Source organism: Pseudorca crassidens, chromosome 16, assembly GCF_039906515.1.
Source record: "Pseudorca crassidens isolate mPseCra1 chromosome 16, mPseCra1.hap1, whole genome shotgun sequence".
NCBI lineage: Eukaryota > Metazoa > Chordata > Mammalia > Artiodactyla > Delphinidae > Pseudorca > Pseudorca crassidens.
In genome coordinates this window covers 21,197,330-21,341,508 of record NC_090311.1, presented here as the reverse complement: position 1 = coordinate 21,341,508, position 144,179 = coordinate 21,197,330, and positions in this window count along the sequence as shown.

Below are 144,179 nucleotides of genomic sequence, written 5' to 3'. Positions count from 1 at the left end.
TACAAAAGAATGGAAGGAACAAGAATTGATTGAAGGGCAGGGACTCTCCAGCAGAAGAGTTGGGGAAATTATTGAGAAGGGATATCCCTAATTTGTTCACATTTACAGAGAAGAAACTCATTTGACTTTAAGAACCCACTCAGTAAGTATTTTGATTTATCTCCATTAATGAGACCCTGCAAAATTCTAGCCTAGCCAAGCAAACTTTGGATCTCTAGGTGAAAGATAATACAGGAGAAGGTGAATATTTATTATTTAGCACCCGAGATCAGTATTGGGTCACTTTATTTTTTTAAAGATATTGAAGTTTGGTAGATATTGGGAAGAAATGCATTTTTCAATAACCAAGCATCATTTATTTAACTTACTAGCTGCAATATGATTTACTTTATTAGTCAATCCACAAACTGCTGCTTTCAAAATAGACATCACTTCCCTTATCTGCATCCCCTCATCTCCTCTGTCCATTCATCAGTCAGTCTTTCTCTTTTCTCTTTCTTCCCTTTTGTCTTATTTCTATGAGACAGAGAGAGAGACAGGGAGACAGAGAGAGGGAATAAGAACTGAGCAATGATTTATAGGTAAACTGCAAATTATTTTATTAAGGGAGTATCATGATGTCTGTGCTATGTGTCCACTGAATGGCACAGTTTCCATTCTTTATTCTACACATAAACCTTTATTCTACAGATAAACCTAAATTCTACACATAAAGCTACAGTGATTTGCTTGGCATCCCATGTTAAATGAAGGTAAGCTGTGGTTTCTGATGGTCATATCTTACTCTAATAAAGGTTGATGTAATGAGTGGAAGGGAGATAAATTTGGGTTTATAATTAGAATGATCCTTTGTCATTCCAGACGGATTCTGTGCTCTGAGTAGGCAGTAATGAAATAAGAGCCTCAGGACTTATAAAAGCATAAATAAGCTTCCTAGTAACAACTTTATTGTAACTTTGCTGGGATTAACCCCAGAATGCCCATGTGAGTTTCCTGTCCCAGAACTTTTACAGAAATTACTCAAGTGGGGAGGAGATTGGAAGAACAGTACTAGTGTCCCTTTCAAGGGGCAACTCTTCCCTCAAGTATCCTCACAAATGTAGAACAGGTTTGAAGGGAGCTACTGACCTATTAAAACGTATGCAGACTTGATCTCCAGAAAGACTTCAGACTGGGATGATTTGGACCAAGAGTCCAATGAAGAGAAGACATGGGAGAGATGACTTCATCATATGAAGGACTATTATGTAGGATAAAAGGGTGGTCAGTAGAGTCTAAAGGGCAAATGTTTAAGAAAGGGCAAATTTAGCCACATTAAATAAAAGCATCATTTGGAATTCTTTGAATTATTCTCTGTTCTCTTCCCAGTTGCACAAATGAGATTTTCTGCCATTTTGAGAGAGCCATATTATGACTCTGAATATATCTATATTCATGATAGGGGAAGGACTTAGAAGATGTTCAAAGGAATAATAGTCATTTTAAAATTATTTTTCTGTCCACCTTTACTCCATCCCTCTTCTCCAATTCAACTCCCTCTCAGCTGTGATTCAGAGTAATGGCATCAGACTGACTTTCCATGAAAGTAATGTCAAATAGGTTACCTCTCATGTGCTCTAATTCAATTATCATATGTATTGAAAGGGATTCTAAGATCTGGCCTGGGCTCAGAAAGTGTGCTAGGATTAAATAGTGATGACCGCTATGGACATGAGGTAGAAGAGAGACGTTGGCCCTAGCCATCCTTTAGGAAATCCATTCAGACACCTTTGCAAATCCTCAATCTTTGTAACAGTCCTTAACATTTACCTAATCATTGCTGTGTGTCAGACACTGTTCTAAGTTCTTTATATGTATTCTCTTTTTTCATCTTGAGAACAGCATTGTGAGTGAACTAGGTGCTTTTATAAACGAGGAAACTGGCTTAGGGAAGTGAAATAATTTCTCATGGTTACAAAGCTTATTTAACTACTCTGCTGTTAGGTAATAGCACTAATTGAGATAAAGATGCAGGATAGTCGGGTAGGGACAGTCAGCAACTCATAAATTGATCTTTCCTCCCAGCCTCTGTACCAACTCATTCAAATTCTGGCTAGGCAGTTTACATGCACTGTCTCATTCCATCTCCACAATGATTCTATTGGGTAACTGAATATTCCTAAACAGTGACTGGCGGCGTCAATGGCAAACAAAACGGAATTTATGCACACACTAAGAAACAACTGTAGCCTCAATTGTCTTTCGTGACTACATTTAAATTACATTTTGGAGAACAGAACAAGTGGGCAACACATTGGAGGTCCATGTTTGTTCTCTATAATGGAATCTTTCAATAAGAGTGTGGTGAAGTATCCACATAGGGGAGATAGGGAAGTAGTGGAATGCTATAGTTATGTCTTTGTTTTAATATCAAACACAGATTTGATGCAAGTAAATATTTTAAAATCTCACTGGTTTTTATAATTCAAGTAAATACTTTAAAATCTCACTGGTTTTTATAATTCATCATGTACCTCATTTCTCTTTTGCTAGCTTTGTATGGTTTATGTTAAGAGCCAAAACCAGTAATGAAAATTAAAACGTTACCAGAGAGAAGGAGGAAGCTCTTCTGTCAGCTATGTTTCCACTCCCTCACATACTATCTCTTTAAAAACTAGTTTAGGTTGATTTATTTTCATTAGAACTTTAAAGTACCATTTCTGTTTTTGATGAGTGAGGTCAAAAATCACACTATGCTCATCCTCAGTCCTTTTCCTAGAAAACTCCATACATGGGGTCCGTAACTCGTACAAGTAAGCAACGGACCACATCAATAATCCTTCAAATTCAGACATTATTATTCTTAACAGGGTAAAGTCTGACTGTTCCCACTGTTTTTCACAGATATACTCTTTGGAAAGGCAGGAACTACTCTTATTAGTTCCTGTAATTATTCTGCTGTTTCATCTAAGAGACAGTGAGCATTCTGGGAAGAAGGCTCTATTGGCAGAAGTCTAATCATTTCTGTACCACATTTCTAGAAAGAAAATGTCGTATAACGAAAAAGTGGCAGAAAAGAGCATAAGGCTGATGTACCAAATGGAAAGCACCAAAAATATCTAGTTATAATGGCAACTGTAAACGATAAAAAGGACAAGGGAAGCAAGCACCATGCTGTAGTCAAGGAAGCAAGGACTTTGGGCTTCCACAGACTCAGGTTCAAATCCTGTGGCCACTTCTAGCCAGCTAAGTGACTCTGGGTGTATTTCACAGTATTGCTGAAACTGTTTATTCATCTGTGAAACTGAGACCTGACAACCTAGGGTTATAGTGTTCATGAAATGATTAAAAGTGCACAAAGCATCTAGCTTATAAAAAACTGTCAAAAGAGAAATGAGATACATAATGAATCATACAAACCAGTGAGATATAAAAAATGTAATCTTTACTAGGTCAGTAAAGACTAATTCTTTCCTGGCACTGGCCATCCCTCAAAAAGAAATATGGGATTTATTTTTTTCTCTTATCATTTCAGGAAAATCTCTTTGCTTTTTAAAACGAAGACAAAAAACAAAAATGGAACTTCCCTGTACAGGAGGGGTGTCCAATTCTTTGGTGAAGGATGTCGACGTCCATCTTAGGGTATAGTAGAAGTGTTGTCAAATTTCTTATTTTTCCAAAGTGACACACAATCAACTTATTTTATCCCCTCTGTTGTTTGCCTCTCATCTTTCCTTGATAGCAGAAAATAAATGTCCCTTTAGAAAACATTTCCCTACCCATACACCTTTCTCCTTTTTGCCCAAATGGTTCAGGTGGATTAGATTCCAGTTATGGTTCTAGGGTTAGGCATATTCCCAAGCTTGAACAATGACAAATTTCAAGTATATCTTATTTGAAACAACAAGAAATAAATTATATTTCTTCAGAGATGATTAGGCAGCGACCACCATATGATAGAATTTTATTCAAGAAGGAATATGACACAGAAATAGGTGTAACACACACACACACACACACACACACACACACACACACACACACAGAGGGGATGCTATAGGGGCCAAAAGAGGAGGATCTAAACCAACCCAGATTCAGGGAACCACAGAAGCTTTCCAGGAGTGAGGGTCTGAGTTAGCTAGAAAAATAATGCAGATAGAGCACACCATAAAAAGGAAAGAGCATGTGAAATATATTGTGAACTCATAGAAGAGATTCAAGGTTTTGGAGGTAGAACAAAATTAAAAATGGCTGGAGCCACAAATACAGAGCAAGGGCCTCATGATTTGTGAGGTTGCAGGGCTTCACATAATTTGCTTGAATTTATTTTTAAATCCACATCTCTTATCTGCAAAAGAGAGTTGTGATGGCAACTGCAAATAAGTAATGCAGATAATAGGAGCTCTAACTTCTAAGGAAGGAGAGCTAGAATCTTTGAATAATATGCCAATTTAAGGAACTAGAATGGAATAGAATTATAAAGAGTGATGGTGTTGAATAGAATCTACTACCAGGCAGATGGATCCGCATTCTTAGCAAGTCAAGAAAGACATGCGTTCTTACTTACGTAAATTTTGCTTAGAATGCCCTCTTGTATGTGTGTAACATACCCTCCACCACTTCTATTCTATATCTTTTCCCTTGTTAAAACCCTTTGAAGTGACCTCCTATACAGAGATATGGGTAGGTAATTTCTTCCTATCTGTGCCTGACCCACGATTATGATTGGTGTGTTTCACAAATGTGTTTTTTTTTTTTAATACACAAAAATGTCTGTACATGAAGAAGTTTCCTTAAGGAGAGAAACTCTATGTGTTTGAGAGGAGGAACTCTTCAGGGCCAGCCTTACCTGGAACTCCTGGAATGCATGATTTCAGTTGATATATGTCCTGGCCACAAAGCATTTCTTCCTCTGTCATATTTTTTCAACAAATTTCTATTAGTTTTTTATTCTAGGTTTCATACTTGGAACAGATACAGTTTCAAACAAAGACAACATCTGCATAATTTCCGCTCTGATAGTTCCTCTCTTACCTGAGCTATATCCTTTAAAAACATTGTATTACAATTATTATAAACAATGCTGTAGTAAAATGAACAGGGATTTTGGAGACAAGCAGTCCTGAGTTCAAATCAGAGCTCTAACTTTGATACATCTGTGAACTTTAAGTAGTCATTGAACCTCTTCAAATATTAGTTCCCTTACTTTAAAAATGGGAGTAATAATACTTTATGGTAGATATTAAACAAAATAATGCACATAAACTGCCATGCCCCTTACACAGGAGTGAGCTACAGTTATTGGCTTTACCTTCCTCCTGCTAACCTGAATAGAATATTCCTTAAGGGCAACAGCCTTTTGTGGTTTGATCTAAATATCTTTCAAAACTCCTGGCTGAGTGCTAAGCAAATAGTAAGGATTCAATAAAAGTGAAAGGATGAATAGCAAGGAATATACCCCTGTGAAAAGTAACTTAGTTATTGAAATTTCCAAATATATGGAAAAGTTGAAAGCAGGTGGGGGATTATGAGATAGCAATGTGTGTGTGTGTGTGTGTGTGTGTGTGTGTGAGTGTGACAGAGAGAAAGAGAGAGGGAGAAAGAGGGAGAGAAAGGAAGTGGGGGAGAGAGGGAGGGAGGGAGAGACGGATGATGCAACTTAGATGTCAAACTAAACCAGCTTTCACTATTTTACTAAAGTACAATTCTGTCATAATTTGAAATGAGATTCCGAACTGCCTTCTTCTGTTGTTTGGTGAAGGGAAAATGGTCGTATTTCTTAGAGAACCAAATCCAGCATCTGGTTACAACCTTAGAAACCAGATGTGATAATGACCCTTCTTTCAGGAGCCCATGCTATTCTCAGCTGGATGACACAGCCGTAATGGAGGGTATTTGTTATGACATGAAAACAGAGAGTCTTTCTTTGATCTTCAAATTAGGGACGTATCTCAGACAATTGGGATATTCTGCCTGAGGTGCTCTAATCACTCAACATATAATCTCCCTAGAATGTATCTTTCTCCCAGGTGCCCTGATGCTGCAGTTAAATGCTTCCTGTGGTCATGGAAATTATATGGCGCAGTAACTAATTACAGGTTATAAAAATGAAAAGGGAATAAGGAAGTAGCCTTAGAGCAACTACTGAGCAGACAGAGTCAGGGGCGGACCTAAGCTAATTGGCTTCCTGATAGAGATCTTCTCCAGGGTCTCCAGGCCTTAATAAGTGTTTGCCAAGATTAGAGGCTTCTCAAAGCCTCGGATACAGTATGGAATATCTCAAGAGAATACACTCTGTAACTGCCTCAAGGTTTCTGGGCTCAAACAGGATGTCATTCAAGAAGGTCCTATGCAGTTTAGCTTCAGTTATTTTACTTGCTCGATTTCTCCCGTAACTAGGAAGAAGTGGCCTTATTTGCATTTTATGGATAATAGGAAGCTAAGGCTCAGAAATATTTGCTCTGTCAAGCGATTCTTGGATTGAAACTAAAATGCCCCAGTGCCTAAACCTGAGAGTCTAACTGTGATATCTCACAGCCAAATCATTAATAAACACTGATTGTCTTAATTACTCATGGAACTCACACTGTATTCAATTCTGTCATTGTTCTAGTTCAATGCGTTTAGTTTTTTTTTTTAATTTGACAATAGATCAAACACAAATAAAGCAGAAGTTTTACCTTGAAGACCTTCTTACCCTCCTAATAATAATATACATTCAGAAAGATATCTAACAATATATTGAGTCGAATGAGTTGTAGAAACTAGGTGTATAGAGATAAGCATAGGCTGTGTTTCTAACGGACATGCTCTCAAAAGACATGACATTTCAGTGGAATCTTTTAAACAAGTGATTTAGATGGATAGGGAAATGAGATAAGAATTTGTAAACCTGGAAAATATCTCTACTGATGCAGAATCTGGAAAGATGAACCGGGAGGGATTGGTTTGGCTGCTTCAGAGTCTTCATCTTGGGATGTAGAGGGAAATAAGAGTGGCCAGCATGGTTATGCCAGATGAGGAAGACTTTGATTTTGGTTGGATGTTGTTGAATTTTTATCCCAGAGGTAAAGGGGAGTGATTGTCAGTAGGCAGGACAACCTTATAAGATAATTTTGACTTAAGTGTGCTGATCGTGAATTAAAATGAAGGAACCAGTTCAAAATGGACAAGGCTGCTCCTCTAAGAAGTGGTGAGTTTCTCTAAGTAGGGATATGTAAATGATGATCAAAGTAACACTTGTTAGGGATATTCCAAAAGGGATTTTAGCATTAGACATAGTGAGTGAGGAATAGGTAATGAGAAACTAGAGGTTAAAGCTTCTTAGCTTTTTGCAGTCCATCCAGATGTCCCCATTTCAAGTCTGAGTGCCCATTGGAATAATGTAGTAAGTAGGTTCTTCTTAAAGCCTATTCTAACCCAGAGATTCCCTTTAAAATATTCCATCTGGTCTAGTTATTGTGATATTTCTCTTTATATTAATTATATTGTCTTACCTTTATCCCATCTTTCTGCAGTATGTTGGAATTTACAGATGAGAAAAGGGAGGCTTTGAAAGATTATGTAGCTGGTGTGTGATGTAGCAGAAATTTTATTTTAGACGATTTTGACTTCAAAGCCTCTCGATCTCTACACATACTGCATACAGTATCTTTTTTTGCCTAGAAAACATGGGGTGCTCTTGGAGAATGGGTAAAACGTGCACCCCCGGGAAAATAACAATATCTTTGACAGGTTTGTGAGCAGAACACTCAAAGGGAACATTTGAGATTGCCAGGTTCCCAACTTGGCCCTGGATCTCAGCTGGCTTCTGTGAGTTTATGAGTAAAATTAACTCAAAGGTCAGGGACAAAGGGACAAGGGTGAGGAGGCAAAAGAAAATCTGAGAAAAATTTATTTTCAAAATGTAATGATATTTATCCAATTAATGTCCTGGGCTGCCTGCCCATGTGTAATGCAGCCATGTCTTCAATGCAATACAGAACTTTCTCAAAATGAGCGTGTTGGGCAGAAATGTGATGAACATGTAAAGCGACCCAATAATGCAAACACAATCAGGATGACCAAATCCAGAGAAGGGAGCAGTGCCCTCAGTGCTGTAAATTTCAATTTCCCATGTCTCCACATCAAAGTAAGGCAGAGTGGCACTTTATAATTAACAGGCAGCTCTGTTTACTTCTTTATTCCTTCCCCTAGGATAGGAAAGGGAAATAAGAAAATAACGTTTTCTCTTTTTTTCCATTCCAAGCCGAGTGAATTTTTCTAAATTAAAATGGGATCTGGATAAGTAAAGGTCAGTCCAGCTTTGACACTTTCTTCATTAACAGTAAACCGACATCTAGCTGTCTTTGCTTCTGGCTCTTTTACTAAATGAAGACGCTTGCAGATGCCATCAGTATGGGCTAGTGAAGCATAGAATATATATCCAGAATTATCAACAGCAGAGGCAAGAGGGAATTATTATTTACTTCAGCATATATTTATTCGATATGCATAAAAACGCTGTAAATATACTCATTAGACTTAATACCATACTATTAACTTTAGAGATAATGACTTTCTGCAGAAAACAATGAGGCACTTGTATTGTACAATTCTGCTTACTCAGTGGCTTTGGTTCTCCCAGATACAAAAGTGTTAAAAGTCACACAGCCCCTATGACATGCTATAGTACTTTCCTCCTTAACTAGGTATTTGTCTGTGTTGATACCCTTTTTATGACCCAAAGTGTATAGGCTCTCTAGAGAGATTGGATAGATTTCTGTTAATAACTATACTCTGAAGTGAAAGGGAAGGAAGGAAATAGGAGAATAATTTAGGGGACAATTAAAATGGAGTAGGAAAAAGCTAACAGTGACGCATGCTTCAGAAGATGTATTTGGGCCAGGCATATGTTAGGAAAATAGAAGAAACTGACAAAATAGCTAATCATTAGTAGAATCTGGCAGCTAATTGGTTGAGGAAGAGGTTAATTCTGAAACTTACATGAATGTAGTATTTAGGATGTGGAATGCAAGTAAACATAGCTGAATCTGTAAATTCATTTATGTAGTACTGAAACTAGCACAATTAAACATTAAGTGTGATTTGCAGTGAGTAGTATATCTGTGAACATTTTTTTACAGATTAAAACATTTTATTTTTTTTATTTAATAACTGTTTATTATAGAACAGTTTTGGATTTAGGAAAAAATTGTGAAGAAAGTACATTTTCTCTGCACCCAGTTTTCTCTGAATATTAACACCTTGCTTTACTATAGTGTGTTTGTTACAATTAATGAACTAATATTTATACATTACTATTAACTAAAGTTTAAACTTTATTCATATGTCCTTACTATTTACCTTATATCCTTTCTTCTGTTCCAGAATCCCATTCTGGATACATTATATTCAGTACTCATATCTCCTTAGGATCTCCTTGGCTTTGACAGTTTCTCAGCCATTCCTTGTTTTTTTGGTGGCCTTGACAGTTTTGAGGGGTACTAGCCAGGAATTTTGAAGAATGTTTCTCAACTGGGATTTGTCTGTTGTTTTTCTCAGTTTTAAGTTGGATTTGTGTGTTTGGGGGAGGAAGACCATAGACATAATGTACCATTTTCATGACATCATGTCAAGAGTAAATGCTATTAACATGACTTGTCACAGTTGTTATGAACCTTGATCATCTGACTGAGGTGGTGTTTATTAGTTTTCCTCTCCTGTGAAGTTAACCTCCCCACCAAAGGAAATCACTTAAGGACTAGGGAGTTATAAATAACCTCACAGAAGACAGAGTACCTATATAAATTAATTAGAATTTTTCTGTTTGAGAGATTTGAGTGATTTTATTTTGATGAGGTATAATGTATTACTTTTTCGTTTTATTGATTGTGCTTTTGATGTCAATTTTAAGAATGCTTTCCTTAGTCTAGATCCTGCACAATTTCTCCCATGTTGATTTCTAAAAGTGTTATAGATTTCATTTAAATCTGGGATCTATTTTGAGTTATGCTTGTACAAGGTCTGAGCTTTAAGTCAGGTTTTTATTTTTAGTCTATTGATATCCAGTTGCTCCATTACCACCTGTTGAAGAGACTATCCTTCTTCTATTGAATTGCTTTTGGACCTTTATCAAAATCCACTTGGGCCTATCTGCGTGGGTCTATATGTGGCTTCTCTATTCCATTCTATTGATCTGTGTGTCTATACCTCTGCTATTATGACACTCTCCTGCTTATTGTAGCTGTCTAGCAGACTTTAATATTGGGTAGAGTAATTTCTCCCACTTTATTCTTTTTTTTTAAAGATTGTTTTAACTATCCAAGATTGTTTTAACTATCCTTAGACCTCTGCCTTTCCATATAACTTTAGCATTAGCTTGTCCTTATCCACTAAAACATGCTGGGATTTTTATAGGAATCACATTGAGCCTAGAGATCAATTTTGAGGAGAATTGATATGTTTACTATGTCGAGTCTTCCAATTCATGAACACAGTATGCCTCACCATTTGTCTGTCTTTTTCGATATGAGAAGGCTTTTCTTAAAGATTTTGTTGTTTGTGCCTGTTGGCAGTTCTGGATTGAAGACTTGTGAAGTGTCCTGTCCTAATATCTGGGAGGCAGTTAGGAAACCCAGAGAACCCAGTATGCCTTCTTATTTTCACCTTTTTGAATCTTTCCATGGTTGTTGTGCTATTCTCAGAGCTTTCTGGTTGTAAGAGAATTGACCTGGAAGTGATGAGAATACTCCATCTTGCCAGAATCATTAAGTCCTTTTTTTTTTTAATGTAACATGTTGAAATTTTAAGCCGAGTTTGTTACTTTGCTTCTGTCAGCCCTGTAGTATATAAGACCCATATGTTATTAACCTCCCACTCCCCCCCCCACACATACTTAATGGTTATTTGCTTCTATCATACTCTTATTTAGGTAGACACTTAATCACAATTCATCAAAAGCAGTGATTTAATTCATCATGAGTCTATTGCATAATTTGGATTTTCAATATCCAATTTCCTATTAGAAAGAAGCTTAGCACTGTGTTCAGAGCCAAAGCCATTACCAGATCATTCCCAGTATCTTACCTTTGATGCTGCAGTTCCTAGATCCATTCTTCATACAATCACAGTTTTAAAATCAGAGGACAGTCAGAGTAGCAGCCTGTGCATTAGTAGATGAGATATAACAACTTAATTATTGACACATTAGGTGTTCTTTTGGTTCCCACATCTTTTTCTTTGAAAAAAAGAATGAGTCTTTTAACCGTATTTGTCCACAAATTGGAGAGGGACATGTAAATATAAGCATAAGAAAACATCTCAGGAATCATCCAACAGTGGAGCTACAGGAACAGAGAAGGAATGAACCTAAGTATTTTATATGCTGTAGTTATATAAAAATGTGTAGCAAAAAAAAGCCATGTTTCATAAAATTGTTAGTCTTCTTAGAACATAAATGAGGAAAACCTATCATGCTATGTGTTTTGGATACTTATCTCTGCATGGCATTGCTGTTATTTAAACAGAAAGTTAAATTCGCATTCACATTTTCCCTAAATCATATTGATTCTCAATTTCTATAAAATTGCTTCAAGGATATAAACGTAAGAGTGCAATATAATAAATCATTATACAAAATATCGTCAAACATAAACCTAAATGTAAAACTGCGAGGTAATAAGAATGTATTGTTTGTTTTTAACAGCTTTTTCTTTTCTAAAAGCATTTCTTATTTATAATAAAATGGTGTATTGTTACCCACCTGCAATAAGCTATTTGATTAGTATGTACATGAAGAATAGAGTAAAGCCATTTTGATTTCTCACTTGGGTATTTCATTGTGTTTAACGTAAACTGCCATCAAAAATATGCTACTGCTAGTGATATACTGTTACATAAACCGTAGTAAAAGTATCCGTTTACAGAAGTAGAAAGGATTAGATGCATTTTTGCAAGAGTTAAGTATTATATATCACCCATGTCCTCAGAAATTAAGTTGGAAACAGGGTAGTTCACGAAAGGGTTTAAAGAGGATGAATAAGATGGGAAGTGAGGTAGAGCTAAGATTTTAGAGCCAAAACCACAAACACTCATGCACACATACTGGGTCTTTCAAGTTCTTGTGCCTTCAGAAAGTTTTTGCCAGGTGATCTTGAATCATCAGAAAGGTTGGATGTAAGGTTGTTGGGATGCAAAAGCAAGTTTTCTGAAAATGAGCCTTGAAGCATTGATAAATCCTCCTAGACAGATTGGAAGCTAATCATACTTTAAAGATTCATCCCCTTGGTACTTTTCCTTATTCACGAGCAAGTTAATCCAGAGAAACAGAAACAGTGGGATATATAATACATATACATAGGTGTCTTCTATCTATAAATATATATCTATGTGATGTATAGCTCTATCTATATCTATCTATCTATCATCTATCTATCAGTGGAGAGAGGGGGGGATTTTGAAGAAATTGTCTCACAAGATTTCGGGGCCTGGCAGGTCTGAAGTCTATAGGACAAGACAGCAGGCTCAGGAAGCAGAAAGAAACTATGTTGCCATCTTGATGCAGAATTTCTTCTAGGAAACATTTCTTTGCTGTTAAGGTCTTTCAGTTGGGATCAGAGGCCCCACGCTATCGAGGGTAATCTCCTTTACTTAAAATTAATGATTGAAGATGTTAATCACATCTATAAAATACCTTCATAGCAACACCTAGGTTAGTATTTGATGAAATAACTGGGAACTATAGCTTAGACGTGTTAACAAAGAAAACTAACCATCATAGGTTTCAATATAGTATCCTTAACTATGGCAGAATAATCATGGTAGAAGAGAAAGTTTGAAAAACTGGTGAGGGGCTGAGTTTAGAGCCACTATGAACAGGTAGACAAGATAACAGCTTCAACAAAATTGAGGCGATCATATTTCCATCTTGACTTTAATGAGGGTAGCCTCTCATATTTGCCCATGTGTTGACTTCTTAGGGGCAAGATATATCAGAGGAAATTCATAGTTAGCACTTTTATCCCCAGTAGGATTCTGATGAAGACTTGGTTTAGAATTAAATGAACAGCCTGGAATAAAATCAGCTGTCCCTAGTCTGACCCGAGGCTGGCTGCATCCCAGTTTTTTGATCCAAGGCCCATGTGGAATGCTTGAGTTACAGGTTCTCCACTGTAATCAAAGCAGTACTAGTCGATTATACATTTCAACAGCTGATCTGGAAGCTTATTGCATAATTAACCTCCATCAATCCTAGAAATTTCAATATCATAGCAGCCTCCACATTTGGGGAGACCCATACTCATCCCTGAAAAACTGCACTCTTTTTCTAACCTCACACGGGAAGTTAGAATATTCACTGAATGTGTATAGTAGATTTGATGCTGGTACAAGTGAGTCATACCTGAATGAGCCATAGTTCTTACTGTCCGATGTTTACAGGCTTCATAGAGGAGATAAATATAAAAAATAATTATTATCTTCTATACATTAAGAGCCAGAAAACTGCATGCCAATTTAATTATAGAATTATAGCTTAGGGTGAAGAATTGATTGGGAGGACGAAGGCCATTACAAATGATATCTTTGACAATGTGGTATCTGAATCTTGACATATAAGTAGGGATCTGTAAGTTGGACAAGTCAGGAATATTAATAACAATAGCAAACATTTGTGGAATGCTTAGTCTCAAACACGATGTTTATGCTTTATGAGTATTATGTCATTAACTCTAAGAGGTTGTTGCTTTTATTATCCCACTTGGACAGGTAAGGAAGTGTCACCTGAGAGAAGCTAAGTGGTGGACCCAACATTTTAACCCAGGCAGTCTGGGTCTGGAGCATCTGTTCTTGTCTGTGGGTCCTGCCTTCCCTGTAATAACATAGAAGAAAGTCTCTAATATGATATCAGGGGACAAACTGTGCAAATGATGTGAGGGAGCAAAGCTGAGTAATAACAAGTGCAGGAAGGGGCCAGGTCACTAAGCATCTCAAATAAAATCTAGATTATATCTAGAACACAATGGAGGACACTGCAGGATTTCAAGAGTAGAGAGGCATTTTCAGACATGGCTTGTAGAAAGCTTACTGTGGCAGTCATGCAGAGACAGAGGTTGTAGGCTAGTGAACTAAGTGACAGGGAGACAAAGCAGACTGATACAGGATGAGGTAAGAAATATAGAGGCATGAAAAAGAAGCAGTGAAATACAGAGGCCAAGCAAGAATAATGAGTCATTGTGAAGGTAGAATTTCTAGGGTTGGATAACAGATGGCAAGCAGAGAATAACTCTGGAATGATGCCAAGATTTCTGGAATGGATGAATGATTGTAACTTTCATTGAGATGGGGAATACAACAAGAGGAGAAGTAGAGTTTTGAAGAAAGATTATGACTTCAGTTTTCCTTATTCAGTTAAATTGGATGAGCCTCTAGCCCTGTGCTGTCAATAGGGTAGCCATTAGCCATACATGGTTATTTAAATTTAAATTCATTAGAATTAAGTAAAATTAAATCTTAGGACCTCATTCTCACTAGCCACTTTTCAGGTTCTTAATAGCAATAAGTTGCTAGTGGGTGATCACTATGTTGGACCACAGATTATAAAACATATCATCACAGAAAGTTCTATGGGACAACATTGCTCTAGATTACGCAAGTAAATATATTTGTTAGAAACTTGATTATGTTTTTCTGGGATTCAGAGTGCCATGAAATGTGTTGCCTCAGGAAGTAATACATTCCTAATCTTTGAAGAGATATCCTTGATGAGGATGTCAGCTGAATGGTTTGGTTGTATCCACAAGTGTCGCTGAATGTGTTTGTTAGGTTAGTACATACAATTATTATTAAATCTGATAACAATGATTATGATGGAATTGCATGGAGAAGAATAGTAGTCACTTTTTTCATATTAAATTTATTTTGATACATTGCTCTAAACTTTTCAAAGCAAAACCCATCAAAAATATTGCAAAAATTTGTAATTTTAAATATCTGTGTAGTTATATGAATGTGTAGTTTGTGTGTATTATTATACATTTAACTACATTTAGAACATATAATTTTTGGCTCAGTTTTGGTTTTGTGTAGATAGAGAAATAATTCATTTCTTGTTTTACAAACTTTTGGATTACAAGACAGCTATTTTCTTTAATCTTACGCTTTTTAAAGTATAGTTTGCATACCATAAAATACTCCAATTTTAAATGTACAATTCAAAGATTTTCAGAAAATTTACAGTTATGCAGCTTTTACCACAATCCAATTTTAGAACATTTCCATCTCCCCAAAAAGATCCTTAGTCCACATTTGCATTCACTTCCCATTGCCACAGCTAGCCCCAGGCAAACACTGTGTACATTTTGTCTCCGTAGATATTCCTTTTCAGGACATGTCATATAAATGCAATCATCACCATAAGCGGTCTTTTACACCTGGCTTCATTCAGCCAGCATTCTGCTTTTTGATCTGTTGTAGCTTGTTATCAATCCTTTGTCCTTATTCTTGCTGAATAGTGTTCTGCCTTATAGATATATCACACTTTGTTTATTCATTCATCAATTGATGGTCATCTGAGTTGTTTCCACTTTTAGGCTATTTGGAATAATGCTGCTATGAAAATTTGTACAGAAGTTTTTGTGTGAACATAAGTTTTTCTTTCTCTGGGAATGACATCTAGGAGGGACATTGCTGGTTAATATGATAAGTTTATAGTTGACTGTTTAAGAAGCTACCAAAGTAACTGTGCTCTTTACATTCTTACCAGAGGGTTTCAGTTTCTCCACATCCTCTCAAACATGTCACTTTTTATTTTAACTATTCCAGTAGGTATGAAATAATATCTTGTTGTGATTTAAACTGCATTTTTCTAATGAGTTATGATGTTGAGCATCTTTTCACGTGCTTATTGGCTATTAATAGATGTTTTGATGAGACTTTTTTCATGTATTTTGCCCATTTTCTTTCTCTGATACTCTTCACTTAGTGAGAATATTGTGGGTAGGCATGTGCAGGTTGAATGTGAGGTTCCCTCCTTTACATTCTCATTATTTGCATGTCCCAGAGGGAGAAGCCCTTTGCTTTTCACTTTTTTCCTATGTGCTTTTCTCTTTTTCATAATACGATGTGGGAATGTCTCTTTAATGTCACTGGGCAACTTGCTCAGAATACTTATATGTGATACACATAGGATGATTTACCATGTAAGCAGATATAAAATTATTTTTCTGCCCTACCTCCTTGTCCCAGCCATTCAACTTAGAAAAAAATTCCTGGTAAAATTCAGCTGCCCTGAGCAGCTTCCAGGACCTCCAATTCATTTAACTGGACACATCTGGTTGAGGCTAAGAGTGAAGCAGAAATTGTATTACCCTGGATAGTCCTTCTGTAATAAAAGCTTTTCAAGTCCCCATCAGTCTACCAGCCTCTGTACTTGGGGTCCATCCATGTATTGGGCATTGATGCATCAGTAAGGAACATCAAATATACAGCCCAGGACCTCAAGGAGTTGCCATAAGAACCTGTCAGGAATGGAATCAAACATTTGAAATGGAATTAGCCTTAAATCAAACCATCCTCAAGTTGTGCAGTAATCTTAGGCTCTAGGCAGCCCATGGCCCCAAAAGCTGGGCATTGTTTTCTTCCCAAGGTCAGCTCTGCCAGGCCCCTAGGCTGAAATGTTCAGTCAGTTGTCCTGCCTGAGGACCTGGAGGGGACCCTCTGCTCTGCTTCCCCATCTTTGTTGTGGGCTTCCAGAGTAAATAAATGTTCTCTCTTAATTTAAAGCAGCTGCTGATTGCCAGCACCTACCTTCACAGTTGCCAGCCTGGTTGACGGAATTCACAAAGGTGAACAAAGCACAGGGTCCCTAAACTCACAGAGCTTATGTAACAGAATCAGGAATAATTGAATATTCCTAACATTGAATGTATATTTGTAACTGCTGTATGTTTGTTAAAGGAATGTACATAGCATAAATGGATTTCACATAGGCTAGGAAGATGCCTCACAGTCTTTCTAGATGCAGGTGCTGCTTCGTGACTGCCTGAAGCCCACAGTGATTAGAAGAAAGGCCCTTGCTATGAGGTATCATCCTGCTCTGGCAGGATGATGAAACAATGCAGGAGGGGAGGAAGGACACGTGATCTCGGGCACATCTGCAGCCAACTGCCAGCTAAAATCTGATTTCTCTTCTTGACGTAGCTTGGGGTGGGGGTGGGGGTGAATTTATTATGTGTATTTATACCAAAGAATGTACTGTTTCACTTTTCTTTTTTTTGCGGTACGCGGGCCTCTCACTGTTGTGGCCTCTCCCGTTGCGGAGCACAGGCTCCGGACGCGCAGGCTCAGCGGCAATGGCTCACAGGCCTGGCCGCTCCGCGACATGTGGGATCTTCCCGGACCGGGGCACGAACCCGTGTCCCCTGCATCGGCAGGCGGACTCTCAACCACTGCGCCACCAGGGAAGCCCTGTTTCACATATTTTTTTGCTAATATGATATTATAATCTATGGTATAAAGTATTTTCTTTTTTGTTCAGCCTGCAATGACAGATGGTGGCCACAGTATCCTAGGCATATTTCTTGAACCCTCACGCTGTTAAGGATACTTTGCATTCTTCATAATGGGCTGGTGGAAATGTGACCAATTTCAGTGGAAATTTGTATATTTATGGCAGCACAATTCTAAAATAATAACAAGAAAAAATCTACAATGGTTTTCTCTGTTTTGAAGTTTGTTCCATAAATAAATCTAGATGCCAACTATTTGTTAAACAATTTATAAATGAAAACTTTATAAAAGTTGTGTCTTTTTTGTCATCCTTTTCTGCTAATCTTTTGTCTATTTTTTTCCACCAGAAGCAAATAATGTAAAAGTCAGTAAATTTAGTAACTGGCTTTGCATGGTTAGTTCTTAATCCTCCACTAGTGTCTGTGATGCATTTCCTTGGTATGAGCATCTTCTCTTCCTCTCACAGTTGGGAACAGGGTATCTTTGTTGATATGATAATAACAGTGCTTCTGTGTTGCTCTCAAACCATGATAAATATGTGTGCTAATTGGCTCCATTTTCACTCTATTTTCCCAGATATAATCTACAATATGAATATATGAAATATTTAGCATGGTATTAACAATGATGCCAACTGAAAATAATCACATTTCAGGAAAGAATCATAGTGGCTACAAACAGAAACAAAGACTCGCCTTTTAAAATCAAGAATCTCATAAACATTAATGAACAAAAATTGACCAGAGATAAAACCATGGACTCCCCTTCTTCAGTATGAAAATCTGAACTGACACAAACAATGCAGTAAAGTTTTGAGATCCATGGTTATTCACAGAATCAAGGATTCTTTGAGTTTCCAAGGGATACACTGCAGGGTTTCTTTAAAGATTGAGCTATGGTAGTATAATTTCAAGATCTAAGATCTTAAAGAAGATCTAAGACTCTCAAATCTCATTGTAAGTATAATTCAATTTTTAAAAATCTAAATCACCCCCAACCTTGCAGGAATGCACTTTTTACCCTCGTATAAAGAAAGACCCAAATGACATCAAAATCTGTAGCCCAGTATGGTACCTGCTACAAAAGAAGAACTCCCATACAAACAAAGGTTATTCTTAATCATGAACTATTCTGTGTGAAGTTAATGTGTAGCCCTGGAAAGGTTCCCTCTAGTCACCTCCCTGCAAGTCAGCCTTTTAGAGCTGTAGTTCTTCTTCTGATGGCTCCAGATAGAAAATTCTTGGGCAGTTCAAATACAGTCGAGTGATAATAGGGGAGTTCAGGGCCCCCACGTTGCCCCAGGAGGATGCTCTTTGAAGCTACTTGAACTTTCTTTCTTTTTGTTTGTTAGTTTATTCATGTGTGTGTTTTAGGCTGTCTTTTCCTAAACATGATGGAAGCCGTTGCTCATCAGAGATTGTGTCATTCAAATGGGGCTTTTATACCTGAGGGAAGACTTCTTGATTCTGCTGGCCCAGAAAGATTTGAAGAAATACATCAAAATGAATGGGGCCCTGTTGCCATCCCTCCTGCCACAGCTTTCAGAGGGGTAAATTATGAACGTGTGCATCTAAACAGTTTATTTTAAAATTTACTTATTTTAAACATATGATGTTACAGCAGTATAATCATTAATATGAAAATGTCCATTTTAATCTGCTTTTAAAACAAAGTTAAAAGCATTACAGCAGAGCACAAGAGTATTTTTAATGGGCAATATATATGTAGATAGGTGATACTGTGTTTATTTATCCGAAGTGTCTACAGAAGATCTTTTTAGGTGGAGGGAGTATGATTGGTTTTTATGTTCATTTTCTCATTGATTTTCATGTTTAGATTTTCTTTCAACAAATTCATATTAAATATTCAATATAACTATTTGAAGAAAAACTTGTTTTTGAAGCTTCTCTCTTTATGACAACACTATTTTTACTTGAGATGTTTTTTTTCCCCTGAGATTAGTGATTATTATCAGGAATTCACATGTGAAAATTAAATTTTAGATTTTGTGTATTTCACCACGAAGAGTTAATTAGCCAAATTAACTAGCTTTAGGGATTAAAATGCGATTGGATGGGAGAATTTTAAACTCTTTCAGGGACAACCTTCTCTGACAGAGGCATGTGCTCATCTATAAGCTGGCAAAATTGACAGAATTGTATTCTTTAGGAAGGAGCTGCAGCAGGATATTTTTCCTCATCCTTTGTGGGAAATAGTAAAGCCTTGTGCTTATTGCAGAAATTGTTCTTTCTGTCTGTTCCCCTGTCAGTATGGCCTGGAATCAATGGAATCAATGTGACATTCTGAACAACTGTCTCCCAGAGAAAACCCTCCTGTTCTGGGAGAAGACATTCTGGCTTCAAGGTTCTAAAGTCAACCTGGAACTGTTTCCACTCTCCTGTCTGGGTTCATGGAGGTGGAGACCTTACTGTAAGCCATTAATGGATCAAACCACAGGGAAGATCTAAGACTCTCAAATCTCATTATCAAACACATAGACTGACCTCAAATGAACTCACTCTCTAAATCTTTAAAGACAAAGACTGGCCCCCATGTCTGTGTTATCTCAACCTCCTTTCCTTGCCACCTTCTCCTAAATCTTCTGAATTCAGGTTGTACCAGACACTGCCCTCTCCTGGATCTCCATCTTCAGCTCTTGGGTACTCTCCCCTCCCCATTTGCCTATTAAAATCCTACCTCAATCCAGATACTACCTTTTCAAGAAGCTTTGCTTAGAGAAAAGCTTTGCTTGATCACCTCATAAGGTCTCTACAATTTGAAAGCAACAGTCCTGTCTTCCCCAGATTGTCAGCTTTGGTGCCATCACAGCAACAGGGTATGTGAGAAGTTCTTAATTGAAATTAATTGCAGGAAGAGACCAATGAACAAATGTTGTACTTCGTGGTCTGTATATCCCATAAGACTCAGACCTCACGTTATTTTATCCCAGGGCCATATATTTTTTTTTTCCTTCTCTTGCAAAGCCTTGTGACTATTAAGGACATCTTAGTGCTCTCCCCCTTCTCCTCACTAGAACCTTACACAGTATCTTTCACTGAGTAGGTACTCAATACAAATTGTTTAAATGAAATAGTATATAAAGAAATAAAGGAATTCCGATATGGCTATAATCCACCTATATGGCTATAATCCCACGTTCTTTATACCATTTGCCAGTCTTTTCTTCTTCACAGAGCCAGAAGATCAGCAACAATATACACAAACTGCAACAGCACCTGATTCCACACCAACTTTCCAAATGCAAGTATCACTGTTACTTTCACATCTGCCTTCTAAATCTTACTCAAGTTTCTTTTGTGAGTAATCCTAACACAGAGCCTAGAGGGAGAGAATTCTAGGAAACATACTTCCATTTTAGCTAAATTGTCACAGTGCAAAACTACCAACAAGGCCATGTTAAAGTTTTTGGGTATTATGAAAGATATGTATAATAGATACATCTTCAGTTTTGTCTTGTTTTTCTTCAACATGTAAATGTTGACAGTTGAGATCACAAATGAGTCTCAATAACTAATTTGTTAAATGCATTAGTAACCAGTATGCAAAACAGATTGAAACAAACCCTCTCCTATTTATTTAATTTTGGACTGGAAGAAAATTACACCATCATAGTGTATATTTAACTATCAGGAGTTTTACCATTTAAAAAAGAGTAGAATATTTAAAAGGAAATTTAATATAATATAGAAACTCTCCCACTCATCACTGAATGAATTTACATATTACTGTTTCAATTCTCTCATTTCACTTGTTTGTTTGTTTAGGCTTACAAAATATCTTCTGTTATACTTGGAACTGTGATTCAAGACATCAGAACCAAGTCAGCTTGGAACTCTCTGCCCACAAGCCATCTGGAAAACCGGAAGAAGAGAAGAGTGACAAGGGTTCAACTCTTTGGTAGTACCAGCCTTTCTGACACCAACATGGTGGGTTCAAATGCAGCAACTTGTGAACATCTAAAATTGTGTTTGTTGTTTTCTCTCTCTCACTCTTCTCTCCCACCCCCCATATTTTTCTCCTCATTCTTTATCAAGTTACTGTTTTCTTCTTTTTTTTTTTTACTGTCACATCTGCTTTTATGTTTCTTTTTCATTCTCTTTACCACTCTTTGTCCTCTCAATCATTCCAAGCTCATACACTATAGGTTCTGTGATTTAGATCTCCTTTTATTTCTATTTTTATCTTTTTCCTTTTTTAATAAGTCTCCAGCCCTTATCTATGTTTATCAGGTTCTTCCTAGCCTTTGAAGCCCAAGTTAGATTTCATTTCCCCAGGAAACTTTCTCTGAGTTTTCTAGTTTGGAACAGACTTCTCCTTCTAGAAAGTTTCAGCCTTTGAGAATCTGTACCTACCCTTTGTCACTCAGTGGTTACTGTCTTTAATTTTTTCACAGAAAAATCCTGCATGGTATCCCTAGTAAAACACATATGCAGGAAATACTAGATGCTCAATAAAAGCCTGTGAATAAATCAATGGCTATTGGTGAAAATACATACTTTTATAAAGGCCTTCTTTATAGTCTATCTTCTATTTCTTGCATTTCCCCATTTTCTCTCAGTTATCACTTGTTTTTCATTTACTTTTTCTTGATCCTTCAGTTCCCCATAGTTGGAGGTTGTGATGTCTTCTCTGGCTGGAAACACCCTATTTCTGATTAATCACCTGAAAGCAGGGAGCTAAGCCATGTACAAGTGTGTGATTGTATAGTAACAAGAATAGTACACAAAGGAATTTCAGAGTACCTGTTCAGAGTGAGTTATTGTTACCTAAAGGTTCATAAACAAATGATATTTTTTGTAAGAGTGTGCACACACTTGCTAGCTGTCAGAATTTTCCAGGATGTTCCACCATACAAACAAGACCTACCCAACCAGGAACACCTGTCTCACACTGTTGTGTTAGAGAGAAGTACATTTTACTGTAATAAGACATGGACATTTCCCAGTGTTAGAACAATTAGTCTACTAACCAAACACAAGGCTGCTCACAGGCTAATAGTCATGCCTTGTGTGTATTTTTGTCTTCCCAGTATTATCAAACTCCATTCCCCTAATAGCACCACCCCAGTATTCCTGGGAAACCTCTGTCTTTAGTTCATGTGGTTTCATTGGGTTGACCCCCATCTCCCTCCAAATTCAGAGGTGAGCATATGACCCAGGAATCACAACTACCACAACAAATTCCTCTCCTCCACAGTGATAAATGGACCCCTAACCCAAATTAGGCCAATTTTTATTATTAGGTTTTTGTCTATGTTACAAGGAAATAAAGATTATATTTTATAAGGTTTACAGTTATAAGAGTATCATTGTGGAGGTTCTAGGCTTCTATGCGGGAAATGCCAGCCAGGAAAGCATAAATGAGATGCAGAGAAAGCTTTTTGGTGGCATTATTTGAACACCTGAATCCAGCCGTATTTGAAGCAAGGTGTCCATGAAATTTTGACTTATACTAGCATATAACCTCCCCTTTTCCAATTAGTCAGTATATTGGTTTTCCATGATTGCTATAACAAATTATCAAGAACTTAGTGGCTTAAAACCCACAAATTTATTCTCATATAGCTCTAGAGGTCAGAAGTCTGAAACCAGGTTCATTGGGCTAAAGTCTAAGAGTTGGCAGGGCTGCTTCCTTCAGGAAGCTCTAAGGAAGAATTGGTTTCCTGGTTTGGTCTTGCTTTAGTAGGCTGCTTACATTCCCTGGCTCACTGCCCCTTCTTTCATGCTGAAAATAAACAGCGTAGCATCTCTCTCTTCTCTGACCTCTGCTTCCATCCTTATACCTCTTTGAATCTGACCATCCTGACTCCCTCTTATACGGAACTTGTGGTTATGTTAGGCCACACAGATAATCCAGAATAATCTCTTCATCCTTAACTTAATCATATCTGCAAAGTCACTTTTGCCATATAAGGTAACATGTTCATACCTTCTGGGAATTAGGAGATGGATATCCTTGGGGGCTAGAGGGGGGTCACATTATTCAGCTCACCATAGTCAATGTGATTTGAATTTTTATCACTTAAATGGTGAAGAATTGTTCTGAATTTTTAACTTGTGCTCCTTAAATCTTGCAGAACCTGTGTCTGTAGAAAGTGGTCATGGGTCGAGCTGCAGGAAGAAGAAAGAGAATACATATGGGGCAGGAAATAAGCAGACCATCATCTAGAAAGTATAAAACACAGAAGTTCACAGAAGACACCCAATAAACATTTTTGAAAGATAAGCTGTATATTGTGTATGATGTAAATTATGCTAGCATGCTCTTGGGATATTGTCTGTAGACAGGGTTAATTACCTTTGGACCCCCTTCTACACAAACCTTTAATATGCCTATAATCTTAAAAGTAAACCTTCTTTACAGTTAGGGTGACACTGTAATTTATCACCCAAATCAGAATATTTTGAAAGGGAATGAAGGTGCTTTTTAAAATTAATACAGAATAACAAGCATAAATTGGGACTCTCCTGGGAAGCCAGGATATGAGCTTCCCTTACTTATAATGAGATGTGGTGACAACATGTTATGGAAACCAACTTGTTCAAGTTCCAGGAAAGATGAACTTATACTTATTTCTGTTCTCCAGAAAATAAAATATAAGTACGTAAAAACAAGTCACTAATTTTTTTTTTTTCTCCTGAGTATGAAAATAATCCACAAGCTTATTTAAGACATTGGACTTTTATGTACTCTATAATAATGGGAAATATCTACTATCATGGGATTCTTCTAGAAACTACTCAGTTATTAAATATATTCATTCATTCATCTACTTACCTAGTAAATATTTATTGAGCACTTAATATATACCAGGCACAGTACTAGGACACATACAAATTGTGGTCGTAACAGAAGTATATAAAGGACTTTGGGTGAAAAAGGAGGAAGAACCAGGGAGGAGTTCTTTGAAAGGGCTGAGAAAGTATCTGACACATTAGTAGGAGAGGAAGAGATTCACTGTTCATTTTGGCTTAAGTGAGGTGAAGATGGAGGGGTATTTGAAGGAGAAGGGTGGTTGGGTCCAGATCTTGAAAAGCCAGGAGTGTGAGATTTGGTCACCTCATTTGCACTTGAGTGTGAATCAGTAGAGATATTGTCAAACTCAGAATCATATGATCAGATTTACCTTTTAAGAAAACAGTTCTAAAGACCATATGGTGCAGGGCAATCATGTGGAAGAGTTTAGGATAGAAGTAACAAGGCAGCTATAGGACTTTCTGAACAATTACTGAGGGCTGGGTACTGTTACAAGTACTTTTCCTATTTTAAATTCATATGTATCACCACGACTTCCTAAGCTAATGACAATTGCTTGCCATTTTTCAGAGAAAAACACCAAAGCAGAAAGATATCAAGTAATTACTTAAGGCCAAACAGCCAGCAAATAGTGTTTCTGGGATTCACACTTAGTCTGACTTCACGTCTGAAGAATTAGTCGCTATGTACTACTGTCTCCCCAAATGAATGATGCCTGAATTAAGAAAATGGATGTGGCAATAAGGATAGGAGACAAAATTCAGAAGACATCTTACTTGCCTTAGAGTTTTGATATCTCCATTGTCTGAGCAGTTGTTTGCAAAACATAGAATGAAAAAGGAATTAGAACTGACTTTAAGGTTCATAACTCGGGACATTGGATGTACAGGGATGGGAAATGAAATAGAAATTCTAGGTCAGGCCCTGTAAGAAAGAAAGATCATATTCTCAGCTTGGAGTATATTGAATTTGAAATTCCTGCAGAACATAGTGATAAATGGACATTGCTTAGAGGTAGTAGGAAGGGCTGGGGAATGGAGAGAGATGAATAAAAGTCAAAAGTAATTGCAGCCGAGGAAATGAAGACAACGTATAATAGTTAGATTCCTACTTAACCTTCAAGACTCAACTCAAACCCAACTCTGAGCACAGTTGATGGAACCATATGGACATTCAATGATAGCAGCTACTTGACTCACTGACTAAAAGAATTAATTTCTGCAAAAAACTTTTTCCAACCATTCCATCCCATAGTAAGTGACTTTCCCACCTCCCAGTTCCTGCAGCATTTGCCAGCTGGGCCACTCGTTAGGCGTCCATGTGTATCTCCTTCTATTAGATCTCATTCTCTGCGTATGCTCCATCTTACCAGCTGACTTGGAAGCTACTTAAAGACACAGCCACAAGGTAAACATCTTTGTATTCCCCACAGCTTCTAGTAAATCCTCTTGCCTGAGATCAGTGCTAAAGAAAACTCTTCAGACACAAAGCAGCAGAGGCTTGCTTTAAAGTCCCCGCATACGTCTATGATCTGCAAAGGGAAAGAAACAATAGTAAAAGCAACTGTATTTGAATACTCAAAATGAGTTCATTGGTAGGCTAATTTCTTTATCCATTATATTCCTCTTTGACCAGATGAGGAAACTGAAACCCAGAGAGATCATATAAGGTCCTAAAGATACAAATCTAGACAATGATGGGGCCGACCCCCAAATCCATGTAAGACCTGTAAACCATTGCTTTCTTAAGTGGGACCACCTGCTTTCTCTTAGGCTACTTCTTCCCTTTCAGAACACACAACTTTCCTCATCATTTTTCTGGAGTCAGGCGTCTGGAGGTACTGGGCACCGCAGGCATGTGAAGGGCCACCTTCACTTCATTCCATGCAGGGTAGGGGCCTCCAGGTCCCAACCCTGAGCAAGCTCAGGCCCAGGAAAATATCAAAGGAGCGGGCAACACAGATTGCAAGAAAGTCTTGATGTCACTCCAAGAACTTGGTTACCAGGGCCCCTCATAGCAAAAGGCTGCTGTAGCTGCTCTTCCAAGGGTGAAAAGGCCAGGACTGATGCAAGCACACCTAGAAATCCCTGCCAAGAGAAATATCAGGAGGTGGCCTAACACTTGCCCAGAGCAGACTGTGTCATTAATAGTGTCCATTCTTTAAGTCTTGTTAACCCTCCATCCTTAAAAGGAGGTTTTACACCTTAGGCTGCTGTGTCTTCTCCAGCCCTCCCCTCACCCCTTAAGATAGGTTATTTGTGTTTTAACAGCCTCCCAAAAAATAGACCTTGAGTCCATTTGACAAGTCATAATAAACCCAACTCATGTGTTTTAGGTTTTTTAAATAATTAGAGAAAAATTAGTGTATATTAACTGCTAATAGTAATCAATTATGGCATATATTAAAAGAATGTGTAGAGTTCAGTTTTGAGCAATTTTCCTGTTTTTCTCTTTACAGCCCCACAGTAAAAAGTAGGTTTTATAACCCTTGTTATCAGATTACAAAACTGAGGTTCAGAGACTAGAATTCACCTGAACAATATCCCAGAGTTTTAAGTCTCATCCTTGGACTTGAATTCAATTTCAGTTTCAATTCCATCACACCATAACCACTGTTGAACAACAATGATTAGCATGGTAGTGCTTTACTGTTTTTGTTTTTGTTTTTGCGGTACGCGGGCCTCTCACTGTTGTGGCCTCTCCCGTTGCGGAGCACAGGCTCCGGATGCGCAGGCCCAGCAGCCATGGCTCACGGGCCCAGCCACTCCGCGGCATGTGGGATCTTCCCGGACTGGGGCATGAACCCGTGTCCCCTGCATCGTCAGACGGACTCTCAACCACTGCGCCACCAGGGAAGCCCTAGCATGGTAGTGCTTTAGAGCTCATAAATCTGTTCCATATGCATCATCTAATTTTATCCTTAAAGGAATTCGGGCAAGTAGGAATGGCAGGCAGTGTTCTCTTTTACAGATGAAGAAGCTGAGGCTCAAAGCAGTTAAACTATTTGCCTGAGGGAACATGGAAAGTTGGTGGCTGAGTCAAGAGTCAGAAGTTTCTCTGTGGGACGTTTCAGGATGGCTCCTTCCACTGCGTCAGGAGTGGCCATCTAACCAAAGGCCCATTTAATAAGTGCTTCTGTTCTCTCAATGGCAGGGAGTTGCTCTAGTCTAGTATTTTTATATGAACATATTGACAACCAAAAAGGCAAACTGGAGGCACTTGGAGTCCAAGAGGGTAACGCGGGGGAAGAGGGCAGCAGTGGGCAGCCCTGGTCACCCTGAAGCCCAGGTCCTAAGGAACAGATGGCTTCAGGGTCCTTGTGGTGTAAACTTGGAGGCTCAGTGCAAAAATAGTTTATGACACAGGTTTTGGCATCAGAGAAACCTGGGTTGGTTTCTAGGCATGGCTTGGTCCACTGTGGACTAGATGGCCTTGGGCATCAGTTTTCTAATCTGTAAACTGAGATACCAATAACGTCCAATTCACAGGGCAGCTGTGCTGGCTAACAGAAATAACGATTAGAAGGCACTTAGCACAGTGTACAGCATAAACTGAGAGGGAGATTAGAGGTGTTGACAGGTTTGGGTCTAGGAGGGAAAGAAGAGACAAGCGGTGCTGAGTGTTGGATTTTTGTTCTGCCTTTTTCTCAAAATTGATTCTCAGTGGGTATTACCAAATTTATCTTATTTTCCTTACTCTTTCATTGACACAGCCCCTGACAAGTCACAAGGCACTTGTCCTAGGACTTAGCTCATTGAATCCTCACAGCCAGTCTGTGAGAGAGATGCTGTGAAGGCTGTAGGGGTCTAAGGGAGGGAGAGGGACTTGCCCATGGTTACACTTTGAATATCTGGCAGGGCAGAGGCCAGAAATCACCTCTTTCATCTTGTTATTCCTATTCTGGTGGCTTGTCCTTGCCTTCCATGGCAAGTGCCACAAATATGAACATCAGAAAGACATCAGAGGACACCCACCCATCTCCCACTCAAGGTTAAGACTTCCCTAGGACAATTTTGGCACTGGGGAGCTCCCTGAAACCCTACACTGGACATTTCCTTTACTAGGCAATTCCTGTCTACACTATGCTCAAGCTTGCCTTTCAATGTACATGAAGCCAGGATGCTAATTTTGTTTCCTTTTGTTTTTCAGAATAAGAGGAATCTGCTACATTCAAAAGGATCTGCTCATTGTTGCTTAAATACACCTGCCTGTTCTAAATGCCATACTCTTGTTCGATCTGTTTCCTGGATCTAGAATATCATTTCCCTCATTCTCTTCCTGGCCAAATTATACCTCCTCTAAGGTCAAACTTTAGTGTTTCCTCGTCCATGAATTCTCCCTTCCTTTGAGTTAAATCATCTATTGTCTGACTGCTTGTTTGCAATTGTTCACACAGACAGCTTTGTGGCCTCATTGAGATATGTACGCCTTACATATATTAGGTTCTCTCTGAGACAAGAAAGTGCATCTTCATTTTTATATCCTCTTTACCTTATAGCCCAATGCTTGGCATATAGTAAAAAGCTTAATAAATACTTGTTAAGTGATTTGGTTAAATTAGAATATTATATTCCCTGGAATTACTATTAATTTACTCAAGAATTATGTTTCTATTTTCTTCATTATCAATAGTTTCCATTTATTGGGTGCCCACTACTCAAACATATAGTTTGCTGAGTATTCCTCATACAGTGTATTAGGGGTCCCCAACCCCCAGGCCGCAGACCGGTAGAGGTCCGCGGCCCGTTAGCAACCAGGCCACACAGCAGGAGGTGAGCGGCAATCTAGCGAGAGATGATACATCTGCTGCTCCTCATTGTTCCCCATTGCTCACATTACGTCCTGAACCATCCCCCTCCCCCCACCCCAATCCCCCACTCCCATGGAATAATTATCTTCCACGAAACCGGTCCCTGGTGCCAAAAAGGTTGGGGACCACTGCAGTATATGATCGGACACTTGAAAAAATTTCCAAGTTGGAGATACCACCTCCTCTGTCATTTTTCAAATGACTAAACTAAGGCATAGAGAGGTTAAGTAACTTGCCCAGGTGTACGCACTTGATAAAATGATGGAGTCAGACGTTGGTTCCAGGACGTCTCATGTCAGAACTCATATTCTTACCACCACTTTATACTATTTCTTAGTGTTTGGTTGATTCTGTAATCCTCTCACGTAAAGCAGGTACACAGTAAGGGTGTTTTGTTCTTGATAATAATGATGGCTGCTAACAATATTGACATGCAAAATGCCAGAAGGAAAGCTGTTCTCACCTCAAGTTCCAGGAAAGTGAATTATTGCTAAATGAAGAATTCCTAACACAGTTTAGATTCTACAGACCACGATGAAAGAGAAAAAAAATCACAAGAGACTTATGACAGAAGTCAGATTTCAGCTATTGGTTTGTTCTTCTGTTTAAATTGGATCTTTTGGTCTGCAGGATCTGAAAACCATTTTCCATCAGTATAAACACTAGCATCTTTTAAAACATGCATATACTTAAGGGACCTCAGTGGAATTTCATTTTCCATGGCAGTTCATTTCTAATCATAATTGGCCAGCTGGTAAATGTCCCAGAGTATGCCTAAAAATATATATTTCTTATCTGTAATAGAAATACCATTTGTCCTTTTATTCTCATAAAAAACAGGTGAGATGGCCCAACTTTAAAGAGAAAGAGAAAGAAATAGGAGAGATGATTCTACTTAGGGTGATATATGCTTTTAGAATGCATAGCACCTGTTTCTTCTTCAAACAAATGTTTCAAATGGAGCTTCCAATTTGGGGGCCCATGTGTAGATCAGGCTTTTTGTTTGTTTTGTTTACATTTTGTTTGTTTGCTTGTTTTTAATTACATAGAAGTTGCTCTTTCATCTCAGCATATTTGGAATTTAAAATGCTGTTTAAAAAAAGAAAGAGAGAGGCATTAAATTTTTGATACTTTTTATTGGAAGGTTAAAGATCTTTTCTCCTAATAATTAATTGGGCTTTGATAGGAACCCAGAGACAGGTCACTGTGAACCAGCTTTCATAATGGATATGACTTGAAAAAAAATGACCAACTTACCATAGGTCACATAGCAAGGTCTAGTTAGGCATGTTAAAGTAGCAACCATACCCTTAACTCCACCTAGGAAGGTCCATCTCTTATACTAACTTACTTACAGAATAAAGGTAAGTCTAGGACAAATGAAGCTATATCTTAATTCTCAAACTCCATGGTCTTTTCCAGAGTTATCCAACATTTATGATCTCAGACTCATTGGGGCAGCATTTAGATTAGAGAAGTATAGACTCCATGATTTAGATATTACAAAGTTTGGGATGGGACCTGGAAATCTATAGACCTAAGAGAAATCCAGGTGAATTTTATGATTAACTAGTCTCGGAGAGCATTGATTTAAGCCCTGTTCAAATCATCCTAGCCAAACCCAGCTCACCTGAAGGAGGTTCTTCATTGAATAAATAGCACTGACCAGGGGAGAGCGTGTTGGAGAGCTCAGTTTTACTTTTGCTTTAGTCGCTGACTGGTGGGTTTTGGATAAGTCGCCTCACCGCCCCATTCCTTCACTGTATCAAGGTAAGAGTTGGGTGACCTTTCTAGCTGTAATACCCTGTGATAGGAGAAAGCAGCTTGGAATGAAAAGATGTAGTTATCTTGGCGAATTCTATGTCTCCTTTTCTGTTTCCATCTTCTTTGCCATCCAGAAAGCAAAGCCCATAATCACCCCGAAATGTCTTCTGCCTCTGAGGGATGCCTAGGCCAAGGAAGGCTGCAAATCAAGGGATGAAAATACCAGTTTTGATAGGTTTCCTCTGTACATTCATGTCACAAATGACAAGCATGTCTTTAGAAAGTGGAAGAAATGGACTGGGCTTGTAGGAAGAAAAGAGAGAGATGAATATTTGAAGAGCTAAGAGAGACTGTTGTGGAAGTTTGAAATTACCTTTACCCTGAAACAACCCTGCTGAAAAATACTAGTTTTTGAGGAGGTCTCTGGCGTATTTTCGGTCTATAATTTTGTGTGGGCGATTTTGTTTGTTTTTTGTAGGAAAACTACAGTTGTGTACTGAACAGTAAAAGCAACCTAAGTGTGTGTGTGTAAAAGGGGAATTAAGAAAAAGAAAGAAAACTTGAAAATAAGTGGAATTTTTCTTCCCAAGCAAATCTTCAGTAAGCGTTAGACAAGGGTATTGGAGATAGGACCAGGGGTGTTATTTCCTTAAATAAGCGTTTCTCCAAATCTGTTTCCTGGACCATTAGCATAAATCTCTGCAGATGTTCTTCAAAAGTCTTTGCTTGTATTTTGGCACAAAAATTTGGAGAATAAGTGAAACTCCATAGTACACATTAAAATAGTAAAGATACTGGTAAGTCCTGCAGTTAAGGTAAATGCTTGCTAAACTTAATTATAAAAATGCACCCCCCCAAAAAAATTGTCAGGGGACCTACATAACTAGTGTTCCGTGGAAAACAGGCTGCCAGTTAGAATTGTTTAAGCTCTAGAGTGCACAACTGAAAAATGCTCCTGGTTGCCATTAACCTTGTAGTTATCGGAAACATATGTATCTTTTAAACTATTGTTTGTTTTTTGGCAGATGGCAAAAAGGAATACCATCAGTTGAAGGAGAAATGTGTTTTTATTTTATTATTATTATTTTTTTACTGAAGTCACAGTAATTTACCCTGTAGGGTAGTGGCAGGGTGACAAAAATATTTTAAACCAACTAGAATCTATACCCTTAATGGGGAAGGGTGGTGCCTCTCCTAGAGATATTTTGAGGTGCTAAACTGAATTGTATTCTTCAGGCATTTTTGAAAGGCATATAGATGTTTCAGTGAACATTAATCAATCGCTCATGGATATCCCGTATCTTCAGCTGAGATTTTTTTTTTAATTTAAAAAGTCAGCAAATGGCTACCATCTGTGCTTTAGGGCATTCCAAACATCCAGCTTTCTATTGTTGCAGGGGAGTGAGATTCACGGGATCAATTAGCTTTGAGTCCAGTTGCCTGTTGGATTTTCATCTTGTGATTACTAGAACTGAAGGGTAGACAAAGTTCCTAGGTTCTAATGCTGACTCTTCAACCCATATGATGTTGGATATGTCAATGTCATATGCCCTAACCCAGTTCCTTCATGTGGAAAATTGATGTTGTCATGTCTGCTATGTGAAGATCAAAAACACTAAATGACGTACATATTTGCAAGAACTTTGTAGATCAAAACACCAGTTAGTGATAACTACTTAGGCAACTGCCAATTAGAGTATTGTCTTCCAGCTGGAGCTGGGACTTATCCTGCATTTCTGGTTTGCCAGCTGCTTCCTGTTAAATTCTGATAGGACACAGTAATGAAGGACTGGAAAGCTGAAGAAAGTAAAAAGGGTTTTCTCTGTTTGCCTCTTATTATCCTTTTGCTTCTTGTCTTTTTCAACTTCTATCCTGTTAGCAACACCCCAGCAAAATTTCTTCACCCTTTTGGTAGCAGATCCCAGTGTCAGCAGTTGATTCCACAGAGCTTTCCCAATGGTTGCAAAACTACCTTCATTGCCTCCCTCAGACTCCAGCACCCTCCTGCCAGTACCTCTTCAGAGTTCTAGGTCCCAGCCAAATGGGGCACTTCATTTTAGAGAAGACAACACCACCACCCCTTCTTCTCACAGATAGAGAAGACAACACCACCACCCCTTCTTCTCACAGATCTGAAGTTCTTTTCTGCAGGAATCTGAATTTCTAGGTTTAATTAATTCCAATCTCTTCCTATTGTTTCTCAACCTTTGGGTCAGTAGGTGGTTTTGGTAGCTGTTTTCTGTTGGATCTCAGATCTTGTCATGATGCATTAGTGTTCTTCCTATCTTTTCAGTTCTTCAGTACCTAAATAATAACACTTGTGCCTAAATGGCATGCGTTTTTTTCTTCGACCCTTATTGATAGAGTAAACTTGTAAACCGGGATTGCTTCCCTCCTCCCTGTTCCCCAACATACTCGCATTTGGTTTGCACATTTCAACACATAGGCATAGTCTTAACTGCTATGGAAAAGTTGGTGTCTTGGTTGTTCATCATTATAAACATCTTATTCTCTCGGTCTAACTTAGTGGTCACACTTCTGCTAGAGACATGAATCAAATATTTTCCTTTGCTTTTAAAACTACAGACATACCTCATTTTACCACACTTTAAAGATATGGTGTTTCTTACAAATTGAAGGTTTGTGGCAACCCTGCATCAAGCAAGTCTGTTGGTGCCATTTTTCCAACAGCATTCGTTCACTTGGTGTCTGTGTCATGTGTTTTTGTGAGTATTGTCATATCTCACAATTAGGTGATCTGTGATCATTGGTCTTTGTTAATATTTTGGCATTTTTTATCAATATTGTATTTTTTAATGTAGGTAAATACATTGTTTTAGACATAATGGTGTTGTACACTTAGTTAACTACAGTATAATGTAAACAAATTTTTTAAGCAGTGGGAAACCAAAAATTCACGCTATTCACTTTGTTGCAATACCTGCTTCATTGAAGTTGTCTGGAACCAAACCCACAATATCTCCCGGATATGCAGGTACTTGAATTTAAGTGTAACAGCTATATAAAAGGAAAACCATCTCTTGGCTTCAAAGTTGAGAAGTAATTAGGAGTAGTAGCAATTGTGAAAACTGGAAAGTGCACTCTAAAGGGTGTCAAATCCAGAAATAGTAAAAGTTAAAACCAGATTGTTAAAATAGCATTTACTTATAGTTTACACATAGAACAGTTTGAACTGGAAGTCTTCAAATTTCAAACTGATATGAAGCTCAGAGGCATAATGTTACAGGATGGCTTAGGTGAAAATGAGAAAGTCCTTTAACGTTTACAGTGATTGGTAATTACAATTGGGGTTTCTAGACAGCAGAGGAATGGTTAAAAATGATTTATCTTATACCATTTTAGAAAGATGAATTAGATGTCTTTCATGATTATCAGAGGCATTCACAAGAAATAGCCTAAGTTGCACTTATGTTCATGACATAAACTAGAACTAGATTTGCTTACATGGCTTAAATGGTCTCATCTGCTCAGAATTTAAGTTTGGTCTCCATTTTGTACTGAACCTTAAGAAGGGGTGGTGTTATGGAACGCAAGTTTAAGTGCCCAACAAACAGGCCAAACAAACCGAAACATCAGATTTGGAGCAGAGAAAGTTTATGCAGGGCCATGCAAGGACATGGGTGTCTCATGCCCAGAAAACTCTGAATTCCTTGAAGGGTTTCAGCAAAGCACTTTTAAAGGTAAGGTGAAGGAGGGCTGTGGTTAGCTGTTGCAAACTTGGTGTGGAAATCCTTTATTCTTGCAGCTGTCCACATAGGTCAGGTCATGATGTTCCTGTAAACCTCCAACAAGCCAAATGTTCTCTATTGTGCACCTTTTTATCTCTATATGAATGTACTCTTAAAGGTTAGAGCCCTGAGAATAGGCTGTCCTGTATATTTCTGGCCATAGGCAACATTATTTTACAAAAGATGCAGAGCCAGCATGACTAAGCACAGGCAATAAAGCACAGAGTTGAAAGTAAAAAGGAACAGATCTAATATGGAGTCAGATTTGTCCTTCCATATTACAGTAGTAGGCCTCTTATTAGCTGCAGCTGACTGACTAATATGGGAAACATAGGCTCGGTATTTCTGGATTTTTTTTTTAACAAGCAGCCAGAAATTCTTATTTGAATCTCCTAATCTTTAAATATTGGTCACTCTCTTTTTTCTTTTTTTTTAAAGTTAAATACTAAGAAGTCTACCTCTGTGGACATGCGAACCTCTCCCCTGAACCAGATTTGGCCCCCTGAGAGTTATTTGGCAACTTTTATTTTAGAGAATCCCAAACCTTGACTGACAGCCTGGTCTGAATGCATATGATATGGTATTCATATTAGTAACAGAAGAGGAAGAAAAAGGCCCTCTAATCAGGAGGAGAGACTCAGTTATTTATAGAAGCAATTGATCACTAATCATGATTTCAAAAAGATCTATTACTGAATGAGTGCTCTCTATTTCTGTAACAACTTAGGAAAGTATAACATTGTAAGAATCCCTGCTGAGAAATTTTAGGAATTTAGAATTAGGATATTCTTTTTTTTTTCCAGCAGTTTTAATTCAAAATACTCACAAAGCTTAGACACGCAGCAGCATGGGGTGTATTCCTTGAAGAAAGAGGAAAAGCTCCCCAGACCATTTCTAAAAAACAAAACAAAAAAACATTAATGCCCTTCCCCCACCCCAGTTACATGCACCGCCCAGGTGCCAAGGTTTAATTTTTCTCCACTGATACAAAATCAGTGTGCTCCATTGAGCAATCATATTATTACATTTTCTTCAGTCATCCTCTACTCTCACCTATAACTTTTGTGTCTAGAAGAACTGCGTTAAAGAAGGACAAAGTATTTTCATAAAACATTTTTGTGCAACTTGACTATAATGATTCATTATATTCAGGAATTGGTCAGATGAAATCTTGAATTTAAAAAAAAACTAAAGTGGGTCTACATAACCTCCTTTGTCCTGATCATTGTCTTGGTCTACAGTTTCCCTTTCCTGCTATATCTTTATCTGGTTTTGTTTAATGCTGATGTCATAGGATGAATTAGGAAGTGTAGAATTAGAAGGATATTCTTAATTATATTTAAGTGATGGTTAAAATAGTAACACTTCCCTCCTAATATAGTCCTTGAAATACTATCATCAAGTTTTAGACAAATTAATGGTATAAAAATTATTTGTAACAACTCACTGCTATTCTCTAGGGCACGTTTGACAAGTTTGGGTTTAAGTTGATGGGAGGCAACACAGAATGGCCTTTATAGCAGCATGCCTTCAATCTTGTAGGTGAATGAACTCGGTCAATAAGAATCAAGATGCATTCTTGCATATGGTGGCAGATGGTGACTATAATATACTGAGGAGATTCCTATTTGAGATGTAAACACATTTTTAATCATTACATCAAATTCCTATTTTTGTTAACTGCTTGGGGGAACCATAAAACACATTCTATTCTTTTTTTTCTCTGCATTTGCACAAGTGCTTCCACATAGGCCTGGATGGCTTCCCCTGTATCCATATATCAGTTCCCTAACTGTTTTTAGGGTACACCTTCTAACCTCTTAATAATCCTTGTCAGACCTCATTAATAAAAATCAATTATTTCTCTTCCTCTTACAGCATTCTATTTATATGGCTGAATATCATGGGTCCATAGTCTTAAAATATTTCAAGCAAGACTTTCTCTAATACCCCTAAAAATATGTTTATTGCATCTTCAACTTTTCTCCCTTTAGACACTTACCATGAGCAAATTCATAAGCACTCATTTTAATCATAAGCCATGACTGGAGGATTACAAAACTAAAAACTGCCATCTACCTTGTGAGCTACACACTGGTGACACTAACCCAACTATGGTGCTTATTCACCAGAAAATCACACAGGCATGTTCAGAAAACATCAACAGCATTTGTTTCTATTCTAACAAAGTTTCCACTTCTCCAGTGATTTCTATCTCAACAAAAGACATTATCCTCTAACCTGGTAAGATCCATAAATCCAGACATTGTTCTGATGGAAGAAATGTTCACATATTGAGGTATGGGGAAGCCATTCTGGCTTATGTCTGATTTGGCTTGAACTTTAACTAGAATTGCCTGTCTTATGGCCCGTCAAACAAACTCTGTACATCTGCTTTAACAATTAAAAGAATGCGTTTAAAAATCAAAATGGAGTAATGTGTGGTTCAGGCATTCAAAATGGAGCTGGATGGCCATTGTGAATGTGATAACAGACACATTCCTGCATTTCTAAAAACTCGAATTTTCTGAATTGTATCAGACTTGAGGGCATGACCAGCCATTCTCAAAGTCTGCTAGCAGCTGCCATAACCTTATGGTCTCAAGTTAACCTTATAACTATGCAACCATTTCAGACCACAGCCAACACTTGCTTAACAAGCACGCTCAGTTCTTGCCAGCTCCAATTATAATTGATAAACAACTCCTATAACTATTACCTTTGTGGTGTATAAGCCTCCCCCATTTCGTAGTCCTGTGGAACACAATTCAAGTGCTTCTTGAATCTGTCTCCCAGGCTATAGTCTCAGTTTGGCTCAAAATTCTTTTCTATTTCCATTATGGATTGTTCATTGATTATTTTCATCGCACTTCCCTCCCCCTATTATCCAAAGCTAATAAGATACAGCCTTGGGTGTTTTCCATCTGAAATCTGCCATACAAAGAAAGTGGCAGGCTACGGAAGATTGGTAGGTGGAAGGTTTAAACAAAGGAATTTACGTGACTTGCCCTGGGTGGCCACAAGATGAGTAGATCTCTTCACCCGCCCACCAGAATCTTAAAAGCTCATACAGAGGCCTTAATTGGGTTCACCCACATACTTAGTGCAGGTGCTCTTGACAGCACCTTATTCTCTCAAAGCTGTGTTATTGAAACGGCTGTTAGTATGGCAGTAGTGTAGGCAGAATGTACATTCCAGGGACAGGGAGAGGATGATGAGCCTCCAATTGCCTGGGTCCAGCTTAGATCAACTGAAGGGCACAACTTCTAGATGACCTCATCCCCTGGACCAACTCTACTCTCTTCTTAGTATCTTAACTAGGAGGGGTAACCTGTCAGCAAGACTTGAGACATTTTAACCACATATAACCTTGTTTGGCTCCTAGTTAAACTATGAAGAAACAACTGTTTAAAAAAGACAATATAGAAGACTGAATGCTGACTGGATATAAATGATATTAAGAAATTGTCAATATTTTAAGTTGTGATAATGATTATGTTTGAAAAAATTTCTTTTAGAGATAATGCTTAAATATTTATAGATGAAAAAGATAAGCCTGGTTTGTTTCAAGAATCTCATGGTGGGGTGAGAAGTAGCTGGGAATATAGATAACAAAATATTTAGAAATACTTCTTAGTATTTAGAAATACGTTTTAGTATTTCTAAACATTACCTACTTGACATCCCCAGTAATGATTACCTTAGTTCTGATTCCCACTGTGGAAGCCATCATTTACCTCTTAGCTATGTTTTTACAGTAGTTCTGAACTGATCTTACTCTGTCAAGTTTACCTCCCAGCCAGTTAATTCTACACATTAAACATTTTTCTGAAAACGCATTTGACCCATCCCCCTGCTGAAAATCCTCTGTGCCAAGTAATTTGAACTTTATTCCAGTTTGAAAAGGTATTATCTGGCTTCCTTGACTCTTTATCTCTTTATTACCCATGTACACTTCACTTCTGTAAACAGAATTTTCATTTCATTGAACTTTGACATAATCCTGTGTCTCCTGTCATATCAACTCATTTGAGAAGCCATTCCTGACCTGTTTAGCCTGTTTCCAACATGTACTCCATATTTTCATGCTTTTCAGCCCACTATACTCTTTGCTTCACTGTCATTCTAATTAGACTCAAAGATGTTATAAGCCACTTGCCAGCTCCTATTAGTTGGTAGTCTTTGCATGAACCTGTGCGAGGAATCTGAGGCTTTGCCTGGCTCAGTGAGGTGGGACGAGGGTGTGGGGGTGGGATATGCTATGAATAATAGAAAGTCTGCAAAGGAAAAGAATGAAAGGGAGCAGTTGAATGCCTGCTTTTGCAGTCACTGAACTGTTTGAAAACAGTTGGTGTGTTATACCCTTGTGCTGAGTTAGACCCATGATGTTTAATTTTAACCTTAAAACTATGTAATGAACAATGAATTTGCTCATTAAATCTTGATATAAGGACACAGTAAATGGCAGAAACCATGTAAACCTGTGTCCATTTAACTCTGGAGTCCATATCTGTCTTAGGGGAAAAACCAAATATTCAATGACCAGTGTTCTTGAAGGTATTCCCCAACAGTTTAGAGTATCTAAACTAGTCTGAACATTGTTAAAAATAGGATGTAAAAGAAGACTTTTTGTTTGTTTTTGAGTTTTTTGCCCTCAGACTAGAGCCCATTTTGAAATGTGGCATAAACCATTAAATAACTGAAAAGTAAACAAATGCTAGATTATGGTCTATGTTCATCATTGTTTGGGGAAAGCCAACTAGAAAAGGAGAAGAATTTGGAAGTTGGTGTTGACCTGAAACAGACTGCCAGCTATTTCTCTAGCAAAGATTGGTTTATTTGGGATCAGCAGAGACCTGTAATCTGTGGTTTGCAATTATGGCTAGTCGGTCAGGGCAAGGAAAGGAGAACCCATTTACAGAGAGGAAAAGGACGTTGGGAGGGGTCGAGTTAACAGTGTCCATGGCCTTTCACTGGCTGAGTACTTACCAGGAAGGAAGTCTTTCTTCTTCCCATTGGGCTCTGCTACCCTCACAAGGTGTGTGTACTTCCCCTTCTGGTCTCCCAACTCTATTGAGGTTTCCGTTTATTAATTTGTATATCTTATTTTTACCCACTTATATATGTTGGCTATAATTTAGCCCTGCTTTTCTGCCAAAGATGATGCGATTTGCACCTTACATTTCTTTTCTGGGTGGGGAGTTGGAGTGCCAATTACCCTCTGGATATCACTTTATTATGTTGCCTTGTGAATTCAGTTCTCTTGTGCCCCTTATATGTATGATTTTCTTGACCCTTGAGCTTGTGCTTGTTGTTAGACTGGGGATAACATTTCTCTGCAGCTTTCTATAGCCTAAGTGAAAGCAGAGCAGCTCTGGCTTCATCATTTTGCTGCAGCTATGAATAACAGATCTGAGATCCTGGTGACATAGATGGAGAGACAGTATTCTCTTATTGGAGAGTTGAGTCCTTATAACAAATGTCTTTTACTTAAATTCGTGTATACTAATCTTGTTTATTTCTAGTAACTCCTGGTGTCTCTAAAGAAAAGGACAATTACAAGTGGGATAGCAAATCCTGTGGTGGTAGCTCCATCTTTATACTTGCTTTAAAAATCATGTAAAGTATAGGGGAAATAGGTAGAATTTTAAGTCAGCCGATATGGATTCAAATCCTGATTTTCTACTTCTGTGAATTTAGGAAAACTACATATACAGTCTGAGCCTCATTTATGACATTCATATAGAGGGAAGGATAATTTTTCTAACCAGAGTTGTGGTGTGTATTAAATGTGTCCAGCACAAAATAGGTGCTCAGAAAATATTAACAGTGGTGGTGAGGATGGCGATGATGCCGGTGGTGGTGGTGGTGGCAATGTTACTGACAAGTAATTTAGGAATACAGCTCCAAGCCCTCCATCTGTCTGTTCAGATTAAGCACATATCTGTGGGCCAACATCTGCACCTCTTTAGCCTTCTTTCCTCTGAACTCCTCTTGCAAATGATGCTACACTTTTATAGTTATTGTTGTGTACCCATGCTGAAGATGTATGTTCTAGCTTAAAAATATTTACTTAAAATATAGAAAGCATCTGTTAGGGAGCCTGGCACATAGTAAATACTATATATGTGTTAGCAGCTGTTAATATTACTATTTAAACTTTATAATTAAGCATCTATTTCATGCAAGTATTATACTTGAGGCTAGGCCTCATTTGTTCCCTGTAAATGCTCTGCATAGTGTCTCTAGGTTTCTCAATTGTTTCTCATGTGATCAGGTTTCTATAACTTTCACTAACATTTTATATATACACTTTAGTTTCTTTCTTAGAATGTTAGGCCTAGAATTGACCCTGTTGCTATTAATCTAAACAATACATACAATGTAGCTTTTACTTCCCTGAAACAAAATAATGTCTTAAACTCATTTAATTTAGCAGGACTCCCTAAAGTTAGGGACTGTTAACCCCTATACTATGTTGCCATCTCCAGGTAAGCTTGTCCCTTGATATTCCAATATCGAGGTCCATGAATATGGTTCATGGTCTTAGTTTTACCCTCCTATTCTGATAAGCTACCCTACCTCCAAGTTTTACGAAGACTTATAAATTTTTTAATATTTTGGTTCTTTTTTTCCCCTATCCCATGGAAGTCAACACTCTTTGACCATGATGACAACTTTAATTTGAGTCTTCTCCCAGATATCTGGCTTCTGCTTCTACTGGCCAACCTCATTTCATACAGAATGACGTCCTTTCCTGATAGGGTTGTCATTGAAAAAGGGAGACTGTGTGTGTGGAGCTCCTGTTTTTGAGTAAGACTTAGATACTTGACCAGGTTCTATGTTGAGCATTTTATATAGATTATTGCATTTCATCTTCACAAAGCTTATGCAGTTGATAGCAAAACCAAATTTGACAGGGAAATAGTAGTCAGACTGCCCATGGCCACATAGCTTGTTGGTGGTAAAATCAGATTTCAGTTGCAGGAACCCTGATTCCGAACACTGCCCTGTTCTTATCCTTTTACCAAAGGATTCACTAACACATGTAACTATATTCAAAATAGCATATAATTATAAAGTTGTATTTTGTTCTCTAACACAAGTTTAATTCTCTAGTGTTAGTCTAAGCACTCTGAGACCTGGGATAGATCATATGCTCTTTGCATATTCCCCCAGGGTCTAGCACAAAACAAATTCTCTGTGCTCCCGAATTCCATCAAATAGGCAATATTGACCAGAAGCGAACATCTGAGGAACTAGAGAAAATGTAGACCAGCCAAATCACCCTATAGAAACACAAATAATAGAAACAGGAGGAGGAGTCAGTGAGGATTTTACGCCCTGGTCCTAAGCACTAGATCACCATGTGTGTCTAATCATTTATGTATGAAATACCTGTGGTTGAGAGGAGGCCACTCAGACATTTAAAGAGCTATTAAGGTTGAATAATGTGTGCTCTATATTTAATTCATGAAAATGCAAACCCTGGAAATTGGTACAGAAAAGGTCAAATTCCACATATTCAGAATAGTTCCTTTGAGCTCCAAATAGGGACAAAATTATTTTGGAAGGAACACACTTTAACTACTGGTGACTTTTTAATTAGTGAGAAGATATAGGTTCTAAAACAGCTGACCACACTCCAGCGCTCCAGAAAGTTGCTTCCTTTGTGTGCGCCCCCCCAAGCATTTAAGCTATTCGAATAATTGTGCATTTAATTCACTAATCTCCTGAAAAGTGGTTCTCATAAATGTTTTCTATAAAACTGACTGCCTTGCTGTAGTTAGAGGAGGCATGAATCTTACACTCTGGATGACAGCCTGTGAAACCCAAATCAAGGGCTATAAATGGCTCCGAGAGAAAAATCTATGCAGTCTTTGATAGGATAATTACTATACTGTGGATTTTGGGGGCCTGTTTCAAAAAAACTTAATATTGCATAAATACATTGCTTTTACTACCAAGTATCATTTGATGACATTAGTTAATTAGAAACTTAGTTAATATGCCATTTTTAAATTTAATTCATGAGATACCATTAACCAGGCAAGTTATCCGTACTGAAAACAGGTATAAATATTTCTGTCACAAACGGGAGACTACAAAATTAAGCTGATTGTCTTTGGTAGATTTTACTACATGAGTATGGTAAGACCCACAGATCAGGAGGTGACTGCCACTGTAAAGACTGCTTGCTATTCACAGTTGCAAAGAGGAGGGAACATGCCATGACCTGGGGGGAGAGAAGGGGAGGTGCCTGTGGACAAGAGCCTTCCTTGTAGTTTCTTTGGGAAAGAATGGTGAAACAGGGTAAACAGGTTTAGAAATGACAAATCTGCGTAGCTTCAGAGAGCTCTGGGGCAGAGGAGCTGTCCCTAGTTGTCTGATACCTGGCCCTGGGGTGATCAGGGCAGGTGGATAGTGGCTCAGTTGTGAGAGCCTCATAAAGCAGGTAGCTGGGGGTGTGGGCTCTGGAATAGTTTGTTTGCATTTGAAAAGCACTCTCACTGGGTAAGTTGTTTACCATCTCCAGGAATTTTGCTGCCTCTGGGAGGAGCAGTTCCTCCTGGGTCAGCAAAGTCCCAGATGTCAAAGCATCAAAACAGAGAAAACAGAAGGCATGGTTAATATAATGACATTTACCAAGACTTGAAAGCCAGAGAGCTAAAAGAATATTGGAAATGTTTATGAGAGCACTGTAATTTTTAAGAGGAAATTTCCTTTCTAGCAATACTCTTATTTACTTCATGATAAACTGCTAACAACTGAGCTATGACACATGGCACATAATTACATGTAAAATTTAACTTTGACATGCATGTACCTATGAAACCATCACAGTTACTATAATGCACATAGCTATTATTTCAAAAGTTGATTTGTACCCATTTGTAGTTCCTCAGTCTTGACCCTCTCTACTCCCTCTTCCTATTTCCCAGGAAACAACTGATTTTTTTTGTCATAATGGATTAATATACATTTTATGGAATTTTACCTAAAATGCAATGTCTTTTTGGTTAGGCTTCTTTAACTCAACATAATTATTTTTTAGATTTATCCATATTGATTACATCTATTGTTCATTTTTTGAGTAGAATTTGGCATTTTGGTCATCACTTTGGGACTACAATATGTAATGCTGAAGTTCATATATAAGTCTCTATATGGACATACTTTCATTCCTCTTAAGTAATAATCTGGGAGTAGAATTGCTTAGTCACATGGTAAGTGTTGTCAACTGATTAAAAAATGCACAACCTAAAAGTTGAGAGTTATGTTTTATTCAGTTGACAAAACTGAGGACTTAAGCCTGGGACACAGCAACTCAGATAACTGAGAAATTGTTCTGAAGAGGGAAGGGCGGGGAGCCAAGATATATAGCAGCTTTTGCAACAAAGACCGGGTAATCAGAACATCAAAAGATTACTGTTCATTAAGGAAAACCAGACATCTCGAGTTGAAGAATTTAGTGCTTTTCTATGTACAGGAAGATGCAAGAGACTGCTATTTAGCACAAAAATACTTAATTTTGAACAATGACATCATGCTATGGTATTGAGTCAGGAGGGCTGCTCTACAATAGATTAATAGGAGTACTGTTCTCAGACGAGAAATAAAAGGATGCTCAGGAAAGGGGTTGGGAGTAAACAATGTCACCAGGTGAATGGGCTCCAAGTGACTAAATGTGACATTTTCTGCAGTGAAATATACTATAGTACAACTAACCAGAGGCCCCAGAGGATACAGCTAGTGGTGGCAGTCTGCAGATTCTCAGGTGCCCTGGCCACAGCTGCATCTCCAGGGCAGAGACAAGGGTCTGAAAAGATGGGATGCTTGTTTCAAATCTTTCTGTGGGAGCATGGGCTCGCCACTGGCCGGAGTGTATAGGATCTTGAAACGTAAGTGTCCAAAGGGCAAAAAGCTTTAGTAGTAGAGAGTTGCTTGGGGTAGAAGTCTCCCAACCAGAGTGGAGAATATCATTTTCTATAATGCAAAGATAATATAACATCATTCAGATATTACTGAATTTCTCACTTCTTTTAAATGGAAGTGAAAGTGAGCTGAGTGGCTGTATAATGTAATAGAACAGACACTAGAAAGGCATCAGGAGGTCTAATTTTGTGCTTAATTCTTATTCTGTCTTTTATGATCCTAAGTTAAACCGTTTCTCACTTGATTTCATAAGAAACTACTTCTGTTTAGACAAGTATTTGATCTATAAAAGTTATCTCTTAAGCGGTAGTAGTTATCTTTGTAGGGATGTTTGGAAGAGGGCTCAAGAACGCTTCTAGAGTTTGGTAAAGTTCACTTCATCTGAACGGCAATTACATAGGTGTATTCACTTGGGTGGGAAATTCATCAAGTTGTATACTTGTAGTTTTCTATATCTTGTGCTTAAAGGAAAGAAAAAACATACTACAGAACTCGAGTAGCCATCTCAAATCCTTATTGAACAAAAGGTCAAATAAAAGTATGTTTCTTTCTATCCTGCTTCATGATCATAATAGTAGGGGGTTACCAGTTTCCAAAGAAAATCGGAGGTGAAAAGTAACTGTTAGTAGAAAAATAACAGTAGTAACCTCAGTGTTAAACCAGAATGGGCCATTCTAGATCATTAATCCTTATTTAAATGACTTAACATGGACTTTTTTTGGAGATAAGATCTGAATACTTCATTGTTCTGTTAAATTGTGCTGAGGCATTATATAATAAATTTGAGGCATTAGCAGAAGCCTATAGATAGTTATCGAGACCTTAGAATCTTAGCAGCCATATTATTGCTCTGTGGATCTATTATTTCACATCACCATGAAACAGGTTATTAAGCTTGTCAGGACATAGGGAGACTAGAGCATATGAATCAGAGTGTAATCCATCCTGTTAAAACAGATCACATTTAGATAAATGTAGCCCTTTATTTGTCATTAAACCAAACTTTCAATTATAATAGAAGCTGTGTTTAAAATGAGAGTGTTCAAAATAGTTGAGGGTCAGGAAGAAGTAACTCCTAAGTTTTGGACATGGAACTCTGGTGGCTCTGAGCTATGAAATAAGAGTTGGGGATCCATTGAAAGATGGTGATCTTGAATCCTTGATCTTGAACAGACACCAGAGTGAATTAGGAATTTTCAGAACAGTTCCTTCAACGAAATTGACAGCAAACAGTATCATATAAATATCAGTGCCTAAATGGCTAAGTTAGTGTTGGAAGACTGCAGTTTTATAAAAGGATTCATAAGGGTATAAATTGTAAAACCATTTTGGAGAGCCCTCTGGAAAAACTTGAAACTGAAGATCTATACAGGCTAAGATACAGCATTTCCACTCCTAGACATGACCTAGAGCAAACTGCTTATCAGACATCAGATGTATACAGATGGTCATTGTAGTAATACTGGAATTAGGGTTATTTCTAGTTTTCACTAACATAAGAATAGAAAAAACAATTTGTTGTATGATCATAAAAAGGATACTGAAAAGTAGTGGAAATGAATGAAATAGAAAAACATGAATTTACCCCACAAGCATAATTATTGGTGAAAAAGCAAGTTGTAGAGACTAAAAATATTTCATAAAGCTTAAAAACAAGGAAGAGGAATGTCCTATATTACAGAAATCTACACGAGTGGGAAAGAGATGAACAGGAATGATAAACATCAGACTCAGCTATTTCCTCTGAGTAATTGAGGGAGGGGTGCACAGTTTTACAATGAGTCTGATGTGTTCAATTACTCATTAGTCATTGTGCTTTTTTGTATGTCTTTTGTATTAAAGAAATCTGGAAAAATCAGTTTTGGATTTACCTAGTTATCCATTTATCCACATGCTCATTTATTATTTGTAGCTTTTACCACCATGTAGTAGCTGAGAAAGAAACAGGAGAACTATAAGCCATCCTCCTTTTCCTCAAAGAGCTTAAATTTCAGTTGGGATTATAAATCTATCAGATACATGGGTATTTAATAATATCTAAAGTATCCAATTAGTTTTAGAAACAAACTTTATTTTTTAGAGTATTTTCAGGTTCACGGCGTAAGTGAGCAGAAAGTACAGAAAGTTCCCATACGTCTTCTACCCACACACATGCAACAACCTCCCCGACTATCCACATCCAGCACCAGGGTGGCATCTTTGTTATAGTAGATGAACCTACACTGTCATGTCTTTACCCGCAAGCCATAGTTTACTTTAGGTTTCACTCTTGGTGTTGTATATTCTATGAGTTTTTATAAATACATAACATTTATCTGCCATTTTGCTGTTGCAGAAAATAGTTTTACTACTATAAACATCCTCTGATCTATGGGCTTCCCTGGTGGCGCAGTGGCTGAGAGTCCGCCTGCCGATGCAGGGGACGTGGGTTCATGCCCCGGTCCGAGAGGATCCCACATGCCGCGGAGCGGCTGGGCCCGTGAGCCATGGCCGCTGAGCCTGCGCGTCCGGAGCCTGTGCTCCGCAACGGGGGAGGCCGCGGCAATGAGAGGCCCGCGTACCGCAAAAAAAAAAAAAAAAAAATCCTCTGACTTGCCTATCCATCCCTCCCCCAAACCAAAACATCTGGCAATCACTGGTATTTTCACTGTCTCCATAGTTTTACCTGTTCCAGAATATCATGCGGTTATAATTACACAGTTATAAAGTCTTTTCAGATTGGTTTCTTTTGCTTAGGAATATGCATTTAATATTCCTCCCTGTCTTTGCATGACTTGATATTTCATTTTTTTTTTTTTTTTTTTTTTTTTTTTTGCGGTACGCGGGCCTCTCACTGTTGTGGCCTCTCCCGTTGCGGAGCACAGGCTCCGGACGCGCAGGCTCAGCGGCCATGGCTCACGGGCCCTGTCGCTCCGCGGCATGTGGGATCTTCCCGGACCGGGGCACGAACCCGTGTCCCCTGCATCGGCAGGCGGACTCTCAACCACTGCGCCACCAGGGAAGCCCTGATAGTTCACTTTTTAGTGCTGAAAATACTAAGTCCATTTCCTGGAATGCAGTACAGTTTATTTAGCCATTTACCAGTTGAAAGACATCTTGGTGCATCCAAACTTTGACAGTTATAAAGCTGCTGTAAAGGTCCACGTTCATATTATGTGTGGACATAATTTTTCAACTCACTTGGATAAATGCCAAGGAACATGATCGCTGGATCTTATGGTAAGAGTAAAGTTAACTTTGGAAGACATTTTGGCAGTTTCTTGCAAAGTGACTGTACTACTTTGCATTCCCACCAGCAATGAGTGAGAGTTGCTTTTATTTCACATCCTCACCAGCATTTTGGTGGTGTCTGTTTTGGGTTTTGGCAATTCTAATAGGTGGGTACCTTGCAGTTCCATCTTACTGTATTTTGATTTGCAGTACTCTAATTGCAAATAAATTGCATATAACGGAGAGCGTTTTTCAGCAGTATATCCTTTTTTTTTTTTTTTCTTCAGTATATCTGATAAAGTGTATTCAGGTCTCTTTACCTTTTTAAGCAGGTGACTGATATTTGTGTTCAATTAGTAATCTTTGTATATTTTAAATAACAACTGTCTATCAGATGCATCTTTTGCCAAGATTTCTTCTAGTCTGTGATGTATCTTATTCTCTTGACAGTTTCTTTTGCAGAGCAGAAGATTTTAATTTTAATGTAGTCAAGCTTGTCAATTACTTAGAATTATGCCATTGGATTTATATCTAAAAAGTCATTGCCATACTCAAGCTCATCTCAATTTTCTCCTGTGTTCTAGTAGTGTTAAAGTTTTGTGTTCTATGTTTAGATCTGTGATCAACTTTATGATTTAATTTTCATGAAAAGTGAGATCTATGTCTAGTTTCTTTTTCCTTTTGAATGTAGATGTCCACTTGTTCCAACAGCCTTTGTTGAAGTCTATCTTTACTCCATTGTATTGACTTTGCTCCTTTGTCAAAGATGAGTTGGTTACATTTATGTGACTGTTTCTGGGCTCTTCATGCTGTTGAAGTGATCTACTGGTAATTTTTTTTTGACACCACACTTAGTTATTAAAGCTTTATAGTAAGTGCTGAAATTGGGTAGTGTCAGTCATCTTTGTTCTTCTCCATTAATATTGAGTTGGTTATTCTGGATCTTTTGCTTCTCTGTATAAATTTTAGGATCGGTTGGTTGATATCCACAAAATAATGTTCTGGGATTTTGATTTGCATTGCATTGAATCTATAAACAGTTTGGGGAAGAACTGACATCTTTGCAGTATTGAGTCTTCCTATTCACTGACATGGACTATCTGTCCATTTATTTAGTTATTTGCTTTATTTGATTAGCTTTAGAGTTTTATTCATATAGATCTTGTACACATTTTGTTAGCTTTATACCTGCATCATTTTGGGGTGTGTGTGCTAATGTAAAGGGTAATGTGTTTTTAGCTTAATTCCCATTGTTCATTGCTGGTATGTAGGAAAGTAATTGACTTTGATATATTGACCTTTTATCCTGTATCCCTGCTATAATTACTCATTAGTTCCAAGAGTTTTTTGGTCATTGTCTCAGATTTTTTATGTAGACAGTCATGTCATCTGTAATCAGCTTTACTTCTTCCTTCTTAATCTCTGTACCTTGCAGTTCCATTCCCTGTCTTACTGCATTAGCTATAGGACTTCCAGGTGTTGACAAGTTGTAGTGTGAGAGGACATCTTGCCCTGTTCTTGATCTTAGCAGGAATGCTTCTAGTGTCTCACCATTAAATACAATGTTAGTTGTAGGTTCTTTGTAGATATTCTTTATCATGTTGAAGAACTTCCCTTCTATCCCTAGCTTGCTGAGAGTTTTTCATGAACAGGTTTTGTTGTTGTTTCCTGTGAATGTTTTTTCTGTATCTATTGATAAAATCATATGATTTTTTTAATCTTTAGTCTGTTGATACGGTGGATTATATTGATTTCCAAATGTTGAACCCGCCTTGCATATCTGATATAATCACACTTGGTCATAATGTATAATTCGTATACATCGTTGGATTCAATTTGTTGCTGTTTTGTTGAGGATTTTTGCATCTGTTTTCAAGAGAGATACTGGTCTGTAGTTTTCTAGTTGAAAAATTTCATTTTTGCCTGGTTTCAGTGTTAGAGTAATGCTGGCCTCATAATAATGAGTTAAGAAATATTTCCTCTGCTTCTGTCTTCTGAAAAATTATAGAGAAGTGGTATCATTTTCAATAGAATTCACCAGTTGGTTCATCTGAGCATGGTGTTTTACCTTTTGGAAAATTATTCCTTTTTTTTGTAATCTGAAGAGGACTATATTTCTCTTTTCTCCCAGGTTTATTGAGATGTAATTGACATACATAACTGTACATTGAAGGTGTACAATTTAATGACTGGATTTGTATACATCAGGAAATGATTACCACAATGGGCTTAGTGAACATCCATCATCTCAAATAGATACAACATTAAAGAAACAGAAAAAGTTTTTTCACTGTGGTGAGAACTCGTAGGATTTATTCTCTTAACAACTTTCATAGTAATGTCCAGCAGTGTTATATTAATCATGCTGTGCATTACTTCTTGTGTGAGTTTTGATATATTTCTTTTCAAGGAATTAGTCCATTTTATGTAGGTCATCAAATTTGTGGGCATAAAGTTGTTCATACTTATTATCCTTTTCATGTCCATGGGATATAAAGTGATGTTTCTCTTGTTTCTGATAACAGTAACTTGTCTTTTTTTTGTTAAGCTATCTAGAGGTGTATCAATTTTATTGATATTTTCAATGAACCACCTTTTGGTTTCACTGTTTTTCTCTGATTTTCTGTCTGCAATTTCCTGGATTTCTGCTGTAAACTTTAGTTTTCTTCTGCTTGCTTTGAACTTAACTTCTACCTTAGGGAAGGAGAAAGTTAAGATTATTGATCTTTATATCATCCTTTTCTAACCTATGTGTTCACTGCCTCCTACAAATTTTGATAAGTTGTATTTTCGTTTATTTGGTTCAGAATAATTTCTTTCAACCCATGTGTTGTTTACAAGTTTTATTTTCTGTTTAATCTCCATGTATATTGGGATTTTCTAGTTATTACTGTTATTGGTTTCTAGTTCTATGGTGGTCTGATAGCAGACATTATATGATTGTTTTTCATTTGTTCAGGTGTGTTATCCATCTGGATTATATCAGGTGACTTTTCCATATCAGCTTAAATAATGTATTGGAAATTAAATAGTCCATAGATGTCAATTATATACAGTTGATTTATGATGCTGTCAAGTTCAATTATATCCTATGATTTTGATTGCTATGTCTATTTCTGATAGTCTCCAACTATGATAGAACTGCAGGAGAAATAGATATTCCTACTATCAGTTTTTGCCCCATGTTTAAAATTCTCTTCTTAAGGATTTCTATGATAAGGATTGCTATGTCGTCTTGGAGAATTAAGTACTTCATCTTTATGTAATGCCCTTGTTTATCCCTGATAAACTTTCCCTTCATGCAGTTGGCTCTATCTGAAATGAATGCAACTACTTCAGCTTTCTTTACTCGTGTTAGTCTGGTGTGTTTCTCCATTTTCCTTTTTTTTTCTCTTTAATATATATCTTTAAATTGGGTTTCTTGTTGACAACAGGTAATTGTCTTTTGTTGATTCACTCTGACAATCTGTATTAATTGGTATATTTACACCACCACTGTTAAAAAGTGATTATTGATACAGTTGGATTAATATCTACCATATTTGTTACCATTAACTATACTTTGCTCTTATTTTTATATTCCACTTTTTATTCCTTTTGTGGCTTTGAGCATCTTATGGCTGTTTACTCTCTTCATAGTGTATCAATTATACTTCAAAAAAAATTTTTTTTAGTAGTTGCCCTAGCGTTTGCTCTATTCACTTGCAACTAATCCAAGTTCACTTTCAAATAACACTATGCCTCTTTACTGGTAGTGCATGTACCTTTATTACAAGGAAATATTCCTAAATTTTCTTTCTTATCCCTTGTATCTTTGCTATTATTCATTTGACTTACACAAAAGCATCCATACTTAGGCACACAAACATATAAGCATACATAATTGAATCCATTATTGCTGTTTTGAGCAAACTTTGTTAAGAATAAGAAAAATGTTATTATTATTTTACCTTTTTCCTTATCCAGTGCCCTTCCTTTATGTCTAAGTTTATGACCTACATCATTTTCCTTCACTCTGAAAAACATTTCTCGAGTTGCAGCGAGCAGGGGCTACTCTTCGTTGCGGTGCACGGGCTTCTCATTGTGGTATCTTCTCTTGTTGTGGAGCATGGGCTCTAGGCTCGCGGGCGTCAGTAGTTGTGGCACGCGGGCTCAGTAGTTGTGGCACACGGGCTTAGTTGCTCCACGGCATGTGGGATCTTCCTGGACCAGGGCACGAACCCGTGTCCCCTGTATTAGCAGGCAGATTCTTAACCACTGTACCACCAGGGAAGCCCTGCCCTGGAGTTTTTAATTGTCAGACTTGTCCACACTGAACCTCCAGTAATTTATCAATTATAGCTCAGGTTTTCCTGCCCTGGTACTGGTTCCCACAGAGGTTTCTGCTAGTGTGTTTCTTCTCTGGTAAATCATGATTCTCTGTATCCCACCTGTGTTTCCCCATGTTTGAGGGGTGTGTGTGGATGGTTTACATTGTGATCTTCCTACTCCTATGGATCTTAGATGACTCTTCTACTTTCTTTGGCTTTTATCAGTTAGGGCAGAGTGACTTCCAAGCTCCTTTCCTGACAGAACCCAAAAGTCCTTTCAACTATTCAGTAATTGCATTAACTTTCTAAAAATTGCTAAACAATAGCATACAAATAACCAATCTCCCAGACGCATGGCAAAAAGTGAGGGAGGTATAGGGAGTAAAGCAAAACCAACACTACAGGCATAAACCTCTTTACTTAGATACCTTGCTTTTTCCCCCCAGGGTGTGGTAAAATTCATTAACTTGACATGCACTCCCACTCAAACCTAGATTATTTCAAACATTCTGTATAATCACCCAAGTTCTACAGAGAGTGAAAGTTGTTGTGTTGTCTGCCTTTTTATTATGTCTTGTTCTACTGAGTATATTTTCAGGTAAGTGTGTTAAAGAATGGAGGTGTTACAATTGGCCTAAAATTTCAAGTGGCCAATTTCAAGTCTGAGTTTCAACCATGGAACCAGATACTTGGATTCCAGCCTAATGATCCTCCATCTATCTCCAGCACTTGGACTTAACCTATCTTACTAGTTTAGGTACCAGTCCAATAATATGCTAATGGAGGAGTGGGGAGGTCCGCCAGGGTGTAGATTCCTGAGTTCACTGTACGTTTAATTTCTGTCAAGAACTGTCCTTCACTGTTTCATAAGATATTCTACCTTAAGAGACCTTGGAAAAAGTCTCTTCATGTTTTTGAAATTTCTATAAATGTCCCAACACAATTCTCTGAGGCGTTTAACTACTGTTACTCAAATAAGATTTCATGAATAGATGGGTCCAGGACACACTAGGTTAATGAAAATGAATCAGGTTTCCATTGTGCAGGATTCTCAGTCTTTAGAATGCTAATGTGATGGCAAATCTGAGAGCAGATGGAGTTTGCAGCACTTCCTGAACATTTTTGTCCATAGAACCATATAGGTCACAGTTCCTTTTTATATATATTTTTTGCAAACAGTAAATTGTACTTTGGGAAAGTACAGGTCTAATAGAAACTAAACAGTTTCACCAAAGAGATGACTGAGGCAAAGAGGTGTAGGGATTTATTGGATGTCATACAGCTGATGAGAGGATGATACTAGAAACTGAGTAAGGGAGGAGGCCCAGGGAGGTCATTACACAGAAATTTTACCCAAAGAGCTATAACATGTTACAATACTTTATAGCTCGCCTAATGATAACAAAAATAAACTTGACAGCAAAACAAAATAAGACGTGACATGCATATATTATATTTCATACTTTTAAAGTCCCTCATTACATTACAGACCATACAGAAAACTCACACATTGTTTATGGCCAAAATAATGTAATTCTTGCATTAAATTTCTATTTGACATCTGGGATACAGAAGAAATTTACTTAGATGATTATTCACATATAGAAATGTTTAAAATGTGTTAAATTATATTTCATAGGTCCAGATTGTTAAAGAAGTTCAGGCTGTTCTGCCCAAAGTTCTCATTTTTCTCAGATGTGGGCAATAAACGGAGACCTGTCTTGGTTAAATAGGAAGATACCACAATTACGTGTGTGTGTGTGTGTGTGTGTGTGTGTGTGTATGGGTGGCTGAGCTGGGACAGACACCCATTTCTCTTTATTCCTGTAGCACAGTGCTTCTAATCCTGTTATTGACATTGACATTATAATGCCAAATTTTTGGCAATGACTAAAACAGTATATTTTCAGTTAAACTTGCATTTATTTTTGTAGGATAGGGAGATGATCCTAGAAATCAAAACACACACATACAAATACATTGTTCCCTGGCTGTGGTTCCACTATTGCAGGCTATGTATTACTTTCTTCAAGTCCCCTAAATTCAACTTGTCTAAAACAACTCTATCACCAGTAACTGCTTCTACCTGTTATGGGCCAGTATTGAACAAAGCCATTTTGTTGTGATCAGACATTAATGTACTCAACACTCCTGGGGGACGGGGTTGACCCTGAAGCAGAATAAACATATAATGTGTCTGCAAGGGCAACACTCACAGCAAAATCAGCATAAGGCCAGATGTATGTTTGAACTTACAACTCAAGGAAAGAATGTTAGATCTATATTAGAGCCTGATTCCCTATGTAATACGCAATTTTGTAAAATTTTGTAACATTCAATTTTATCCTAGGAAGCTTTCTTATTTCTCAGATTGGAACCAAACAAAACAAAGAGGACAAGTAGGCAAATAAAAGAGAATAGAATTCCCCTATTAAATTTTGTCCCATTTTCGGTGAAAATACTGTCATAAAAAATTTTTAAAAACCTGCAATTAAAAATAAGCTTTATTAGCTTTAGTCTTGTTTCTAAATTTATCTGGAGCTACAGTGTATGCTTTCTGTTATAGCTTCCCAAGAACTGACAGTTTGTCTTGAATTTTTTTTATCCAATACCTATATATCTAATACATACTGAACCTCAGAAACCACTGCAAGGGATGGAGGGTGAAGTTAAGATATTTGCATGTTGGTAACTCATGAGTAAAAGCCAAATCATATTAAGGGATGGAATCTGGAGAACTCTTTAAAGCCACTTACGTCAGTGGATTCCTTTACAAAGTTACTACGTGCAGAAATACATTTGAAACACAGGAGGTCATAGAAAATAGAAAGGTCTAAGTATATTTACAGCTCTCTCAGCTTCAGAGTTTAGATTTTGGTTCAGAGCCAGCTTCAGCCTTATTTTAATTGAAAGTTTTTACCTGTTCTTTGAAGCACTAAGATTTCAGCAGGTAGAATTCATTGAGGGGAAATAGTTTTCTGCAATAATATATGATTTATCCACTAACATCTGTGTGCTATTTAGAGGAAATTATTCATGGGATTGTCATTAGTTTAATAGCTGCTGCAGTTTTGTCAGTATAATTTTAAGCCATCTAAAATTGTTAGTTGGAAAAACCTATTTGAATAGATATATAATTGTTTCCAGATTAACTGCCTCTTCATTTGTAACCAGTTACAGGAAAACAGAATTGGCCCTCTCCTACAGTTGTGAAAAACTCCCCCTCCCAAGTCCTCCATTAGAAGGAAGAACATTTCAGGCCCAGTTTTCTCTGGCCCTGAGTATGAGAGAAAGGTCTTAATGTTTCTCCTAAAAGCTTCTCTAATTGATCACCTAAAAGTGTCAGTTGGGTCTCTGAGATTCTTATTGCTTTGAGATTATTCCTCCAAATTTTATACAAAACTCAATTTTATCCTAAATAATTTTTGCTAAAATTTAAGCATGAGGTATTTATATTCAAGAAAACTTCCTAAAACATATGCAAATTTATACACATATGTATAAAGTAGCAAAAAGAAAAATCATAAGGAAAACACTTAAAACACTTGAAATTTGCCTAATAGAATATACTGTGTCTTCCTCAGAGCAAATGTTAAATTTTCCAAACTTTACAGAAGACAGCAAAGAGAAAGAACTAGAAAAATAATTATTCCTGACCTACCCTGCTATTTATATCAAAGTAGTCTGCTTTAGATAAAAAAGCAAAAGAATAAGGTGAATTTGTTTTCCTATATGGAAAAATGGTGCATTTTCCTATTCCATAAGGTGATGGGGTCATATGCACTGCACACTAGGAGACCAGCCATGCTGTGTCCCAACATAGGCTTCTACCTGGAAGTTTTCTGGACTCATCTTTCTGAGCTACGCCTATGTCAAGAACTGGGAGTGTATCATGCTTTCCCCACTTGGTAGCTTCATTGTTCTTGGGATGGGGTAGGCAAAGCAAAGTGAAAACTGTTATTTTGTTACTTTAAGGGGAAATATATACTTCAAAGGCTCTTAAAGTTTTTAATGTATCTAATAAGCTTTGACTGCCTTATTCACCATCTCATTTGTCCAGATGGGTAAGATGCTTTCCCTCATGTAGCTGGGCCATTGCAACACCTGGACATACTTCCATTAGGTACATGTACTGCCATAACCACTATCATTACTTTGCAAGCTCCCATTTACTGAGAATCAATACTATGCTTAGGACTGTGCCAGGAAACTTACATGTACCTCATTTACCTGCAAGGCAAAATAGGTGCCCATGTTCCCTGGAGTAGTTCACTGCTTAATATACTAGTTCAGTGTCCTTGAGAAATTCTTTTGCTTTCTCTGATTCTCTCTTTTCTCATGTGTAAAGTGTCTTCCAGTGTCATTGACCTGTAGAATTTTCTAGTATTAAAGTGCATAGCACTTTGCCTTAAACACATGGTAAGCTCTTGTTTAAGGGTTTCCTATTACAATCGTTGTTATCTTTCTTCATATGTAAGGAGGGAAGCTATGAGAGGCAGGGCTTTGGAAATTTGAAAAAGTAAATCATTTAATAAGAGTCATAGTCCAGAATCCAATCCAGAGAAGGGATTGTGGGAAGATGGCAGAGCAGGAATGCGTCTCCCCATCTCAACAATTATACTGTCAGAATCTGTCCCATGTAACTATTTTGGAATTCTAGTCTTATTAAAGCCCTTCTACTTCCAGGGGAAGTCTTGAATGGCAAATTGCAGTTAATTTCAGTCAAATTCAGCTCTTTGATAGGCAGCAGCTATCCATCACCGAGGCAATACAGCTCATGGCAGGCAGCCAAGCATGTATTTCTAGAGCAGCTTTAACATATCTTGTAGGAGCCAAGGTGGGCAAAAAATCCTGTCCTATAAGTATAAAGATCTATGTTGTGATCATGGAGACACAAAGGCAGCAGCTATTGTTGTACCTCCAAACATTAAAATGTCCAACATTTCAACAAAAAATCACAAGGGATACAAAGAAATGGTATGGTATTGGCAATTCAAGGGGAAAAAAAATTAGACCAGCTGTCCCACAGAAAGGTTTGATGGCAGACCTACTAGACAAAGAGTTTAAAAAACTGTCAAATATTCAAAAAGCTGAAGAAAGACATGTAAAAAGTTAAGATTAGGAATGAAATATAAATATCAACAAAATAGAAATTTCAAATATAAAACCTAAAAGAAATTATGGAGCTGAAATGTACAATAACTGAAATGAGGAATTCACTAGAGCGATCCAAAAGCAGATTTGAGCAAGCAGAAAAACTTTAACAATAGGAAGATTTAAATTACCAAGTCTGAGGAGCAAATAGAGAGGTTGACAAAGTGAGCAGAGCCTTGGGACCTGTGGGACACCATAGAGTTGGCCAACACCCACATTGTGGGCATCCTAGGAGAAAAGAGTAAAGGGCAGAGGAAATATTTGACGAAATAATGGCTGAGAGCTTCCTGAATTTGATGAAAGGTGAACATCTAAAAAGTTCAACTAACTCCAAGCAGGGTGACTGCAAAGACAGCCACACTAATATACATTAAAATCAAACTACTGAAAGCCAGAAACAGAATCTTGCAAGCAGCAAAGAAGTGACTGTCACATAACAGGGATCCCCAGTATCAGATTTCTCATCAGAAACTTTAAAGCTCAGAAGGCAGTGAGCTAATATATTTAAATTACTTTAAAAAAAAAAAACCCTATGAATCAATCTTACATGTGACAAAACTGTCCTTTAAAAGTGAGGGAAAAATTATGATACTCCCAGGTGAACAAAAGCTGAGGGAGTTTGTTACTGCTAGGTCTGCCCTTCAAGAAATGCTAGAGAGCCCTGCAGGTTGAAATGAAAGGATACCAGTTACTTGAAAACATATGAAGAAATAAAGATTGTGGTTATATATACAGGCAATTATAAAAGCTAGTACTATTGTAATTTTGGTTTGTAAGCCCACATTTGTTTTCTACCTACTTTAAAAGACTAATGCATTCGAAACTCACTTTTTTGGAGACTCACTATATAAAGATGTAATATCTTGACATCTGGAAGAGGTAGGAATAGAGTTGTAAAGGAGGAGCACTTTGTATGTTACTGAAGTTAAGATGATACTAATTCAACTTAAAACGTTACACTTTTAGGATATTGAATGTGATTCCCAATGGTAAGCTCAAAGAAAACAATTGTAGAATATATAAAAAAAGGAAATGAGAAGGGAATTAGAATATTTCCCTACAAAAAATAGGACATAAGACAAAGCTATAAGGAATATAGAAAACACACAGCAAAGTTACAAAAGCAAGTCCTTTATCAATTACTTAAATGTAGATAGATCAAACATTCCAATCAAAGATTGGAACAAGGGATTTTAAAAAATGATGCAACTATATGCTTTCATATTAAGTCACTTTAGACCCCAAAACCACAAATAGGTTGAGACCTAAAACTACACAAACCTTTGACAAAAATATAAGACAAAAGCTTCACAACATTGGATTTGGCAAGATTTCTTGGATATGATACCAAAGGTAAAGGCAACAAAAGAAAATAGAGAAATTGGACTTCATAAAATTAAAGTATTGAAAGACACAATCTAGAGAGTAAAAAACCACCAAGTAGAAGATATTTTCAAATATCATGTCTGATAAGGGTTTAATATCCAGAATATTTAGAGAATTCCTAAAGCTCAACAACAAAAAACAACCTGATTGAAAATGGGTAAAGGACTCAAAAGGACCTCTCTCCAAAGAAGATGTGCAAGTTGCCACTAAGCACATGAAAAGATGTTCATCACTAATCACTAGGGAAGTGAAAATCAAAAACTACAATGATAAACCAGTCCATTCCCATTAAGATGCCTCCAATCCAAAAAATAAAAATAAAAATAAAAAAATAACATTGGCAAGGATATGGAGAAACTGGAACCCTTGTGTACTGTTGGTGGGAATGTAAAATGATACAGTTCCTATGCAAAAGAGTATGGTGGTTCCAAAATTTAAAAAATAGACCATATTATCCAGCACTTCCACTTCTGAGTAGATACCCAAAAGAACTGAAAGCAGAGTTTTGAAGAGAGATTTGTTCATAGCAGCATCATTTGCGATAGCTAAAATGTGAAACAGCTAAAGTGTCAAATACATGAATGAATAATCAAAATGTGGTATATATGTACAATGGCATACTATGCAGTCTTCGGAAGGAAACTCTGACATGCTACACTACAAAGGAAACTTGGGGAAATTTAAGTGAGATAAGCCAGTCACAAAAAGACAAATATTGTATGACTTCATTTGTAGGAGGTATTTAGAGTAGTCAAAACCATGGTGACGGAAAGTTGAACGGTGTTTGCCAGGGGCTGGGTGAAAAGTGGAATGAGTAGTTACTGTCTATTGGCTATAGAGTTTCAGTTTTGCAAGGTGAAAAGAGTTTTGAAGATGGAAGGTGGTAGTAGTTGCACAGCAATATGAATGTACTTAATACCACTGAACTGAATACTTAAAAATGGTTAAGATTGTAAATTTTGTGTATTTTACCACAATAAAAATTGAAAGAAAAAGATCACATCTAATTCTGACTTTAGAACTTTGCTAATTCTACTACACACAGTACTTTGAACACAAAAACAATTTGAACACAAACACTTTGAACACTACCTGTGTACCTGCCTCAGCCAATTTTAAGCATTTTGGGAAAGATTTTTACTCATCTTGTATCATTTTAAGTTAATAACTTGTTAATTCAATAGAAACTTATTAAATCCCTTCTAATATGCTTGGCACTGTGATAAGTCTAATTTATTTTCCTAAATATTCATAACGCTTTAGATTTTAAAATTTGTTAAATTTGTTGTAATGATGCCATGAATTTTGCTTTATTTAAGAAAATGTTTTACATTATTGTAGTTTACTCTTTTGGTAGTTGCTTCTGTGTAACTTGTCTGTTCAAGGACAATGTTTATCAGTGTATTATCTCTGTTCAATAGATTTTCCATCTTTGCCTTCATTTTTATCATTTTTTTCCTGTACTGAAGAAGCTAAAAATGTATCTAGTTTTTATTAATTTTCTGCAGTTTAAATGCTGTTCCTTAATGTCTCCAATGCTAATTGTTTCCCAGTCTTTTGTTCCTTCACTTATATGCTTTTATTTCTTATTTTTCCTCTTACCCTGTTTCTCTTTTCCCTTTTTGGATTTATTTTTCAGCCATGTATACTTCTAACTCTTGAAATTCCTTTGGGATGGTAATATTTTAGTAGTCTTTCCAATACTGTTCTTTGTCACGGTCTGCATTTTCACCTATTGAACCTAAGTTCTTTGTGTTTTCTCTTTTTGTATAAGTGAGAACTTTTATAAAGGCATATGTATAACTTTTCTTGTTTGTTCCATTTCTGTTGCTATAATAATCAAATTCCTTAACAGGAATTTGTTAAGGGAAGATTCATGTGCATAATTTCTTCTGATTCCTACTTCACAAGCGATAAAACTGAGGTACTAAGAAACTTGCCCAAGGAAGAATAGCTAGTAAATAGTAAGCACTTAGGCAGTTAGGTTAAACCCAGGCATTGTTTTCAGAGTCCATGACATGTTCCACTGTGTCAAATTCTTTTTCTTTTCCTATTTATTGACAAATACTATAAACAGAGAAAGGCACATACATCATAAGTTTACAGCTTAATGGATATTTACAGACACACACCCTCTATATAACCAGCCCCTAAAATATGACCAGTTGCCCAGAAGCTTGTTTTTTCTTTTTCTCTTCAGTCTCCACAAGCCCCTGTGGTTTACAAGGGTCCTACTTTTTTTTTTTTTTTTTTTCCCCGGTACACGGGCCTCTCACTGTTGTGGCCTCTCCCGTTGTGGAGCACAGGCTCCGGACGCGCAGGCTCAGCGGCCATGGCTCACGGGCCTAGCCGCTCCGTGGCATGTGGGATCCTCCCCGACCGGGGCACGAACCCGTGTCCCCTGCATCGCCAGGCGGACTCTCAACCACTGCGCCACCAGGGAAGCCCACAAGGGTCCTACTTTTTAACAATAAAGATAATTGTCTGGTTTTTTACTTTATAAAAATGGAAAATGCAGTATCTACTTTGCCTTCTTTCTTTCTTAAAAGTTATTTATCATAATCATCTAGTAATTCTGTTGCTATGAAATAATGCTATTGTGAGAATATCCTCCTATTTTTCAATTTTAATGTTGATGTGAATAGTTGTTTTCTTTCTATAAAAAATATTGCTATATTCCGATATTTGCATTTTGCTTAACATTTCTGGTGTGTATAAGCCTGGGCTTGCTGGGCCATAGTATGTGCTCTATTAGATTATCCTGAATAGTGTAATGGATGTGCCAGCTTAACTCACCAGCAGTGTATGTTAGGGCTCTGATTTATTCATAGCGTCAATGATATTTCACAGCCAATGGTTGGTGTTTATCTTCATTTAAACCATTCATATTTTAATTTACACTTCCATGATGTCTAAAGTTGAGTATCTCTTTATAAATTTATTGGCTGTTTTGGTATACTTTTTGTAAAGTGAGAAGCCTTTTGTCCATTTCTGTGTTGGGTTGTGTGACTTTTTCTTATTGATTGGTAGATATTCTTCATATATGATAAATTACAGTGCTTTTGTCATATATATTATTGTCAGTATATTCTGCCAGTAGTTTGCCTTTTACTCACTTATTAATTTCCTGTGAGGAACATAAGTTTTTGTTTTAGTATGTTTGGTATGTTTGCTTTCTTGTTACAGTTTTTGTATCCTGTTAAGGATCTTTACTCACTCTGCAGTCAAAATGATGTCTTCTATTTTTTTGTTGCTCAAAAAGATTTTCTTTTTTTTAACTTTTCATATTTAGATCTGACATCAACTTGGAACTTACTTTTAAGTGAAATTAATATCTCTCTCTATATATATATCTTTTAATTTATCTAGTTGAGATGACCATTTTTCCCTCACCTTACTATAGTGACACCAGGTGAATTTATAGGTGAGAGGACTTTCTAGGTTCTGTATCCTTGGTTGTATATCTAACCTTTATACCAAGATCATGACATGCTACCACAACTTTGAAGTAAATAATGCTATATGGTACTGTACATCTGCTAGTTTTCTTCAACATGGCCTCTGGTGATCTTGGGTCCTTGAATTTCCATTTGAATTTTATAATTAACTCATCAATTTCCACAATCACTAACACACACAAACTGCTGCGACTTTAATTGGGGTGCCTTGAATCTACAGATTGATTTGGGGACAATGTTTATTGGTACATAATTGAGTCTTGCAAATCATGAATCTTTGGTATCTCTTCTTTGACTTCATTCTTCTAGAGTTTTGTCATTAATATTTTTAGTTTTTAGCAGAGAAGTTTCACATAAATTTTGTAATTTATGTGTATGTTAAATCTAGATATTTGATTCTGAAATGTTTTCTTCACAACTTAACGCTATTGTAAATGGTATCATTTACAAATTCTTCTAGTTGTGTGGGTAGAATAAAATGGTGGAATATTTAACCATGTATTCTATGACTTTGCTACATAGACCAATTAATATTAATGTTTTACCTTGAATATTAGTTTGCACTTCCTAGATAAGCAGACTTGTCTTCTATAAAGTATAATTTTATTCTTTTCAGCTTCACAGGATCTTTTTTCATTGTTTTATTTCATTTGCTAGTACTCCTAGCATAATATTAAGATTGTGATTTTTGACTTAAAACCACACGACGTGAGAGTAGTGGGCTTAAGTTTTATTCAGTGTCTCACTGAAGATTATAGCCTGTGAGACAGTCTTTCAGTAGCTCTGAGTAAACTTCTCTGAAGAGGTAGGAGAGGAGCCAGTATACATACGAATTTTTGACTAAGAAATACGTGTACTCAAGCACACATCTTGGTAAAATATTACTGCAAATCACAAAGAACAGATACCTCACGCTAATGATTTTAGTCCTTTTCTGCATATGGGAAGATGCGAGAATTGGGGTTCACAAGGAAATGCTTCCTGAGAGATACATTTTAAGTTATCTAGAGGTCTGTTTATCCAAAGCACAGGATGCTTCATCCTGTTTTTACTTTTCATCCTGAATTCCAATCTGTCCACACTGTGGGTGGGTGACTGCAGTAGGCTGCTACTTAACTCTTGTATAACTGGATTATGAGTGATAGTCTTTGTTCTGTTTTTTTTTTCTTTTTTTTTAATGTCTTTATTGGAGTATAATTGCTTTACAATGGTGTGTTAGTTTCTGCTTTACCACAAAGTGAATCAGTTACACATACATATGTTCCCATATCTCTTCCCTTGTACGTCTCCCACCCTCCCACCCTCCCTATCCCACCCCTCTAGGTGGTCACAAAGTACTGAGCTGATCTCCCTGTGCTATGCTGCTGCTTCCCACTAGCTATCTATTTTATGTTTGGTAGTGTATATATGTCCATGTCACTCTTCACTTTGTCACAGCTTACCCTTTCCCCTCCCCATATCCTCAAGTCCATTCTCTAGTAGGTCTGTGTCTTTATTCCCGTCTTGCCCCTACATCCTTCATGACCACTTTTTTTTCTTCTTAGATTCCATATATATGTGTTGGCATACGGTATTTGTTTTTCTCTTTCTGATGTACTTCACCCTGTATGACAGACTCTAGGTCCATCCACCTCACGACAAATAACTGCGTTTCTTTCTATGGCTGAGTAATATTCCATTGTATATATGTGCCACATCTTCTTTATCCATTCGTCTGTTGATGGACACTTTGGTTGTTTCCATGTCCTGGCTAATGTAAATAGAGCTGCAATGAATATTTTGGTACATGAGTCTTTTTGAATTATGGTTTTCTCAGGGGCTATGCCCAGTAGTGGGATTGCTGGGTTATATGGTAGTTGTATGTTTAGTTTTTTAAGGAACCTCCATACTGTTCTCCATAGTGGCTGTATCAATTTACATTCCCATCAACAGTGCAAGAGGGTTCCCTTTTCTCCACATCCTCTCCAGCATTTAATTTTTGTTGATTTTTTGATGATGGCCATTCTGACTGGTGTGAGATGATATCTCATTGTAGTTTTGATTTGCATTTCTCTAATGATTAATGATGTTGAGCATTCCTTCATGTGTTTGTTGGCCATCTGTGTATCTTCTTTGGAGAAATGTCTATTTAGGTCTTCTGCCCATTTTTGGATTGGGTTGTCTGTTTCTTTGATATTGAGCTGCATGAGCTGCTTGTAAATTTTGGAGATTAATCCTTTGTCAGTTGCTTCATTTGCAAATATATTCTCCCATTCTGATGGTTGTCTTTTCATCTTGTTTATAGTTTCCTTTGCTATGCAAAAGCTTTGAAGTTTCATTAGGTCCCATTTGTTTATTTTTGTTTTTATTTCCATTTCTCTAGGAGGTGGGTCAAAAAGGATCTTGCTGTGATTTATGTCATAGAGTGTTCTGCCTATGTTTTCCTCTAAGAGTTTGATAGTGTCTGGCCTTACATTTATGTCTTTAATCCATTTTGAGTTTATTTTTGTGTGTGGTGTTAGGGAGTGTTCTAATCTCATACTTTTACCTGTACCTGTCCAGTTTTCCCAGCACTACTTATTGAAGAGGCTGTCTTTACTGTATATTCTTACCTCCTTTATCAAAGATAAGGTGACCATATGTGCGTGCGTTTATCTCTGGGCTTTGTATCCTGTTCCACTGATATATATTTCTGTTTTTGTGCCAGTACCATACTATCTTGATTACTGTAGCTTTGTAGTATAGTCTGAAGTCAGGGAGCCAGATTCCTCCAGCTCCGTTTTTCTTTCTCAAGATTGCTTTGGCTATTTGGGGTCTTTAGTGTTTCCATACAAATTGTGAAATTTTTTGATCTAGTTCTGTGAAAAATGCTAGTGGTAGTTTGATAGGGATTGCATTGAATCTGTAGATTGCTTTGGGTAGTAGAGTCATTTTCACAATGTTGCTTCTTCCAATCCAAGAACATGGTATATATCTCCATCTATTTGTATCATCTTTAATTTCTTTAATCAGTGTCTTATAATTTTCGGCATACAGGTCTTTTGTCTCCTTATGTAGGTTTATTCCTAGATATTTTATTCTTTTTGTTGCAATGGTAAATGGGAGTGTTTTCTTAATTTCACTTTCAGATTTTTCATCATTAGTGTATAGGAATGCTAGAGATTTCTGTGCATTAATTTTGTATCCTTCTACTTTTCCAAATTCATTGATTAGCTCTAGTAGTTTTCTGGTAGCATCCTTAGGATTCTCTATGTATAGTGTCATGTCATCTGCAAACAGTGACAGTTTTACTTCTTGTTTTGTGATTTGGATTGCTTCTATTTCTTTTTCTTCTCTGATTGCTGTGGCTAAAACTTCCAAAACTATGTTGAATAATAGTGGTGAGAGTGGGCAACCTTGTCTTGTTCCTTATCTTAGTGGAAATGGTTTCAGTTTTTCACCATTGAGGACAATGTTGGCTGTGGGTTTGTCATATATGGCCTTTATTATGTTGAGGACAGTTCCCTCTATGCCTACTTTCTGGAGGGTTTTTATCATTATTGGGTGTTGAAATCTTTCTCTGCATCTATTGAGATGATCATATGGTTTTTCTCCTTCAATTGTTAATATGGTGTATCACGTGGATTGATTTGCATATATTGATAATCATTTGGATGATCTCTTGGTTATTAAGTAGAGTATTGTTTAGCCTCCATGTATTTGTATTTTTTACAGATTTTTTCCTGTAATTGATTTCTAGTCTCCTAGAGTTGTGGTCTGAAAAGATATTTAATATGATTTCAGTTTTCTTAAATTTACCAAGGGTTGATTTGTGACCCAAGATATTATCTATCCTGGAGAATGTTCCATGAGCACTTGAGAAGAATGTGTGTTCTGTTGTTTTTGGATGGAATGTCCTATAAATATCAATTAAGTCCATCTTGTTTAATGTATCATTTAAACCTTGTGTTTCCCTATTTATTTTCATTTTGGATCATCTGTCCATTGGTGAAAGTGGGGTGTTATAGTGCCCTACTATGATTGTGTTACTGTTAATTTCCCCTTTTATGGCTGTTAGTATTTGCCTTATGTATTAGAGGTGTTCCTATGTTGGGTGCATATATGTTTATAATTTGTTATATCTTCTTCTTAGATTGTTCCCTTCATCATTATGCAGTGTCCTTCCGTGTCTCTTGTAACAGTCTTTATTTTAAAGTCTATTTTCTCTGATATGAGAATTGCTACTCTAGCTTTCTTTTGATTTCCATTTGCATGGAATATCTTTTTCCATCCCCTCACTTTCAGTCTGTATGTGTCCCTAGGTCTGAAGTGGGTCTCTTGTAACAGCATATGTATGGGTCTTGTTTTTGTATCCATTCATCCAGTCTATGTCTTTTGGTTGGAGCATTGAATCCATTTACATTTAAGGCAGTTATTGATACATATGTTCCTATTACCATTTTCTTAATTGTTTTGGGTTTGTTATTGTAAGTCTTTTCCTTCTCTTCTGTTTCCTGCCTAGAGAAGTTCCTTTAGCATTTGCTGTAAAGCTGGTTTGGTGGTGCTGAATTCTCTTAGCTTTTGCTTATCTGTAAAGGTTTTAATTTCTCCATCAAATCTGAATGAGATCCTTGCTGGCTAGAGTACTCTTGGTTGTAGGTTTTTCTCCTTCATCACTTTAAATATGTCCTGCCACTCCCTTCTGGCTTGCAGAGTTTATGCTGAAAGATCAGCTGTTAACCTTATGGGGATTCCCTTGTGTGTTATTTGTTGTTTTTCCCTTACTGCTTTTAATATTTTTATATTTAATTTTTGATAGATTGATATGTGTCTTGGCGTGTTTCTCCTTGGATTTATCCTGTATGGTACTCTCTCTGCTTCCTGGACTTGATTGATATTTCCTTTCCCATATTATGGAAGTTTTCAACTATAATCTCTTCAAAAATATTCTCAATCTCTTTTACTCTTCTTCTTCTGGGACTCCTGTAATTCGAATGTTGGCACGTTTAATGTTGTCCCAGAGGTCTCTGAGACAGTCCTCAATTCTTTTAATTCTTTTCTCTTTATTCTACTCTGCAGTAGTTATTTCCACTACTTTATCTTCCAGGTCACTTATCCATTCTTCTGTCTCAGTTATTCTGCTATTGATCCCTTCTAGAGAATTTTTAATTTCATTTATTATGTTGTTCATCACTGTTTGTTTGCTCTTTAGTTCTTCTTGGTCCTTGTTAAACGTTTCTTGTATTTTCTCTATTCTTTTTCCAAGATTCTGGATCATCTTTACTATCATTATTCTTTTTCAGGTAGACTGCCTATTTCCTCTTCATTTGTTAGGTCTGGTGGGTTTTTATCTTGCTCCTTCATCTGCTGTGTGTTTTTCTATCTTCTCATTTTGCTTAACTTACTGTGTTTGGGGTCTCCTTTTTTCAGGCTGCATGTTTGTAGTTCCCGTTGTTTTTGGTGTCTGTCCCCAGTGACTAAGGTTGGTTCAGTGGGTTCTGTAGCCTTCCTGGTGGAGGGGACTAGTTCTGTGTTCTGCTGGATAAGGCTGGATCTTGTCTTTCTGGTGGGCAGGTCCACATCTGGTGGTGTGTCATGGGGTGTCTGTGGCCTTATTATTATTTTAGGCAGCCTGTCTGCTAATGGGTGGGGTTGTATTCCTGTCTTCCTAGTTGTTTGGCATAGGGTGTCCAGCACTGTAGCTTGCTGGTCAGTGAGTGAAGCTGGGTCTTGGCATTGAGATGGAGATCTTTGGGAGATTTTTGCCCTTTGATATTACATGGAGCTGGGAGGTCTCTTGTGGACCAGTGTCCTGAACGTGGCTCTCCCAGCTCAGTGGCACAGCCCTGACGCTTGGTTGGAGCAGGAACAGCCTTTCATCCACGTGGCTGAGAATAAAAGGGAGAACAAATAGAAAGAAGGAAGATAAAATATAATAAAAGAAAGTAAAATAAAATAGTTATTAAAATAAAAAATAATTATTAAGAAAAAAATTTTTAAATGAAAAGAAAAAAACAACAAAAAAACGGACAGACAGAACTCTAGGACAAATGGTAAAAGCAAAGCTATACAGACAAAATCACACACAGAAACATACACACTCACAAAAAGAACGAAAGGGAAAAAAAAAAAATATATATATCTTTGCTCCCAAAGTCCACCTTCTCAATTCGGGATGATTCGTTGTCTATTCATGTATTCCACAGATGCAGGGTACATCAAGTTGACTGGAGATTTAATCCGCTGCTCCTGAGGCTGCTGGGAGAGATTTCCCTTTCTCTTCTTTGTTCGCACAGCTCCCGGGATTCAACTTTGGATTTGACGCTGCCTGTGCGTGTAGGTCTCCTGAGGGCATCTGTTCTTCGCTCACACAGGACAGGGTTAAAGGAGCAGCTGATTCGGTGGCTCTGGCTCACTCAGGCTGGGGGGAGGGAGGGGTATGGATGCGGGGCAAGCCTGCAGTGGCAGAGGCCGGCGTGACGTTGCACCAGCCTGAGGCGTGCCGTGCATTCTCCCAGGGAAGTTGTCCCTAGATCGTGGGACCCTGGCAGTGGCGGGCTGCACAGGCTCCCGGGAGGGGAGGTGTAGAGAGTGACCTGTGCTCGCACACAGGCTTGTTGGTGGCGGCAGCAGCAGCCTTAGCGTCCCATGCTTGTCTCTGGGGTCCGCGCTGATAGCCACGGCTCGTGCCCTTCTCCAGAACTCCTTTAAGTGGTGCTGTGAATCCCCTCTCCTCGCGCACCAGGAAACAAACAGGCAAGAAAAAGTCTCTTGCCTCTTTGGTAGCTCCAGACTTTTCCCCGGACTCCCTCCCGGCTAGCTATGGCGCACTAGCCCCTTTCAGGCTGTGTTCACGCCGCCAACCCCAGTCCTCTCCCTGCAATCTGACCGAAGCCCGAGCCTCAGCTCCCAACCCCCGCCCATCCCGGCGGGTGAGCAGACAAGCCTCTCGGGCTGGTAAGTGCCGGTCGGCCCTGATCCTCTGTGTGGGAATCTCTCCGCTTTGCCCTCCGCACCCCTGTTGCCGCGCTCTCCTCTGTGGCTCTGAAGCTACCCCTCCGCCACCCACAGTCTCTGCCCGCGAAGGGGCTTCCTAGTGTGTGGAAACCTTTCCTCCTTCACAGCTCCCTCCCACTGGTGCAGGTCCAGTCCCTCTGCTTTTGTCTGTTTTTTCTTTTGCCTTACCCAGGTACGTGGGGAGTTTCTTGCCTTTTGGGAAGTCTGAGGTCTTCTCCTGTTTTTAAATTCAAGTGTAATAGATTCTTTTCTGTTGCCTACTCTCAAGGGGGAGATTTTCAATGTTTCAGTATTGTGAGTGATCAGAGTAGTGGCACGCATGACTAGTTGTGCGAGGGTAGGGGCCTATTTCTTTCTTCCCACTCAGCTTTTTTCCCCTACAATGTCTCATTTTTTTTACCAACCATATATGCCATGAACATTATCATCACTGTTAGATTAGTTATTGTTTTTTCTGCAGTGAAGTCACCAATCCAGATACCTTGGAGAGATTGTATGAGGGTACTCACTTCAAGATGACATTCAAAGTGCAGAGACCTCATGGTTGAGTTCAAAATTTGTTTCTAGACAAATTGATGCCCAAGATACATTATATACTCCTTAGGTCTTGCTCTCCCAGGCTCCACCAGAGTAATACAACGCCCCCAAACACTTCCTTACCCTGTGCCACTTAGCTCTGTGTGCACTGCTTTGGGTCTCCTGGGGTCTTCCCTCTTTAGTTGGTATAAAATTTAAATTGTGGCAATTTCCCAGTTCATTTACTTTCAGTATTTTTGTTTCTTTGGAGTAAGAGTGGCATCTTCAGCCTTAACTATCTTCCTGGGTTCTCTGGCTGCTGAAGGAATTCATATCTTAACTCACACACCTTCTGCCTCTGAGCCCTTGAAGAGATTCATCTGATCTACTGTATAATGTCTCCAAGTCCAGTTTCTGCCTCATTCAGGCCAAGAATTGCTCTCATTAATAGAATTCAAGTAAAATGTATAAGATAAGGAACATGTATATAGTTCACATTCTGCGTAGAGGAAATTTGCAAGCAGTCTTTAAAGTTCCACTTCTTCACAGTTTACCATTGTTCAGCTCAGAAGGCAAAGCTGCAGGATCTCTTAATATTGTGGTAAATTAATACTCAGTGTGTGATATCTCATTTTATTTAATTTATACATTTGGCAGTGTACCCTGCCAAAATGTAATAGAGAAAATTTTAAAAGCCACAAAGGCATAAATTATTAAAATATATTCCCCCTGGGCTTCCCTGGTGGCGCAGTGGTTGAGAGTCCGCCTGCTGATGCAGGGGACATGGGTTCGTGCCCCGGTCCAGGAAGATCCCACATGCCGTGGAGTGGCTGGGCCCGTGAGCCATGGCTGCTGAGCCTGCGCATCCGGAGCCTGTGCTCTGCAACGGGAGAGGCCACAGCAGTGAGAGGTCCGTGTACCGCAAAAAAATTTTCTCCTTGAAGCATCATTTTAAATAATACTCAGTGCAATGTTGTCTAGGGCATTTGGAGATTATAGTTCAATAATAAATATTTTGGCTGAGGTTCATTGTGTAGGCAGAGATAATGCCAGTTAGATATATCTTTCTTTAAGGGTGAATAGATGTCTGCACAGGAAGGGTGTTGTGTGCCTTTCATCTGTCCTGAGAAGGCTTGGGTGGTGAGAACTTCGGGAATAATGTCTGAAGAGTGAAGGGTGGGGACTATGAGTATCCCTGACCCCAAACTCAAGCAGCCTTTGCCAGGAGCGGATTTCTTGAAGGTAGCATCCAGGGAGGAGTACTGGTGGTCTCAGGCCTACACTTCCCTTGAGCTCCTAGGAGGGGATCATGATTAAGAAGTAAATTCTCTCTCTCTCTGAGACCATCTGTACTTGTCTGGATATCCTTATCAATACTGTGACTTCTGTATGAATGGTTTCTAGAAGGTTTTGTGTGTGTGTGAACTAATTTTTCTGTGGGAAGAGGAGCAACACAGAGTAGAGGCCGTAGCATGGAAACAGGTAAGGGAGAAAGGATAAGCAGAGAACAAGTAGAATGCATCTGTTATCAAGATTTTTTAGCATAAGGAGAGAATGGCTGGTGCTAGAGGTAAAGAAATGCTAGCCTCTGCTGAGATCAGATGGTAGAAAAGAAGAAAACTTGGTGTCGTGGATCCTGGTCTTTCATTTTTTTTTTTAAATCCCTATAAGTGAATTGAATGCTCTGTTAATAGTTTAACAGCAAGAGGCTTTCAGTGTGTCTCCCTGAACCACTTAGTACTTTTCCTACTTTCCTGACCAAAATAAAGAAATACTAAGTGTTCCAGTGACATTGGACATAAAAGAAACAGAAAAGACCTGTTTATAATATGTCATATTCTATCGAAATGCTTCCACAGGGCCCAACTGTAAACCCCATAGAGAGCCCACAAGGGAACCAAGAAGGGAAGGTGAGATGAGCTGCTCTAGCCAGAGTGAGCCCTTCTGTAGCATAGGAACAGGAAGTTACTGTTGACAAAGGGTATGAGATTGTCCTCCTGACTGGGGAGTGGGCAGCAGCTTGTGGTCTCCTTTGGAGACCATTTCAAGGTGGTGGTTCCACTCTGCCTGGAGCAAGTATCCTTTCTGAGAGGCTCTCCAGGAGCATCCTGGGAATTTATCAGTCATGTCCAAATGTGACTTCTTGGTTGGAGAGGAACTAGTAGAACTCAATTAAAAACAGTTTTACAGTTTAGAAAACCAGAAAAACAACACTCTCAAACACATTCTTTGTTTAAAAATGAGTAGATCAGACTTGGTACTTCAACTCTTCCATTGCCTTATCCTATGTGCAACTAAAATCCTCCTCTATTTTTCTACCCCTTCTTTGCTGTGAGTCTCTCCGGAAGTGTCTCTATCTAAAATCATTTTGAGATATATAATAAAAATCACTTTTATGCCTACATACTTTGGTGCGTGTTGCAATTGGAACTTGTAAAAAAAAAAATCAGTGGAATTAATTCTCACTGATTGAGACTTTGTTTCTCTACCATATTTCAAGTGAGTAGAGCGACTTGGAACTGACAGCTTGTCTTAAAGTCTGAACCTTTGTCTAGGAAAATATTTAAAATATGCTCATAGTAGCATTTCTTGTAACAGGAAAGAATAGGGAACAATGGAAATTACCAAAAATAAAAGAGTAGCTATATAAATGTTATGTCAACATTGTAGAATACTACACAGATGTTCAAAAGCATGAGGTAGAACTGTATAATGATATGAAAAGATTTCTGAGAATTACTGTTAAGTGAAAAAGGAAAAATACAGAATAGTATCAGCAGTCTGAAACCATTTAGTAAACTCTTAAGTAATAATGTATACACAGGCATGCATCTATATGTATAGAAATGGGTCTGAAAGGATGAACATCAAAATGATAACCATTCTCAGAGGTACTCTGAGAATGTTGCAGAATTGTTAGTGGAAAAAGACATAGTTAAAGGAATATTAGGTCATGTGTGATACATAAAAATAATACAAAGGCAATAATCATATCTCACCTTTGAGAATTAACCATTGTAATAGCTTGTCTGTTTGTTTCTGCTTTAGTTTTTTGGTTAAAAGTTATGTGCTCATTATAAAGATTTTTTAAAATCATGAAAAATATCAAAGTGAACTTGAAAATTAAATGAAAATTAAAATAGGTGAGCATGATTCCAGACAGCTCTAATATGTAAATACACAGATAGATAACATGTTCATAAAAAATTGAGAGCACAATTTATAAAAGATGCATTAAATGCCAAGTTCACTTAAATTATTAAAAGAAGAAACTGGAACAATTGCTGAATTTAAAATGTTTCCTCATCACAAGATGTACCATTTCTTAATTTATTCTTTTGAGATTAAGAAAAAGATACTAAACAAGGTTATAGAGTCTTGTTTCTTGTTTTGGTTTTAGTGTTTTACTTTTAGATAATTTTAAGTTCTTACTATGAAAGATGAAAATAGCTCTTTCACATTAGCTCCTATAATCCCTTACCTCTAACTGATTTTTGATAGTTATGTTAATATTTTTACTGTTTATAATGTTCTGTTCTGTGATCATCAATTCAGTTTAATACAGAATCTAAATTTGAATGGGTTCACTTCTCACCATCAGTTCCCTTTTTTTAATTTTTTTTATTTTTTGCGGTACGTGGGCCTCTCACTGCTGTGGCCTGTACCGTTGCGGAGCACAGGCTCCGGACGCGCAGGCTCAGCGGCCATGGCTCACGCGCCCAGCCTCTCTGCGGCACATGGGATCCTCCCGGACCGGGGCACGAACCCGTGTCCCCTGTATCAGCAGGCGGACTCTCAACCACTGCGCCACCAGGGAAGCCCCAGTTCCCTTTTTAAAATTAGTTTCTCCTATCATGAGTTCTTTGTTTGTATTGCCAAACTTTAGACAGATTTTTGAAGGTTTTTTTTTTCCCCCAAAATGGGCTTATGGGCATTTTATTCACGGAGGCCATTCATATTTGAGCCTATTGTGTAGCCCTGATGCTGTTGTCCACACTTGCTTTCAGAACATTTTAGACATTCATCCTTTATTTTTTGACATTGACTTTTGATGTGGGGAAGTCTGAGCTTGTCTAATTTAAAGGAAATCTGTAGAAAATCTGCTTTTTCTTCCTGTATGACAGAAAATTTTCTTATTCTTACAGTAAAGTACCTTAACTGGTATGAGTTAGGATTAAGTGCTGTATGTCAGTTTTTTACACTATATGTTCCTTCAATATTCAGGTTTTAAAAATTAATTTTAGAGAAATATATATTTCTATTTCTTGAACTCTTTTACTCACTGCAACCAAATCTTTTTACCTGGGAATATTTTTTAAATATCCTCTAATTTTATCTCTATCTACTTACCTATATTTGATCATGTTACATTTTTTACTTCTATACTTTCAACTTTTTAATGGCAACTATATTATTTCCTGCTTTTTACAAGTTTTTCATCAAGTCTATCTTGATATGGAATTCACCTTAGGTTTGTACTAATCCCCTTCACCTACTTCTGTTGTCATTTCCTCTTGTCTTTAAGGACCTCTTTCATTAAATTGAAGTTCTTTATTGGTGTTTCTCAAGTGGTGAGTGTTGAGATCTAATTAAAAGTAAAATCTTCTCCAACCCAGGAAACTTCTCAAACGTTGAAGAGAAAGAAAATCTTATTATTGAGTAACTGTTAAATCAGAATGTGATATACTTCACAGACGTGGCTTCCCTCATGTGTACAATAGGATAACAATAGTAGCTAACCTTTTCCAATTTTTGCCATGGTTCCCACTCAAAGCTAATTACTTGACATTCATTAATGCATTTATCTCTCATAAAAACTTTATAAGGTGAATTTTAAAATTCTCATTTTATAGGAGGGGACAGTGTGGCTCAGAAATTAGGTAACTTGTATGGTCCCAAGACTGGTGGAGATGGGATTTAAGCTCAGGTTTCTCCAACTCTAAAGATCCTGTTCTAACCGCTGTCTTACTGCTTCCTTCCAAAGTTCTTGTGATACATCAGTAATGCAACTTACATAATGATGTGTAAATATAAAAACAGCATGTCATTATTTTATTTTAGTCCTCACATTATAACCTATGTCATGTTTCCTTTATGCAGAAAACTCTTTGAGCCTTGGATTCTTTATTGTAAAATGAAGGTCCCTACTGACGTTTTTCTCATCCTTCTTTGAATCTGATTTACTTACTTATTCATTGTACATTTATTCAATGAAAAATTTAAACTGCTTTACATGACAGACACCTTCCTACGTGACAAAAAGATTGGGAACTAAAAAGAAGTACTACACTCAAATTGCACTGGGAGTAATCCATAAAGAAGACCATTAAAGTTAAAGAAAAATACATAAGATAAGCAATGTAGAGGATGTCCTTTAATAAAATGATGCTATTTGAAGAGGTGATTTTAGAACAGGAACTTGAATAAAGTGAGGGTGAGAGATGCTAAGGCCTAAACAGGTAACTTAACAAGATATGTATGCACATTTAGAGATCAGGAGATGAGAAAGAGTTTAGAATGTTCAAGGAACAATAGGTTGAGTTGAAACCATGGATGTAGAAAGGCTTTGCAAATTATGCCCTGGCAAAAATTATTTTTTGTATCTTTTGTATAATACTTTTTATTTATTTTGTATTAGAGAAGCACTTAAATTCTTTTTTTCCGTGCCTTGCGGCATGCAGGATCTTAGTTCCCCAATCAGGGATCCAACCCATACCCCCTGCAGTGGAAGTGCAGAGTCTTAACCACTGAACCACCAGGGAAGTTCCAGAAAATCCTTGATCTCACCTGCAAATTAGTAAGTCAGGGTGACTCAGTGATGCTAGCAATTGATACACACTTTAGAGTTTATGTATTAGATATCTGACATTAGATGCTAGTTTTCTGGAAAATAACTCTCCCATGTCACCCTTATCCCATTCTTATCTATATGGTTATCAATAAAGAAGTAGCCATTTGGAATTATATGAACCCTGATTACAGAGGGGCCCCTGATCCAAAATATGTTACCCCGTCTTCTCAATAATGTATTTGGCACTGAAAAAAAGTGGAGCTGTTTTTCTCTAACTGCTGAAGGAAAAAAGACAAAACTATGGAACTCTTTCCTGTGCCTTCCTACCATGTGGAAACTGTGTGTAAGAGAGAAGTAGAATAAAGAAATATAAAGTGGAGCCCATAGACTAGTGGTATGAAAACACTGCTGGTGTGTGTTCAACTTCTGGTTCTATTTCTCCCTAAAGTCTTTGTCTTCCCATGGCTGAATTACCTGAGATAGTACTGTAATAGTACTTTGATGCTTTCCTTTTGATTAAGATAGTTTGGATTGAGTTTATTGTAATCAAAAGTACACTACTGGTATTTTTCCATGCCCAATTTAATCTGATTATTGAAATAGCCCTATATAAAAAAGTGTTGTCTTAACTTTAGAGATGAGGAGGCTGAAACACAAAGTTCGAGTGCCTTATACAAGATCATATAATTAGTAAACTGAATACCTTCATTTAGATCTCTAAGGCACGGAAAAACATGTAGAAGAAAGTGATGACAGGTTTGATGTATGGGACTTGGATTAATAATAATTTCTCTGACTTTTTATGCCAACCTAATGGATGGCATGGGGATTTAATTCAGATAATACTGATGTACAGGGTTATGGTTGGGCATATTAAACTGCATGACAGAGAACACAGGAAAGGGACTGAGGAGTGATGCAGATGAACACATGTACACTGCCTATTACTGGTTCATTATGTTGTGGTTGGTGATCATGGGTTTGGTTGGCTTTCCAAGGATAGCAGGTTAAAATTCAGCATGTTTGAGAGAGGGAATGACACCAACTGCTGGGATAGTAGAAGGGTGGTAAGACTGCACTAGAAGGAGATTTTTGAGTGTTTTTTACTTAAATTCTATAGTTCATTACTTCCACTGAATTTCTGCTCATAAATTGACCTCCATTGGCATGTATTGTCTCAATTTTCTCTTCTGTTAAAATGAAAAGTGTGCCTCTTAAATCTAACTATTCTACTGTTCATTTCATCTTATCCCAGCCTCCTATTTAGAAACTCTTCTTCGTTGGTTGAATCACATTTTTTCCTATATTTTCACTTCTTAAAAAAATCTCTGGATCTCATGTTTTTCTCAAGCCTCTGCCTTTTTTCTTATTTCTCTTCATAAAGAAAATATCTTGAAGAGTGACATACTTGCCCCATTAATCGTTTTCCATCAGTTATTCTCATCATTGCCATGGCTGCGAGTACTGCTGTAAGGTGAAATTCCAATTGATTTTTCTTAATCCTTATCATCCTCAAACTCTGAGTAGCATTTAACATTGCTGAGCACTTTTTCTTTATTGGGATATCCTCTTAGTTTTTCTCCCAACTCTAAGCCAACTCCTCATTGTTATTTCAAGGAACTTATAATTGTTCTCAGGTTTTTATTAGAACCAATCTTTTTCTTTTCTCACTGTGTACACTCCCTTGAATCACATATACTTTCATGGCTTCTGCAACTATTTTTATTCTGATTATTCTACATTCTGTGTCTCCATCCAGACTTATCTTCTGATCTAGATACTTAAATATCTCCTCTTATGGGTGTGACACCACAAATTAAACTGTTATTATATTCCCCCACAGTGAATATTAGTGCCATCACAACGTTTCATATGTCAGAAAATAAGTCATCCTTGACTCCTGCTTCCCATTGACTTTACATATCTAAGAAGATACCAGGTTTAACCTTGTAATTATCTCCCTTAGCTCTCTCCATCTCCACTGTCACAGATATCTTGAGACACCATTCAAGTCTCTTCTTCAGAATTTGGTCACAATTCCTTTAGGTTCCAGAAGTGTTGCCTGATGCTAGCTCCCATGAGTCTCTCTGTTGCAATTGCCCCCATGTGAGAGGTATAATCTCATCCAGTGTTAAGCTCCTTCCCAGGTACAGTCCATAGCCTATGACTGGTCAATGTGCCTTAAAAAGGAGCAACACTCTTGCCTCAATTTGAAATTGCCTCAGGATTTTCTTTAGGACTAGTTGAGACCTCTGGTTTAACAGCATCATAGTTTAATCTCTTCCTCTGCCCAAGCCTGCTTCACTCACCCAAGTTCTCCAATAAACCACCTACATATTAATCTCTTTATCAGAATCTGTTTTCTTGTGAAACTCACCATCTGTAATGTAAACTATTCATGTTTACTGCACTAGGATCTCTTGTTTGTCTCCCTGACTCTGCTTTTGCTCTTCTAGTACATTTGCCACACTGCAGCTAAAGTGATCCTACTAATATTCCACTTGATTCCATTGAATCCTCGCTAAAGACAATAATATAGATTCCAATCACAGCAGAGTTTTTAATGTCTTATGCATAGTATAAATGTGAGATGAAGGAGTGTGCCTGTCTTATAAATTCCTGAATCCCAAATCCCTGACATGTAGTAGATACTTAATATTTTAATATAAATAAATGATTGGTCATCTACCCTATGCCTTAACTCCTTTATCAATAATTAATAGTGAAAAGAAATAGTAGGCTACAGAATCTAATCCTACTTTCTGCTGTGCCTTGAACTAGCTGTATGACCTTAGGCCACTTGGGAAGAATTTTGCAATAAATAGGAGGTTTTTCAAATAGCTGATTTCCAAGGAGTCTACAAATATGACATTATGTAGTACTTATGTCTACCAAATTATTGATCAACCTGTGTCTGAGCTCACAGATAAGCAAACGAGGAATTTAAGAAACAAGTTTAAAATGTTCAATAAATGTATTAATTTTACTTGTATGAATTCTATATATTGCCCTTAAAATGAGAAAATGCTCCCCTACCTCTGTCCCTGTCCCCAACACTCCTTGAGTATTGAATTGTACATCTAGAATACATGTGCCAATTACATTGAGTTCTAGGTGGAGGTTAATTCGTGTCTCTATGATAAAGCAAAGCAAAGATGAAAACAAAACTGTCATTTTGGGTTAGCTTGTAGACACTGAGACATGCTTTATCTGCAGAATGTCAGAGTGGTCAGACCATATATTGGAATGTGAGACTATTTTTCTTGCCAAGTAAGTGAGTCAAAATGTAAATGTTCACATGTTTGAGAAAATATTTGCCAATTTCATGTTTAAAAAAAAAAAAGCCAGTTGGCCTTACCTGAATGTAATTTTACAAAACAGTAAACTCCTATCAAAAAAATTTGAACGCCATCTGTTATGCAATAAATGTTAAATGGCTAAAAATATCTCCTCAGTAAACAGAATTTCGGTATCCTGCAGAACAGTCTTCTAGAGTCAAGACAACTTCACTTTCCTAATTTAGTAATCTTTAATAAACAATCTTAGGTAATATTTCATTTTTAAGCTTAGTAATAAATCTATATTGCCACAAAAAATAGAAATAGAATTCCAGGGAGTGACATATTGCCTCTGGGTACCTTGACTCAAAGGAGCCAAGTATATTAAGGCTACTATGATAAATGGTTTAAGGACTGTTAATGATCAAATTGAATGCTCAGTACCATGCTGTGACAGATGTTAGTCTCTGAACACAGTAGTAATTATGTGTTGATTGCTGTGGTGAGAAATAAATACAATCATAGCAGCTGGAGGTGTTACTCTTAATCATGTGTGTAATCTTTCTTGACTACTTTTCACACAGGAGTTGAATGCCCGGGGGAAATTGTGGTGCAGAAAAAGTGATTTTCAGGGTCTCCCCACTTTACTTTTAGAGACTTGACCTCTGTGCAAAATGTAAATAAACCATGCAGGTCACTTAATAGGATTGTATGAATGTTAATCTCTTGGCTTTTGTGATTATCTTTGGTTACATAAGATGTTAAACATGTGGGGAAGCTGGTTGAATGGTAACACAGGTACTCCTCATTTAAAAAAATAGTCTGCAAAATTCAGCTCTGTTATTGCAAAATAAGACAAGGATGGGTTTTGGACTAGACATGTTTTTAAAAAAAAATTAGTCATTGGCCCTATTACTCTGAAAAGTCCTTGCTCTGTCGCTGGATCCCAGCCTGTTCATCCAGGATACTCTGCTCCAGTAGAGCAGAAAGAGTCACAACTTCTGAATGAAACTGAGGTTGTTGGCTCATCCCAAGGCATACCATTGTGGCTTTAGCAAGTATAACTGCTTTTTAAAAAGGTGTCACCTCTGTAAGTTATAGGCTTCTATTTCTCTGAGACCTGAACATTGCCATTACTGCCCAGAGGCTGGGATGAGAGGGGGATCAGTAGATACTGCTTAAAAGGCTGCTTAATAAATTATTAACCTCAGAAAAAATGTATTAACCTAATTTCTAGAGGAAGTGAGGAATCACTAGAAAACACATTCTCCCTATTAAAGTGAGTCATAAGCCTTCTGCTTGCCCTCCTGGGAATGGTCTAGGCTGAGGATACCTGCAGTTTCATCAACCCATCAGAAGCCCTAAAAAACTTGAGTTCAAGATCAAGATGATGTTCTGTGTGGGGTTTGTGTTTGTGATGTGAGGGTAGAAGAGGCATAAGTCTTAGAGAGATGAAGCTCTTAGTGTGTATTTGGATGAGGAGGAAGTATAAGTGAATGAGTCCTGTACCCATGGCCAGGTATTGGTCTAGAAGGTTTTGATATTTGAAGTTGATGGATAGCAAGGAGTCTTTGGAACACATAAGAAGACTTTGGCTCTCAAATCTCTATGTTTTGTAAGATAAAGGAAAAGGGCAGGGGGGAGATTAAAGGAAAAATGATCTCAGAATAATAGAAAAAATGAGATGAATAAAAGAAAGTAAAAGAATAGTTGCTTAAAAATAAAACAAAATATAGGGAATTAAAATCTGAAATCATGATGGTTCTATAATTGCTGGGTTGTCTACTCCTTGGACCAAATCTAATGTCATGCTTATTTTTAAATTGTTTGGGAGCTATCAGAAATGCATCTGCTCTGTCTCCTCTAAGTTAGGAAAATGAAAAATCCCAGACATCCTGACAGCTTGATAGACATTCCATATCACACTGGTCTTAGGTCCCTTTGATTGTTCTGGACTTCCTGAAGCAGCTCTGGGGTCTCAGCTTGCCTGGCCCACAGACCTTATAAGTCAGGTTCTGGACATCTGGATAAGACAGAGACTGTCTGATATGAGAAGGTGGGAAGCAGTCTCTCAGTTTTCCCCGAAGAGATTGCTTTACAATCTCTCTTACTGGGTTGTGTTGCAGGGCGCTGCCTCCTCTCCCAGTTTGTTGATTAACCCTGGGGTCTCATTAATGACCCTCTCTGAGAAACCTTCCCTCCATACTTACTCATGACACTTATAACCATTATAAGCTTCTTTGCCTCTGGTGTTCCTGTGATTCAGAGCACCTTCCTGCCCTTTTAGATCACTATCACTCCACGATGGGTGGCTCTAACTCTGAAAATTTAAACCAGGCTGTCATTTCTATGAACTATACTCATGTCCCCCCATAAAAGGGCATTTTGAATGCTGCAGATTGATTTATCAAATATTTACAGAGCTCTTATCTTTGTTCTTGCTCAACTCACATTCCCACCTCAGCTTTCTTCACTTATCCATTTGAGATCCTGCTTCCCACTTTGCGTTCTCCTGGATGGTCATCATTTTTTCCAGCATGTTCCTTCTCCTGTCCAACCATCAGTGCCCTGGAATGATAGCTATTTTTAAATATTTCCTCAAGCACAAGAGACTTGTATTGACACCCAGTTTTCTTCTTACTCCTTCCATAAAAAGCTTTCTCTTAGTAATCAAGTCTCTTCATTTCAGTATATCTTTCCCATTTTTCTCCTCTATTCACTGATATTTAATGATGAAGTCTAGTTTTAATGTAAGTGAACTATTTGTATAGTATGAAAAATAGCAATTTATTTCCTTCAAATGCAACTCTATTAAGATATTGAATATGCTTTTTCAAGCTATGTATATTTCCATGGACAGAAAGCCATCCTTTAAGAGACTACTTATCAATAAGTAGTAATGCCTTCTGTGTCACAAATCTAGTTTTGTCTGTCATTAGAATTACCTGGGGATTTTAATGGAAAAAATACCCCACTAATTCCTACACCACACCATCTATGCTCTGGCTATATTTTATACAAAATGCTTTGGAAATCTGTCCATATATTTCTATTGCCCTACGATTATTTATAGCCACTGAGACAAAGAAGCAAAGTGAACAATTATTAAGCTCCTACATTAGAGGCAGGCATTGTAAGCAGCTACTTTCTATATAAGCCTTAACCAGAGGTCAATTTCAAATATTGTTTTCTAGATTTGAAGTTGGAACTCAAGGAGATTAAGTAACTTTGATAACTACTAACCAGTAGCAGAGTGGGGATTTGAACATTTATCACTCTTGATTTCTGGCCCTGAGTGCTTTTCAAATCTATGATGTTCTCTTGCATTGGAGACCTTTCAAGTATCAGTCAGAGGACCCTTCGTGATTCCTAATAATCATATCAGATGAGTCAAACTTTTTTCTGTTTAATAAACTCATCATGACTTTATTCACTTTCTGTCAAATGCATATCAAATGTTTATCATAAACTAGTAACCAAGATAGATGTTGGAAATGTCCTTAAGGAACTCTAAGTCCTATAAGAGATTCAGAAGAGCAAAAAGTATTTTACTAACATATTGTGCAACTTATAATTCTGATAGCGTTGGTTTCAGGCTCACCCTAATACCCTATAGAAATTATAGAATTATATAAATTGACTATTTTAAGGCATTAGGCAATGGACAGAGTGGGGCGTTTTTGCTTGAAAGAAAGGAAGGTCATTAGATGAGTTCCATATTCAATGCAGATTTCTGCCTAGGGACATTTCCCAAATGTGCAAAATGCTGGAGCACCAAGAGAGAGCTGAAGTTTCACTGTATGGATGAAATAGCAGAGTTCAGGGCTGTTGAGGGTAACTTCAATTTGCAAGGCAGAGTACCTTAGAGAAGTACCTGAAATTTTCTTGAGGTTCCTTTCTTTGTCCTTTGCTAAAATCCTAGGTGGCATGTGGGCAAGTGAGATTAAACAGGGTCTAGCAGAAAATGCATGAGGGGTTGAGAGCTGGACACAGTTTAGATGTTGCAGAGATCTGGGGATATGTTGGTATTTTGAACTAACTAAAGTGAAAATAATTTGAACAATAATAAGAGTATTCAGTTGAGATCCTAGAAATGTGTTATCCTAGGAATAAGGTCCACAACCTATTAGTAAAGTCAGTGCCTTAGTAGAAAGGAGAAAAACTAATGGATTTTCCTTACCAAAACCAAAAACTAATCCTTACCAGGATCAAATCTAATAATTTAACTGCTTTTCTTTAGAAAAAAATGTGAACACATACGCAAACACATTGTAGATACATATACAGCGTATATGTGCTCATAGATGTAAATACAGTATGTGTATTTATAAACACGTGCAGAAGAAATAATATCTTCAAAATCTAAAGTAGATATGAATATAAATAGAAAAATATAACTCATAGTAGAGAAAATGAATAGTTACTAACATATGAGGCAGACAATGGAATTAGCATACATGGTTTAAAATACTGAATTTAGAGGAAAACTTAAGTAGATAAATGTAAACTTAAAATGATCACGTGGGAATTCTAAAATTCAAAATATTTGAAATTTAAAAATCCATTGGATCCATTTTAAAACAGATTGTATGCAGCAAAAGTTGATAAGTGAAAGCAAAGATGGATCAAAATATGCACAGAAAGAGGAAAAGGAACATGATAGAACTATAGGACAGTATCAAGCATTTTACCATACATGTAATAGTAGTCACAAAAGAAGAGAGAAAATGTGGCAGAGAAAACATATCAAGAAATAATGACTAAGGGTATATGTCATGTTTCATGAAAGACAGTAAACCACAGATTCAGAAATCTTAGGCACAAACAGAAAAAGTTAAACCAAAACAAAAACTAGCACATCAGACAAACTACTGGAAATCAAAGTATTAGAAAGATAGACAATAAATAATGGATGAAGGTTTGATTCATCAGGAAGACAAAAAACCCAAAATGTAACTCATACTACAACATGGTTTCAAAATAAGAAAAACTAACATCAAGGAATGAAAAGCAGTGGTTGTGAGGAGGGGGTGAAGAGAAGGGGTGAATAGGCAGAGCACAGAGGATTTTTAGGGCAGTGAACATACTGATACTGTAATGAGGGGTACATGTCATTCTACACTTTTCCAAACCCATAGAATATACAACACCAAGAGTTAACGCTAATAAAACTAGGGACTTTGGGTGATTATCATGTGCCAAAGTAGGTTTATCAACTATAACAAATATACCAGAGATTTTGATGATAGGGGAAGGTTATGCATTTTTTCGTCTTTAAGAAAGACATAAGTTGAAGAAATGCAAGATGGTGATCACTTCCATAAAACTCAATTCTGGGGTTATATTCTTTTTACTTGTATGTTTTCTCCAATAAAATTTTAATTAAAAAAGAACAGCCGTATAGTCTGAAGTCAGGGAACCTGATTCCTCCAGCTCCGTTTTTCTTTCTCAAGATTGCTTTGGCTATTTGGGGTCTTTTGTGTTTACATACGAATTGTGAAATATTTCGATCTAGTTCTGTGAAAAATGCCATTGGTAGTTTGATAGGGATTGCATTGAATCCATAGATTGCTTTGGGTAATATAGTCATTTTCACAATGTTTATTCTTCCAATCCAAGAACATGGTATATCTCTCCATCTGTTTGTATCATCTTGAATTTCTTTCATCAGTGTCTTATAGTTTTCTGCATACGGGTCTTTTGTCTCCTTAGGTAGGTTTATTCCTAGGTATTTTGTTCTTTTTGTTGAAAGGTAAATGGGAGTGTTTCCTTAATTTCTCTTTCAGATTTTTCATCAAAAGTGTATAGGAATTCAAGAGACTTCTGTGCATTAATTTTGTATCCTGCAACTTTACCAAATTCATTGATTAGCTCTAGTAGTTTTCTGGTAGCATCTTTAGGATTCTCTATGTATAGTATCATGTCTGCAAATAGTGACAGCTTTACTTCTCTTCCGACTTGGATTCCTTTTATCTTTTTATTCTCTGATTGCTGTGGCTAAAACTTCCAAAACTATGTTGAATGATAGTGGTGAGAGTAGGCAACTTTGTCTTGTTCCTGATCTTAGTGGAAATGGTTTCAGTTTTTCACCATTGAGAATGATGTTGGCTGTGGATTTGTCATATATGGCCTTTATTATGTTGAGGAAAGTTCCCTCTATGCCTACTTTCTGGAGGGTTTTGATCATAAATGGGTGTTGGATTTTGTCAAAAGCTATTTCTGCATCTATTGAGATCATCATATGGTTTTTCTCCTTCAGATTGTTAATATGGTGTATCACATGGATTGATTTGCATATATTGAAGAATCCTTGCATTCCTTGGATAAACCCCACTTGATCATGGTGTATGATCATTTTAATGTGCTGTTGGATTATGTTTGCTAGTATTTTGTTGAGGATGTTTGCATCTGTGTTCATCAGTGATACTGATAGTTTTCTTTCTTTATGACATCACATCAGTGATACTGATAGTTTTCTTTCTTTCTGACATCTTTGTGTGGTTTTGGTATCACAGTGACGGCCTCATAGAATGAGTTTGGGAGTGTTCTTCCCTCTGATATATTTTGGAAGAGTTTGAGAAGGATAGGTGTTAGCTCTTGTCTAAATGTTTGATAGAATTCGCCTGTGAAGCCATCTGGTCCTGGGCTTTTGTTTGTTGGAAGATTTTTAATCACAGTCTCAATTTCAGTGCTTGTGATTGGTCTGTTTATATTTTCTGTTTCTTCCTGATTCAGTCTCAGAAGGTTGTGTTTTTCTAAGAATTTGTCCATTTCTTCCAGGTTGTCCATTTTATTGGCATAGAGTTGCTTGTAGTAATCTCCCATGATCCTTTGTATTTCTGCAGTGTCAGTTGTTACTTCTCCTTTTTCATTTCTAATTCTGTTGATTTGAGTCTTCTCCCTTTTTGCTTGATGAGTCTGGCTAATTGTTTATCAATCTTGTTTATCTTCTCAAAGAACCCAATTTTAGTTTTATTGATCTTTGCTATTGTTTCTTTCATTTCTTTTTCATTTATTTCTGATCTGATCTTTATGATTTCTTTGCTTCTGCTCACTTTGGGGTTTTTTGTTCTTCTTTCTCTAACTGCTTTAGGTGTAAGGTTAGGTTGTTTATTTGAGATGTTTCTTGTTTCTTGAGGTAAGATTGTATTGCTCTAAACTTCCCTCTTAGAACTGCTTCTGCTGCATCCCATAGGTTTTGGGTTGTCGTGTTTTCATTGTCATTTGTTTCTAGGTATTTTTTGATTTCCTCTTTGATTTCTTCAGTGATCTCTTCGTTATTAAGTAGTGTATGGTTTAGCCTCCATGTGTTTGTATTTTTTACAGATTTTTTCCTGTAACTGATATCTAGTCTCATAGTGTTGTTGTCGGAAAAGATACTTGATATGATTTCAGTTTTCTTAAATTTACCAAGGCTTGATTTGTGACCCAAGATATGATCTATCCTGGAAGATGTTCCATGAGCACTTGAGAAGAAAGTGTATTTTGTTGTTTTTGGTTGGAATATCCTATAAATATCAGTTAAGTCCATCTTGTTTAATGTATCATTTAAAGGTTGTGTTTCCTTATTTATTTTCACTTTGGAGGATCTGTCCATTGGTGAAAGTGGGGTGTTAAAGACCCCTACTATGAAAGTGTTACTGTCGATTTCCCCATTTATGGCTGCTAACATTTGCCTTATGTATTGAGGTGTTCCTATGATGGGTGCATAAATATTTACAATTGTTATATCTTCTTGGATTGATCCCTTGATCATTATGTAGTGTCCTCCTTTGTCTCTTCTAATAGTCTTTATTTTAAAGTCTATTTTGTCTGATATGAGAGTTGCTACTCCAGCTTTCTTTTGATTTCCATTTGCATGGACTATCTTTTTCCATCCCCTCAGTTTCAGTCTGTATGTGTCTCTAGGTCTGAAGTGGGTCCCTTGTAAACACCATATACAGGTCTTTTTTTTTTTTTTTTTTACCTATCAGCCAGTCTATGTCTTTTGGTTGGAGCATTGAATCCATTTTTATTTAAGGTAATTATTGATATGTATATTCCTATTACCATTTTCTTAATTGTTTTGGGTTTGTTATTGTAGGTCTTTTCCTTCTCTTGTGTTTCCTGTCTAGAGAAGTTCCTTTAGCATTTGTTGTAAAGCTGGTTTGGTGGTGCTGAATTCTTTTAACTTTTGCTTGTCTGTGAAGGTTTTATTTCTTCGTTGAATCTGAATGAGATCCTTGCTGGGTAGAGTAATCTTGATTGTAGGTTTTTCCCTTTCATCTCTTTAAATATGTCCAGCCACTCCCTTCTGGCTTGCAGAGTTTCTGCTGAAAGATCAGCTGTTAACCTTATGGGGATTCCGTTGTATGTTATTTGTTGCCTTTCCCTTGCTTCTTTCAATATTTTTTTCTTTCTATTTAATTTTTGATAGTTTGATTAATATGTGTGTTGGTGTGTTTCTCCTTGGATTCATCTGGTATGGGACTCTCTGTGCTTTCTGGATTTGATTAACTATTTCCTTTCCCATATTATGGAAGTTTTCAACTATAATCTCTTCAAATATTTTCTCAGTCCCTTTCTTTTTCTCTTCTTCTTCTGGGACCCCTATACTTCCAGTGTTGGTGCGTTTAATAATGTCCCAGATGTCTCTAAGACTTTCCTCAATTCTTTTCATTCCTTTTTCTTTATTCTCTGCAGAAGTTATATCCAATATTTCATCTTCCAGATCATTAATCCATTCTTCTGCCTCAGTTATTCTGCTATTGATCCCTTCTAGAGAATTTTTAATTTCATTTATTGTGTTGTTCATCACTGTCTGTTTGCTTTTTAGTTCTTCTAGGTCCTTGTTAAGCGTTTCTTGTATTTTCTCCATTCTATTTCCAGGATTTTGGATCATCTTTACTATCATTACTTTGAATTGTTTTTCAGGCAGACTGCCTATTTCCTCTTCATTTGTTTGGTCAGGTGGTTTTTACCTTACCCCTTCATCTGCTGCATATTTCTGTCTTTTCATTTTGCTTAACTTACTGTGTTTGGGGTCTCCTTTTCACAGGCTGCAGTTCGTAGTTCCTGTTGTTCTAGTTGTCTGCCCCCAGTGCCTAAGGTTGGTTCAGTGGGTTGTGTAAGCTTCCTGGTGGAGGGGACTGGTGCCTGTGTTCTGGTGGATGAGGCTGGATCTTGTCTTTCTGGTGGGCAGGACCATGTCCAGTGGTGTGTTTTGGGTTGTTTGTGAGCTTATTATGATTTTAGGCAGCCTCTCTGCTAATGGGTGGGGTTGTGTTCCTGTCTTGCTAGTTGTTTGGCATAGGGTGTCCTGCATGTAGCTTGCTGGTTGTTGAGTGGAACTGGGTCTTAGCATTGAGTTGGAGACCTCTTGGTGAGCTTTTGCTGTTTGATATTACATGGAGCTGGGAGGTCTCTGGTGGACCAGTGTCTTTAACTCAGCTCTCCCACCTCAGAGGCACAGGCTTGACACCCGGCTGGAGCACCAAGACCCTGTCAGCCACATGGCTCAGAAGAAAAGGGATAAAAAAGAAAGAAAGAAAAAAAGTAAAATAAAGTTATTAAAAAAATAATTACTAAAAATTAAAAAAAATTTAAAGTAATAAGAAAAAATGAGAAGAACCAAACTGAAAACGAAGTCCACCAATGATAACAAGCACTAAAAAGTATACTTAAAAAAAAAAAAGACAGAACCCTAGGACAAATGGTAAAAACAAAGCTATACAGAGAAAATCACACAAAGAAGCATTCACACACACTCTTGCAAAAAGAGAAAAAGGAAAAAAAAAATCTATATATAAAAAACAGAAAAGGAGGAAGAGAGCAACCAAATCAATAACCCAATCTACCAATGATAATAAACTCTAAATACTAAACTAAGATAAACATAAAGCCAGGAACAAATTAGATGCAGAAAGCAAAACCCAAGTCTACAGTTGCTCCCAAAATTCACCGCCTCAATTTTGGGATGATTCATTGTCTCTTCAGGTATTCCACAGATGTAGGGTACATGAAGTTGCTTGTGGAGATATAATCCGATGCTTCTGAGGCTGCTGGGAGAGATTTCCCTTTCCCTTGTTGTTTGCATAGCTCCTGGGGTTCAGCTTTGTGTTTGGTCCCGTCTCTGCATGTAGGTTGCCTGAGGGCATCTGTTCTTCACTCAGACAGGACGGGGTTAAAGGAGCAGCTGATTCGGGGTCTCTGGCTCACTGAGCCTGGTTGAAGGGAGGGGTACGGAATGTGGGGTGAGCCTTCGGTGGCAGAGGCTGGCATGATGTTGCAGCAGCGTGAGGTGTGCCGTGTGTTCTGCCAGGGAAGTTGTCTCTGGATCACTGGACCCTTGCAGTGGCGGACTGCACAGGCTCCTGGGAGGGGAGGTGTGGAGAGTGACCTGTGCTTGCACACAGGCTTCTTGGTGGCTGCAGCAGCAGCCTTAGCATTTCATGCCCGTCTCTGGTGTTTGCGCTGATGGAAACGGCTCATGCCCGTCTCTGGAGCTTGTTTAGGCAGTGCTCTGAATCCCTTCTCCTCGCGTACCCGGAAACAATGGTCTCTTGCCTCTTAGGCTGGTCCAGACATTTTCCCAGACTCCTTCCCAGCTAGCTGTGGCACACTAGCCCCCTTCAGGCTGTGTTCACACAGCCAACCCCAGTCCTCTCCCTGGGATCTGACCTCTGAAGCCCAAGCCTCAGCTCCCAGCCCCCACCTGCCCTGGCAGGGTGAGCAGACAAGCCTCTCAGGCTGGTAAGTGTTGGTCAGCACCGATCCTCTGTGCAGGAATCTCTCTGCTTTGCTCTCTGCACCCCTGCTGCTGTGCTCTCCTCCGTGGCTCTGAAGCTCCCCCCCATCTCCACCAGTGAAGGGGCTTTCTAGTGTGTGGAAACTTTTCCTCCCAGAGGTGCAGGTCCCATCCCTATTATTTTGTTACTGTTTTTTCTTTTTTTCTTTTGCCCAATCCAGGTACATGGGGAGTTTCTTGCCTTTTGGGAAGTCTGAGGTCTTCTGCCAGTGTTCAGTAGGTATTCTGTAGGAGTTGTTCCACATGTAGATGTATTACTGATGTATTTGTGGGGAGGATGGTGATCCCCACATCTTAGTCCTCTGCCATCATGAAGGTCTCCCCCTGGCTAAAGCTTTATCAATTTTGTTTATCTTTACAAAGAACCAACTTTTGGTTTCACTTTTTCTATTGTTTTTTGGTCTCTCTTTTATTTTGGCTCTGATCTTTATTTCTTCTTTCCTTCTGCCAATCTTGGGCTTTGTTCGTTCTTCTTTTCCTAATTCCTTTAGATTGAAGATTAGGTTGTTAGAGTTTTTTTGTTTGTTTGTTGAGGTAAACTGTAAACCTGCCTCTAAGAACTGTTTTTGCTGCATCCCATACTTTTTGGAAAGTTGTTTGCATTTTCATTTTTCTTGAGGTATTGTCTGATATCCTCTTTGATTTCTTCATTGACCTATTGGATTGTTTAGTAGCATGTTGTTTACTCTCCACGTGTTTTTGTTTTTCCTATTTTTCTTCCTGTAATTAATTTTTAGTTTTATACCATTGTGGTCAGAAAATATGCTATATGTAATTTATGTTATAGTAGATACGTTTGTTGAGACTTGTTGTGTGGCCTAACATGTGATCTGTCCTGTAGAATGAGCTGTGTGCACTTGAATAGAACATGTATTCCACTGTTTTGGGACAAAATATCCTGTAGGTATATATTAAGTCCAACTGGTCTGTTGTGTTATTTAAGACCACTGTTATCTTGTTGATTTTCTTCTGGATGATATATTCATTGATTCAAGTGGAGGTGTTAAAGTCCCCTACTATTACTGTATCATTGTCAATTTCCCACTTTACGTCTGCTAATATTTACTTTATATGCATATTTATTAATGAATACAATATCCTCTTTTGCTATTGGTCCTTTATCATTATACAATGCCTTTATTTGTCTATTGTTATAGACTTTGTTTTAAAGTCTATTTTGTCTAATATGAATATTGTACCCCTGCTTTCTTGTTGTTGCCATTTGCATGAAAAATCTTTTTCTATCCTCTCCCTTTTAGTCTGTGTGTGTCTTTAGTTCTGAAATTAATCTCTTGTCATTTTATTACTTGGTTTCCAGTTTTTATAGTTCTTCCCTGTTCTTTCTTTTACTTTGTCACTTGTGTTTTAATGATTTTTAGTTGTATGCTTGTGTTCCTCTGTTTTTTGTGTGTGTCTATTGTAGTTTTCTGACTTGTGGTTATGATGGAGTCCATATATGTTGACCTTTAACTATAATTATTTATTTTAAACAGGCAGTCCCTTAAGTTCAAACACATTATGAAAGATCTACATTTCCCCCTTCTGCTACATTTTGTGTTTTGAATGTCATATTTTTCATATTCATATTTCTCTCATTACTGATTATTGTAGTTGTGCATTATTGATTTCAGTTTTTTGTCTTCTAACATTCAAGTAGTTGATGCTCATTCTTTACTATATACTTGTTTTACCTATGGGATTTTTCCTTTGCTATTGATAATTCTTTTTACAGCCTGTTCTTTTCCACTTAGATAAGACCATCTAACATTTTTTTTATGGTAGTTTTAGTATTGCTAAACTGTTTTAGTTTTTGCTTATCTGAGAATTCTTTATCTGTCTTTCTCTTCTAAATAATAATATTGCTGGGTAAATTATCCTAGGTTGCAGATTTTTCCCTTTCAGTACTTTAAATATATCATGCCACTCCTTCTGTCCTACAAAGTTTTTGTAGTAAAATCAGCTCATAGCCTGTTGCGGGTTCTCTTTTATATGACTGTTTTTCTCTTGCTACCTTTAGAATTCTCTTTATATTTAACTTTTGCTATTTTAATAATGGTGTGTCTTGTTGTAGGTCTGTTTGGGTTCATCTTGTTTGGGACCCTCTGTTCTTTTCCTGCACCTGGATAGCTGTTTCTTTCTTCAGGTTTGGGAAGTTTTCAGCTGTAATTTTATAAAATATGGTTTGGATTCCCATCTCTCTTTATCCTCCTCCTCGGACCCCTGTTATGTGAATGTTGGTATGCTTGATGATATCTCACATCTCTTAAACTGTTTTTGTTTTTAAAAATTTTTTTTCTTTTTGCTGTTTTGTTCTTGTCATTTTCATCATTCTATCTTCCAGATCACTTGTGCATTCTTTAGTGTCACCTAGTCTGTTGTTCCTTCCAGAGTGTTCTTCATTTCAGTTATTGTATTCTTCAGTGCTGAGTGGTTCCTTTTTTCTATATTTTTAGATCCTTGTTAAATTCTCACTGTGTTCATCTGTTATTTTTCTTAATTCAGTTAGCATTCTTATTACAAATGCTATGAATTCTTTATCTGGTAAATTGTTTATTTCTCTTTCTTTAGTTTTTTTTTTTTAAGGGGTTTTCTTTTGCTCTTTCAATTGAGACAAATTCCTGTATTCATTTTGCTTAACTTTCTCTGTGTCTGTGAAATTAGGTAAAACAGTTACCTGTCATGGTCTTAAAGGAGTGTTATTACTTGGGGCGTAGAGTTGGCATGTGCCCAGTGGCTTTGGTGGAGACAGTTGGATTTGATGTGAATGCAAGTTGCATCTTTCCTCAGGGTGTGCTGGCAGGTATCACCTTGGTTGGAGGTGGAGGGGTAGGGCCAGAGCCAGGTGTGAACCAGAGCTTCTCCTATGCTCAGTGACTGTCATCACCCTTTGGCGGGGCAGCATCAGTTCCCAAGCCACTGTAGCAGAAGCCCCAATGTTGAATTTGAGCCTGTTCAGTTCCCTTCAGGTGTGTGCTATCCCTGCTCCTAGCACTGCACCCTCAACCCAGAGCAGTGCAGTGCTGGGGCAAGATGGGCTGGCATGGACACTCAGCAAGGACCAGGGTGTGGGCTGTGGCAGGCTGGCTGCTGCCAGTGATCTCGACTGCCTCTGATGTGCCACCCAAGTAAGCGCCAGCACTTGCTGCCCCCACCCTGCTCAGTTGCCTTTTGGGTTTGAGCTGCCTTAGTGTCGCACAGCCAAGGTCTTCCCTTGATCATGGTAACTTTCACTCCAGTGTGGCGGTGAGCTGAGGCAAGTGGGGCTGGAACATTTGCTCAGCTCAGGCTGTGGTGTGTGTGGAGGGGGCAGTTTTGGGATACCACTCAGCCACCTGTGTTTCAATCTGCCCTGTATGCTCTGCTTAGGGAGCAAGCAAGTGTTCATGCATTCCTCATGAGCAGAGTCCAAGCTTTTCATAGGCCTCCTGCTAGTACCATCAGCTTTCCAACCAGCCAAGTGAACTAGTCTTTCCTTTTTTGGACCCCTGGGCTGGGGCACCCAATATGTGGCTCAAACCACTTACTCCCCAGGGAGGATTTCCACTCATATAATTTCCCTTTTCCTCTGAGTCTTCTCCCAGGGCAACAGGTCCTGAATTGATTGCTTCTGTTCCCTTCCTACCCAACTGTGTATGGACCTTTCTCAGAGCCTTGGTTGTGCAGGGGTCTTTCTGCCAGTCTCCAGCTAGTTTTCAGTGAGAATTTTCCCACAAGTAGATGTATTTTGTTGTGTTCCTGGAAGGAGGTGAGTTCCACGTCCCCCTCCTCCACTATCTTAATCTGAGTTCACCATGGATTCCATTTTAATAATAGTTCTCCTGATTTGGATTTTAACTGTGGAAATTTACAGACCTCATCTGTTGAGGCCTCATTTGACTGAGATGTCTGCAATGTTCTCTCCCCTTCTCCATATTGAGAAGCCATTGAGTGACGCAGGCTTGTATCATTGGGATGGTCTAGGGTGCCATAGAGACCAGCACAGTGAGGACCCACGTGTCAGTGTTGCCCTTAGTTCCTTGGAGAAGCTGAAAGATCTTCTTCTGCCTGTTTGGGCAAAAGGCAGTCATTTCCAGGAGGGAGTTGGCTATAATTCTCCCTAAGGTAGCTATGTTCAAGTAAGTGTAACCTAACATTTTGACCCATACAGATTTTTAGTCATTAAGTTAAAAATGACAGGAATACATAACTATTAAATATCAGATACAGTTCAGAAAATATATGGGAAATGAGTACAGATATTTCTGCCTGGAAGAACAGGATTCCTGTGAACCATAGGTGCTGTGAAACATTATCTTGTCACAAGTAGTAATTTGAGTGAATGTAGAAAGGTTATATCCTTTGTGAATTCATCATTAACCCCACAGATAAACCTGCTCTACAGAATTCTCTATTTTGAAAGATACATTTGGTTGCCACTACCACAGGATCAATAAAAAAAGAATTCAGAGTTGTTAACCAGCAATTGTACATTCATAATACTAATTGAGAGTTTATGTGCAGAGTGGAGTTAAGTGGTTAAGGGTGTTGCATGGGTAATCTTAAATCCCACCCACATCTTATGAAATCCTCTTATAATAAAGGAAACTGAGACAGAGAGGATAAGTACACACAGTGAGTAAGTGGTGCAGTGGGATGGAAATCAGGGAGAATTTGGTTCCAAAGTTCACACCCTCAATCTCCATGCTTTTCTGCCACCTGTCAAGGATGGTGTGAATAACAAAGTACCAGAGGGATACTCACATCCCTCACACTTCATTTCTATAAAGAGCATGGTTCTCTTACCATGCAGCCCCAAGTAGGTGTGTGACTCCTCACTTTTACAGTTATTGATCCTACTCTCCTATGGAGGAACATGCTTAAATTGGTTCTTATAGACCCACAGAGGCTTTGAAGCCACCTGGATTTTATCTCCCTTGTAGTTACTTCTCAGAATAAAGTGCTTACTTTAACTTTGGTATCATGGGAAAAGGAAAAGATCTTAGGTTACAGTATGTCTGGGTAATTTCTATTTGGACCACAGAATAAAGGGCAGATCTTTATCCTGGCTCTTGGGGTCATCAATCATCTGGGCTTCTCTAAGCTCTTCAGTCTAATCCTTAACACTCCTCTTCATATACTACACACTGCAATTTTATCTGGATTACCATGAGGCCAGAAGACTCCAAATGATGTTCTGAAAAATTAGGTTCTTTAGTTCCCAACCACGCCTTTCAAGAGAGTAAAAGGAAAAACATTTATTAAATATGATTGTTTGGTTGATAATGAGTCCAATCCTTTCCTAATTTATTAACCTATTTAAAATAATGAGACGATATTATTATCTAATACAAAAACTAGTTTTATGAGCTAAGTGTTCTATGCAATTTTTATGGCACTCGGAGATTAGGGGACCGAGACTCAGGTTATTCTTGCATCATGACGAGAGCTTAGTCTTGCTCCTGTTGTGTGAGATGTAGAATTAGCTATTGACTGAAGTATACATCTTTTGACTTTTCTGCTTTAAAACGTTAGACATCACCTGTAATCAGGGTTAAATTTTGAAGCCACAAAATAGTTACAATGCCATTCTAACACAGATGGACATATAGTATATTTCTCAACAATTTAGTAAATCATGGATACAGACACTCAAATAGATGTTTTCAAGTGCAAACAAACCTTTCCTTAACAATAGTCCTTTATGTGGAGATTTTTAAATTTTTATTCTGAAAGGTGTTTCCTACGCATCTTTTAGAAGGTAGAAATAAATCTAAGCCGTAACACTTTCTGACAGTCATTCGTACATATTCTGTCCTTTGGCTGTATCATTTCTCTAGATTCCTGCTGTTCCTCACAGCGTATGGCTGCATCATAGAAGGGTATTTCTAAGAACCTATTTGCTAAATGAATAAAATATTTTTAAGGTGAATTTCACAAGTTGTGAGCAACTCCCCTACTGTTTTGGTGTCTCAGTGAAAGGACTGGCTACATCAATACATTCTTAGTCCCTGGGAAATAACAAGTACATAGTTTTTAGGCATTGCTTAAATTTGAACATGTTAGGAGTCTTTCCTTTGTAGATTACTAAAACTGTGTTTACTTACTTTTATGTTTTATTCATTTTCTCTTTAAGTCATATTGCCTCTGCTACTTTTTTCTTATTCTACAATTATTTTTCTCTTTTCCTTCCTCACAATATCCGTATTTATCAAACTGTATATATGTGTTTAATACGTTTTTACTTAAAATGATTTATGAAAGTTTCTAATTGTATTCTAGGTTCTGTGTTGGGAACTAGATATAAAACAAGGAGTGTTAAAAAAATGTTTTCTGTTAGCGTGGAGTTCACGATACAGTGAATGTGACAATTCTTAGTCAAAGTATCAAGCAAAATCAATGGGCGGTTTTTGAACACCATTATATAAAGCAGAGTTCAGCAAACTTTTTCTGTGAATTGCTTGATAGTTCATATTTTAGGCTTTACAGGCCATACGGCCTTCATCACAACTAATACTTAACTCTGCCATCGTAGTGTGCAAGTGGCCATAAGCAATATATGAATCAATTGACATGGTTGTGTTATAATAAAACTATTTACAAAAGCAGGCAGCAGGGCACATTGGCTCATGACTATCATTGGCTAAATCCTTTGATATAAATGAATAAGGACAACATGGTTCATGGTAAGAGGAGTGAAAGAGAAGTAGAAGGTAGCGTGAAGTTCTCATTTACTGATCCAATCACTTATTCTGTGCCAAGCATTGCAAAATTGACACGTCTGTTCTTGAAGTTCACTGCATATCAGTTCAAAAAAGATACTCTGCAACCTGACCTTCTGTATTGGCCCTCAGACCCTCAAAGATTTTACATTTGCTCTGCAAATAATGGGAACAAATGAAGAAGAAAATAATTTTCATAAGTGAACACACAATTGAGAGTGTTATGTATCCACGTGGTTAGTCCACATGTTGAGGTAGAATGTGAAACTTAGAATTAACCACCAGAGTGTCTTCTGTTGCCACCTGGATTTACCAGTTTCACAATCTGTACAGTTCCCAGTTATGATCTTGACTCCAGGTGACTATGACAGGGACTACTCCTTCAGATAACTGAACAAGAAGTTTTTATAAGTCAGCAGCATTATTTTTGCCAGGTAATAAAATCCTGTGTCTTCCTCTCTAGAGATTTTAAATGATACTGCTCCATCACCACAGCACTGAACTCATGTTTGTACTATAGGATTACATGATATAGGAGGCAGCTTTACATATAATAATCTTATACACTTGCATATTAATCATCATTGAATGGATTACAAGACTAATCTTTTGACCTTTTATTTACAGATACTCTAAATGTTCAAAGCATTCTAATAAGACTGAACTTATTACTCATTTTATATATATCCAATTGAACTGAAGTAGTCGTGTGATTATTTTCTAGATACACCATGTTACTGAATATACAGTTCATTAGCTTTCTGTCATCATCTCAGAATTGAAACTAACACGATTTTTGATGTTTTTCTTTTTAATAATACCTATCCCATTGGGCTTTTCTTGATTACTGTCTCTCAAATGACTATCTCTTTCTTTTGCAAATCCTTCATATCTTTTATTCCTTTTGAAGCTTATCACATTTTGGCTTTTATGAAAATCTCCCATTCCAGTAGTCTGTAGGTACCATAAGGGCAGATATTGTTCTTACTCATTTATATCCTAATCTTTTGAAGTACTTAACTTGTATTTTAAAAAAAACCAAAACAACAACTCAATTTGTTATATTTAACTGTAACTGAGCTTAGGAAGGTCCCTGAGAACCTTAATCTTGGAGCCAAGTCCTCCTACATCGCCTTGGTAATGTGAGAAAGCATTGTGATTGAGGCTACTATTTCTTTTATTCTTTTTTCTTTTTTTTTTTTTGCCGTACGCGGGCCTCTCACTGCTGTGGCCTCTCCTATTGCAGAGCACAGGCTCCGGACGCGCAGGTTCAGCGGCCATGGCTCACGGGCCTAGTCGCTCCACGGCATGTGGGATCTTCCCAGACTGGGGCACGAGCCCGTGTCCCCTGCATTGGCAGGCGGACTCTCAAACCACTGCGCCACCAGGGAAGCCCCAGAGCCATGCCTTTTAATGTGAAGTCAGCACTGTGGCTAATGGAAAACCTAATTAAGAGTTGAGTTTAACCAATCATGTGGAAACTATAACCAGTTATGTGGAAACTACCGCTTAGTCACTGCAAGACTGGACGTCTATTATTTATAGTAACAGCTTCAACCCAAAATATTCGGGTCATTTAGATAATTATATGAATTTTTGTTCACATATAAATTATACCAAAATGCCAAAATATCCTTTCTGTTGCAGGGATCATGAATGCAGATATTGTAAGTCATGGTACAGCATGCAGTGTCCTCAGGTCTCTGCCTCTTAAATCCCTCCCCTCCACAAAAACAGGAATTGGGTTATAGCTCTAGTCTACTTTGTCCAAAACACAGTTCTGTTTTACTTTGACTTGAAGCTACAAGTGCCCATCAGATGGTTTTAGGTGCAGCATCTTCCAAGAGTCAAATTACCCACTGAAGCCAAGGAGTGTGGGTCAGAGGCTGGCTAAGTTCATTTCTACTACACTGGTCCACGCAGTGCAGTTAACAGTTAATTTCACTTTGTTCTTTCTTCAACAGAGGCTTATTTTGACTTAAAAACAAATTTTATCTTTTTTTTTGAGAGAGAGAGTTGGCATACATTATTGTGTTTTGGGGAGACTCTCCCACCCCAGTCGACAGAAGGCAAGGTGGAGGCAAAAAATCAGAACTCACCCTGCTTTCTTAAGTAGAGCATTACTATTATAAAACAAGTTTGTAGGAATCAGTAAGATTATATGAAGGGCAGTAAAGCAGTTTATTAGTGTAGAGTCAGGCTTATCCATTTTATGAATTCTATATTATTATTAAAGGGTAAGACATTTGCAGAAATTGTAAAGGCATTCTGTTAAGGTCAAGGTGATTAAGATTCAAGTTTAAACATCTTCAACTTCTGTCTTGATACTAGAACTCTAGTCCTTGATGAGGAATGAGGTGAAGGACTCTTTGCTGTACAGTATCTAGACCAGATTGCAAAAAAAAAAAAAACCTTTATTCTTTCAGACTCTTAATTATAGACTCCACTTTCTGAGGTATCTTCATTCATATCCTCTTAACTGGTGTACATTGCTCAGATTCTGACATGTTCTAGACTGAATGGGAGAAATCTGGAACCACAAGTCAGGAGATCTGGCCTCAGGTCTTATCTGCTATTTACCAGCTCCATGACGTGTCATTAGTAACATCTTCTGTGACCTCCTCTCTTCCCATCTGTGGAAAATGACTATATACTACTATCCACTTTCTTAGGAGGTTGCAAGGGTGTCATAAGATATGAGAGCAACTAGCACCTGGGGATTTCTGGCCCACACAGTGTGCATAGGTTGAATCTCTATGTAATGTATTTTCTTCAAAAGAGTACTTTCAGGTAGTGTCTCCAAGTAATAAGGGTCTCATGTTTGCAAATAGGGCAAACCTGTGCTTGTCAACTCATCTCTGAGCTGTACGTGTGAACTAGTACTTTAGAGAACTTAGGCTTTGTGTCTGGGGTATTGTTTTTATTCTGAGGAAGGAGCACTAGACCAGATTCAGGAGAATAGGGTTTTATTCTGACTCCACTCCAGATTAGCAGAGTGAATTTGAGCAAGTTAGATAAGGTTTTCAGCACTGATTCCTTATTTGTCAAATAACCACATAACCATGTAGTATGGTTGCACTCTGAGTGAGACCTCTTGAGTTGAATCCTAGCTCTGTTGCATGCTATGGAACCTTAGACAAGGACTTAAGCTCCGTGTGCCTCAGTTTCCTTCGGTGTAAAGTGAGCATAATAGTCATACCTACCTCACGTTAGTTTATCCAAGGCAAAATCTTCAGTTGCTTTTATGGGGTTGTATAGGAGACAGCACTCTCTTTACCAAGTCCCCTTTTAGAAGATTTAGGGATATCTGTCTGATAGTGTTTTTTTTTCCCCCCCTGATTATCTGTGTGGTAGAGCAAAATACTTGAAAACACTTTATGAATACTATATATGCTGAGGATTGACTGCTAGGAAGAAAATAAACAGGAGAAAATGGGAAAAGAGAAGGAAGGAGAGTAGAATGAGAAATGGAGGGAAAGAGGAGGAGATGATGATGATGATGAGGGAGTAGATCGTCCCCTGATAAGCAGCTGTGTCCTTGTGCATTTTTTGGCAGGAATATTGCACGTGTCTTCAGGGTCCATACAACTCTGGGTGCAGAAGACTTCTCCCCAACTGGAGCCAAAGGTATGTGGTTCTTCTTACACCAGGATTATTTTCCAGTTCATGGAATGCTATCTTTTATGATTTGGAGTGGAAGCAGGTTCCTTCCCTCCTCGTGTCTGCCCCTAGTCGGCTTCAGATCAGCCAGGTCACGTGGAGGTACTGCATGGTGTGATTGAACTGAGATGACCTTTTAGGGAGTTAGGATTGGGATGTGGCCTCAGTAGTGTATTCTTAGAAATTATGATGTTGGGTGAAACATAAGGTCATGGTCCTGGAGAGAGAAGAAAAAATCAGAGATGGAGTCCAAGGGATGGATGGATGCTGCTGCCAGCCCTCTGACTTTCTTCAATACTTTCTTCAATACTAGGTAAGTGCCACCTCAGTCTTTGCTGGGTTTTAATTTTTGGACCTCTTGGCATTGGGAAGGTAGCCTTTTGCTTGAATGCTGGCAGACGGAGCACTGGGCTGAAAGTCAATAAGGTTTTGGCTGGTCCAGGTTTTGCCACTTATGACAGTAATGGGAGGAGTCATGACTATCGTATTGCTTATAATAATGGCAATTAAATCACAACTTCACTACTCTAGGGCCTTAGATCTGAGGGAGTAGAAGTAAAATGGTAGGTCTGTAACACAGCCATCTCTGATCCCTCCGCTTGTTAGCGTTTGGTCAAGGGAGCCTATAGCTGATAACAACACCATCCTGTCTGGAGAGAGTGCTGCCTCAGGACGTAGCTGATCCTATATTCGGGGAGCTCTGATTGTTATAAAGGCAGAACACATGGTTAATTCTAAAAGATAAAAAAAGGCTTCCGGAGGTTTAGTCCTAAACAGGTGTCAGGAACCAACGACAAAGATCGCCCAGAGCTCAGGCGTGCCTGCGTCTGACCTGTGCTTTCTCTTCAGCACAAGTAGGTATTCATCCTGGTCCTGGTGCAGCGATCCCTTACAAATACTGCTCACGTTTTCCAGGTGACACAGGAGCAACGTCTGTGGATAATGAGCTGTTAGTCACATACATCGTGTGCCTCTATAATTGGTGAAACACCCTCTGTTGGTTCCTATTTACACCTGCCCTCTGTTGTAGACTGAAGGGAGTTCATCTCTGGCAAAGTGGAGTTTTTGGTAGTTAATTGTGGTAAAGAGCCGTGTAACCTGCTTCTTCTTAATCCTTTACGTGTTTTCAAAACCAGAAAATTCTGATGTTTGAATCTCTAACTTTGGTTTTAATACAGAACACAGTGAGAGGTGGATTCTCTTACGGAGAGCGGTTAGAGGAAAGTTATGAGGATGCAGGGTTGTGATGGACAGGGAGATATGGTTCTCCACACTATTATCCTTTTTTTTTTTTAAATTTAGAGGATCCAGCAAATCATGTAAAAGTAATAGGTCTCATTATAAGGCCATCATCTAGAGAGATTCTTTCTCCCCCAGACATTATGGAGCTCTTAAATTTTGCAGCTGAGAGTGGTAAGTGATGAGGTGCAGAAGAGCAGTTGCCTGTGGGCAGCTCTGCTGAGGCATATGTAGCAAAAATAGCAACATGTGACTTTGGAGGGCTGTGGATACTGAGGCCTCCTGACACTGTATATAAGAGAGTGTTAATCTTCCTGTGTTCCTTGAAGCATTTACGAACTGAGAAGTAGAGCCTTACCTAGTGTGCCAGTTCTCCCGTGGACAAGGAGAGCGGTGGTACGGGTACTCTCCTAAGACCACAGTGGCCACACAGGGGAAGTCAAGACCTTCCAGACAAAAGCCAGGGGACAAGAAGCCAAGCCTTGATGTCTTATCCTGGTCTCTGTGCAAGTGTCCAGGGTGCCACATGAGGGGGGTCCCAGGGATCTGAAGCAGGGCTTGAAGGATCACAAAAGTGCTTTGCTAAGTCATGGGTCACAACTGGGAGAGACACACATAGCACAAGGCAGACAACCTGAGTCCCAAGTCAGGCAGAAGCAGCCATATGAACACTAATTCCAAATGACAGAGCCAGGCAGGTGGTTAAAATTCTGGGAAAAACTCAAATGTCTGGCAGGAGCTAAAGGAGCAGAGCCAAGTAAATAGGTACTCCTGGAGAAATGAAATAAACACAACATTTTTATGTATATGAGGAAGCCACTTCATCCCAGGAGTATGTGTACACCTCTGAAAGTGGGGAGTTATCCTCAGTCGGGGCCTGATGGGGTCTTAGTAATAAAGATGCCTCTGAGGAATGAGTAGTAAGAGGACACTTCAGTGGTTCTCTCCTGCAGCAGCAATGGCTTGGATTCTCTCAGCTGGAAACCCTTTCAGCTTGCCTGGCTCACTGATGGTAGCAGAGCAAGGGCAGCATCTTAGCTCCTTGATGCTTTTGTCATTTCAGTGCCAGGATGGTGTTTTCTGTGTGTCACCTGTGGTGACTTCTCAGTAAAGATGTGGTGGTGAATCCTGGGTCTGCTCTCTGTCCCTCTGCAGTGTCAGTGACCAATAATTAGTATCTCTCTAGAGATGTACACAGGAAGAAACTGCAGAAACAGGGCCACCAGGAGGTTATTGGTGCCTCATTAGAGAGACTAAACCTATATCCACATATATCCCATTTTTTGGATGTGATGCTCTAGGGAAAGCAGGGCACAAGCCAGCACCCTGGCATTGCATATCCTTCTCTCTGGTGCCTGCCTTTTTGTTGTTATTGTTCTGGTTTTCAGATTCTAAGAAGAACCCTCAAACTGCTTTAATATTTTTTGGTACAAATTTGATCTTCTTATTTTAATTGTTGAAGAATAATGCAAAAGTAATCTTGCTGAAGCAAAGGCATGTGCTGCATGAAGCTGAAAACTCTGGCAGGGGCATTCCCCCCACCAGAAGCCAGGGTTTTCTAGCTAATGAAGGCAAAACTATCGGAGTCTTAATGATCAAATTCCAGCTGCTAGAATAGTATTTGAAACATCTTTATTGTTATGAGAATGTATTTATGATTGGCGAATAAAAATATCAAAGCTGTGTGCCTTCCCAGTCATCTTTCTTCCACAGAGCTGTTTGTGTGTCAGGTGAGCTGTTTCCAGGCCTGGGGGCAGGAAGTGCTGGAGCAGCTGCTACTGATGGGGCTCTCTGAGGAAGCCTCAGTTGCAGGGGGTTTTCTAGGCAGAGGCCTCTAGAATCCCAGCACTTTGCCTGGATTTATTGTAACTTTTTTTTTGGCATTATAAAAATAATTTTTGACGAATACTTTTTGTAATATATTTTTGTAATGATGGTTACAAGAATTTATTCACGTGTTAAAATTCATATAACTTCCCACCAAAAATATAAATTTTTGACAAAAAATAAAATAACAATTAAAATAAAAAATATTCATGATATAAATGAATGATATGCAAACTTTAATGTGAAAATCTTTAACTTTCATATAGCTTATATATACAGTCTTCCTGATTTCTTTCTGTTAGTGGATAAACATACTGCACGTGAATAAATATGTTTAAATTTATATACGCAAACATGCGAATTGGATCATAATATACACATATAACCTAATGTTTCACTTGGTATTATTTTTTAGCCATCTCCCATATTGATAATTATGTCTACCTCATGCTGTTTAATGACTATATACAATTCCATTTTATAAACTCATTTATTTAACTATCTTCATTAAACCTTAAACTCTGATTTGAATTACTTTAAAACAAAATGAACCAAAACTTACCTTTGGTCATTCACTGAAGCAAAGTTGGCCATGTCTGTCGCTTGCTCCAACTGGAGGCCCAGAAAGTGAAATAAACTAATCTAGCAGAAGTTCAAAAATCAGGAAACATGAACTAAACTAATCTTAAGCAGCATGTTAGCCATACTTTGAAATAATATGCTCAAACTGATTTTCTTCAACCTCTACCTTTTAGGTATTCTTAAAATTTAAAGCAATATTGTTAATCTGAAAAAGCACTATAAAAAATGTCCAAAAAATCTGGAAACACAAGGGCAGTGCTGTGTTTATGGACTGCAGATAAAATGTATTTATCATCAGAGCTATGATGAGTAACGGAAACAATATTGGTTATGCTAATAAGAGCTTATTAATAGTATATAAATACTTAAACATAATCTAGGCAAAATTCTTTTCCTTTTTTTTCTTTTTCCAAGAATCCTTGATTTCAACCTGATGTCTAGGTGAAAGGAAGTTTCAGAGCTAGTTCTCAGTTATATTTGTAACCAGGACAAGGAAGAATGGATATGATACTTCAGACTTTCAGGATATATTTGATTCACTAGAGATCAGTTGTTAGATGCCTTTGGTTTATAATTGCTTGTATTTCTAATTTGTTCCATAAGAGTGGACTTAAAGAAAAGGTTTCTCCTTGAATAACTAGACACATAGTGATCATGTCATTCAGTCACTTCCCTCCCCTTCTCCGATAAGTCTAGGGACCTCCTCTTTAGAACTCAATTGTTATCTCCTCTAGGATACCCTGAAGGTTTCTCTTTCTTAGAAAATGGAAGCTATGAATTGCAGACGATTTGTAGTTTAAACAGACCATAACTCAAGTGGGTTGGCAACTCCACTGTTTGTTCACCAGGCCATTAAGCCTGTCACTTCCCAAGGCAGGCTTCAGAGCAAAGTTTGATTTAATTGGCCAAGCCCAAAGAAACAAAAATTTCCAGGTGCTTTATGCCTGAAGCTTCATGCTTGGGTTTGCCTTGGCTTTTGGCATTTAGGTTCAAGAGAAATAAAGTAGGTAACATGGCCCTATAAAGATTGAGAACCAGGATAAAACTGTAATTTCACAAGAGGACAAAGGGAAGATTGGGTAATAAAAATGTGGGTCAAAATAAATAGTTTTTCTCACTTTTATGTAAATGATACAAAATTTTGGATGGAAAAAGTGGGTACTAGACTAAAGTTGGTGAGTTACCCCATGAGGGTAGGTCTTATTTATTTGATTTGCTTTCTTTATCTTCGTTGTGAAGTTTATATCCTTTTCACAAAGGAGTTCAGATATGAGGATACACTCCTTCAACACACAAGTTAGTAATTTCGTAGGAGTCATTTCTGCCTTTGGTAAAAAAAAAAAAAAAAAAAAAAAGCTTCTCATCCATGAAGGACGTGCCAGAGAGAGGTTATTCCTGCCCAACCCCTTCTTAATTACTGCTTATCCAGCTAGAGCAACAGGGTCTTTTATAAGAAATTGTGCAAGTTTTAAATGTTGGCAACTGATCACCATTTAAAAACTGAGTAGTTTAATAGTATAATCCATGACCTGAATTTGGCCCATGGGCTCCAGGTTAAGTATGACCTCTTAGACTGCAAGCTTCTTGAGGAGGTACAAAACTATCTCCTTTTCCCCAAGGCCTGTTACACAGGATGCTGAGTGAATGTTTTCCAAACGAATAGATTATTATCAAGAAGCAACCATAGTAACAACTGAAGTTGTCAGTGGTAGCCACTAAGACTTAGTTATTCCCATCACAGTACCTTTGAAAGGACACACTGATCATGATCCGTCTCAGAGCAGAGGAATTCTTTTTAAGCCGGGATGTTCTGTTTTCTGACTGCATTGTTGGTCTCTAAACAACAGTATGCTTTGAAGTTGAAAGGGACCCTGTGTGTCATCCAGGCAATCTCCTCATGTTACAGATGAGAAAACAGGTCAGAACTGCAGACATAGTTCAATGTCATAATGATTCCTAGTCTCCTGGCTCTAAATGCAGAATTCTTTGCAACAGGTGGTGATGTTCCTTTGGCCCTAGAATGCCCCAAATCTGCCTTACAATACAGATACAGATACACAGGTATATCCTCTGCCTCTAATCCTTCTCCTGAAAGGCCACCAACTCCTATGTATCTTCAAATCCTTCCTGTGGAGTCTATTTCAGATCTCAAGTTGTGTGTTTCCTGATGGCTCCAGTTGAAACTCACTCCCCTAAATCTCTTTAGCATTTACTTTCCTTTTGAATCTTAGCCAACCGTTCCATTTTATTATCATGTGTTTTTTTTTCAAGTCTCCCCAATGATAGTAGTAGCTTCTTGGGTCACAGTGTCAGACATGTAGAAGATACTTAATAAATTATTAATAAAATCAATGAACAAAATTTCTAACATTTACAGAATAGCAGTGAAAGTGTGCAGACCTGCCAACGATTACTAGCTGCATGATCTTGGACAAGTAGCTTAAACTTCTCTGAAATCCAGATATTTAATTTAAAAAATAGATAAGAATAGAACCCACCTTAGAAGGTTGTAGTAAGAATTAAATGAAACGAAATGGTGAATGTCAGGCCTGACCTCTTTGTGTAGAGCAAGTTGGGCTCTATGAGAGGGCCTTCTGTTTACCCCATGCATCGCAAGGGCAAAAGCCTCCGTATTTGGGCTTCCTTTCACAGTTTGTAGGTACAGTTTGATAAGATGAAGAATAGCCTCCAGGGGTCCCTGACGCTGAACTAGGTTACTGTTTAATTTAGCAGCCTATAAACAATCCTGGGTCAACCAGGAAGAACTTTAATACTGCAGTTATAGTCACTCACTGTATTTTTAAATTTTATGCTCCTTCAGGGTTTGCAAGCTCCTTAAAGTTTACATTTTGTTCAGATTCTCAGTCTCATAAAGTCCTGAAAAGAGTTGGGGAAATGGGTTTAATCCTGGGCATTGTTTCTTTTATTGGAAATTTACAAGGAGTGCAAAGAATAATGGTGTGGCTGCTGCATAGTTAAGATTTGATTTGGAAGAAGAATAGCCTCCCCAAGTTGAATCTCTGATTTGACTACAAAAGGCCTTAAATGTTTTAAAAAATAAAATCCCACTTTCAAAGGGCCCAGCTCTTTTCCACTTTCCTCATTTTCTACTGTTACCTCCTCTTACCTCTTTGGTCCCCTGGTAACTGCTTCCCACCTCACTGTTCTACTAAGACTATTTTTAGGAACTCACCAATTCCCTCTCAGTAGGGTGGCTACACATCCCCTTTTACACCTGTTGTCTTGGCATCATTGTTGAGAGCACTGCTTTTGGTCTCCAAAGTATCCTGATATGGATGGTAACTTGAAGGATTGCCTATGTCTTAGTCACCAATGACAGAGGCACTTAGTCTTCAGTCTCACTGATCCTTCTGTAGTATGTGCCACAGTGGGGACTATTGGTGTAGAAAACATTATTTCTTTTTACATTTTTAGAATACATTCTTTTTGACAACAGAGCCATATGGGTATAAATCCTGGCTCCTTCACCTATTAGCTGTATGACTTTGGAAAAGTTCCTTAGCACGTGTGTATAATTATTTTTCCGTAGAGTAGGAAACAATAGGAGTACCTTCCGTACAGGGTTGATATAAATGGGTTCAAAAGTAAAGTTTCTAATATAATTGGCATGATGCCTAGCACAGTAAGAGGAAATCATCCTCTTTGTCTCTTGCTTCTGGAAAGCTCTTGGCTCTGACAACTTCCCACAGTCTCCTCTTATCTCTGTGATATGTCCTTTTTTCCTTTTCTGTCACCTGCTACTTTCTATTTATCTTGCTGTCCTCTGATGTCCTTGGCTGTGACTGTTCTGTTTGTGTGTGTGTATGTGCACACACACAGGAACATGGCCAGAGCAGTATATATTGCTACAAATGAACAACAGTACCCCAGCAGTTGGTGAGAGCTGAGGGGATGTAGTGAGTGTCCAGCCATGTGCTAAAATGGAAGGAGGCTGTAGTACAGAGGAGAGAGGGCTCAGAGGCAAGGAGATACAGAGACTGGCAGAGGGAGGGAGGAAGAGCTGTGCTTCAGGTGAGAAGTCTGAGGCAGGTGGCAGCCATGCCTATTTTTTTTATCTGCTTGAGAGACAAGGTTCCATACTGGAGATATCCAGGATATGAATGATCAAAATAGGAAAATCTTCAAGGTGTACTTTTAGAATTTGGAGGAGATTAATCTTTCGTGGGTAAGAGGAAGAGCAGGAACTTTGGAATCAGATGGGCTTAGGTTCAAATTTTCCTCGATTTGTGGGTTATAGGACAAGACCTAGACTTCTTAGTCCTCAGTATTTTTTGTCTGTGCTTGAGAATGAAGACTTGGAGTAGTTTGACTTGGGTTTGTATTCTCGTTTTCCTAATTGATAGTTTTGTGGCCTTAGGAGAGTTGCTAAACAATCAGAAATTCCATTCCTCAACTGTTAAATGAGGATAATAATAGTGCCTCCTCACAAGATTATTGTGAGGTTGAATGAGGTAGTGTGAATAAACACTCGGCATGTCTTACAGTGTTGGTGCATCTCAGATGCTATAAATAGCTTTGCTCCTGTTGTTATTATTCCTTAGTATTCTGAAACTCAATCTCTTTATCTATAAAATGGGGATGGGAATCACTTTGTAGGGATGTTGGGTGGATTTATTGAACTACCATCTGTAAATGCTGGGTGCATAAGGGTCACTAAATAAAATCACAAATTTAAAGAAGCATGAGGCAAGGTATGACTGGGGTTAATTAAATGTTATCGTCACTAATTACATTATTTGTATACCGCCATCCTCCTCCTTTTCCTCCCTTCCTTCCTATTTCAGAATTTGTCTCTCATCCAACCTCCTAAAATATAAACTCCAAAGGCTAAGGACTGCAGCTGTCTTTCTAACTCTCTGCCCTGTACTTGGCACAGTTCCTGCTGCATGGTAGATGCCCAACACGAAATTAACACGAAAAATTAGAGGAGCGAGAGATGAAGCTCAATGGAAATTGTGGGACAGGAAAATGCAGATTCAGTGGCTGGTAAAAAAAAGAAAAAAGAAGAAAGTTGCAGATGAGCAAAAGTTGTAAATTATTTGCAGAATCGTGAAAAATGAGGGCTAATCTGTGCACGTCCTGAGTCATGATCCAGCTATCTGGTGCCAAGTCACTGGCTGATACAGAGGTGCCACCTACCACTGGGGTCCAGGACTATTGAACTAATTTGCATTGGTTGGAAGATGGCTTTGGTAATGGAGTCACAGTAAAGGATATGAGCTTATATTTGACCCTGGAGAAGGCCGTGGATATCTAATGCAGGTTTAATTTGCCAGTTAATGTCTTGGGTGCTGGAATTCTCTAATGTTTTAAACTTATTCTGTTCACTACCCCAGCACATGGTGCTGAAGTCTGTCCAGGAACTGATTAGCTAGTTGCCATTAATGATGACAAACTCAGGGTTCCCTGTTTTGTGGATAGTATGTTTCGTCTCCTGCTTTCATACTGAAGTGTCTCACAAAAGACATCTATGCAAAGAAAAACATGAAGTAATTACTGAAATAAGACCCTTCTTTGGTCTAAAAGAGGCTACAACTCAGTGGGGTAAACTGAGTTAAATGATGCATTCATTCATTTGGGGGCATACGTGCTTCAGAAGACATCTTTGCATACAACTGTGCACTGTTTCCTTTATTCCCTGCTCTTCAAAATCTCTGCCTGTGCTTTGAAAAACAAACAAGTAAAAAATAATAAAATACAGGCAAGAGAAAAATTAGGCATATTTTTATAGGAGAACCATAAAATGCTAATTTTATCCAGGTTTTTGGCCCCTGGGGGATACTTGTCCCTGGAAATGAGGATTTATTGGAAAAGGTATGTCCAGTGGGCAAAAATATAACAGGTTGTGACTTTCCAGTTTTCTTTGTCCCCTACTGTGCGCAGTGCCAGCTGCCTATAGCCAGGACCCCTGAGCTCTTATTCCTGTCTTCAATTCAAGTTATAGATTCTTTTCAAGAAAAAGGAAATAATTACAGACACAATGACTATAAATGCTGAAAAAATAAGTTAGTTTGCTAAAATTGTTTTTTCCAATCTCTGACAGTGGCTTGTTCTTCTCACCTTTATTGTTCTTACAGCAGGGACCTGTCAGACCATGTTCTAGAACTAAAGGGATGAGATGGAGAAAGTAGATGTGGTCCCTGCCATTATGGAACTGATTGGGGATAGCAATTCTGGGCATCTCTGCCCTCACCATTTATTCTTTGTTTTTTTCTCCTTTCCTTTTTACCTTGTCCTCTCGCTTCTCTGGATTTTCAGTTCATTTTTATGGCATCTTTATTAGAAGCAAATGGGGCCCCAGAAATAAAACATCTGTGTCTGTGGGAAAATATTATGATGTATTTACTTGTGCAACTATGTTAAAAGATCTAATCTCTGAAAAGGAGGCAAATTGAATTCCCTCAGGAAAGCCAGAAATGTGGTCCTGGAGACCAATAGGAGGGAGGGAGCCTTGAAGAAGAGAAGTGTAAGAAATACAAACCATCAACTTCATGTGGTGGCTTTTCAATACATGTTTGCTGAAACGAAGCTGGTTCAGAAAGCAAGAGAGAGCTCATGTCTCAGGACCTGCAAGCTGTTACCTTGTCATCATTTTTCTCTCTTGAACCAAAAACCCAGCCTTTTCCCTTTCACACTTATAGAAGCCTATCTCTTCATTGGAAATCAGAAACTCACACACTCTAAGAAAAGCATTTGTTGAGGGAACACCCCATGCCAGCTTATGTGCTAAATATATATTTCTTCTTCTTTAATGTGCATTCTGCTATTTAACTAAGTCCTCATGGCAACACCAGGAGGTAGGTAATTTTTGTCCTTATTTTTATAGATGGTAACCTAAGAATTAGTGACAAGGTTATTTTCCAAGATTGTACTGATAATATATAAAAGAGCTAGAGTTTGAATTGCAGTCTGTTAGACTGAGACCCACCTCTCCCCATGCTTTAATGCTTGATTCTTTTATACTCACATTCTGGGAGATGATGCCTGTCGGTGCTTCCTCTTTTCCAAGATAAAATTAGGGTGCATGTACATGGTGTGCACATGCATGTGATTGTGATTGTTCCCATGTATGTGCTCATGAACGTATTTTCACGTGTATTTTAAAATAAGAGACATGATAGTCTTACCTCAGAGAATGTAGCTTTTGGCCAGGAAAGGAAATTTCCTCAGGATAGTTTGAGCAGCTCTCAAATAAATAGATGGAGACTTTTCCTCAGTCTTCTCGGGAGTCATGGTCTCTCACTTCAGTTTTTATAGGGGCCTAGCCTGCAGTTGATGAGCATCATCTTTTCAGCAGGCAGGAGCAGTGGTTTATGTTAATGAACTTCTCCTCACTCCCATACCTTCAAAGCTGAGGAATGGGAAGGCATCACAGGGAGTAAAGTTATAATCCAAGATGGGACCATGTGAAATTGACACTTTCTTACTCATCTCGGCTGCTCCCTTGTATGCCTTACGCCCCCATCTCCGTTAAGTTATAAAGTTCATTCTTTTTTTTTTAAAGCTGTGGTTTTCTTTTTTTTTTTTTTTGCAGATGTTGGGGGTAGGAGTTTATTAATTAATTTATTTATTTTTGCTGTGTTGGGTCTTCGTTTCTGTGCAAGGGCTTTCTCTAGTTGTGGCAAGTGGGGGCCACTCTTCGTCGCAGCACGCGGGCCTCTCACTATCGCGGCCTCTCTTGCTGCGGAGCACAGGCTCCAGACGCGCAGGCTCAGTAGATGTGGCTCACGGGCTTAGTTGCTCCGCGGCATGTGGGATCCTCCCAGACCAGGGCTCGAACCCGTGTCCCCTGAATTAGCAGGCAGATTCTCAACCACTGCGCCACCAGGGAAGCCCCTAAAGTTCATTCTTGATAGCATCGCAGTGAGACTCTCATGGTCGTGGTTTTATTTTATGAATTGGCATGAAGACTCGGGGAGGTAGATACTGCTTTCAGTCCTAAAACCTTACTGGAAAATAATTTTTAAAATATTTTAGTGGATTTTCTTACCTGGTAAATATAAATCCAAAGGCAGATAATGGTAAGACAAAATAAATGAACAATTTATAGAACGTGGATTTGAGGAACAGAGAGAGCTGAGTGTGAATCCTGGCTCTGGTGTTCACTAGGCCTGGGAAAGGTTTAAACTGCAGTCTTTCTGTGCCTGCATCTTCTCACCTGTACTGTATTGATAATACTTAATTTCATAAAGTTTCAGGGAAGATACAGTGAGTTAGGTGCTTAAGTGTCCAGCATCGTATTATACTAGGACCTAGTCAGTGCTCACTAGTAATAATTAACATTAACAACAGTTTCCAGCTGTACCTATTCTTTTATCAGTTACCACATACATTGGCATCTCATCATTTCATTTTTACCATACAGAGATGTACACAGCTTCATTTGCTTACATGAAACACAAGATAGAATAGCTGATTTACTTTGATCCTCATTACTGTGTGTTTTCCAAGGGAAGAGACTCTCTTGGTCCCATGAGACTCAGGGATGAGCCTGAACACTATGCTTAAGGCAGTTTCACTGACCTTCCAAGATAGAACAAAACACCTTAGGGAAAAGTGATCCTCTGTGAGCTCCCAGCTCATCCCTGGCCTTTGATCAAGGACCGTAAAGAATAAGACAGCAGCATAAACCATTCCACCTATGGCAAATGCTTCATGAGTATCATGGGGTCTGCATTTGCTTATTACCCTTATTTGGACATTGGTTCTTCTCCCTTTTCCGATGCATTTTAAAAGAGCAGTAGTATTCTATTTACCAACAAGCATTTCCAGAAACTCTCTAGAATCTGAAAACTTTAGGTGCCAACCTCAGTACTGTGCTTTATTTGGTCTCTGTAATAGAGGGTAGATTAGACAACACCATTATATGATTTCAAAGTTTTTGACCTCTGAATTTTTATCTGGAAAAAAATGTGTGGAGGACTTTCTCTCTGCCAGACACTGAACTTAATCCCAAAGAGCCACTTGGCCTCTCTGAAAAGAGAAGACATAACATATAGAGACAAACTAAAGAATGGACAAGGACAGAAAATATATATTTCAAATGAAAGAAAAGTGTTCCAAAGGTAGAGAGTGCTTGAGATTCAAATGAGAGGGAGATTATCAACCGCATTCCCAGAATTTTGCCTGGAAACTTTATTTCAATGCCAAAACACATTTTATAATTAATCTGGATTCTACGAGTCACGGTTCTTTGGGGTAGGGAGATGAGGAAAGGAAAATAGGTTGAGAGTCTTGGCTCAAAAATGAGATCAGGGGACTGGAAACATAGAAATGGAAAATGAAGTCAACTTTAACAGTATTTTATTGCAATCATGGCGTCAGGTGGGGCTATGGTTTTATCTGAAGCTCAATTTGAAAAAGATTTGCTTCCAGGCTTACATGATTGTTGGCAGTATTTAATTCTTGCAAGCTATGAGATTGAGGGCCTCATTTTCTTGCAGACTGTTACCTCAACCCCTTGTCACAAAGCCTTCTCAACAGGACTACTTCTTTCCTCAAAGTCAGCCAGGGAGAGAGTCTGCTTTTATGATGGTTGTTATAATCTTACGTATCGTATCCAAGTATACATAATTAAATGGATCCTGTCACTTTTATGACACTATCAGTTAGAATCAAGTAGCTGGTCTTGCCAGCTAGAAAATAAAATCACACAAGGGTGTGAATCCTAGGAGGCAGGGATCAAGAAGGACACCCTGAAATCTATCACAGGTTTTAAATTGTTGATCTTTGAAATATTACCTTGATTTAACCAGAATGCATTGAATTGGTTCTATGTTTTGGGATCTTCTCAACAAAGTGAACCTACAGAGATGAACAAACCTCAAAGTGCTTTTGGGAAGCTTATAGTCTCAGTTTAGTAAAGAAGATAACGTGTAAATACGTAACTTGAGAATGAAGCACAGAGGATAAGAATCAGCAAAGGGCAATGGTCTTTGGAATTGGGGAGGGATTTCTTCCGGAGGGTAGAAGAATTTTTAATTAGGATGATAGGATAGACGGGATTTGGGGCAGTGAACAAAGAACAGCACAATCGTGAAAATGGACCCCAGAGATTTCAACACAGCCTTGAAGTTAGGTTTGATACCAAATATTGTCATTAAAAAAGTTGGAGGACCTTTTCTTTTCTGAAGGTTAATGAATCGATATATTAGTAACTGAGACAGCTATTACGGAGATGAAATGAGGTGGTGCTAGAGAGTTCAAGCAGAATGAAAAGCTTTGCAAGGGATTTCCTGCTAGGCCGGTGTCCTGTGAAGCAGCCAAATTATGTAGCAGTGACAGTTCAAAACCGCTTACGAAATATCTGTGGAAGTTTCTTAAAGCCATATTCCAGTTGTTTATAATCCTCCGACACGGGAGTTAGCATCCCTAGAAAGTGAACCCAGATGAAATTTGTCGCCACAGTTTAGGTTTAAAATGTGGCCTATTTTGAGCAGTGGCTTTGCTACAGTCATCAAGGAAAGTAGGTGGAATTCCCCTCAGCAAGGCCTCATCGATCATCTAGTGCTCTTCAGAAAATAGCAGTGTGTGTTAAGCTGTGATTTGTCAGGGAAAAACACAAAAGATGTTGTTTCCCTGAAGTAGTTTGTCCCATGAATATTTCTCCAGGAGAAAAGTTGTCAGTTATCAACATGGTAGCACTTTTAACAACTTTTATTTTGCTTCTTTCCTTTCGACAATTTCAAAATTATAGGAAAATTGTAAAAGTAATACACCAAAATTTCCTATAACATTCACCTAGATTCTGAAACTCTTGACATTTTACTACCTTTTATAATTCTCTAAATCTGCCATAAATATATGTGTGTATGTGCAGTATTTTTGAACCATTTAAGATTAAGTTAGACATGATCCTTCACTACCCTGAATACCTTTCATGTGCATTCTTTACATCAAAGGACATTTTCCTAAGTGTCCATAAAACACTTCAAAATCAAGAACTTAACATTAATAAATACAACCATCTAATCTACAAATGCTATCAATAATTTGGATAATTTTTATCAATATTGTTTTTTTACAGAAAATATCATAGATATTTTGACATATATCCCTCAGTATAATACCATAGAGTATTTGACTTGCCCTAAAAATTCTCTGTGCTCTGCCTGTTTTACTCTCCCTCCCCATCTTCTCCAACAAGCACTAATATTTTTCAAGTCTCCATAGTTTTCCTTTATCAGAACATCATATAGTTGGAACCATACAGTACGTATCCTTTTGAGACTGGCTTCTTTCACTTAGTAGTATGCATGTAAGTTTCCTTCATGGCTTGAGAGCTCATTTCTTTTCAGTGCTCGATAGCATTCCCTTTTATAGCTGTACCACAGTTTATCCACTCATGTACAGAAAGACATCTTTGTTGCTTCTATGTTCTGACAATTATAAATAAAGCTACTCTAAACAACTTTGTACAGGTTTTTGTGTGGACATATGTTATCAGTTTCTTTGGGTAAATACCAGGGAGACTGACTCCTAAATGTTATGGTAAAATTATGTTGAGTTTTGGTAGAAAATGCCAAAATGTCTTCCAAAGTGTCTGTACTATTTTGCATTCCCACCGGCAGAGAATGAGTGTTGCTTTTCCTCCACATCCTTGCCAGGATTTGGTGTTGTCAGAGTTTTGGTGTTTTTTGAGCTTTCTGCATCTGTGGTTTGGTGTCTGACACTAATTTAAGAGATTTCTTAGACATTATTTTAAAGATTGCTTCTGTTCCTTTCTCTTTCTTCTCCTTCTGGTATTATCGCATGCATGTGTTATGATTTTTTGTAGTTGTCCTACAGTCCATGGGTATTTTATTCTTTTTGTTTTGTTTTGTTTTTGTTTTTTGTGGTACGTGGGCTTCTCACTGTTGTGCCCTCTCCCGTTGCGGAGCACAGGCTCTGGACGCACAGGCCCAGCGGCCATGACCCATGGGCCCAGCCGCTCCGAGACGTGTGGGATCTTCCCGGACCGGGGCACGAACCTGTATCCCCTGCATCGGCAGGCGGACTCTCAACCACTGTGCCACCAGGGAAGCCCTATTCTTTTTTGTTTTGTTTGTTTGTTTGTTTTTCTTTGTTTCCTTTGCTTTTTGGCTTTTAAGGTTCTATTGATACATCCTCTAACACAGAGATTCTTTTCCTCTGCCATGTCCAATCTACTAATAAGCAAATCAAAAAAGTTTTTGTTACTATATATATATATATATATATATTTTGTGTGTGTGTGTGTGTGGTACACGGGCTTCTCACTGTTGTGGCCTCTCCCGTTGCAGAGCACAGGCTCCAGACGCACAGGCTCAGCAGCCATGGCTCACGGGCCTAGCTGCTCTGCGACATGTGGGATCTTCCTGGACTGGGGCACGAACCCGTGTCCCCTGCATCGGCAGGTGGACTCTCAACCACTGCGCCACCACTGAAGCCCCTGTTACAATATTTTTGATCTTAGCATTTCTTCTGGGTTCTTGCTTACTATTTACATCTCTCTGTGAACATTGCCCATCTGTTCTCACATGCTGTCTACTTTATCCAGATACACTTAGCATATTAATTATAGGTTTAAATACCTGGTCAGATAGTTCCAACATCCTTCATGTATGGTCTGATGCTTCTCTGTCTCTTCAAACTGTGTTTTTGTCTTTTAGTATGCCTTGTAATTTTTTGCTAGCTGGACATAACCAGGTAAAGGTAACTGCTGTGAATAGGCTGTTAGTAATGTGGTGGTGAGATGGTGGGGGTGGAATGGGGAAGTAATATGATTAGGTGTAAGTTCTTAGTGAGCTTGTGCTCTGGACTAAGAACTTCACAAGTGTTTGTTTCTTTTTTTCTTCCCTCTTACGTGGGACAGGAAGGCTAGAGGGGACTGAAGTTGGATATTTCCCTTCCCTGAAGTCACTTCGGCTCTGATAGTACCCCAGTAGGTTAAGCTCTGGTTAATTAGTTTTCTCAAGGACCGTCCTTGTTAAGAACATAGTGCTCTTGGAGTATTTGAAAATGGTTCCTTTCCTCTGCCTCCTGCCAGAAGCATGGGGGAGTTTTTCTCTGTATACTGTGAGACTCTGCTTGAGCTCCTGGAGGTAAATCTTATAAACTTGCGTGGCTCCTCCTGTGACTGGGTCTCCCTGGATTTTTTAATTCTCAGAGCTGTCTGCACAGAACTTCCAGTAATTCATCAATTACAGTTCAGGTGTTCCTATGCAGGCACTGGTTCCCATAGAAGTTTCAGTGTGCAAGTCTTGGTTTTGGTAAGTTGTGACTCACTGTATTTGCCTGTCTGTTTCTCCAGTCTTGGGGCCAATGACTGGCCCTGTGTCCTCCCACTCTTTTATGGATCCAAGGATGGTTGAGTTTTCAGTCTGTTCAGCTTTTTACTTGATAGGATAGAGTGGCAGCCTCCAAGGTCCTCCCATGTGGAACTGGAAACCAGAAGTGTTCAACACTGTTTCTCTAAGAAATTACCCAGTATAAGATAATGTATTTAATTCAGTTATGTCTTTTTAGTGTTTGAGGATCATTTCTCCATTTTTTCTAATCTTTCATGATTTTTTTTTAAGATGACAGGCAAGTGATTTTGTCAAATGTTGCTCACTATTCAATTTGAGTTTTCTCATGATTGGATTCAGGTTACATATTTTGGCCCAAATATCACAGAAATATTACTGTGTTCTTGTTGAATCATATCTGATGTCACTATGAATGGATTTGTGTCATAATTTGTGCTAACGTTAGTGTCGCTTGGTTAAGGTTGTATTTCAATTTCTCCTTTGTACAATTAATTCTTCCAAAGAGAAAAGAAAGTAAGTATTTTATGGGGACATATTTGAAATTCTGTTAACTCTTTTTTCTCGTTACATTTCTCATTAGTTTTGACACATCGTTATTTCTTGCCTGAATCAATTATTGCTATAGAAGGTGTCAAATATTTATTTTTATAATACTGTCACTCCTCCTACATTTATTAGTGGGCATTTTGCTGTAAAGAAGAGTTTCCTCTTCATCTCTTTAAACATGTATTTATATCAATATGCACTCATGGGTTTTTATTTTACTTAATGGATTTTAATTGTTTGCTATCATTATTAATTCTTATGCTCAAATTACCCAAATTGACCAGTAGAAACCTCTTGCAAGGGCACTCCTATGTCCTATGGGCCTTTTATTATTCTCTGAACTCTTTTTCTTGGTTGGCACAATAAGTTATTCCAGTTTCATCTGTGAGGTCACTATCCGAGTCTTAATGTCATTTCTCCAGTGAGCTCTGGTTCATTTTAATGGAAAATGGATTTAAAAATCAAGATCTGGGTTTGCTATTTCTACTGACTTTGCTATTTAGGTTTGCTCTTTCTACTGACTTTTCAGTGGCTAAAGCTGGAAATATTATGTGTGTATATATTACACACATACTCTTCCTACGTTTATATCTGTATCTGTACTTCCAATTCAAATCCAACAACTTGTGGTTCATTCTAGGCTGCTACTTTCCATATTTGTAACTCTCTAATAGTGAGAAACCTGTCTCCCATTATCCTCAGTATATTTTCTTATTTGCTTATTACCCCTGTGTGTTTCTATTCCACTACGAGCTCCTTACCAGGACAGCCACCTTACTTATATGTGTTCTTGCTGTGCACTGAACACCCAGAGTGAAACTTGCTCAGATACCCACTTTGCTCAGCCCCAAATCCTGGTGGTCCACTCCTTCACTCAGCCCTCTTCCTGTTTGTCTCCAAATCTTGCCATGCTACTGTTTTTATTAGCTGCCTTCCTTACTCAGTTCTAAATCAGATCAGGCCACCACCACATTAGCTGCCTTCCCCTCTTATTCCTGAACTTCATCAACATCCTCCAGCAAATACTCACGAGGAGCCAAGGAAGATAAGAAAGAATAAAGCATGTGGTAAAAACTTTGACTCAGCAGTTTAATTGGGCTTTGAACCTAACATAATATCTCTCTGCCTAGAACATTTCTGGAACACAAGTTAGAAACTGCCATTGGAGCCACTGGTTGGTGTTCTCCTTTATGACGATATCACCACCTCGTGTGCCAGTGGTATGGGTTCTTCCTATCCACTTTCAAATATCCATCACCTTCTCTCACAAATATATTATTTAGTTAATTATGAGAAAAGAGAGGCTGTGTGTGACAGAATGTAATTTCACTGCTCAGTGTGACCAACTACTTGAGAGGGCTTTTTAGAGGTCACAGTGATTAAATGATTAAGAACATGCATGAATTCTGCTCTTGGGCTGTCTGCATTAAAAACCCACCTCTGTCTCTTACTAGGACAGGAAGTTATGTGTATGGATGAACATTGGTGTCGATCAGACAGATCTCTATTCAAATCCCAAATATATCCATAATAGTTAAATGACTTTGAAGAAACCCCTAATATCTCTGATCCAAGAGGTAGGGGAACCTGGGAGAATTTTGTTCAAGAGTTGGATGTTGAGGGGGAAACTACTGCAGTGAAGACAGCAGAGAAAGTGGGGATTCTGAGGAGAGAGAGATACTCAAAGTTTGATGAACTGTGATGGGTTGTTAGGCTGGTGTGGATGCTTTGGGGGAGGGACCATCTGGGAAGGATATTGGTCACTTAAGCAGTAGAGTTGAATTCTAACCTTCTAAGTATTCCCTATCCATGTGTGTGCTTGCCAGTTGACCCACACAGTCCAGTGGTCCTTTGCAGATAGGGGAGACAAGGAAAACTTCACTACTCACTTGGAATTAGAAATGTCTGGAGGAAAGTATTATTATTTATTTTTTTTAATTTTTAATTTTTTTTTTTTTTTCGGTACTCGGGCTTCTCACTGTTGTGGCCTCTCCCATTGTGGAGCACAGGCTCCGGACGCGCAGGCTCAGCGACCATGGCTCACAGGCCTAGCCACTCCGCAGCATGTGGGATCTTCCCGGACTGGGGCACGAACCCAGGTGCCCTGCCTCGGCAGGCAGACTCTCAACCACTGTGCCACCAGGGAAGCCCAGGAGGAAATTATTTAAGTAGAAATGTCTACACATAGGTCCCAAGCTCAATAACTCAGATCTGTCATCCTGCTTGCTCTTGGAATTTACAATAATTTCTGCTAGATCCTAACACAGAGGTCTTATTCGTGGGATATGAGTTCATTACTTGTGGGAGAAGCTTTTCAGCTGTAGTAAATGGTTCTCAGTACCCATATAGCTGTTTCTGTTACAAGGATATCCAAGAGCTTGTCCCCCTCAGAGTCGATTTTGAAGAAGGTTCTGAAGGAGTTGTATTGAAGACCCTTGGGTACTTGACATTTTGGTGTTGGTCGTGTATCAATCCATTATTTTCTGATGGATATGCCCTGATTTTTATCTTTCTCCCTAAGCCAGCAAATTACAGCAGGGAAAACCCACTTTAAAATTGGCATTCGGGACATTCTGACACATGCTACAACATGAATGAACCTTAAGAATATTATGCTAGGTGAAACGAACCAGTCACAAGTGGCAAATGTTGTGTGATTCCAGTTATATGAGGTACCTAGAGTAGTCAGGTTCATGAAGGCAAAAAGTAGGATGGTGGTTCCAGGGGGTGGGGAATGGGGAATTGTTGTTTAATGGGTATAGAGTTCCTATTTGGCCAGATGAAAAGGGTTCTGGAGATGGATGACGGTGATGGTTTCACAGGAATATGAACGAACGTACTTAATGATTCTGAACTGTAGGCTTAAAAATAAAATGGTGAATTTTATGTTTATTTCCCTGCAGTTAAAAATAAATAAGGCAAGTCATATTTTTTAAGTGGCATTTAGATATTTAGAAAAAAATATATTTTCTGTCCATTTATATGTTGGACCATGGGAGTGAGGGTTGATATTACTGATTCCCAGGGCACCATGATATCCACTTGGAGTTTCTAGATTCCTGTTTAGCTAGAGGTTTCATGTTCTAGGACAGTGGTTGGTGGAAGTTGGGCAAGAAAGAAGAGGGAGGGTAAAGGAAGGCATAAAAAGCATAAAATGATATAATTTTAGAGTCTCTGTAACACCATGCTTTTTCTCTTCCCCTTGAAAACTCTTGGCTGAGTTAGGTTTTATGCAATATCCCTGCTTTAAGTCATTTCATTGAAAGCTGCAGTTGAAACAACATAACTTAAGTTGCCATCTCCACTTTTCACAATCCCTCCAAATCTCACCAAATGGTACTTATTTTTTTCAGATTCAAGATGCCAGCAACTTGATTTTCCATTTTTCCTTTGCTTAAATTTGTGTATTTTTGTCAGAACTCCTTTATGTGGATAAATGTGAGACTGCTTACTCATTGCTGTCTGATTTATACCTTGTTTAGTCTGAAGAAAGAGAAGTATAAGGCAAACACAACTTGATAAGCAGTACTATTAGCAGTGATATCATTAGAAGATCATTCTTTGATATCATTAGAAGATCATTTCTTAGCAAATATTAAATATTCAAAGAGTATCTTGTCTACTTTCCTTAGAGAGGAGGGATATGATTTAACAGTCTTTCCATATTAGTAATGGAAATCTAAAACTATAATTTTTAACATTGGATTATATCATGCATGTTATGGTCTGGATCTTTGTGTCCCCCCTCCCCTAAATTCGTGTGTCAAAACCTGTCCTCCAAAGTTAGGAGGTGAGGGCTTTTCAGAGGTGATTAGATCATGAGGATGGATCCCTCCTGAATGGGATTAGAGCTCTTATAAAAGAGACCCAAGAGAGCTCTCTCACCTCTTCTTCCATTTGAGGTTACAGCTAGAAGGTGCTGTCTGTGAACCAGAAAGTAGGATCTTACCAGACACTGAATCTGCTAAAACCTGGATCTTGAACTTCCTAGCTTTCAGAACTGTGAGAAATAAATGTATGCCTGTAAACCACCCAGTCTGTGATATTCTGTTCGAGTATCCCAAGAAGACTAAGAAAGAAAATGGGTACCTAGAAGTGGAGGAGCTTCTGTAACAAATACCTAAAATGTGGAAGTGACTTTAGAAATGGGAAAAGGGTAGAGGTTGGAAGAGTTTTGAGATGCATGGTAGAAAAAATTTGTACTGCTGTGAAGGGACAGTTAATGGTGATGCTGGTGAGACCATAGGAAAAAAAAAAAAAAGCTGTAGTGAAAGCCTCTGTCTTCTTAGAGAATACCTAAGTGGTCATGAACAGAATCTTGGTAGAAATGTGGACAGTAAAGGTCATTCAAATGAGATCTTAGATGGAAATGAGGGTCATATTATTCACAACTGGAAGAAAGCAATCCTCGTTATAAAGTGGAAAAGAGTTTGGCTGAATTGTGTTCGTGTCTTAGTATTTTGTGGAAGGTAAAACTTGTGAGTGATGAAACGATATTTGAAGGAGGAAATTGCTAAGCAAACTGTTGAAGGAGCAGCCTTGTTCCTTTTGACTGCTGTAGTAAAATGTGAGAAGAGAGAAATGACTTAAAGATGCAGGTGTTCGCCAACAAACACATGAAAGAATGCTCAACATCATTAATAATTAGAGAAATGCAAATCAGAACTACAATGTGATATCATCTCACACCGGTCAGAATGGCCATCATCAAAAAATCTACAAACAATAAATGCTGGAGAGGGTGTGGAGAAAAGGGAACACTCTTGCACTGCTGGTGGGAATGTGAATTGGTACAGCCACTATGGAGAACAGTATGGAGGTTCCTTAAAAAACTAAAAATAGAACTACCATAGGACCCAGCAATCCCACTACTGGGCATATACCTTGAGAAAACCATAATTCAAAGAGTCATGTACCACAGTGTTCATTGCAGCTCTATTTACAATAGCCAGAACATGGAAGCAACCTAAGAGTCCATTGACAGATGAATGCATAAAGAAGATGTGGCACATATACACAATGGAATATTACTCAGCCATAAAAAGAAACGAAATTGGGTTATTTGTAGTGAGGTGGATGGACCTAGAGTCTGTCATACAGAGTGAAATCAGTCAGAAAGAGACAAACAAATACCGTACGCTAACACATATATGGAATCTAAAAAAAAAAAAAGGTCATGAAAAACCTAGGGGCAAGATGGAAATAAAGACGCAGACATACTAGAGAATGGACTTGAGGACACGGGGAGGGAGAAGAGTAAGCTGGCACGAAGTGAGAGAGTGGCATGGACACATATACACTACCAAAGGTAAAATAGCTAGTGGGAAGCAGTCTCAAAGCACAGGGAGATCAGCTCAGTGCTTTCTGACCAGCTAGAAGGGTGGGATAGGGAGGGTGGGAGGGAGATGCAAGAAGGAAGAGATATGGGAACATATGTATATGTACAACTGACGCACTTTGTTATAAAGCAGAAACTAACACACCATTGTAAAGCAATTATACTCCGATAAAAATGTTAAAAACAAAAAACCCAACGCAGCCAAAATAAATAAATAAATACATTAAAGAAAAAAAGATGCAAGTGTTCATCAAAAGGAAGCAGAAATAAAATTTTGGAAAATTCTCAAACTATCCTTCTTGGATTAAAAAAAAATGAGACCCTGTTCTGGATAGAACACTAAAGTTGCGGCCAAATTTGTTAAGGATATTAGTCAGCCATCTAAACAGAGGCCAGTATCTGTTGTCCAAGAGAACGGAAGAGTGGCCCTGAAGGTAATTTGCGGTTCCTCATGGTGACCACCCCAATCACAGGCCTGGAGTGCCAGGGCCAGGAGTGGATGCAGAATGATTTCAAAGGAGGGGCCCATCTATATGGCAGTCCAAACTGAGTAAGACACATAGCCTATAAATTACCTAATAAGTTCTCTGGGGGGAAAAAGCACCTATTTTAGTTTATATTTCTCTGAATATGAGGAAGAATGACATTTCCATGTATTTGTTTGCTAGTTTAGAATTCTTCTGATTTTCTGTTCTTGAAGCAAGGAGTTGTGATATAGACATGTAAGAAAGGGATGGGCTGCTGAGCAAGGTGAAATGGCCAGCATCCTGGATTTCTTTAAAGTCATGCTGGACAGCCTGTGGGGTTGTGAGAGGAAGGGGATTGGAACATTGGAATAAATAACTCTTGAGTCATTTTCCGTTCTGAGAATTCAACAATTCCAGTTGAGGGAAAGGCTACTCATATACATGCTGTGTCTGATGAAAGTGCTAAATTCAGAGTAGAAGAATCTTAAAGGTGACTCTTTCCCCCTTTTACACATTGCCCTCCTTCCCCAATTTTATTTTCTTTTTCTATTTTACTTCTTCCTAGAGGGTGTAATCTCGATAACATTTCTCTAATGGTCACTTTCTGATTAGCTCTTTTAAGCTCAGCCGAGTTCTAACCAGGCATTGACTTTCCTTCATCCCCAGGGTCTGGAGATCTAGCATTGTTGCTTCACAAAGCTGAATTTCTATCAGTAAGTTGCCTTTTTGAAGGCAGTCAGCAATAAGTGGAGATAAGTACGGGGGGAAGTGTGGTGCGTAACAGATAACTAAAAATATTGGTCAGCTAAAAGGCTACTGAATCTGCTTGCGAGCAGGGCCAATTTTATAGTTTGCTTTACTTAGAGGCAGTGATAACACAATTTAAAGAAGCACATATTGCAAGAAATAAAGTTGCATTATTTCAAACTGTTTGGCATTCCTAAATATGAAAATGCTTTGTTTGATTTGTTTTCCCTTCCCACCCTCATGAAGAGGTCAGAATGCATCATAGTGCAAGGGCACCTGGCATGTCTCGATTTTCCCACAAGGCTCTATCACCCTGAGTGAGAACCAAAATGGTGACAACAGCCATCACAGAGCATTTATGCTAAATCCTGCATGTGCATGTGTGTAACCATTTTCTCCATATTGCACCATGTGCTTTCTCTTCCTTTCGAATGGCTTAAGCACACTACTAGAGTCAGACAGATTTGCTGACCTCAGTATTATTTGGCCATTAACTGTCTAAAGAGATGCTGATAGCTAATGGGAAGCAGCCACATAGCACAGGGAGACCAGCTCGGTGCTTTGTGACCGACCACCTAGAGGGGTGGGATAAGGGAGGGTGGGAGGGAGGGAGACGCAAGAGGGAAGAGATATGGGGATATATGTATATGTATAGCTGATTCACTTTGTTATAAAGCAGAAACTAACACACCATTGTAAAGCAATTATACTCCAATAAAGATGTTAAAAAAAATTTAAAAAAAAAAGAAAGCACATGGTGGAATAAGCAGCAGATGAGGACTATGTAGACCTCATCCTGGTTCTGTCCCAAAGTTGCTGAGTGACTCAGTGCGTGACTTCATATTTCTGGGCACCAGTTTCCTCAACTATCAAATGAAAAACCTAGACTGACAGTGTCTAGGGCTCCTGCCCACTCTAAAATTTCGTGAGGTGGCATCCTTCATGACTTAAAACACTAAGCAATGCAATCCCATGTCTTCCCCGTGAAGTCACTGCTGAAACTTGGGGGATCAGAAGACATTTTGTGTTGGTCCTAAGTAGCTTAGCCTGTGGAATACAAACGAAATTGTTCCTAAAATTTCCAAGTAACCCCTTTCTGCACGTCTCCACATTTATCAGTTTCTCTGTTACGAGTGATAATACGTAACTCTTTTGTGTTAAGCAGCTAAACACTGTACTGCCTAATCATGTGGGTTCTGGAATCACATGGCCTGAGTTGGAATCCTGTCTCGTTCACTTGCTAGTTTTGTAGGCCTAGGTACTTATTTAACTTATTGGACCTTAGTTTTATTCTCAGCTGTGAAATTTGTGTAATTTATAGCTACTTCATTAGGTAGACAAGAAAATATAATTTGACAACCATATGAAGCCTAGGACCGTGAAAATAATGTGCCTAGTACATAGTGAAGATTCAAGAAATATTAACTTGCATTTTTATCTATTCAAATCGGTTTTCTATTTTTGCTTCACAGATCACTCTAAAATTTAGTAACTCTGAAAAATGATCATTTATTTTTTTCTTCTGGTTTTTGGGGTCAAGAATTTGTGAGGCACCCTATCGGGTATTTCAGGTATGAGGTATCTCACGAGACTTCAGGTAGCTGTTGATGGGGGTCACTTAGACGGCCGACAAGTTTGTGCTGGCACGTTACTTTCTCTCCGTGTGGGCTTCTCCTCGGGGCTGCTTAAGTGTCCATAGCAGCTAGCCTCCCCCATAGCAGGCAACCCTAAAGGCCAAGGCAGAAGTTACAGTGCCTTTCACAATTTAGACTCAAAAGTCATACACCTTCATACCCACCATATTCTAATGGCCATACCATCAGTCCTAGTTCAGTGCTGGGGAGCATGAATTTCAGGAGATGAGGGTAATTAGGAGTTATCCTATAGGCTGGCTCCCAGAGACTGCCCTCTGACCTCAGTGATTTACAATCTCCTGTCATGAAAAGTACACTCACGACCTCTTAAAACCTCCAGACTCCTAACCTCAGTATCACATCACCTAAAAATCCATTATTCCATCATCTAAGTCCAGTCCTTGTGCAGAAAAGACTTCTTGGATACCATTCCTCAAATACAGCTCCTACACATCTGGAGACTTATGAACAAAAGACACAAGCTACATGTCCCCCACACATGCAATACGTACATGTGACATAAAGGCTAATCACCATAGGCCTTTTAATGTAAAAAAGGAGAAAATAGGAGCACATGGAGTCATTAGATAATAGTAATTTTGAAATCCAACAAAGCACATGTTGGCAGTTCCTTAATAAAGTCTAATTTCTATTACAGGGAATTATGTTCCAAAACTCTTGGCTCTACTTTCTGAGTTCCTGGTTCTAATATCTGAGTCATACTACTTCTTCCACAGAAAATGGCTAGTGTGTGAAATTAATATAGATACTCCAGCCTTCTTTTGACTACCACTGGCGTGGTATGTCTTTCTCCATTCCTTCACTTTTAGCTTAGCTGAAGCTTTATATGTGAGGAGTTTCGTTTATTTTTTTTTAATCTGGCAAAATCTGCTTTATATTTGGTGAGTATAAACCATTTACATATAAACTGCTTACTGATACTTATTGGATTAAAATTGCAAAATTGTGGAGACCTTCCTGTGACTGCTGCCCCCAGTACCACCTTCTTACACTGATACACACTTAGCCACTAACCGTTTATCAATTTTTTTTGTTATACTTTTATGTAGCTAAAGGTGTACAGAATCCAGATAAGCAACTCTCAGGTCCTATGTCTTCCTAGAGGTATCTGTCTTTCCAGATTTTGGAATAGTAATTTGCCCTAAAACCTCAGTTATCTGATGAGACAAAAAACAGGCTTTGTTTTTCCATTTTTATAGCTTTTCTTGTTAAAAGAATAGAAATGCTTGCTTCTAAGTCTTTACAACTCTGAGCTTAACACAAAGCTTCTTGCTACACTTTTAAATAACTTTCTCTGTAGTTTACTGAAACAGGTATGACATTTCAAATTTATTTAATATAGGCCATATAGAGGTCAAATTTAATTCAACTGTTGAAGCAAACTATTAGAAACCCTCCTCAAAGCATTTGAAGAACATATTAAATCTAAATATCTATTTGATGAGCCCAAATTTATCCTTTTCCAACTAATATTCCTTTAATCCTAATACAACATCTTTAGGATTTATTTTCACACATATTTCCCAGGCATTTTACATATAAATTTTCAAAATAATGCAGTTGATTTGGTATATATTGCAGCTTCTCAGGGGTCACACTTTGTACCTCACCCTCATAGTCTGCTGAGACTTGGGTCTTGTTACAGGTCTTAAAGCAGTAAAGGGGTGGTGTGTATAGATAATGCAAATGATAATCACTTCCTTGTACCAAATCAACTTCATAGAAGAGCTTTAAAGTTTTTTTAGGCAGTGGGAAGACTATCCTACTTAGAGGAGGAAGATCTGCTCTGAATTTACAAGTCAAATGTACCTGTTTCATTAGACTCTTCCCACACGCCCCCATTCTCAGTTCCAGGGTCCCATTCCTTCCCAACGGATGCCTTAACTTTGACATAAAAGACATCACAAAGTTGGAAATTCAATGCGTTGTCATTCAGTAATCTGCATGATTAGACTTTGAGTTTGGTTTTCAGAACTCTCAACCCTGCAGCTACAGATAATGAGTTTTATTTTGGGGCAGTCACAGAAACTTCTCAGTCTCTGAAACTGTCATTGACCTGGAAATTTAAAGCCCTGAGCTCATAATTTTATTCTAAGTTTTCCAGTGAATTGAAAGCAACAAATCAACCACAGTTACTCCTTATTTTCACTAAAGTGTTTTATGGACAGCATCAACTTCTGTAGGTATTTGATTACAGTCTTTAATTGATGATCATTTAATTATCATCTAGACCAATGCTGTTTGACTTACTACTGAGAACAGCTTGTTACAGCCTCTAAATCTAATCATATCAGGGAATAACTTCCATGTGACCCATAATTAATTCTGAGAACCTGTCCTTAAAGTTCTTTTCCTCTGAAACTATTTCCGGTATCAACTCCAGGGTTCAACCGAAGAAGAGAACTAGGGGGGATGATATAATACAATGTATTTATTATGACAATTTGGTCACCTACAATTTTGGAAGCTGGTAAGATGGTCTCAGTTTGTCTGTCCTAACTCTGGTTATGAACCTGAAGACACAGGACAAGCTGTTTGGATAGACAGATATGTTTGAAATGAGGGAAAGAAAATTCAACTGGATCGTGTGAGGGAAGAGTAGGAAACTGAATTTCTTTCTCTCATGGGAGCAGGTGTTGGCCTCTTCCCACTTACAAGCCTCCAAACTCACTGACCAATTAATGCTGATTATCACAGTCCTGTGTTTGCTACTTCTAACCTCTTAGTGATTTTCCCAAACTACTTTGTTTCAAGGAATGTTGCCTTGCTGGCAAATTGGAAACAAAGTTTCCCTTTGGCTCTTTGGCTTCTTATCTGTTGGGACAGGTCTGTTATCCAAGTTGCCCATTCAGGTCCAACTTGTCTTTGGACAGTAACACATTTATTCATTCAACAAATATTTATAAAGCACCGACTATGTTCTTGGTATACTGTTCAGGGTAGTTCCAGGTACCAAGAAACATTAAAAAGTACCTAATAAATGTGACAGAGTCCAAGTCCCCAGACTTTTTAGTGTTCTCTGAGGGTGTGAGCTGGACTTTGAGAGTGGAGAAGTGTCACATGGACACACAGGCAGCCTGACCTGCTGATCATCCCATCTAGCAGGACAGCAGGAGGCCCACTGCCAGATAACACTTACCCAGTTAGGCAGGCAGAAGCTGAAACTTGAAAAAGGCAAAACAGGGACTTCCCTGGTGGCACAGTGATTAAGAAGTCGCCTGCTGACGCAGAGGACACAGGTTCGATCCCTGGTGAGGGAAGATCCCACATGCCGCGGAGCAAATTAACCCATGCTCCACAACTACTGAGCCTGCGTTCTAGAGCCTGCGTGCCACAACGACTGAAGCCCACGTGCCACAACTACTGAAGCCTATGCACCTAGAGCCCGTGCTCTGCAGCAAGAGAAGCCACTGCAATGAGAAGCCAGCGCACCGCAACAAAGAGTAGACGCCCCGCTCGCCGCAGCTAGAGAAAGCCCGCGCTCAGCAACAAAGACGCAACACAGCCAAAATTAAAGTTAAAAAAAAAGTAAAATACAATAAAATAAAAGTATGTTGAAGATTGTTTAAAAAAAAGAAAAAAAACCATTCCTCTAATTTTCACAAAACTGTTATGGACCGGATCCTTGCATCCCACATTTTAAGCATCTGAGATCTCCTTCTGTTCTTTTGGATTTTAACTCTGCAAGGTTAGCAATTTTGTCTTATTTCCTGTCTTCCTCTTTTTGTTCCTCTGCAAAGAATGCTCCAAAACACACGTTTAAATTTTTATGAAGTACTTGTTTTATTATACCCATATACTGTTTGTTTGACAAACATATGAAGTGGATGTAAAGAGTTTATATGGACTTTAAAGCAGGGGTATAGCTTCTTGATTAAACATCCTATAAATGAAAGGAAGACATGTATTATCTGAAATGAAGGAAGGTTGGCTGGGAAGGGACTTTCTCCTCCATTTCCATCAGTTAATTTGGAGGCTGTTGATTTATAGGCTCCTTTGATAGATCATCTTCCTCGAGCAGGAAAGGGGAGAGTCGTCCCTTTGCTACCCCAGGTGAACTAATTACTGTAAATTATCCTCCATACTGAATTGTGATAAAATCAAAGTCCCACACAAATGAAGCAAGTTCCATGTTTTCCAGGGAAGACAGCAGAGGCCTGGCTTTTAGCTGGCTCAGTGATGAATTCCAGATGCATATTAGAATCACCCGGGAAGCTTCCTAAGGAATGCTGATGTCTGGGGCCCTACTTCCAAACATTTTCTAGTATTTTAGAATATTTAAGTGTGATATCTTGGATATAGTAGTTTTTAAAGCTCCCAGGTGAATATATATTTTTTTAAAGCCAGGATTAAGATCCACTGGTCTGCATTTTCTAAAGGCCTTGACAGTAATATAGAATAATTTAGAAGTATTGCTGCGTCAAATTGAAGCTTCTTGATACTGTTCATTGTCAAATAAAACATCAGGTAATTATATCTAGCCCAGAAACATAGCTACACTGAGATATACACACACGCACACAACAGAGAAATGGACACATAGACAAATGTGAACATACTTGGAGAATTACACACACACACACAAATACAAATGTATTACCAGAGATTCAGACAGTAGAGACACATGCACACCCACGAGGAAACACACATACATGTATAACTCTTGGCACACACTGACATGCACACAACAGCATCACAGAGGTTCATGTTGACACAGAGATGCTGATAGATGAGAGAGAGATCCAGATGCTCTAAAATAGGAAAGAACAGAGACACACACTCAAAATTGCACCCTCTGAAGCTTTTACTTCATTGCTGCATGCAGGGTCCTGGATCACCTGGATTTGCTAGTTCTTAGTGGACGTAACATAAGTCAGCTCAGTGGCACATGCCCTTCCCTTCATGTAGGTTGTGTATTAGAGAAGGCTAGGTGGGAATTGTCACCTCAAAGGAGGGAACCACATGGCAACTCAAAGGGAGAGGAGATTTTGATCAGAATTTCTGCCTCCTGTGATCTTGCAGCCTTGGGAAGGGAACAAAAAAGTCACCTGGTTTAGGGTGCTGACAGATGGGTGAGCAGATCAAAATAGCAGGTCACAATGTTAACTAATAATATTTGTGTGGCTCTCTCTACATTTACAATGTGAGTTCATACTCAACAGCTTATTTAATCATACCTACCACTTATACAGAGCTTTGTAGCTTTGCTCTCCTTTTTTTTCCATTATTTGTTTGGTTGCACTGGGTCTTAGTTGCGGCTCGCTGGCTCCTTAGTTGTGGCATGCAGGTGGCATCTGCATGAGAGATCGAGCCTGGGCCCCTGCCCTGCATTGGGAGCATGGAGTCTTATCCACTAAACCACCAGGGAAGTCCCTAGCTTTGATCTTTTGTGGTCTTTGGAAAATCCTAGTTAAATAAGTACTATTATTATAGTATCTTTTAAAAAGTTCTTACTACAAAGCCTCAGAGAGGTTAATTATATCTCTGAGGTCACCCAGTTTATTTCCTGTGGCTGCATATAACAAATTACCACAAATTTGGTGGCATTAAACAACAGAAATGCATTCTCTCACAGTTCTGGAGACCAGAAGTCTGAAAGCAGGGTGTTGGCAAGGCCTCAGTGCCTCTGGAGTTTCTTTGGGAGAATCCTTCCTTGTTTCTTCTAGCTTCTGATTACTGTTGCCATTCCTTGGTTTCCTTGGCTGGTGCCTACATCACTCCATCCTCTGCCGCTGTCTTCACATCACCTTCTCCGCTGTGTGGCTGTCTAATCCTCTTCTGTCTGTACATCTTACAAGAGCACTTGTCATTGGATTTTGGACCCACCTGCATAATCCAGGATGATCTCCTCATCTCAAGATCCTTAATTACATCTGCAAAGATCTTTTTCCCAATAAGTTAACATTCACAGGTTCTGGGGTTTAAAACGTGGACATATCTTTTTGGGGGTCACCATTCGACCCCTTATACCCAGTTAGAAAGTAGAGTGTCTGAGATGCAATCTCACATGTGACTGGCCTGGGAAGCTGTGATCCTAACTAGCGTCAGACCCTGTCTCTATACAAAGGGGTTATGGTTTAATTGAGGAACTAAATAATGTTCACAAATCACTGTATTACTAGAAACAGAGGCCAAAAAACTAATCTTGCCTGAGAGAGACATTTTATTTTGACCCACATAATACTTTTTAAAAGTGTTTTCACTACCTGCAGATATTCTTGAATTACACATAAAAATCTATATTCCTGGCAGGAAAAAACAAATAGCAGAGGATCTGGCAAAACTAGGCCCACATTCTGTCATTTCAATATTCAGCATTTTTAGCAAGAGCATTTGCTCTCCATTTTAAGTCTCCCAAACTCCCAATTGCCTTAATTCAGACTCTCTTTATCCATTTAGAGTACCTGTCTGGATGCTGCAGGTATCTGTTTAAAACTCTTGTGTTAGCTAAAATTAAGTCACTAACGCATTTACACATATTTTAGGATTCTAGGGAAGGAGGAGTGGGGGTGGGGGGTGGGGGGGTGGAGCAATTAGGAAGCTTCACGAAGGAAATGGGAATCAAACTGTCCTGTAGAGAGTCAGGAATTAGATAAGGTTGGAGGGGGGTTAGAAGGAAATGAAATACAGAGACTATAAGAAGAGGAGGAAAAGGTTAACACAAAAATTAAATTCTGGGGTATTAGAGGCCTAAAAGAAGAAAATAGAGGAGAGTATTTTTGCATTAGTGTTGGGAAGGGATTATTCTCAAAGTTTATAAAGAACTCCTACAAATACAAAAAGACACATAACCTCATAGAAAAATTGGCACAAAAGAGGAAACACAAATGGCCAAGAATTATATTTTCGAACAGACGAGATAAAAGAAATGCGAAATAATTCATCCCCAACATTTATGTAAAATATATATAAAAAATTAAGTGTCTTGTAATTCCAAGGAATTAACAAGGATGTGGAGAAAACTAGGAGCTCTTTTATCCTGCTAAAGAATATATAAGTGATGCGACAGTCTTTGAAGGTAATAAGATAATAACTAATCAAGTAGAATATTTCCATACTTTGGATCCAGCAGTTTCATGTTAAGAAATTTTTAGAGATTTCCTTATATTAGAATACAAGGAAACGTATACAGACATGTTCAGTGTTGCATTGTGTGGAAGATTAAAGAAAATTATTGAACTAAAATGTTCCTCAATAGGAAAATATTTAAGTTGGTATATACTACTCACCCAGTGGGCAACTATACAGCAGTGATAATGGATGAATTCAGGTTATATATTACTTTAGCTAAATCCCCAAATCAGATGTTGAAAGAACAAAACCTTACCATTTAGCAATATACTATTTATGACAAGTGAAACTATTTATAACAAATGTAAAGACTTGCAAAATTAAAAAAAAACACATAAAGTGAACATACATGATCTAGGAGGGCAGTACAGGGGGTGCTGTCAAAATAGCAAAAGTTTGTGTAGCCTGTTCTGGCCCAGGGACACGGGAAGCCTGGGGAACCCGTGAATGCAGGTTTGGTGCTTTTATTATCTGATCAAATAGCCATCACTGCTGTTCTTTTTAAAGCCATTATTTTTGGGAAGGGGGTGAGGGGATTGACATTGTAGATTGATATTAAAAATGCTTGTTGGAAAAACATTGTCTGAAGGAAGATGGGATCCTGCAGGAGGTCTAGCTCTGAGAAGTGGAGGAAAGGAAAAAGACATGATGCATTTATCATTCTTTGTTGTGATCATGACAAATCAAAGTTCCTCAGGTAACTCACGCAACCAGCAAACATTACCTTTTGCCCGTGTGTTTGCAGTGGCAGCCTACCAATCTTTCAGTCCTCTCTCAGTCTTTGCCTCCTACGCACCAGATGAGTCAGTCTCCCAAAAGCATAGCTCTGACAATTTACCCCCAGTTCTTTATTTTCTTCTGCATAAAGTTTGGATTCTGCAGCTCACACCTTCTGGCTCCAGCTTTTCTTTCTACCCTCATTCACCCACTCACTTTCTCAACAGACGTTTCCTGAGAACTCGCTTCATGCAGGCTCCTTGGTGGGCACTGGGGACTGGGGTGTGCAAGATGAACAAAGCGTCTGTTTCCATGGACCTCATGGGCCAGTAGAGGAGACAGACAATTGAGCAATGAACCAACAATTTAGAAAATTGCACCTGGCATAAGTGCTACAAATTCAACAAAACAAATATGTGACAGTGAGTGACTAGGGACATTAGATAGGATGGTCAGGGAAGGCTCCTTTAAGGAAGTAGCTTTTGAGCTGATATCAGAGAGATGAGAAAGTATCAGCCACAGGAACATCTATGGGAGGATGTGACAGTCTTTGCTCTCAGACTTTGACCAAATTTGTCTCTGCCCTGCATACACTCTGTTCTTTGTAACTACGCTGCCTTTGCCCATACTATTTCCTGTGCCAGGAATATGTCTCCTCCCATTTCCTGCCATGGGAAATGCCTTGCTTTAAATGCCACCTCCTCCATGAAGCCTTACTTGATTTCCTCACCAAATCTTTCTCACCTTTAAATGCTTTACTGTGAATATTATAAGTCCTTTGTTTTGGAAAGGGCTGTTCTGATTACAAGTGATAGAAGTCTAGTGGAATAAGTATAAGCAAAAACAAGGGTCAAAACTACTGGCTTAGGTAAGCAAAAACCAGCATGGTCAACCATAGGGCTGGCTTCAGGGAAAACTGTGCCCCGTCGTTCTACCAGTGAATCACTACTTGTTCCTCTCTTTCATGCCTCTCTTTTCTCTTTTCTGAATATTACTTTCCTCTTTCAGGCTTCTTTTCCCAACAAACTTGGACCTATGGTTGCAGGTAGTTCTGTACTTACAGATGTAGAAATTCTGAACATAAGAGAGAACTTTTCCCCACCACTGCAGGTGAGGAAATCCCAGGGAAGGACTCTGGTTCCAGTGTACTTTGTGTTGCCTGATTATGCCTGGGAGCAGGGCTTTGGGGGAACCGAGAACTCAGACTTGGTTGTTCAAGAGTCACATGTCTGTCTGAAGCTTGCTGTTAACTTAGGGACGATGGCTACTGCTGTAATTTTCAGCTTCTCTCTCAGCCTACTTTTTATTAGTTTATTAGAATTGAAATTTTTTCCGTTAAGAGAATTTTGTAAAGACCAAAATAAATGGAAATCTGAAGGTGGAATGTCTGTTGAATACGGCAGATGAATCAGAACTTCCCAGCCAAGCTGTAACAGTTTTTGCCTGGTCATTAAAGAAACATGTCGTCTTGTGTTATCCTGATGGAAGATGATGCATTTTCTGTTGACTAATTCCGGATGCTTTTTGTCGAGTACTGCTTTCAGTTGGTCTAGTTGGGAGCAGTACTTGTTGGAATTAATCGTTTGGTTTTCCGGAAGGAGCTCATAATAGAGGACTCCCTTCCAATCCCACCATATACACAACATCACCACTTTGGATGAAGACCAGCCTTTGCTGTGGTTGGTGGTGGTTCATTTCGCTTGCCCCATGACCTCTTCTGTTCCACATTATGGTAGAGCATCTTCTCATCACCCATCACAATTTATTTTAAAAACAGAATATTTTCGGGCTTCCTTGGTGGTGCAGTGGTTGAGAGTCCGCCTGCCGATGCAGGGGACACGGGTTCATGCCCCGGTCCGGGAAGATCCCACATGCCGCGGAGCGGCTGGGCCCTTGAGCCATGGCTGCTGAGCCTGTGCATCCAGAGCCTGTGCTCCGCAACGGGAGAGGCCACAGCAGTGAGAGTTCTGCATACCGCAGAAAAACAAAAAACAAAACAAAACAGAATATTTTCGTTACATTTAAGTAGAGAATCACATACAGAAATATGGTTAGGAAAGTTTTTTTCACTTACCTTATGTGGAACCCAAACATCAAAGCAAATTAGCCTCCATACACTGCACAAATCTTTTTTTGTGTTTCAGTTGTGTTTTTACCTTTCTTGAAATAATAAATTGTAATACGTGGAAAATGTTGCTTTTCTTCTTCCATCTTCAATATTAAAATGGCTACACAATAATGCACCAATTTTGATATATTTTTTTAAAATGCTCACTGTTATGACAGCTGTCACAATACAATCTAACAAAATTGTTTTGAATGAAGTTAAAGACCACTAAGCACTATTAGAAGCATCTTATGGAAAACATCAAACGAACTTTTTGGCCAACCCAATACTTATCATCTTGACCAATTTTGGACATGTATTCAAAGATTTGAAACAAACAAGTATGTTTTAAATACTAGTACCTGCATCTATCCTGCAGTTCCTGGGTGTTAGGCCCACTTAATATGTAACAGGAGTATGTAAGTTTATGGTAAGGGTCAAGGGTGTGGGCCCTGGGAAAATGCAAATCAAAACCACAATGAACTATTACCTCATGCCTGTTAAAATGGCTATCATCAAAAAGACAAGTGAGTTGGTGAGGATGTGGAGAAAAAAGAACACTTGTGCACTGTTGGAGGGAATGTAGACTGGTAAAGCCACTGTGGAAAACAGTATGAAGTTTCCTCAAAAAATTAAAAATAGAACAACCATATGATCCTGCAATCCCACTTCTAGGTATATATCTGAAAAGAACAGAATCACTATCTCGAAGAGATATCTGTACTTCCATGTTCATTGTCACATTAGTCAGAATATTCAAGACATGACAACCTCAGTGTCCATCAGCAGATGAATGAAAAATGAATAAATGTGATATACACACACACACAACACTCATACACCCATGCAATGGAACAATATTCAGTCATAAAAAGAAAATCCTGTTTTCTGCAACAACATGAATAAGCTTGGAGGACATTATGCAAAACTAAGTAAACCAGAAAGAGAAGAACAAATGCTCCATGGTATCATTTGTATGTGGAATCTATTAAAGCTCAACTTACAGAAATGAAAAGTACACAGTGGTTGCCAGGGGCTTGGGTGGTGGCGGAAATGGGGAGATGTTGGTCAAAGGGTACAAACTTCAGTTATAAGTTCTGGGGATCTAATGTAGAACATGGTGACTATAGTTAAGAATATTATATACTTGAAAGTTGCCAAGTTAGTAAACCTTAAACATTCTCACACACACACAAAAAGATAATTATGTCAGGTATGGAGATATTAACTCACCTTATTGTTGTAATCATTTTGTAATATATAGGTGTATCAAATCATCATCTTGTATACCTGAGACTTACACAATATTGTATGCTAATTATATCTCAATAAAACTGGAAAAAAAGGAGTAAAAGCCCTGGAGTCATACTGCTTGGCTTTGAGTCTGGCTTTCCATTTCACGTACTTATTATTTCCTTACAACAATGCCATGAGCATGTGTTATTACCTTTATTTAACAGATGAGGAAACCGGGGCTTAGAAGTGTCAGGTAACCAGGCTAACTTATACAGCCAACAAGGAAAAATGGAGGGATTTGGCCCAGATCTTCCTGAATGCAAAGTCCAGGCCCTCCGTTGAAGGGACTATGACGGGGCTCAAAACTGCCAGCCTAGATCCCTTTGTCACTGCCATCTATTTCGATGACTCTTTCCTACTAAAAGAAGAGTGTTGTTTGCTAGGACAGTTCATATCACGCAGAGCTGAATATTTTAAGGGCTCTCCCAAGGGGAACTTGTTATGCTGCTGAACATTGAATTTATTTCTTAAAGATGCATTTTTTAAATTTAGCTCTGATATCAAAATCAATGATTTCTAATGATCAAAATCAAATATATATCTCTCTTGATTTTTTGACAGTGTTGATATTTTCATATTCTATTTAAATATTTTTAAATAACATCATTGCTGCTGGTTTAAATATGTGTTTTTATGTTCAGAACCACACTGTACTTTTACATTTTACAGGCTTATGTAGTCCTTTAAATGTCCTTCCTTCTTGCTGTAACAAGTTGATTTATCTTGATTCTGATGTTACTTATAAAATGAAACTTTGTTTTCTTTAACAAAACAGGGTTTTTTTTGAGAGTTTATATATTAGAGTGATATTAATCTTAAGGAGAACTTAGCTGTGCTTCCACCTTATACATACCTTTACAAAGTTTCCATTTATTTTAAAATCATTGAGCACTGCACTCTGCTATTACTAATTAGATGCTAATTAATGTTCTTTTGTTTGCTCATTTATTTGGAATCTTCCTTTTTCTTCATATCAGGGCCCCTGAAAGTGTGTACATTTCATTAATGGCTTTTATCTGCTCTTTAAACAGATTGTCAAGTGAAGTAGTTGTTTTGAAAATTATAGCAGGCCAACATCTATATTTGACAAAAACACAAAATTCTAGGGGATATTATTAACCTGACAGCAATTAATAATTTCACTGAAAATGCTTCACAGCAAGGTGCATTATGAATTTAACTGATATAAATCATTCCTTTAAAGTTTGCCTTTAACATTGAGGCTCTCAAAAATGACAAGGAAAAGATTAAAGGACGCAACTTAAAATTCCAGAATAAATGTTTTAAAACTAACATATGTCAGGTATATGCTTTTTAATTTCATCTTTAAGTAGCCCCGATAAATGGCAGATTAGTCCCTTTTTATGGGGGAGAAGACTGAGACTTTCAAGGTTTACATATGCTGGGTTGGAGGGAGAATGCCATGCAGAGGGGGCAGCATGTACAAAGGTCCAAAACTCAAAGAAACCTGGCAGGTCAGAGGACATGAAGGTAAGAGCTGAGCCGGTATTGTTGGCAGAGCTGGCACATCCAGGGTCTCTAGGGTCAGGTTAAGGGTTGGTGACTCATCCATTGTCTGTTGGAAAGAGCACTCTCACCACAGCAATGAAGGAGGAATTTAAAAGGGTAAGAGAGGAGAAACATTTCAAGCAATAACGACAGATAATCATAGCTCCTACTAGGATATTGGAGAACAGGTAGTTTTAAGAAAGATTTTCTAAGGAAACTGATCAGGTTCATTTATAGGTTGGATGAAATTGGCCAAAACTGAGGGGGAGGGAGGTGTTGAAGATGGTTTTTCAGGTGTTCAATTTCCAAAACTGAGTAGAAAGTGGAAACTTATTTTTTTTAAAGAAAGATCTTTGGAAAAGGAAAAAAAAATCAAAGGAAGTGTCATAGATTGGGTTGACAAAGGAAATAGCCCCTGAGGCTGAAATTTGCTTGCAGGAGGTTTATTGGGAAGTCTTTCAAGAAACCATACCTGTAAAGGAGTGAGGAGAGAACTGAGGTGGATGGGATGTAGATGCAATGGAGGCCTCAGCCATTCCCGCAGGGACACGGACATCGGGATGGCTTTTCAAAGACCTTCCAAACGGAGGAAAATAGGGCACATCGGCCAGTAATGGACAGGGGATTCCTCTGGGGGGAAAAGAGTCTAACCTCAGGTGAGTCAGTTCCCAGCCCTTCCTGAGGAGGACTTACCTGAACTTTCAACAGGTAATCATCCTGGCAGCTGAGAAAGTAAGTGAATTGATACTATAGGGGTTATGGGCAACGTACAACCTCTACTACATTCCCCCTCTGCACCCCTAAATTCCATTGGAAACTGCTGCTCTAGGATGCTCATCAGGCTCTTCCTGGGGAAATTTTCAAGAGAACAGTTATTGAGACAGACCTTAGCCCTCTGGCTAGAACTGGCTTGGGTACTAGCGCTGCCACTGAATTTTCCTTCTATTTTGCACATTTAGATTTCCCTCGCTCACGTTGGTGCCTCTGCTGCTCTAAGTGGCTTACCTGGTTGGGTGATCAGATCCTTCCCACTGAGATGTGGGAACCCCTGATAACCATGTCCTGCTCAGATCATGACCACTGCACTTGTCAATTTGCCATAAAAATTGGATAGGGGAGTGCCAAGAACAGCTACATGGAAACGTTGAGCTTTCCTGCTTCATCATATGACAGAAATCTAAACTCTTCTTCCCTGTCCCCATTGTGTAACAGCAACCCCTCATCTTTCTCTTGATTGAGGTGAATTGCCCCACCTGGGTGAATGACTTCTTTCTTTGTCTACTAGTCTCTCCACAGAAGTAGCTTACAGTGCCTGGGCAAGAGCCAAACCTTAAAGTTTGTCATCTTCTCCTCTGGTGGAAGCTTTCTTTTCTTTAAACCAGAACGTCTTTTTTCTGCCCTGCAGCTACAGGACATAAGTCTCATTATATGCTGCTACAAAGACTCTCTCATTTTTAAATCTCATCTTCAATTGTCCTTAGACAATCAATAACCTGGTTTTATAAAATACAACTATACTCCTTCTAAAATATTACTTAAGACCCTTAAGAACCATTAGAGTAAAGCAGTTTAAACATAACTACCTAGGAATTTTGTACTGGCCAAAATTAAATATAGGTTAAGCTTGAAATTTGTAAAGCACTTTTTTTTTTTTCTGTTCATCTTAATGGATTAAAGTGTGATTCATATTTTACAGTTGAGGTGCTGGATGAAGCACCCTCATTGTTCTATTTATTGAAGACAGTAAGCCAACCCCACAGGGTGAAATGCAAATTGATTTTTAGAGATAGAGAAAAGATGTGTTGGAGAGTGACCAAGACTTGAAAGAAGAATGACTTGCAGTTTTTTCACGTGATCTGAGAGACTTGTAATGTACCTGTGTCCTTTCAGAAGAGAGGTACAGACAGCAGGTATAATTATTTAGGTGGTATGTCAGATGGCAGCTTTTGATAAACTCCAACTCAGATTTTCTTTGCTTGAATATGCACCAAACTTGTTTGCTGTAAGTTTCTCGCCCTCCCCCCAACTCTCCCTCACTCTCTGTCTCACATACATACACAAACAAATAAGCTAGGCATAACCTGTCAGTCAGTAAATAAAAGACTAGGACCTCATATTTTAGATTTTTACACCTTGAATGGCTTTCACTTGTGATTTTGTAAATAAAACTAAGTTTTTGTTCATTTTGTTTTCAAAACCATGCTGCGTGTAGCACAGACAAGTTTTTGACAGCTATCTCTGAAGAACTAATGATCCATCTGTTGTTACCTAGAGATGGACCCCTCAAACTGAGAATCAAAGACCTCCAGCCCATGATGACCTCTGCAACCTGCCCTCCTGTAATATTACACAACTTTCTCTACGGTCCCTCTGTCAGTGCCCCTCCCCTTCCTCTTAACTGTGGGACCTTGACCCAGTAACTTGAGCTTCCTATATATCAGTTTCCACAACTATGAAAAGGAGAAGGTCAAGCATTTCTTCACAGACTATTGTAAATACAATGAGGTAATCTCTTTTTCTTTGGACCTATTTTTTTCTATCACTATCACACAGGACAGGCATTTCAGTCTTGTAGGTACCCTTTCCCTTTGAGGGCAGTTCATCCTCACACAAAAGACCAAGAGAAATTTTTGTAAAGGGCTGGGAAGTGGGAGTAAGTGGACTCAAAGAGCAGGGGCTGACCAGCGAATGAGTGCAGACACTAGAAAATCATTCCAAGAGTATTAACAACAGTATTTCTCAAAAAGTGGATCCCAGCTCCCAGATTTACCTCAGATGATGGTTAAACACTGAGATTCCTCAGCTTGACCCAAGATGCGTTGAATCAAATCCAGTGGAGTTTCCTTTAGAAAACTTCGCTTTGTTTAGAAGCTTTGCTAACCTTGCTTCTTAGGTTCACAAAAATCTTCGCAACCAATAGCCTACTTTGTGCCTGTTGCTATAGGAGTTTTAAAGGGGATAGAAATAGAAAAAAAGTCTTTCTAGGTTTAATAAGGTTTTAGTTTTGAAGGAGTAACTGACAATCCTTGCCCACCCTCATACGACCCACGCCACCCACTCCCACAAACAGAGCTACCGCTGGGGTGGGATGAATGGAACCAGCTATAGCTCTCAGCCAGAGAGCTGGTACAAAGGCAGCTCTATTAACTATTTCAAATAAGCTGAGTATGTCTTATAAATAAATGCATCAGAAAAGCAGGCACAACCTTGTGTGCTTTAAAAAAGAGCCTCAGACTACAGCGCTCAGATCCACAGGCATCAGGAAACTTGAAAATATCAAGTCATACAAACAGCCTTGCGAATATCATCAGCTCTGCAAAAGGTGCAGAGCTGATGCACCTTTGCATTGAAATGAAAACCTTCTCCTGGTGGATAGTATAATCTTCTTATTAGTTCCAAGCCAGTAGCAAAACTGAAGCACCTTATTAATAATTCTCACTTTTATAAGTGTGTTAACACCTGTGAGATGTGTTTTACTTTTGCTCCAGGAGTTCAAACTGACTAGTACTGCATTATTTTTATTTTTTCATTTAATAAGAAACATGCAACAAAAGAGCCCATAAACATGTTCTAAATCCCTTTAAGCCAGGCATAAGATCTTTTTATAAAACAAGAGTGAAAACGTCTCATTTTTTAATAAATGTAGTCTTAAAAGTTAGGGGATATAGGGGGTTGCTCAGTAGGTCCTCTGAGCCACTTTCACATTCACACTATATGCATCCCCATAGATATTTTTCCAAACACACTCACACACACACCTTTTTGTGGAAGCCCAGAAATCACGGTAGAGACGCAAAATTTGTGACTGGACTCTGATTCCTGGTTCTTGAAATAAAGAATTTATTAGCCTCTTCTCTTTATTTTTACTAGAGAGTCAAAGAGCTAAACATTCTGTATGCATGGACTTCCTACTGTGTCTTTGCCTTTGTGTCTGTTTTTGCTCTACTCGTATGCATCTCTGCCTGCCTTCCAACCTCTCTGACTGTTCTCAGGGAATAATCAGTATTTTTCCCTCTATCTGTGACAGACACTTGTTGGAAAATTTAACGACTTCTTGCCTAAATCATCAACCATGTCTTTTTTTCCTCCCTGAAGTGGTATTATATGGTTTGTATGTGGAAGAGGGTTTCATTATTTTTAGACTTAGTTCATATTTCATGTCAAATTTAGTTGCTTTGGTCCACAACCATATTTTAAACCACTATTAATATATTTTTTATTAATAGCGTGCATACATATAGTAAATGTGTGTGTGTATGTGTGTGGACACGCTGTAGTTCATAATTAAAAGCAATGTTTTTTCATACCATTGCGTCCCACCTGCAGCCTTACCCATAAATGCAACCATTATTAAACATTTCCGACTCTAGTGCCATGGTGGTTAATACATAATTTTTATAATACTTTCTTATCACTATATCTTGGTTTATCCACTAAGGAACTGTCTTTGTAATTTGCTCATCTCTCCTCCTTGTTATTTCTCTCTTGATATTGAGTTCAAAGAGAGAAATTTGGTGAAAGGCAATGAGGAAATGGGGATCCCTCTGCCTCTCATTTCAGTGCTCTGGTCCCCTTAGGATTAATGTCTGTCCAAAGAAAACACTGATCCAATACCGAAGGCCATTCAGTGATCTCAAGGATGGGAGCTAGTGGAAATGTAGGGTTCCACGTGTCACTGCTTTTATTCCATTATAGGATAAGACATGGAAAAACATGCATAATCTGCTGTATGACCAGCAATCTCGGGCAAATTAAACGATCTTTGAGATGCTGTGAGAGTTGCTTTGACAATAACATGTCTTTCCTTTTCTCTACCATCTGCCTGCATCTTAACGGCACCAAATGTATAATCAGACGTGGAATCTTACAACTGTCGCAATAAATCAGGTGCGGCATAAATCCCATTGTTTCAGCCTGCAGCACTTGGGGTTGACTTTCTAAACCAATTATCAGAAAATAACGGCATTATTGTCTCATCTCCTTAGGGCAATGGATGAAGGCTTACTATAAATCAATGCCCAAATTTCATCTGGAGTAAGCCTGTGGCTGACTGAAGATGTTACAGGGAAAAAGAGATTTCTTGTAAGGAAAAGTGAAAAGAATTGTTTAAGTTGTGGAGAAAAAGACTTGGTAGAGAAAGTAAAGACGAATACGCATTCATGGCTAGTGTGGAGAAAACCAATAGAATACCCTTGTCAACAGATCTAATCAGAAGGAAACTTTTTAATTTGGATGTAAACAAAACCATTCACTGACCATAGAGGATTTAATTTGAGAGTTTTACCCAGAGGATTAGACACCATAGACAATCTCATGAAATTTTAATAATAGGAAGAATAGAAGAAGTAAGAGAAGGTGGTGGAGGAGGACAGGGGGAGGATGACAGCAGCAGCAATGACAACTTAGCAAAAGAGGAATTGAGGCGTAAATTAGCTGGAGTGAAATTTGCCAGCTCATAACAGTGCTGTAATCTTTTAGATTTTTAGAAAAGTGTCCATAGACTACAATGACATGCTTTCTACATAGATGGCATAAATAATACAAAATAGTAATACTATCATCTGGGGGATATTTTTAACTTTTCAAAATGTTGAGATTTGTTTCATAAATTTAATCTTGAATAACTGCATAAAGTAGGTGGGGTAGAAGGTTTAGATAACCTATAGAATGTACATTACTTGTACTGAGCCTGAACTTGAACTCTCTTCTCTTTAACTCATAAGTTCTCTCAACTAGATGTCAAGATTCAAAATGACTAAAACAAACAAAACCCTGATTGTCTTTTAAATATATTAATGATGTTTTAAAAGTAGTGCTTTCCTCTTTCTGGTTAGCCAATTCCAAACCCTTCTTTAAATACACCTAAGTTTCTTTCTTCAAAAATATATCTTAAATCCTTATGGTATATTGTATACACCCAGAATTAAAATGAAGAGTGTGGCATACACATACACACGCACACACACTGCATTGATAGCCTTCCCAGTATACCTAGCTCCAAGTCAGAATTTGGAAATACAGTTCAGCATATTAATTTACAGCATGGGTTTTTAAATGGGTCAAAT